Source organism: Rhea pennata, chromosome 3 (genome assembly GCF_028389875.1).
Source record: "Rhea pennata isolate bPtePen1 chromosome 3, bPtePen1.pri, whole genome shotgun sequence".
Lineage (NCBI taxonomy): Eukaryota > Metazoa > Chordata > Aves > Rheiformes > Rheidae > Rhea > Rhea pennata.
In genome coordinates, this window is record NC_084665.1 from 118,870,067 (window position 1) to 119,014,245 (window position 144,179).

At 40.0% G+C, this 144,179-nt stretch overlaps 4 protein-coding genes and 1 long non-coding RNA gene across 7 annotated transcripts; 1 reads left to right on the top strand and 4 right to left on the bottom strand.

The window, feature by feature from the left end:
* Window positions 1–17,199: 17,199 nt before the first annotated feature.
* TTC32 (tetratricopeptide repeat domain 32) lies at window positions 17,200–19,798 on the bottom strand. Its single transcript, XM_062571175.1, has 3 exons — window positions 19,650–19,798; window positions 19,405–19,565; window positions 17,200–18,272 (listed from the first exon to the last, which is right to left on the bottom strand). Exons 1-3 carry the CDS (start codon window positions 19,796–19,798, stop codon window positions 18,145–18,147), a joined length of 438 nt encoding a protein of 145 aa, XP_062427159.1. The 3' UTR covers window positions 17,200–18,144.
* Window positions 19,799–20,520: 722 nt separating this feature from the next.
* On the bottom strand, window positions 20,521–63,024 carry WDR35 (WD repeat domain 35). Of its 3 annotated transcripts, none has more exons than XM_062571177.1 (28): window positions 62,925–63,024; window positions 62,243–62,360; window positions 61,477–61,545; window positions 60,091–60,183; window positions 58,272–58,400; window positions 57,911–58,044; window positions 56,261–56,426; window positions 56,022–56,167; window positions 53,901–54,026; window positions 53,252–53,437; window positions 49,723–49,783; window positions 42,114–42,258; window positions 40,791–40,860; window positions 39,991–40,044; window positions 37,984–38,093; window positions 35,535–35,745; window positions 34,895–34,975; window positions 34,628–34,764; window positions 31,506–31,709; window positions 29,346–29,492; window positions 27,952–28,084; window positions 27,016–27,126; window positions 25,740–25,904; window positions 24,549–24,689; window positions 23,636–23,792; window positions 22,760–23,000; window positions 21,506–21,668; window positions 20,521–20,947 (listed from the first exon to the last, which is right to left on the bottom strand). In XM_062571177.1, exons 1-27 carry the CDS (start codon window positions 62,946–62,948, stop codon window positions 21,518–21,520), a joined length of 3,510 nt encoding a protein of 1,169 aa, XP_062427161.1. In that variant the 5' UTR covers window positions 62,949–63,024; the 3' UTR covers window positions 20,521–20,947; window positions 21,506–21,517. The 3 variants fall into 3 exon arrangements, with proteins under 3 accessions (XP_062427161.1, XP_062427160.1, XP_062427162.1); XM_062571176.1 differs by having other exon boundaries at window positions 61,477–61,548; XM_062571178.1 differs by lacking the exon at window positions 60,091–60,183 and having other exon boundaries at window positions 61,477–61,548.
* A 3,194-nt stretch (window positions 63,025–66,218) lies between these two features.
* On the bottom strand, window positions 66,219–83,112 carry MATN3 (matrilin 3). The gene is made up of 9 exons (XM_062573116.1): window positions 83,079–83,112; window positions 81,296–81,865; window positions 77,647–77,769; window positions 77,106–77,228; window positions 75,482–75,604; window positions 72,202–72,324; window positions 71,322–71,444; window positions 68,615–68,722; window positions 66,219–66,735 (listed from the first exon to the last, which is right to left on the bottom strand). Exons 1-9 carry the CDS (start codon window positions 83,110–83,112, stop codon window positions 66,680–66,682), a joined length of 1,383 nt encoding a protein of 460 aa, XP_062429100.1. The 3' UTR covers window positions 66,219–66,679.
* A 2,049-nt stretch (window positions 83,113–85,161) lies between these two features.
* On the bottom strand, window positions 85,162–98,157 carry LAPTM4A (lysosomal protein transmembrane 4 alpha). Its single transcript, XM_062573164.1, has 7 exons — window positions 97,990–98,157; window positions 91,721–91,841; window positions 89,466–89,542; window positions 89,249–89,371; window positions 87,839–87,934; window positions 86,454–86,552; window positions 85,162–85,949 (listed from the first exon to the last, which is right to left on the bottom strand). The coding sequence occupies exons 1-7, from the start codon at window positions 98,086–98,088 to the stop codon at window positions 85,875–85,877; spliced, it is 690 nt and encodes a 229-aa protein (XP_062429148.1). The 5' UTR covers window positions 98,089–98,157; the 3' UTR covers window positions 85,162–85,874.
* A 37,198-nt stretch (window positions 98,158–135,355) lies between these two features.
* Window positions 135,356–140,920, top strand: LOC134138964 (uncharacterized). Its single transcript, XR_009958040.1, has 3 exons — window positions 135,356–139,059; window positions 139,478–139,578; window positions 140,209–140,920. It is a non-coding gene; the product is annotated as an uncharacterized LOC134138964 (long non-coding RNA).
* The last annotated feature ends 3,259 nt before the right edge of the window (window positions 140,921–144,179 follow it).

Here is a 144,179-nt window from a genome sequence, read left to right on the forward strand (position 1 = left end):
AGATGGGACAGAAGGGCCATATGCTTGTAGGAGTTAGTGGAAGCAGAGTTCAGAACAAAAGTGGGTGGTTCTTCACACAATTAGTGAATCTGTCAAACTCCTTGCCAAAAGATGCTGTGGCTGCTAAAAGTTTGCTTGATGTCAAGGGGATTAAGGAAAAGTTCACAGAAGAGAAATCCAATACGGCATAAAAAATAAAAGAATCATAGAATCAGTAAGGTTGGAAGGGACCTCTGGAGATCATCTAGTCCAACCTCCCTGCTCAACAGGGTCACCTACAGCATGTTAGACAGGGTTGCATCCAGGTGGACCTTGAAGATCTCCAGACAAGGAGACTCCACAACCTCTCTGGGCAACCTGGTCCAGTGCTCCGTCACTCTCACAGGGAAGAAATTCCCCCTCACGGTCAGGCAGAACTTCCTGTGCTTCAATTTCTGCCCATTGCCTCTTGTCCTGTCACACGGGGCAACTGAAAAGAGTTTGTCCCCGTCCCCTTGACACCCTCCCTTCAGGTACTTGTACACATTGATCAGATCCCCCCTCAGCCTTCTCTTCCCCAGGCTGAAGAGGCCCAGCTCTCGCAGCCGTTCCTCATAGAGCAGGTGCTGCAGGCCTCTGATCATCTTCGTAGCCCTGCGCTGGACTCTCTCCAGTAGCTCCATGTCTCTCTTGTGCTGGGGAGCCCAGAACTGGATACAGGACTCGAGATGAGGCCTCCCCAGGGCTGAGGAGAGGGGCAGGATCGCCTCCCTCCACCTGTTGGCAACACTCTTCCCAGTGCACCCCAGGAAACCATTTGCCTTCTTGGCCACAAGGGCACATTGCTGCCTCATGGTAAATCTGTCATCCACCAGCACTCCCAGGTCCTTCTCTGCAGAGCTGCTCTCCAGAAGGTCAGACCACAGCTTGTGCTGGTGCCTGGGGTTATTTTTCCCTAGGAGCAGAACTCTGCACTTGCCCTTGTTGAACCTCATGAGGTTCCTCTCTGCCCAGCTCTCCAGCCTGTCCAGGTCTCTCTGAATGGTAGCACAGCCTTCAGGTGTGTCAGCCACTCCTCCCAGCTTGGGATCATCAGCAAACTTGCTGGGGATGGAGTGCCTCCTCAGCAAGTTTGCTGATGATCCCAAGCTGGGAGGAGTGGCTGACACACCTGAGGGCTGCTACAAATAGCTCAGGCATAGTTGAGCTGAAAATTATTTGAGGCTGAAAAGTACCAGGGGGAAATAAATGCTTGTCCAATTTTTATTCATGCCTTATTTTCTTCTCATGTCCGTTGTCCTTTTTAGTTATTCCCTGATATGGTCATCGTTTAAGAAAAAATACTGTCTAGGACAGACCTCCCTTCTAGATCAGTATAGACATTCCTCTCTTCTTATGTGTAACTCTGTATGGTTATATACTATAAAAAGTAGTCTGTCATTTGGCCTATAGACTGCTCCAACAATCAACTCACATGAAGGCAACCTTTTTATTAACAGCACAGGCAATTTGACCAAAGGCCACCAGTTAAAGTTTCCTCTAGGGCTGCTGTTAGACTCTCTTTAAAAATACCTTAAGGAGCTACAGGATTTCTCACCTTTATATACATCAAGGGAGTTACTAGTGGACTAGTGTACCCAGTGCAATTCCAGTTACTCCAGCTCCTAATGGGAAAATAGATGCTGTAATTTGATAGCTTTTTAAGAGACTTTTGTATACTTGTATCTTATGTGATTTCTCTCTCTCTTGCAGACTGAAAATGTTGCATACCAATTATGGCAACTGATGTTTGTTTCTCCATCAGGGAGAAAAAGAATAATGGTAAGCGATGCAGCATACTTGTATCTTATGTGATTTCTCTCTCTCTTGCAGACTGAAAATGTTGCATACCAATTATGGCAACTGATGTTTGTTTCTCCATCAGGGAGAAAAAGAATAATGGTAAGCGATGCAGCAAAACTAGGCTACAGCTTCAATAACACACTGTCTCGAGTATATCTCCGTGCACCCTACCACAGCAATGAGTCTGATTTCAGCATGGTGAGTTGTTGCTCTCAGCTGAACAAATTGTGCCATTTCCATTGCTTTCTATAACATTTTCATTTACTTTTTTTTTCCTGCATCCCAACAGGTTGGTGGTGTAAATATGAACATGGTCACTTCCACCTCCATGTACAGGCAGAGGTGGCTGCTTTTGCTGATTGACACAACAGTCTCCTGTCCTATCGGTAAGGATTTCTTCCTCATTTACTCTGTGCAACCTGTGTTTTAAGGGTTTAAGAGGTTTACAAGGTGACTTCTGAGTAGCACAGGCTAAGAGGGTGTTAGCTCCTGACAAACATCTTCCCAGCTGTGACATTATGTTACTTGTGTCCCTAGTATAGCATCATGCCTTGTTTCTGGTTTCTCAACTCCTCCCCCCCTCCACTCCCAAATCAGACACAGAGAACTGGAGACAAATAATTACTGCACATGGGCTAGGAAGTATGTCTCATCTTGGCCAACTCCATGGCCTTGGCTCTCCACTGTCACATAAATGCATGCAGCGGATGCAGCTCTGTGTCCTTTTGACCCACCACTCCTCTTTCTGTGGAGAGGTAGATGTAGCCTGGCTCTTTAAAAAAACAGTAATAGCTGCACCCTCTATCTCTCACAGAACATTTGACAAGTAGGATGTTTTAAATTGTCAAAATCATGAAGCAAACATACCAGAGGCTCTGTGTCCTGCTCCTCCTGTTGAAGCCTGTAAGGCAAAACTCCTGGAACTGGAAGGAGAACAGGGCAAGTAACTGGGAGCATGACTGTCAGTTCTTCTTAATAAATTATTTATTCAAAGTCTACTTTGAGTGCCAGGGTTTCTACAGAATAGCCACCAGTCTGCTAACATCCTGTAAGGTGTTTCATTAGCTGTAAATGGCACCCTGATGAAAAAGGGAAAGACAGCTGTTGCAGAATGAAGACTCACTGGCAACTGCAATTGCCTGGCCTTCTGGGACTGTCTATCTAACTCAACAGATGGTACCAGCTTCACTGATACTACATTAACATGGACTGTGCCAAGCATTATCCCCACATTAGTGCTTCAAGAATCCACCTTTTTGTCTAAAAACATTTCAATGGGAGTCAATGGCCAAGTCATAGTAAACCCTGAGGAGAAGAACTACTTACTGGAGCACAACAAGACACACATCAGAATAACTATCCCTATTGGAGCAGAAGGAGGCAAATTAAAGGTTAGTATGAACCTGTCACAGTCTAACACAGTTGATGGGATGCATCATGGGAGAGGTTTCCAAATCATGACTCAGACAGTGATTGTTGCTTAAACTTCTAAGATACAAGAAATATCTGAAGACCTAGATGTTCCTTCTCTATGTTCTGGAGGCACTTACTTAAAATTAAGTATTTCTGATTAGAAAACACAATAGAAGCAAGAGGTTGTGTTTTCTGGATAATCTATAAACTAAAGCAATGATAATACCAATATACTAATAAATTAAGAGTGCCAGGGTTTCTGGGCACTGAACTTCAATCATCTACCTGTTACATTATGAAAATGGCCCCCGGCATGCTTCTGGACTGGGTCAGTGAGCAATTTCCCAGATAATTTCCATGCAGTTGGCATGATTTAGCATGGGACAGAATTCACTCCTAATATGTAGTTTGGCTGCAGCTGTCCTTCTTTGGACACTTGGAAAGCTTTAATAGTATGGATGTCACTTAAGAGCTAGAAAACAGGCCCTGGCATTCTATAGTTTACTAGTACAGAGGCAGCGTACAAAAAAATGTTCATTAGAAAGGAGCTGGCAATATTTTCACTTGACTCTTTCTAAAGACAAAGTTGGTGTGACTTTGATTTGTCCCCTTCAGAAGTTCACTTTTTGGTGTATCAATGGACACATACATTATTATATGTATTAGACAGACACAAGACAGAGTTAGTCTGAGGAATTGTCTGAAGTACCAACAAACTTTCAGAGTGAATCAGGATAAAATGAGATGCAAGGCTCACAGTCAAGGGATTGCCAAAATATATATATATATATATATTATTTGCTTACTAAAGTTAATAAGCAATGCTCCCCTGATGTCTCCTTACTGAGACCCTCAGGACTATCTGAGCCAAACATAGGCCAGTCAAGTGGTCTAAACAATCTTCTCACCCAGCAAAATCCATTCCAAACTGTCCCAGAATGCTGCTTTCTCTTTCTAGCATAAGATTTTTAATCATATTCAGCCATTGAATTATTAAGGCTTATTCACAAATTTTACCTCCATAGAGCTCTGTATCTGGTGGTGTGTATGGAGTCATTTATAGTATTGACTTGTTCTTGGAGCATACATGGACAGATGCAGACTGGCAAACCACTAAGTATACGGTCATCAAATCCATCATTACACCCTTTATGCCACAAATACCAACTGTTATCAACAGTAAGTCATTCTTCTCATTGATTTTTACCAGTGTCTTGTTTTTGCTGAGCTACATCTTATTCAATTTGACTTCTGTCACATACTCAGATTCACCAGAATGTTCTCAATTTGCACTTCCAATTTGCTAGCCAAAGACAAGATCCAAGATTTGATAAACCAAAACAATCCTGTTAGCCTTAATGGATGCTCCATCTATCACTCCTCTTTATGGGATAAAATGAAAATTATGAGTTGCTGATAAGAATATGTCTATTTCTGTCACTTTAACTGACAAATTTTTCTGTTGAGTGCTGAGACTCTAAAATAAAGCTGTTACATTGTGCAGTTATCACACTAGGGAGATGAACTGTCTGAGGACAGTGTCCACTGATGCCACCTTCTCCTCAGACTTGTATTCATTATCCCGGGAGCATAATGAAATCACCTCATCAACCAGTGGTGCAGTAATGGTGTTTTACAATATTTTCCAATGCATTAAGACACTAGACATCTCTGGAGTTATCTGGATAACTGACAGAGGATGAAAACTGTGAGCCTCTTAGGTTATAGTATGATAGTTTTTGCATATTTTATGTGGCTGAACTAGATTCTAGATTTCATTATAAGAAAGTCACTGCACATCAGAGCGCACCTCTAGAAAGTTACTGAACCCACTTCCTGTAGAGTTTTATGTACTTACTGTTAATCTCCTACAGCTTGAAGCAATTCTCATGTACTCACAGTATCTCAGATCTGACTAGAACACAAACATTCATTAATCAGAGCCATTAAAGAGATGGCTGTTGGCTAAGTTTCCTGGAACTTGAATGCGAGGCCACCCCAACTGTCTTTGTTATTTGATCCACATCAGCAGTGATTTGATGTTCTCTCCCTACAGATACTCTGCCAGAGGAAAGGATATTTAATGTTGCATTTGGACACTTTCTTCCCGATGTCTCTCTGGTGACAATCTCAATAGGAAATGTGCCATTTACTCTAAGACAAGCACACCACCAGGGGTATAAGATTTATGAAACTCCTTTTTCTAATACAACAAAAGGATTTATCTTGGAAGTACCTTTTGATGATCCATATGTTCTAAAGGAGGTAAGATACCGCAGGTTACTTTAGAGGGTGAGTGGAAGTGGTAGAGCAGTCCCTTTTTAGAATAAGTCTCTGGCTTTTATTAACCAACAACTGTTCTACAATTATAGAGCTGTCAATGAGTCTGAGCTCATCCTAATTAAGATTAGAGGTTTGTATGTCCCCACCTTGCTCTCCCTAGGTCTCTGGGAGAAGTGCAACACCAAGTGTGACTAGATGATATGAAATATGACTTCCTTTGGTGTCTGTCAGCATGGCTAATTTTCAAGTGCAACGCCCAGCAGGAAGAGGTTTGTCAAATCTCTATTAAATGCTGTCCCTTGAAACAGGAGTGCATTGGAAGAATAATCATCAGTTATTGCAATCCTGCAAACAGCAGTTACCAATATCAGTTATTCCTGAATCTATGTTTATGCAGAGCTGTTTGAACACTGGCATAGGCCACACCCACTGCAAGCAGGTACAGGCAGACTCAGGCTATTCTAAATGTATTTTTTTTCAAATTTCGGAGTATTTGTACTCTAAATATTTGTAAATACCATAAATAGAGGGAAGGAATCTAATCTCTAATTTTAGTGGGAGGATACTTGCCTGCATGTCCTCTACAACTACCTGGACCAAATCACACAGACCTGTGATGCTATTTTCTGTTGTAAGGAACAACACACAGGATTAGGACTTGTGCAACTAATTTTCAAGCTGCAGTCAAACCACAGTTAAAATGCATCAAGGGTCAAAGTAATCCAAAAAAAAATCAAAATTAAATTCAAATTAGTTTAATTCAAATTAAATATTTCTTTCAGGTTGAACAGCAGGTTTTGTTTTGGGGCACTTTTACTTAAGTAAATGAGGATGTTGAGAGAGATTTCTCAGAGCATCTCCTCATACCTTCTGCCTTACTGGCTACTCATTCTCCCGGGTTCAGATCCACACTCTGAGTAAAGAAGAACACAGATTTGGACCCCAATCTCCCTCAACAAGTTCTTTCACCACCAGGGTATAGAAGAAATACCAGTTTGTTCACTTCTGCCTCCATTTTCTGAACAGGCACTACATTCTCCACACTTACGTTTGGTCAAAATAGCTGTTGAACTCAGTCCAGGTTTCTGAATAGCTTTAGGCCAACAGAAACGATGTTTTTGGACACTGCACTATTTGCTGGGGAGAGGAGGGTGTCGTAATAATTACTTAGTGCTGCTCAGGATATAAATTCCTGTCTCTGCTAGAAGCCATTGCTACTACAGCCTTACGCTTCTCTTTCTCTTTCAGTACGTGAATAAAAATGAAACAAAATACACCCTCCTTCTTAACTACACATTAAGTGTGGGTCCAGATATGATACTCTATTATCATTCAGCAAAAATGGAATGTGTAATTGCTGATATCGGTAAGCTTTCTTCTGATATTAACTGGCTTTCATTAACAGTATGCATCAATTTTTCATCAAATTCAGTGAGAATGGAGTTAGGCTAAGGATGAGAGCTTTTGGGAAAACCCCACCCTTCAATAGTTCATTGTTGGCAACATAGCCAGCTTGCTGCTTTTCTGATGGCAGCTCTCTTGCATACTAGCAAGACAATCTGCCCTGAAGACACTGAGAGCAATAAAAGCTAATGAGTAAAAGAATCTGGCTAGCAAACTCAGCAAACAAGATGCCTCATAACTTGAACATACATCTACTGGCAAAACTTTCAGACGTTGCTGTGAGTTTCAGCTTGTCCTCAAATGCAATTATGCCTCTGTGTCCAGGGCAAGATTAGCTGGCTTAAATAAATGTCTTTAACTCCAAAGATAGCGTTTTTCTAAGGAAGACAGTCATCTACTAGAAGTTGTACTTAGCAGGTTAGTCAAACAATCAGGAGCTAAGTTGGTATTTGCTCAAACTTCTTAGATTTTTGGATGCCATGAGGGTTACAGAGTCTCCTCACTGTCCTATTTTATCTTCAAAACAGCTCTGGGTTCAACCCAAAGAAGGCTGACCAAAAATATATTTACATGCATAGCTGAGCTTGTCTTGCTGAAACAGGGAGTATTCCTGGAAGCAAGCTGGCAGACCATTCCTAAACCATGAGGATTCTGATGACTGCAGTTGTGAACTGTTATATCTGCAACACAGTGAAAAGACTACAGATCATGCCAGTATGCACATAACAACTCTGCTGTAGTGCCGAAGCAAAATTTACATGGCAGAAATCTGTAACTTAGTCAAAGAACATTACTCAAACCCTCATTCCTTGCTTACTTTCCATCTCACCTTCTTTCCGCAGAACTACCAGAAGCAGTTGGTTACTGTGATAGAGAAAACCTGTATCTAGCTATTCCTATTTTAGGCCTGCACCAGTACTGGAACCTATATATTGGTAACAAACTTCTGAACCGGCAGACTGCACTCACAAATGGGTATTTTGCAGCTACCAATTCTACCCATCTGATCTTGCAAATACCTTTGTTTGCTATAGGAGTAATCTATGAGGTATATAAACTGTATCATACTGCTCATACTGCCTTCTTTAAAGTATATAGGACTATTTGCTCATAGACTATCCTAGAGTCAAAATTTGTGGTGCTATATTACTTGTACTATAAAACCTCAAAAAGGAATGACTCTACATGAGTGCAAGTAGGACAAGAGGTATCAGACATGCACCCTTCTGGAAATGCCATGTATTATGTAATCTGCAATGCTAAGTTGTCTCTAAAAGGTACATACCAAGTCCTCAAAAACAAACTCCTCAGTATTTTTAGTATGATGAGACAAAATGTCCCATCTGTACTGAGTCAGAAAAAAATATTTCAATATAGCCTTTATGAAAGAAGCTCTTTTAAGGGAACTTTTTTTTTTTTTTTTTTTTTCAGAAAAGTTAAAACATGGCAGGGAAAATTGATGCTGTAATAAATATCTGAACTCTTCTACAATAACAAGCCCAAACTTTTTTCTCTGTGACAATGACCAATTAATTCACACCTGAAAACTTCTGCCTCCATGTTACATCAGGCTTTAGTCTTCAGACTGACTTGTGACCTGTTAAAGTAACATAAGCTGAAGAGATGAATTTTGTACATACAGACCAATAACAAGCTTTGACAAGAGACCTCTTCCCTCACTTCCTTCACAGGACGTATCCTTTCAGAAAATCAAAGCAAGATTTGATGTTGCCCTAAGGAAAGCGAGAACTCTGGAGACCTTACAGATATTCTCCATTAGCTGCAATTTTAATTCTTCAGCATTTGTAGGTAAGTTGGACAGTGCCTGATCAGTAAAAAGATCTGTGACACTTTCCTTGAGCTTATAACCAACTCTCTGATTTTCTCAGTATGCCACCCAGATGGAACTATAATGGTATCTGCCCAAATGAAGACAGTTCCTGCTACTGATATGAGTAAAACTAAACTAAGGGATAGCTCTTGCAAGCCTAAAGAATATAACAAAGGACATGCCTTCTTCAAGTTCCATGTCACTACCTGTGGCACTTCAGTACGGGTAAGGCTGTGGCAAGAGCAAATACATCTACAGGAAGCCTCTGTTTCTCCCACATTTTCTTTTTTGCTCCCCTGCCCCATCCCCTGAGAATATTCAGTTTTTAATAAGTTTCCCATACATACAGTTTGAAGGTGATCACATTATTTATGAAAATGAAATCTCTTATGAGAAAGAGACTCTCCCAGGACAGAGCATGCCGACAATCACAAGAGATACAGACTACAGGTAGGAGACTGCCTGTCTCTGTGCACTGAAAACACCTGGTTTGCTACAGCTGATGGAAAATGAACACAAAAACTACCTCTTTTCCTATTACAGATTAACAGTCTTGTGCTACTACCGAGCAAAAGAGACACTGATGCTAGGTGCCTTTGCTAGTCATTCTTCGATGCAGGTGTCACCTTCCTTTGGCTCTGGTACAGTGGTGCCAAGATCAAATATTGCAGGTGGGCAATCTTCTTCCTTCATTTTGAAACCTGTATGACTTTTTCAGTTCTAAGCTCCCTCTTTTAAGACTTGGCCTGCTTCCTACTAAAGGACCTCACAAACATTTTCTTATCTGTAGTATACAGAAGGATAAGACAAGCCCTGAATGTAGCTTCAAGGGTGTCAAAAGGTATGTTTCCTTCTAAGAAAATCACAAAATTTCCAAATATGTTTTAATTTAAATAAAATTAAATAACAGTAAAATCCCCTGATGTTTTCTCAAGATGGATCTTTCACGGAATTCTATGAACCAAATATGGCAATACTCAGACAATCCTTCGAGCCTGTGTTTCTTGAGGTTGAGCTGAAAGATGAAAGCCCTGAAGCAGAATTATACTTGGATAATTGCTGGGTAACTGGGTCTCTAGACTTCAACAGCACCCCAAGATGGAATATCACTGTGGATGGGCAAGTAGTTATTGAATGACCAACTTCTACACTGCAGAAATCCTGACTTCTTCTAGATCTGCTAATCTGTTTTCTCAAATAGGTGTGAGATTAACAGCAATGAGTTTGTTGTGGAGTTCTGTCCAGTAACTGTTAGCAGCAGAGTGAAACATCCTTCGCATTTTAAAAGGCTAGCAGTAAGGACCCTGACACATCCATTGGAACAGGTAAGATTAAGAGAAAGGGCCTTACTCTGTGAACTTTTCTTTAGAGTAGTATCAATTAAGACCATTTTCTGAGCCAGATTGCTTAAAAAATAACCAATTTAAGTACCTCACAGACTTAAGACCTATACAGCAGACAGCCTAAGCAGCCTGATTGACACACAGCTTTAATTTAGTTCTCTTCACACAGTCACAGTTTCAGTCATTTAAGATTGGACTGACCGGAGTAAACAAAAGAGTTTGGTATGTAAATATGATTTTTATACGGTGTTTCTGACTTTTTATAGGGTCAGATTTATAACACTTCAACTCAAAATGTCTAGCACAAAAAGTCAACTAACGTACCATAGCATCCACATGAAATTCAGCTTAGCTGTCTCCCATCTATTCCAGACAGTCAACCATCTCCTCAGATGCCTGCCCAGTGGGGCAAGAAAGCAAAGGCATCTGGGTTTGGCCTTATGCTGTTGAGATTATATCCTCCTCTAACAGGTCTAAGATGAGGAAATAAAACTGAAAGTGCTTTGTGCGTTCTGTAACCCAACTGACTGTACACTAGCACAGGTATTGATACGAGCCATGGCAATACCCCTGCCTGGGCAGCCAAAGTAACCACATCATTTTTTGACTTGGCCCTTCATAAGGAGTTCAACTCATGAACTTGCTAGAAATGAACATGATGCAATTCTGGCACGTGCTGCTTCCGAAGTGGGCAGCTGCCTCTAGCACCAGATTGAGTTTCGGTCTAGCTTCGATACGTAGCCTCACTGCAGCTCATGAGGTTTTAACTTCTCCTGTCTCAGCTTCTCAGTTACCAAACTGCCTGAGGGCTTATTTGACACCAAATTTGAAATGCAAGGCAAGTTCAGCTAGAAGGTGCCACATGCAAGTGTTCAGACAAGCTTAAATCTAATCAGCTGTAACTTCTGCAAAAGGCAAACAAAAGACAAAGCAATGCTCTGCAAGAAGAAATTTCATATAGACCAAGGGGTATTTTGTCTCATTCTCAGGTGTATGTGCACTGCTCACTGGCAGTCTGCTCTCCTACCAATATATTACATGGCAGCCTCTGCAGAGGACAATGCAGCTCAAGCAAGGAGAGGAGAGGTAGGTGTTTAACAGAGAAAGAATCAATGTGAAACACACCTGGCCTGATGTTTTTAAGCTATTTAGGAACCCTGGTTTTGGGCAACTGAAACAGCCTGAGCATGGGCTTTGTAACATTACTCTTAGCTGGTACTTTAAAACATTAACACTTAAGTATAGAATTTCTGTATTCCTGAAAAACTACCCAAATGCACTGTATGTCATTCTCAGCCTTCCCAGGTCACCGTTCAGTGAGTCTCCAGGGCTACGTATTTGCTGGACCAGTCTGGATTGTCAATCCAGATCTAAGATGAAGGATGTAAACTAAAGTTGGTAAGAACCCCCAGTCTAATAATAACCTAGAGAGCTCACCATGCTTTGTGGCACAAGCAATATTGTCATTCAAGGCCTTAGAACAATTAGTTCTGCGACACTGTCCTCTATCTGGGATCTGCTGCCTTTTCAAAAGCTTTTGGAGACTGAGGTATATAAAAGGGAGCAAGCAGGGTTTGGGGCTTCCTGGTCTAAGCTTGAGTCCACAAGAGAGGAAACAAGGAGAGCTACCTGCCAGCCTGAGCATAGATGGCATGGCTCTGGAGAAAATGTCAGCAGGGGAGTGGGACATGTTACAGCTGGCCATAGCATGTAGTTTTGGAATTGGCTGTTATTTCAACAGGTTTTCCACTGGACTGGCGCAAACTGCCCCCAACAGTTATCACTACTCAATTGAAAGAAAGAATATGTGCAGAATATTAAAAACTAAAATTAAGGCATACATCATTGCCATATTACAAATTCTTCTGAAGGGTCTAAATCCCCCAAACTGTTAGCGTATCATTTGTGTTTGGAAGACCAGAGCTATACAGCTATGTATCCTGCCTCACTCCTCATTTCACTGTGTATGTCTCTAACTGCCCCTGAAAGCTCTGCTGTGCTGGTTACTTTCTAGATAGTGCAACTGGACATACAAGTTATTTCCTTCAGTGTCTACCAGAGCTATATTGCTTGAAGTGATCAGACAATGGGACTCAAGACAGCACTACAGCACAGAAAAGGGCTAGGGTCTGCTAACAAGATTAGTAAATGTTCTAATCTATTGCCTCTGTGAAGTGGCTACAATGGAAAACAGGAAATCACCCGAGGCTGCAAAATAACATTTCCTTTCTCTTCCAGCTGATGGAATATGGACTTGTTGACCACTAGAATTATCCCAACCCTGATCATGGCTGTTTATTTCAATACTTCATAAAGTGATTGCCGATCCTCTCAACTGAATATAAAGTGCAAATCTGAAAAGTCAAATAAAAGTACATATGAAGTCATGTAACTGCAAAATACCTTCTTGCTAGCCTATCATCTGTCATCTATACTAACACAGGCTCTGAAGAGTCAATCAGTCTCCTGCTTGGGGCCTCTTCCACATACAACACAATGGCATACATTTTTTTTCCTCATTAATATAGATTTTTGGTTACAAAATTGCATCTAGCACTGACTTAAGTTTCTTGGAAATCTATTTGTCCCTTATTTTCTTCTAAGCAGCCCATGTGTAAAAAGGCCAAATACAAACTGGAAGAGGCTTAAATGCTCTAAAATTAGTAAAAAGAAAAATTTGCCTGGCATTTTCTTTTCTGTGCCCACTGAATTTTTTAAAAGAGATTAAAAATTAAAAAGGTTATTTTTTTACAGATCAAGGACAAACCAGACACACCCCCAGCTGCAGACCACTTTCAGCATGTGTCTGTACTGCAACTGAAGGTGTGACTGCAGCATAGCACAGCATATTGAATAACCCTTCAATATCAGTGAAGACTTGAAGTGAATATTAGTGAATAACTTGCACAGATGTCAGTTTAAGCTAATAACGCACATAGGCCCAGAATCTCAGACAGGTACAGCTTCTAGAGCTTGTATCTTCACAGGCTGATTAGATTGCATATGCTGATTAGTGCATATATCTGGCCTCCCAAAAGCTGCAGTCATTCCTGCGAATGCCTGAATAAATGTAGTCTTAAAGCTATATCTACTGAAAGACTAAGTCACACAAAAAGGAATTAGATGGTACTGAGATCCTACGAACCCCTCCTCAGCAGCAGCCTGGGAGACACCTTTCTCTCTGCTGTATGAGCAGTGCACTCTACTGGCTGGAGCTAACACTGCAGCGTCAAGCCAGCCTGCTGCTTCCTCAACGTTTTCCAAGATGACACATTCCCCATTTTTAGTGTTAACAGTAACAAACTCATCACTTTCTATTATTTTAAAAAGCAATTTGAAAATAGTGAATCAATAACTAAGAAAGAAACAATCTGTAAAGTGGTATGAAGGCTAAATAATAACTATGCTCACCCCTCTTTTTCCAGTGCTCCTAGGGCACTGTCTGTAGTCCACAAAGATGAACATCTGGCATGGTGTTGCATTACTAAGGTTCATGCACCCCGTGGGTCTTGCAGAGGAAAGTCATAGCCCTGCAGCACATGGAACACCTTGTATCTTCTAATTTTGTCTTGGAAAGCCAGAAACAAGTTCAGCTGTGTTCTATACCCCTCCACTCAACACCAGGTAGGTGGCGAGATTTCTCTCTCCCTGATTTCCATAGCATTTCTATTTCCAGCATTCCAATAGACCAGCCAGAGAAATTTCACATCCTTAGTTGCCTGCTCCTAGTTTGGTTGCTCTTCTTGCCAAAACAATTCTTTCACACTCAGTTTCACTAGCATGTCAGACTTACTTGGGCACTCATTGTTTAGCTTTGGGGGCACCTCTTTCCCATTCTGTGATTCTGCCGTGCTATCGGCATGGCACACTGCTCAGCACCTTAGACTGCTCTCTCTTCTGATGCACTGCAGATGGAGCATCAGCATCTAATTCATCTCCTAGATTCCAGCTCAGACCTGTGGGCTTAAAATCTTTCTTAGATTTGGCCCTCAGAAACGACTTGGTTATGCCACTATGGTTGCAAGAGACTTTATTATTCAGCCAATGTAGAGAAAAGGCATTACGGAGATGTGAGAGACGTTAAGTATAAACTAACAGGCACACAAGAGTTTGCATACAAACTTGAAAATCACTGAACTTTGGATCACCCTTCTTCACAGGAATACAGGAATCTGACTTGAAAGCTACTGTTGCAGTTTTTGTCTATGGCAGGAATAAAATAGCTTTTCCTTCCTGCAAGGTACACTTGACAGGCCACATGTTTATTGTGCAACACAAAAACGTGAATGATGAAAAATCTGGTGGCCAGAAGCTGTAAACTGCATCAATCCCTGCTCATGGACAGGGATGTTACAAGGAAAACCTTGGAAATGATCCAAATGAGCACAACATGCTACTAGCTGGGCCTCCACTTGACCTGACCCCACAGCAAACTTCTCTGGCCAACTAGTCCTTTCAAGCACCAGGCTGAGGCTGACTGTTCTGCAGACCCAGCATCTGCCTCTGTTAAAAGGTGATCCTAGAACAAAGCAGCTCCAGGTAACAGCTGCAGTGAGAGGATTGCCTTTAAGATCAGGCTTGCTACAGATAATGAAAGCAGAGATATTAATTACCAGAATCCACTGGATCTGACCATGTCCTGTGGCAGTACCGAAAGAAAAACACAGTAGAAGGAAATTGCAGAATAATCTTCTCATACAAAAAACATCATCCTCCAACCAGCAGTCTTAAGTTTTGCTCAGTTTTTGCCTCCTCCTGAACTGATACACTCCCTTCCTGATAGTCCAAGGACACTAGCATCAGCCTAGCTAAGCTGGAAACAAAGGTGTTAATTCCCCACATTTTAGAATACTGTATCTTTCACTACTTATTTACTGTCAGTTATCTATTAAATGCGACAGTGCATAGCGCAGTCCTCAGTCAGCTCTATCAAGGATTTTTTAGTTCTTTAACACTGATTTACTGTTGTCCATTCACAGAGAAAAACCCAGGGAATATGAAAGTTGTCTTGAGAGGCCCCTTTCCCTCTTCAGTGTGCCACAGCTTTCACTTTAGAATAACTCTTCTTGTTCTTCACACTGTGTTTCAAATAGTGATGAGAGAAATGTAAAACATTTCTCATACTGTTCTGTTGCCCCACTTTTGGGCTGCTAGCCTGTCCTTTTGTTGTGTTTTCCTACCTTTCTTTAAAAGCCCTGCAACACTGCAAAATGGACAAGCGCTGCAACTCCTCCTCCTGTGTTTCCGCAGAAGGAAAAATGGGATACTAGGAAAAAACATAGGATGATGATGTTACTCTTTGCCAGGTTCTCTGAACAAGTAAGATCTTATAAGAGACTGCTGTTCCAGATACTGAAGGGAAAAAACATTCTGTAATGTGCTGAGGAAATCAAATACTTTTTTTAAGTTTAGATAGCAAATCATTGGATGAGAATACTGTTACTCATTGCCAGGATAATCCCAGCTATGAGGAACACACTGAATGAAGAGGCTGCCAGCAAAGCCTGCCTGAAGTGGAGTGGCAATGTGCTTTGGAAAGTAGGTTTATAGGTAGGAAACCTTTGGAAAGGGGCTGTGAATTATTCATGTCTGCAACATTTCTGGCCTAGATGAACCTGCTGGATTCTTGGTACAGAAATTTCCTGGTACGGCACTGTTACTGTAACAAGTGAATGCTTATCAAGAGCAATGGAAAAGTAAGTCAGAATTGAGGCAGATGCTCTACAGTGTTTTATAATTTTCAGCAAGAGACAATCTCTAAAGACTAGTGAAAGTGAAAAGCTACAGTACCTCTATATTGCAAAAGCATCCCAACTACATTATTCGTCCTTCTCTTACAAGCCGATTGTCTGAGATTCACAAGGAAATACTACATAAATATAATTTTACAACTCTCCATACCTTCAAATCATAAAGGATTACAAGCAGTTAACCTTGCAGGACAAGAGTTATTAAACACATCCCCCCTTACGTTTTCTGACATTGGTAATTGTTTTATGATACCCTTCCAACAGTCCTGACTAAGACCACCACACTGCACTATTTAATAATTTCAGACTGACAACCCTGACTAGGCCTGGTTGCAATTGAAAGCCTAACCAAGTAACTCATGTGTGCATCTGAGAGGAAGATGTGTGTAAGGATTTTATTGGCTAAAAGTACCTAGAAAAAAATTCCAATTATGCCAGAATGTACCACAACAATTCACTCTTTTACAGAAGAGACAAGGAAACACTATGCAAAACCTGCTGTAAAATTGCTCCCAGTAAAATATTCCTGTGACAACAAAGGATGTTAGAATTGAGCAACATTCATAAAGTAACACAAGCTGGGAAGTATGAAGAATATTATCAGAATTCTTGTTTGGTTTTCCAAAATACTTATTTGGTATTTATCTTCTTTTGATTTTTATCTGTATGCTACCATTTAAATTGTGTTCTGTGCAGAACCACACGTGTGATCTTTCCTTTGAATTTTTCCACCTGCTTTCCTATCAGAGTTTAATTTCACAGTTCAGACTCAACTCTTTAGAATGTACTCTACATTTTCATGCATGCTGTGTCAGGGACGTGCTTAGTTCTAGTTCATCTAGTTCCAGTCTCAATTTTTGAGACAGAGGTGGCATAAAAAATGCAGGTCTTAAGTTGTATTAAGCTGCATCTTGGAGACAGAATGTTAAGATATGAAAATGGAAGTAGAGCAAAAGCTCAGCATATCCAGAAAATGCCAAAACTGAACCTCAAAACACCTGGTCATTAATGAGCAATCAGAGACTGCTTTCCAGACTCTAAATGGTTACGTTCTTGCCTGCAGCACAGGTATGTAATTTCAAAACTACTGCGTATCAAGTATCACAGAGCATTAAATGAAAATGCAGGATTTTCTCAGCCCTATGCCCCAAATTTGTTCATTGCAACTGTTGCAGCGTTTCATCCAAAAGCTGAAAGCAATCTCAGTGGGGCTGTTGGGAAACCTCACAAAAAATGCAAGGTAGTTCATAGGCTAAATTCTCTGCTCAAGACTTACTTACCCAAAGGGTTCCACTATTTTCAGTGAACCCTGCACTTGTGTATGCTCCAGGATCATTCACGAAGAAACTCACCGTAAGAAGGAGAATTTTTATTAGCATAATTTATAAAAAAAATATGTACATCCTAAGGCTCACACAGGCAATCAAAAAGCATTTCTTTTAGTAGAACTTTTTATTCCCATGAACAATACCCTGGTGTTTCTTATCCACTGTTTTTAGATTTCGGCAACTGTTTCTCCTATTATGTAAGGAATAAGACTACTTGGGTATTCACAGCCAGCTGAATCAGATAGATTCCATATTTTATTTTTGTGCAATTTATCTTTTCAGTAAAAGGAGAAAGCCAAGACTCCTACTGTGAATAGCTCAGCTGCATTCTCTACCATAAGCTCTTCATAGATAATCATGAGATTCATTTTATTCATCTCTGCAACACTCAATACCCTTACAATGGGATTACCAAAAGAAAAGATACATTCAGTTCTTACCTGTTTATGCTATGCAAAACTAGTTTTAGAAGTAAATGAACTTCCAAATAACTGAATTCTTACATCGTATTGCTCATGGAAAGTACAAATAGCTTTGCATAAAAAGTCCTGCTTTTTATTAGTATTTAATACAGAAAGACTGTGCTTTTATAAAACTCCACACTCAAGTACTTACATGTTCTATATATTTGGTTTTAGACATTTTTCCCATGAAAAACTATTTAAATTAACCTGTGAAAAAGTACAGAAATCGTGGTAAGAGGACTACAGGCTTCATTAACTGCTACCAAGCTTTTAACTGTACAGAATGACCAGTGACCTACAGAAATCTACCATTATGCTTTTGCTCAACACTGGTGATACTCCAAACAGGGTTTTTTTGTAATTATAACACATTTTTTTAATTATTTACCCAAGAATGAGGTTTCTTCAGTAGCGCATAACAGATGCGAATGATCTCGTGTTTCATCTATCAATGCCAGAAATCACGCAAGTATTCAACAAAACATTTTTACACCAATAGCTGCATCGTCAATAAGCTCTCTTTCGTTTTTCTTCTTTATCAAGAATAGCTTGGTTTAGACTCAACACAGCATCTTCAAACTGAGGGTTTAACTCTAAAACTTTCCTGAAATCTTTCATGGCCTCATCAAAGCATCCTGTCCCAAAAAAAGACAAGACAAAGAATTATTTTTCAGTAACTGCTCAATTTCACAAAACACAACTGAAGAATGACTTCTAATTCTTTCACTAACAAAAAGTATTCACTGAACTTACTGGACCAGCTATAGTATCTGGTTTCTGCAGAGATCCAAATGGCAGTTGAATGTCTATAGGGCAAGAGCCTGAGTGCTCATTTTTGCACTTAAAATGGGATGTAAGACAGAATTCAGCAACTTATTCCAGTAGAAAGAGCCAACTAATGGCAACTAAGAGCAGGGTTCCCTTAAACATAGAAAGCAGGTATGCTGCTTTCCAGTTGCTGGTCTTGGTCAGGCTCTTTTCTAGGTAGTCTCTCTCTCTAGCCCCTCCACTTCTTAATCTTGACCATTCAACAGCCTAGCTTCAGCCAAAGGGGCAGGAATCTCATCTCCTTATAGTATATTCAAAACTTGAGCATCACACTCCCCAAAGATGATTGGCAGCTCACTGCAACTGAGATGACTATGCTCACTACTACTGCACCTACTTAAGGGATGTCTTATCTTAGGTTTAATGGCAATGTTTGAATTTGCTAGTTTTAGTCTTATGGAAAATTTTCCAGAAAATAAATTTAAACTGCATCTTTCCCCTCATCAAAAAATATCATTTCAAGTTACATAAAAGCATAACTGCGAACAGGGATATCTAACTACATAAGCAGGGCAGACCTCTAGCTTGAATAACCCATAATGATTTGAGAAAAAAATCTTTCCGATTCCATCACTCCTTTGCCTGCCTGTGCCAGGCAGATCCCTCCCTCTATAAAATGGCAAAATTACTTCCAAGCCTTAGACAGCTTTGGGGATAGAAGAGCCCTCGCGGCTACTAATCAGCCCTGTAAAAGCCTCCTTCCTTTTCCTTGCCCCTCCCGGCCGACAGTCCAGGAAGGACCCAATACCAGAGCACGTGGGCAGACAGGAGCAGCCTGCTCTCATGTGCCAGTACGGGTGACAAGGGTCAGGGAGAGCCGCTCGGCTCCCATGGCGCAGGCCCGGGTCGCCCTGCCCTGCCCCGGGTCAGCCAGGCCCCGGACAAGCCGCCCCGGACGGCTCGGCGCGGGGCCGGGCGCCCCTTCGGCGCGGCGCGTACCCAGCCGGTAGAGCACCAGGCCCCTGTTGTAGTAGGGCACCTCGAAGTCGGGCTGGCTCTCGATAGCGGCCGTGTAGTCCTCCACGGCGGCGGCGAAGTCCACCCGAAAGTACTTGATCTGTCCTCGGTTGTTGAGGGCCGTGGCGAGGTCGCGACAGGCGCTGCGCAGGGGACAGAGGCAGAGCACCCTCAGGGCGGCCGTTACGCGCGCGCCCGCGGCCGCTCCCCCCCTCCCCGCAACGTACCGCGCGGGGGCGCGGCCAGCGGCAGAGCCGGCGCGCCGGGCGATGAAGCGGCTGTAGAGCTCCTCGGCCGCCGCCAACTGCCGCGCCTCGAACTGCGCGTGCGCGGCCGCCAGCAGCTCCGCCGCGCCGCCCGCCGCCTCGCGCGCCATGGAAGGCCGCTCACCCGCGCGCCCCGGCGGCGCGGCGTGACGTCACGCTTGGGGGCGGGCTCCGCGCGCCCGGCCCGGCGGCCGTTAAACCGCCGCTCGGGCGAGGGAGGGGGGCGTGCGGCCGGCAGAGGGCAGCGCGCCGCGGCAGCGCTCCCGTACGTATTCTAGTGCCCCCTCGTGGCCGCGGCGGCTGTCGTGTGTACAAACCGGCGCGGCGCGGGAAGGCCGCTGGTAAACGAAAACCCGCGTCCTGGTAACCGCTGCAGCGCCTTGAAACGCGATCAAAGAGTTTTTGATGCCGTCTGACACTAGACAGAAGTAACAAACCAAGAAAAGAAGAAACGGGGAATGGAGGAAAAAAAAACACTCTACCATTACCTAAAGACCCACAAAGATACACAGGGGGCCAGAAAAAGCAGAGAGACATAGAGGGCATAGCTTGAGTCTGGGCCAGACTGTACGGATTAAGGTGGCCTGAATTCATGTTTTCAATATGAATTCAGACAACTTCGATCAAAATATATAAATACTATGCCCCTTGTTAAAATGCACATTTCAGATGAGCTATGGCTATACTTGATCTGCAGGATGTCAGGTCAACAGTTCCAACTACTTTCACATGATATGTTAGGTATGTCCTTTAAAATTTTAACCAAGAAAAAAAAGCTCAAATACCTGAATAAAAATTTATTTAATAATATATATTTTATATATAAGCTTTTTCCATAAAAGAATATTGAAAGACATGTATTATTTGCTCCGAAAGAAATGCTAGGAGAAACAAGACTCCTCACAATCTTTTCCTCAAAAAACAAACAACATACAAAATGAAGTTTAATGCTTGTGAACATTACCAGTCAAGTGCTGAGTCTTTGTGGAGAAAACTCATACCATGGATAAGTGACCTGCAACACTTCCATACTGTACCATCGAAGCAGTGGTTAAAATCTAGTAAAATAGTAAAGCTTATTTCTAAATGAGACTCTGTGTCCTTTCAATCTTCATGTATAATGAGGATGACAGTTACAGCTCTTGAGATCTGCTTAGCAGATGTAAGCTGCTCACTTCAAGCTACTTATAAAAAGTAGCCTATTACCAGCTTCCAGTCTGAGGGTTCACACTGGTTTCCTTAGTTGATTAAACAAATCGCTACAGGAAAAAAAAAAAAAAAAAAAAAAAACTTAAGAATCAAAATGCTTACTAAAGGCATAGATTTCTAAATGTTTGTAACTCCTTTGTTGGTACTATGGTTTTAAATACATTTGGCAAAAAGAAAATAGCATAAATGTGAAGTACGACTAAAGTAGCACCATCATTCTAGTAAAACAAGCAGTAGAAAAATGTATACAACAATAATAGTACAACTACTGTGCATTATTTCAAATCAAAAATTACTTTCTTCAGGAAACTGAGTTTGCTCCATTTTTCATTTTTATAATTCCATGGGAAATTACTGTTTTTCTCAAAATTCAGAGTAAAACACACTAAGATAAACCTGCATTCAATTTGCATGGTTTTGAAACTAGGTTCAATTTTTTGAAAAAGGCTGTTACTTAAACTTCAATTCTTTTTGAAATGTTTCTCTAGTAATAGTAACATTGTGTGTGACACTATGGTACCTGAACTGTATTTTAAAACACTGTAACAGTAACATTTTAGAGTGTTGAGGGTTTTTTAATAAAACAACAGAGAAGAGGATAAACAAACCTTTACTCCCTGTTATGCTACAGGACTGTGGCACAGAGGACAAAAGTTATAATTGCTTATTTCTTTGGCTTTCACACAATGCTTACACACACTGCACATCCAGAATCGATACTCCATGATAGGGTCTCCTGTTGCAACACATACGGGAAGTTTTCCATCTCCACTATTAAAAGTAAATAAAAGTAAATGAAACTGAAAGAATGTAAATTTAAAACAGCAACAAAGACTTGTTTTTCTGATATTTGCAAAAGAATATAAATACCTTTAATCTTAATTGCATACCTACAATTAGTTGCAAAGCTTTTTATGCTCATCTGTAAAATACCACTTCTCTGTTTAGATGTGTGCCATTTCTTATTGGAAGTAGTTAAATCAAATGACTGTGCACACCATTAACATAGCTAAGTGTGTAAATCTTCTTTTCACAACAGAATGCACACCCAAAAAATCCTGTCAGCAAATTGGACCAGCAGATCGAAAAACTAAGTGAAAAGAAGCAGTTCAGGACATATAGAGGTAAGACTCAGTGCCCAACTGCTACTATTACATTTATTCCTATGATGAGTCACTTAAGCCACTTCTGTACAACTGCAGGGTGAAACCAAAGAAGGCAAGTTAAATAAAATCCTTTTCATTAAAAGTTAGAGGAAACACAGAACAATCAACTTGAAGGTTAGTCTGCCTTCCATACTCAAGAATTTCATGCTTTTAGCAAGAAAAGACATTCATTTTTAGGAACAACTACTCCAAAGAATTACCCCTTAAACATGCCCTTCATACCTTAATTCTTCTACTTTATCTTCTCATACCATACAGATTCAGGGTACCTCACAGAACATTGGAGTCTCTTATTATACTGGTTAAGAGCCATTCACATTAGCATCACACAATGATTACGTAAACATGGCAAATATGACCTGTTATTCTAATGACATATAACACCTTATCAAAAGTCCTAAAACACCTGTGTTCCATCCGCCTGCATCTCAAATTAAGAAGCAATTATATCTTTATGCTTTTCTCCTTTAAGGTCAAGTGCTATTTCCCCAATTACAGTAATCTCAGACAGGTACCTTCACAAGAACAGACTAGTACGTGTATCACTCTTGCCCAATATTCAGTACAAGCAGCAAAACACTTAAACTTAGAAACACGCAAACCTCACTTTCTTCTATTTCTATTGCTAAAAGCTTATATATAGATACCAACAGACAAATTCTCATATTATTACAGTATCATATAACTATAACCCACCTCTCAAGAACATCATCCAGATCGGATTTTTTGTTATACTTAGGACAATGCTTTGTGAATATCTCTAGAGCAAGATCTTCATACTGTTGCCTCTGTTCTGGGCTGAGAGTTTCCAAGGATTCCAGTTTAACAAAGGCTTTTGAACAAATATCAAATGCTCTATGTGCACATGCACAGAGAGCCAAAAGGGAATAAATTTCAACAGCAGGTATAATGTCCTCATAATCCCGTAAATGAAGGGCTAAGAACAAACAAAAAAAAAATCCAAACAAATCATGACATCTCTTCTGAGAAATGCAAGCTTCCGTATGAAATCATTACTACTAGTAGATAGTATTATTCTTATGAATAATTTCATTAGACAAAACAAATCAAGTCATGTCAATGAAAATACTATGCAATGAAACTAAGTATACATAGTTCCACATCTTTTTAAAAATAAAAAAGTGGATTTGAATGTGAACTGGAAGTGCCTTGCTGAGTCACACTTCTTGTGTGTTAAAAGTACTTGAAACGGGCCTTCATTACTGGGGGAAAAAAAAGGGCAACATTTGCCTTCCTGACTTCCAGTGATATTTTATAAAGCTTCCCTTCTACAGCGAAGTCTGATGTGACGTAACAAAGACATAAACAAACCAGTTAACAGAATATCTAAGACGACTCTCTAGATTGATTAGATATTATTTGATAAGTTAGACTTCCACAGTCTCCAAGAAAATACTTTCAAGGTATCTTGACTGCTGCCATATGGTTTTGTTTAAAATTCACTGGATCCAGCAAAAATAGAAAACCATGACAACTGTAAATGAAATTATGTGCTTTGCAGGTTTCTAAAATCATAATAGTTATTTTACAGGTTTAAAAATTAAGTCTTACCTGTCTTGAGTGCTGCATCTACAGAACCTTTGTAGAGCTGTCTTTGTGCAAGTATAAAAAAATGGTAAGCCTCAGCTCCTCGCCAAGCATTGTCTGCAAAGCGATTAGCTGAAGAAAGGACATCTTCTTCTAGCAGACCAGCCAAAGCTGAAGCTGTCTGAAAACAAAGCAGTACCACAAGTAATTTTGATACAAAACAGATACAGCAGAGAATGGAGATAGACTTTTCTGAACTTACCGATTATACCAACTGGCTGTGTTAACTAGGGAAAATATAAATACATGAACCTAAATGAGTATCATTAGGCATTATATGCAGCACATATACAGAACATATGGTGCACATTTTCAAAGATAATCATCATATATGTGTATACAAATATATTCTGTGCACATCTGCAAACCGGTTCATACTTGGAATTAATAGTACATTTCAATACCAGATCCGAAATTAAACTGTTTAATTTGAGCATACAAATATAAAAATTTGAGAGCACTAAAAAAAAAAAAAAAAAAATTTTTTTTGATCCCCCCATAATATCTGGAGCTGTCTCCCTGAGCCAACATAGCTTAATTTAATCACATAATCTATTTTGGGGGTAAATACTTAAACAACAGGAAGGTTAGAGTCTCACAAGTAAAAGTCTGAGTTTCTTCATATCATTTCTACTCTAATAAACAGTAAGAACAGCGCAAAATTAGGTAGAAGAATACCTAGGTATTAATATGTACAATATTTTAAAATAATACTTTAAATGGCATGCTGCCATGAAACATTTGTTTTAAGGAAAGAAATAAAAGCCTTGTTCTTAGAAAGGCAATATTTAAAAAACTAAATAGCCTCACTTGAAGGTTTATTTATTCTAAGTAACACATGCCAGTGTTTTACAAAATGCAGAAAACAAAACACTACCTCTGAATTTTTTCCTTTAACCTTTCCCCTTTGTGCATTTTGCATTTGTTCATGGCTCTGTTCTATAAGTAAAGCTGATAATACATACAGCTTTTTAACTCGCAATGGCTTTGCTCTTTTCTTTGCCTCTTCATCTGCAATCTTAAAAAAAAAGAAAAAAGAAAAAAAAAGAATTTATTGTAGAATAAAAAAAATATAGAAGTCACTTCATTTTCTTGGACAATTATATGCTAGTACAAACCTAGGAAACTATGCTAAAAAACAATTTGGCATTTGAATGTCAGAACTGAGACTGTGAACAGAACTACAGACAAAAATGTCTAAGGTGAAGAATACATTATTCTGTATTTATTTAGGTAACCAGTAAGTATACAAAGCTAGACTCTTGGGAAAGATAAATCAGTGTAACCATATGTAAATCAATGGACTTACATAAAAGTAAAATTTTAAATTAGCTGATTTTTAAACAGTCAAGCTTGAGAAAGGCATAGGTTTGAATAAAGCCTAGTGGTTTTCCCACATGAGAAGAATGATTTTTCCTACATGAGAAGAATGGCTTTTGAGAGTAACATACACATAATTTTTACATCAAATGTTTACAGTAACATTGTATCAGTCGTCTTAAGGACTTTGTAAGCTGTGTATAGAAATCTCTGCAGCCAATACCAAATCTAAGCAAAAATCCTTATCTTAAAAGTACAGAGCATTAGTTTTTAATTAAAGGTAGGAACACCTAAAATCTAACCCTACATGAGCTTCTTCTTAATGACATAATATATAGTGCACATTGGTTTCATCTCCTTTATCTTTAAAAGTCAACAACATAGACTTTGCAAACAAGCTAGTCTTTTGTATTCTTTCACCAGTCAATGTAGGGCAACAGGATCTTTTCTGAGGTGCAATTCATCTCATTCTGAAGATAAAGTCTCAAAATAGGTTAGGTAATTTGTGTCCTTAAAGTATTTCTCTCTCTCCAGTGGCTACAGAGGGCATCCAAAATAACTAATTCAGACAGAGGTATCTAAACTTTGGACTTGTATTCATCTTTCCAGTGTCCCATGTAATAGCATCTGCTTATTGCCTGGATATTGTTAACACCAAAATAGCCTCAAGAAAGTAAAAATAACTTGGAAATAACTGTGGGTTTGGCCTAACGCTTATTATTTGAAATAAAAATTAAACCTACAATACCTTGAACATGAGCTTAGCAGCATCAAAGAAATAATTGGCTTTACGATAAAGTTCTATTGCATCAAGGATTTTATTCTTTTCCAGCAAATGAGTTGCATATCTAGCTAACAAGGATCCAATCTCTTTCATATTGTGATTTTTAGCCAGCTCCACAGCTTTATTCCACTAGAAATAAAAGTAGACACAAAGATTAACCACACAATTTTTCAAACACATTTTCAGAACAAGCTTTCCAGGAATGAACATTTATGTGCAATACTTCTTCACTATTTAGAACCCAGCTAGTATAAAATTAAAGTAAAAGCAAGAGAATACAAATACTAACATCATTGCCAATCATAAAATATAGCAGGCTTGTGCAACAAACGGACCTTGGTCCAAAACTGCACATAAAGCAGTTTCTTAGGAGGATCACTTCATTGCTTTGACTTGGACACATGGATTTCAACATATCTGATCTTACTGAAACCCAGGTCCTCAAAAGCATGTCTAAAAGACAACTTCAGCCCATAAGTTCAAGGTATAAACAATAAAAATTAATTTATCCTTCTACACACTACATTTTTATCTGTGAAGTTTCTTGATCCTCAACAGCTTGGCTACTGCGTTTGCCCCAAATCACAACAGGTGTGGCAGGACTGAGAAACTTGGTCAAATCCCATACCTACTAGCACTTGAGAATCACAGATTAGGAAACTGTCCACCGAAAGCCAGCTTGAGGCAGCTGTCAGTCCCCTACATCAACCACCTCTGTTCCCCTCTCAGTTTCTCTCTTACTTGTTGACACAAACATTTTTGCAGGTGAATAGTAAGTCAGACTGGGGAACAGTTCCAGCTGTAAACATACAGATTATTTTTCCAGCTAGATCATTTTCTTTTGCAGCTACATCATGATTCAGCCACAGATACATTTGCATACAAGTAAAGGGGAGGAATGTTGAAAATATACAGCCAAAAGCTCTTCAATCATTGTCCCGTTCCTTAAGGAGGCAGCACTGGCTTCTGCTCCCTACAGAGACCACAAGTGCGCACACACACACACACACACACACACACACAGAGGTACTGCTGCTGTAGATACACATAATTGTCCCTTCAATGGTCTAACCCTAATTTCAAATAATTGTTTTAAGCATTGAAATATGAGTTTTCCAGAAATCATGAAGAACCATCAGATAATTAACAAGGACTTGTATGTAATGATGCACCACTATAAATATCTTACTGTTAAATTAGTATTGGAAAAGGTAAAGCAGATAACTTATTGTCATCTTACTTGGTTGAGATGCACACAAGTATCTACTGCGTCCTTCGGTCGATTACATTTCAGAAAGGCAGACACAGCTTGTTCGCACATCCCCACTCTTACAAACATATGAGCTATATCCTGCAAAAAGAAGCAGCAGTATGTTAAATGTGCTTCTGGATTTTTGGTACTTCATGTTAGCAACTACAATACTGTTATCCTCTTGTTTAATTTAATCTCAAAAGTTGCAGGTAGAGGCATAAATTTTTAGAACTACATTATTTCACATTCCAATTTATAGAATTTACACTGCTTCTGAATATAACCAAAAAAAAAAAAGAAAGTTAGAAAATTTTCTTTCAAATCAAATCATCCTGGAAGGACTGTCCTTACTGTTTAATGCATATTTTATGAAACTTAGCTACCAGGAAGAGATAAAAAAGAAAGTGCTATAGCTTGTTTGCTCAAACAACAGAAAATGACAGTAAATTACCAATTCTGCTTTTTCTAAGCATTGTGGAGTAATACCTAGTTTTAAATTAGTTATTACTCAGTAGATCACTTCAAGTAATACCACTGATTTTGCCTCTTTTCAGTACTGGAAATATCTCCAAAATATTTCATTTTCCATTAACACTCCCATTACAACTAACATCCAAAAAGAACTTAGTATAGAGTAGGCCACAAAATGGAAGCAAAAATAAATAAACAGATAAACTAGCTGTACAGTGTGACAAATAATCAGCTCTATCTGGGGAACCTGGCTAATGAAGGAAAGAAAGAATGATGGCATGAGAAAATAGGAATAACATTGGACCCTAATATACTTGAGTATCACCGTTCTGCTTAAATAAGTAGGTCACACACTGCACTCTTTCTCTTTTTTTCTTATCCTTCCCAAGATGATATACTGTAAATAAGTGGTTCAGCATGAGACAATGAAAAATGAAGGTGCTTTTTGCTTACAGGAAGCAATTTATTATTCTCTGGAAGTGAGATAGCTAGATTCTCCAGTCCCTGGTAATCCTCTAACATGTAGTAACATTCGGCTAAACGTTCCTGGTTTCGTCCTTGTACATAATATTGTACAGCATTTATCCTAAGAAGAAAAATAAATAAATGTAAATATAGTAACATTTGATATATAAACACAAATTATAAACTTTTAAATTACTTTTGCAACTGTAAATCAGAAATGACATTATTTTAAAGAGGTAATTTTGCTTGAGAGAGCTTTTGTAGCTAGAATTTCACTATTTTCAAAAAATCTACTAAAAGCTGTAATGTTCAGAGGTTATGATATTGAAGCAGTTGCAAGACTGATTCTCCTGACTAGCATAAAGTTCGGAAGTCAGGGAATCTTAAATTGTATTTCCACTTCCACACAGATCATGGCTGACCATGGACAACAGCTTGTAATTAAACTTTCAGAAAAAGGCTTTGAGTGCTTCCCTACTTTAAAGATATATGACCTGATCTTCATTCCAATCGAAGTCAACGAGAAACACAAGCAAAGTCTCCAAACACATCTCTGAAGTTGGGTAAAGCATCTAAAAATTGAGCTTCAGAATCTATCAGAAGTTTTAAACTACTTCTCAAGCCCAAGCTTGAGACCCAAGCTCTTTGTGATAATACAGGGTAGGCAACTGCAATATGTAGTGATGCTTTGGAACTCCATGAGGCAGTGTTTTGCATGCTGAAAGTTTACATGGATTTAAAAAGGCAACAAAGTATATGAAAGAAAAATTCACTGAAAGCTATTAACTATTAAGATACCCCTTTTGGCTCATTAAGTCCTTGACTGCAAAAAGTGTTCTGGAGAAGTACCACTACATGTGTACACTATTCTTAAACTCTTCCCTGAGCACCCAGTTTTGGCTGCAGCTGGAGACAGATCTCAGGTCAGACAGACCTGTAGACTTTTTCATATACTTATGTTTTTAAAAAAATACTAGAAATTTTGATTAATTTTGAAAATCATTGATGTTTAATGCTTTTAATTTTAACTGTATTTTTGTAATACTTTTTATTTCCAGTCTAATATATAACTATTTTTATATGTATTTTTTTCTCCCCCTCACCTTTAAACAACCAGGATTCCAGCAAAACTGACACTTCTATTTCCTTTATTCTTTAGATAGCTGATCAACAGCTCTGCTCAAAGGTATAGGCAGTGATAAAAAATGCCACAAGAAGTTTATTAACTGTAAAAGAGCTGTGCTAAACCTAGTCATTCCAATCATCCTCTTGTTGCATCCTGGTCTTCCTGATGTCTGTCTCGCTTCATAACACAAGTCTTCTCATCGCTTTTATCACTTCCTTTGTATTTGCCTTCTTACCATTCTATCTGCAGAACATACCATTTCTGACGGTCTGCAAAATAATCTCCAATAGCGTTGTGTGCTTGTTCAAGAAGGGCATCATCAGAATCACCTGAGCCTGTTTTCAACAGCTGCAATACACGAAACCAATCTCCCAGTTTCATCCGTAGTCCAAGGGCAAGATCTCTAATATAATCACAAGATATCAAGGTTTTATTTAAAAGAAAGAAAGAAAGAAAGAAAAAGAAAAGAAAAAATAGTTAGCAAAAAATCTTGAGAAAAAAATCCAAAAATATTTTCATGTTGATAATAGCTACCACAACGATCTCTGATATTTTGTACAATTTAAACAGCATTCTGTGAGACTAAATAGAATCACAGAATCACTAAGGTTGGAAGGGGCCTCTGGAGATCATCTAGTCCAACCTCCCCACTCAGCAGGGTCACCTAGAGCATGGTAGACAGGGTTGCATCCAGGCAGGCCTTGAAGATCTCCAGAGAAGGAGACTCCACAACCTCTCTGGGCAACCTGTGCCAGTGCTCAGAGATACCCAGAGAGCTCAAAGGTTCCATATGCTATATGTATGCATTTCCCCATTAACCACACTCTTATGTAAGCACATTAAATGAGCAGCTGGCAAGGCACATGGGCTGCTGCTGCTTTATGTTTCCTCTTTTTCTGTATACTGCTCTATCTGTCACTACTGACAAGTACAATAGATGGCAGTAGCTGCAAAAGGTTCAAAGCAGAAAGCAGGTATGGGGAAAGACTAAGCAGAAATGAATAATACTGAATAAGGATGATACATAATAAAATGCATTATAGGGATTTCTCTTGCAGATTCAAGATGACTCTGGATGTAGGAGGAAGAATCAATCTTCCTCTTTTATTATTCATACATACATATGAATCATTGAGTCTGTTTGGCACATTTTTTCCCTCTTGTAACATGAGAATTCTGTATGTCAAAATGCAATAATTTTTCAGGTGAACAGAAATGTGAGATGTGTACACCTTATTTAAAAACACTTAAATTTATGCACAAGTAAAGGAATGCAATAGCAAGTCAATACATAGAACAAAATAAGAACATATATATATAATATATTTAAAATTAAATTTCAAATCTTAATTTACTTAAGCCTAATTTCTAGATGGTCCTTATGCAGATTTTCTAGTGATAAGGAGACATGCAAAGTCTACCGAGAATTCTCATTCTTGTAGCTGAGGAGTAAGATACTCTATTGTTAAAGAAACCTGCCCAGAAAAAAAAAAAAAAAATTGGACTTTGTCTTCTACAGTCCTGTAATGCTCACTTTTCTCTTCAGCCTTGTGGAAGGGAATATGTCATATCCAAACATCTGTGTTGCAGTGCAACTGAAGTGTTTGTGAGGCAGTCCACCTCTCCAAAATAGCCTATTTCCATGGGCTAATTGTTTGGAAGACATTATTCTATTATAAGTTTAACATGCATTTCCCTCTGCATCTCTGGCCTCCATCCATGCTTTACTGGGGAAGAGGGATGTTCTTCATTCTTACAGCTTAAAAGAAACCTTTTTTTCTCCAGTATTCCCTGATTTCTTTCTTTTATTACTCCATTAATGTAGGCTTATAAATTTCACATGTGCAGAAGCTATTCGAGCTTCTCCATGTTTGACCACCACCTACAGGCTATGCTGTTCAGCTGCTACCTCTTCCTGAAAAAGAATGATCAGAAGTAGAGACAGCTAACTACTTGCCATTAATTTATATTTTCAATAATATTGTCATTTCACTTTGTTTGTTTTTATTCCTGAGCAAAAATTTCCATCGAGTTGTCCACAATTTCATCCAGGATCCTTTCCATCTTTCCAGAAATTACAGTTAACTAAGAACTCTGTTATTTGAAGATGTAATTGAAAAGAATATGTATATGGCAAATGGCTAACTAAGACCAACGGTACTTAAAAATTAAACATTAGTTTAAAATTGTTTGTCTGTATTCTTGCTGAAAATATCTAACAAATAATTTACATATAGGACTGGTTACCCACTGATGTAACAAAATTATCTTTATCTGATCCTATTCTGTGTTCATCTGATCCAGAAACTGGTTAAGAGTCTTCAGTGCTAAAACACTCACTCTTTTACTAGGTCAAGCATTTATATTTTCAGGCATTCTTTCCCTATTTGCTGCTGAGATGACTACATGCAATTACCTTCTATCCATATCCAAATACATTCTTTCAGCTTCTTCAAATCTGCCAAAATAGGCTGCCACTTCTGCTTGCTTCATTGACTCACTCTGCAGGTTGCCTAGACGCTTGACAAATTTAATACCTTGATAATCTTTGCAGCGTACAAAAGCTTGCTCAGCAGTCTGCAGATCGAGCTTCTGAAGAGCAGCTTCAGCCAGGAGACGCCTGTGTGAAAAATACAAGTGTAATAGAGAGAAAAGCACTTGTAAAAAGAAATTAAATGAAGATCTGCTTAAACTAGCCATTAGGTAAAGACATTCAAGTTAGTGCTATTGCAATAGCAAATTACATTGTTTATTAATTAATCTTAATTCAGTTGCATGTCACAAAGATGTTCTCTGATCTATCCAGTACCTGTTCAAGGGAAGGTGTTCGTTTGACTGCTAATTTTTTTTGCTCAGCTGTTTAAATCCACACTGGATTGGTAGGAATGGCATTACGAATCTTAGTTGGCCTATGTGAAATGTGGAGGTTGTCTCAACACAGTTCCATCTAGATATTTCTCCCTATGCATCAATCATAACTTTAAAACTTAATGGCAGTTTCAGACTGAAGGCCTCCAACTAAATTGGCCATGAATAATAAATTACACTTTTCATCCATCTGGATGTTCCCTGCTCAGTTGGCAGAGCAGTTTGTGAAACCTCATACTGCTGCCCAGGTGGTTGAGTTCTGCAAATAAACAGCAAATTGCTACCTCCAGGCCAACCTATGTCTGTCAGGTCCTTAAATGAGCTCTAGTTTTCTGCAAAAGTAAAGCTAGGTAACTTCAGAGCGGTCACTTGACATTCTGACTCAAAGTCAATCCACTGACAAAAGCAGTAATATGCTATCACTGTATTCAGTGATGCAAGTCATGCCTAGGCAATATCCACTCACTATTTCTGCATCAATTTGACAAGATTAATATCACTTCAACTCAAGTGCCTATCACTGACATCAATGAAACTAAGAGAAAAACTATATGGCAAATGTAATGAATCTACTACAAACGACATCCTATTTATAGAGCTCTAGCAATAAGGTCACTGTCCTGTTCTGTCCTAGAATGTATCTGCTGTATATTCAGCACTTAGGTTGCATCTGTTCTGTGTAAACATGTGGCATACCATGTGTTTCTTGTATAATCCAAATTAAGTCAATGGCAATTTTGGAGAACAGTGAACAGTATATGACCTAGACCCTGTGATTTTACTACATAAAACTTTTACAGACATACAGACTGTCACTGTCTTTTGATGTCTTTTGATTTCTAAATCTTCAAAGCTGCGAATATATCCGGAAGTTTGAATAGGTTCCTTGAAATAAATAAGGTTAAAAGGAATAAACAGTTTTCAAAATAGTCATTTTATGTTTAAATACAAGTGGATGGTACTAGCAAAAAATGCAAACTTCAAAATGCCAAAGAGCTTCAGCTAATTTAAGACCTTAGTAAAAAGAGACTCAAAACTTTAAAACTTTACCCTATACACTTAAACTAACATGATTACTAATACTACTACAGAAACTTTTAGCATGTAATTATCATATCCTATTTCAGAATGTAAATTCTGAAAGACAAGGACAAAAGCACAAACGGATGGCAAGGAATGTTTTCATAGAGCTAACTTTTAAAGCTAGTCTTCTTGGCTGGTCTTTCAGCAATTCTAAACTCCCCCTTGAACTGTTAGAATTAACACAAAATTCTTAAATCCCCTTAGTGCAAGCCAAATCTCCAATGCTGAAATAAAACAGTTTTCTTTAAAATAGAGCCAAAAAAAACTACAAAAATGCACAGAGTAACAATCTCCAGAGAGTTAAAGAGAATTGGCAGCATTCCAAAAATATCTTGTCAATGAGGATTTCAGTTTTGGATATTGACTTTTCATTAAATTATTTAGTATCATCATTGCTCCTCCAGCTCCTAAGACATGGGCCACTGAAAAGATTTCCAGAATGCCTGTTTTCAGAGTTGTTCTTCTACCTCTGATACTGTTTGCTATGCAGGACTTTCAGATTTAGTTTAACAGCTGAGACAGTGTTTAGTTTAAACATGCCTAAGTCTCCTATTTTCAGATTGGTTCCTTCTGCATGGTCATATCAAAACATGACTGATGTCCCCTCCCCTTATCACTTCTCTCCTTTATGGCCCATCCTACAAGGTTAATTGACTCCCATTGCTTTTATCTTATTAAGATTCTAATGTATCCCCCTTACTAAGCTTTAGGCTTTTTGTCATGAAGGTTCAATTTAACTCTTTACCAAAAAAAAAAAAAAAAAAAAAAAAAAAAAGAAATATCTATATCTATATAATTTACTTTCTTTTTGCCAAGTCTTTCATTTCTTTACACTTGATCTATAAAAGCAGGAGCACTGCAATTTCCTGTTTATGCAACACGGAGCAGAATAGTGCATTGAGCCTGTACCCTATACCCATTACTGTAACATACTTAGTGTTCCTTTTATTGTAGGTACCAAAACATTTGTAAAATCATGGAGCTTAATTTTTAACAATAGCCCACTTTTGGGGGGCGTTTGGAGCTTGGAAGCACTGGATCACTCCCTGAAAATACAGGTCTTAAGATAGCCACTGAACATCTTAAGATGTCTTGAACATCTGCTCGGCATCTCCCAAAACATGAACCCCAGGAATGGAAACCTCATTTTCTTGACATCTTGGAAACCAAAATGCCACCAGCTAGAAACCATTCAAGTATGCTAACCACAGAACTGCCAGGGAGACAGGCTAGCAAGGGACTAGGAGGTCTATGAGGTTCTTCTTAGGTTTTATATCAACCCCTTTTGGAGGGAATTCAGTTTTAATACGCTGATATATTCTCATGTAGAACAGCAGCTCTTCATATTGCAGCTCTCAGCAGATCTGCTGCATGCTGGTCCAGACTGAGATTTTTGCAAGGAGTGAAAGGTGTGCTGCTGTTCTTTATTATTTTTGTGTGTGTGTGTGTGTGTGTGTATTATATATGTATATATATGTATGTACATATTTATTTATTAACTTGAATAACTAACTCTGTCTAAGAAGGAAAAGACTATGAGATAATACAAAGTTAAACCAAGGAAGTTGTTGGATAAAGAGATTTTACCAAAGTCTGGGATGTGGATTATCTTCTATGAACTGGGAAGATTCTTCAATCCCAACTTCCTCAATCAGTGCTCGACTGTCTCGTAATGACCGAATTTCAAAATTGATGATATAATCTTTGTTAGGATGTTCAGGATTCTAATATAACAGGTAAAAAGACAACATTTTATTCTTTGCCACTTTTATTTTCACCCTTAAAGATATCTGTTCTTCAAACCATTAAGAAAAACACTAAGTTTTCCTATAAAATAAATTTAATTATACTTACCTTTAATATTTCATCCAGAAGAACAGATTTGATTTCTAAATCTTCAAAACTGCAAATATATCCGGAAGTTTGAATAGGTTCCTTGAAATAAATAAGGTTAAAAGGAATAAACAGTTTTCAAACTGATTAAATGCTAACCAAATCTGCTCAATATACATAAACAGACTTTTTTGTTCTCCAGACTAAGATTTAATCATATTTCCAACAGGAAACAAATACTAAAATCATTAACACTATTGATAATGCCATAAATACTGACATAATAAAAATCTCATGTATGTTATAATTACATTATGAGAAAAAAATATCAAGGAACATCTGTCAATATTTGGATTTAACTGAACTGTATTTTATTAAAATTGTATTCAATATTTTTCTAAGCATACAAAAAAAATTTCATACAAATAAGAAAAGTAAGTTTTTTTTATTTTTCTAGTATAGTTCGTTTTATAGTTCATTTGTTCCTAAAAAACACTCCTGCATTAGAGTTGACTAGGTTTTGAGATTTCCAGAACTAAGTTTATTTAAATAAACACTTGAGTGATTAAACTGTAAGCACAAGAACAATACTGTTCAATATACAGCCATGATTTTATAAGTTAATTTTTAAAATGGATAAAATACCTATGCTCATTTTTACCTCAGGATCCAAGTTTCTGAAAACATACATTCTTGTTTTCTCCATCATTGCAAACAAATCTGGATTATCTTTGGCCCATTTCATATCCCAGACATCTTTGCGTTCCAACTTCAGCTGCTCACCTATTACTTGTTGTCCTGTACTGTCTACTACCCGTGTATCCAGGTCAAAGAAAGTCAAAACACCTGAAAGGTCTATGATAGCAACACGACTACAGAAAAAAGGAAAAAAAAAAAAAAAAAAAAAAATGGATTTAAAACTGTAATTTTGAAGTAATTCTCTGAACAGGCATACTCGAGCCAAGTTTTTCTCTAATCTAACACCAGTATTACTTGGGGGATGCAGTGAGACACATGCGATTATTATTCATTTGTACAGCCATGTGAGATTAGAGGTATGGAAAAAATATATTCTCAAATACATATTTTTCCATCTGCTTCCATAGCATCTGGCCCTCTAATGTTCTCAGATGGGCCCATTTTCCATCCAGCATTTTGAAGATACTTAGTACTTTAAACAACAAGCTAAGTAAATTGCAGTTTCTGCCCCCTGACTAAACTGTTCTGACAGAGCCTAAAATTAAGAATCAAACACAGTATTTTTTTCATTATTTAACAGGAGGCAATTAAGCAGATTGTTAAACTAAAAAGACAATGGAGAGATTTGGAGTATGAATGTATGAAGTAGAATTTCTACTCTTTCCACAAAGGATATTCTTTGATTTTTTTCCAGATAATATAAAGTATTCAAAGATTAATTGGATTATACTTTAAATCATTTTAAAATGACTTAAAATATAAAAATCAGTATTAAAATCATAGAAAAATATGATTTCTATAGACTTATTCAAACTAGGTTAAATCTGAAAAATTCTAGTTAAATTGTACTAACTGAATCATAGAATCAGTAAGGTTGGAAGGGACCTCTGGAGATCTAGTTCAACCTCCCTGCTCAAGCAGGGTCACCTACAGCATGGTAGACAGGGTTGCATCCAGGCGGGCCTTGAAGATCTCCAGAGAAGGAGACTCCACAACCTTCTGTCACATGAGGCAACTGAAAAGAGTTTGTCCCCGTCCCCTTGACACCCTCCCTTCAGGTACTTGTACACATCGATAAGATCCCCCCTCAGGCTTCTCTTCCCCAGGCTGAAGAGGCCCAGCTCTCGCAGCTGTTCCTCAGAGGGCAGGTGCTCCAGCCCTCTGATCATCTTTGTAGCCCTATGCTGGACTCCCTCCAGTAGCTCCATGTCTCTCTTGTGCTGGGGAGCCCAGAACTGGACACAGGACTCGAGATGAGGCCTCCCCAGGGCTGAGGAGAGGGGCAGGATCACCTCTCTGGCAACACTCTTCCCAATGCACCCCAGGAGACCATTGGCCTTCCTGGCCACAAGTGCACACTGCTGGCTCGTGGTCAACTTGTCATCCACCAGCACTCCCAGGTCCTTCTCCGCAGTGCTGCTCTCCAGACGGTCAGCCCCCAGCTTGTACTGGTGCCCAGGGTTATTTTTCCTGAGGTGCAGGACCCTGCACTAAATCATTCTAGTAGCCTGTATTTACTGACAGTAATTTACCACAAAACCATTTCAAAAACATTTATAAATACTGAAAGTTATTTTGACACCCTTAACTACTATTAAAATGTCAAAAGCAATTTAGAAAGTTTGCATCAATACAGTTGTGGATCCGAGCTTTTTCTCACTAGCACAAAATCATTAGGGCTTAAAACTGGACTAATGAAGTTTTGACTGGATCATGATATCTATTAAGTGAATTAATGTAATTTCAATATATACCTGAAGAGGTGAGCTGTCTACATATACATTAGGGAATGTGCTTGAAATTATAAAGTTATTTTGAAGTTATTAAAATTACTGTCTTATAAATGTTATTTTGTCAGTTGATTTTTTACCCTTTCTGCCAAGACTCTTACAAACCCTTGCAAACAATTGGTTGTTAATGTTTCACTACTAAGCAGAAAACAGATTAAAGCATTAGTACATCTGAAGCTCAGGAAAACCAGTCTTGCTAGGAGCTTTGCAACCAGCTACAGCTTCAAATAGCAGAAAATTAACAAGGGATAAACAAAATACCCAGGCATTCCAAGCACACAGAAATAGAAAGAAACCAAGAGACAAAGTTTCAGGTTATACAACTATTTTAGCAGTTCACAATCATAGGAAATTTGTGTTTGTTTTAGAAGATAAATCGAAAGTATTTTCATGCACCTGTTTCCTCAAACCTCTGACACACACCCTTACACTAACACAGTCTCTCACAGCAATCTGATGACTGCCTAGATGTAATAATAAAGTAGTTAAACAGTCATTAATAACAAAATACCTATTAATTTTATTAAAGTAATATTAGTACATGATTATTAATATTCTCACTGATTATAATGGTTTATTTCAGAATCAGGTAGTTGTACTAGAAGCAGAGCTGTAACTTACCTGGAGTTGCAGTTCAAAGACAGCTGATATGCCCGGCAGTTCAGGGTGTACTTCTGAACTATGCCAACACTAGGAAGGCTGTATCTCTGAATAGTGCCAGATTCTCTTCCCTAGAGAAAAGCAGTGTTTGCTTACTGACAAGACAACTTTCCTATCAATAAATTGCTTAACTAACTTTTCTTTAGGTGTGGTACTAGGCTACTAGGCTAAATGATTTTTGCATAAATGCCAAACCAGAAGTGGAGAGAGGGAAGAGCATCACACTAGAAGTTCTGAATTCTGCTGCTTAAACCAGAGAGTTTCTTAAGATGCTATGATTTACAGATCTGCTTTAATCAGAGATGTTAAAACGTACAGCCATAGCCCATATACAGCCACAGAACAGTTTCAGCAGCACACAGACTTCCCATGAGTTTTCAGACATAGCCTCCAAAAAGGAGAACAGTGCAGAAATCCCTGTCCAGTGCTGGTAAATGCACTCAAACTGTTCCATGATAGTACCAGCTAATGCTATCTTCATGCTAACAAGTCTCACCAATTATGTCAAGTCTATGCTAGCCTGTAAAGTAAATGCCTGTAACTCAAAGGCTTGAGTAACAGTAACTAAATCTAAAGTACCAATATGCTTTATCTTTATAGAAATCTCTATTTTAGTAACTTTTTTTGAATAATACATCCATGCCCTGTGTCAGGGCACAGTATCAGGCCCACAGTCTAAACCGAGGTTGACATCCTTGGTCTGAAATAGTCATTACCACTACTTTCTCGTAGTGTTTATCACTGGTAGAATAAAGAACAGTATATTTCACCGGCTCTTTGCCCTTTAATTCTTATGTTGATACTCAGTCAATATTTAACTTTAAAATAATGCAAACTTTATTCTTTGTGGTTTTGCTTTCACCCTCCAGAATTCTCTCTTTCGACTATCCTCATATTTCATCTTTTGACATATGTCAAGCCTACAAACTGAAAAACATATTTGGACAGAAACATTAGAAAATCTGAGCATTTTAGTACCCATATTTCTCCAGATCTGGTCTCAAAGGCATTTCCTCTCATTCCCTGCATTTTACTAATGTCATCGCTTTACTACTCTGTCACTGCTTAATTACCCTCCTCATTACTTTTTCTTGCCCTATTCTTCAAGCATGAAGAAACCTGCAAAGTCATTTACTAACTCTTACAGTTTCTTCATTCATATTCTGTCTAGTAACCCACTTTTTTAACAAAAGAAACAACAAAAGGATATAAAAAAATCAGAATAGGAAAATGGAAATTGTCCATGGGGGGGCGTCCCCCACTGGGGAGATGAGTAAGATGAAGAAATAATTATTTTTCCATCCCTGCTCTGTTAAGTTAGTTTGCTTTAAAGTCCACCTGTATGTCTGTTCATATAATGAGAACGCTTTCTTCAGACTGAAAAAAAATGCATCAGCTATATTGCATGATTCAGAAGTATCATACAGAAATAAAATATTAAGTATCATACACAATACTTATACAAAAATTTACATATACATCAATATGTTAACAGACAAACTTTATAAACCTTTAGGCATTTATATAAAGTCTAGAACAGACTTCCCAAAACTCACAGTACAGAACTAAGCCCTGACCTGGACTTTATCCCAAGATGGATGAATCAAGACCTACCTCTAAATACTAACTCAGGGAACTACTCTGTACTAGTTGTAAGCACTTACTGCATTAGTAGTCCTAAAGAACAAACTTAGGTTAACAGAAGAACCTAGGGGGGTTGCCTTTGAAGACCTCTACAAAGAGATCTCTTCTGCAAAGACTGTAGAAAGAATTTAGGTACTTCAGTAAGGTGGACTAGCTTCACCTAAAATCCAGGTATAAGTCAAGTATCTAAATTAAACAAACCAGCTCCCAACCTAAATTCAAAAAAGCTTTTGAAGTTATGACTGTTAATATATATATTGCAGAAAAGTCTCCTGCCTACAAGTGCCAGACATAGTTAGAAGTTATTTTGATCCTATAACTTACCACAAGTAGTATTTTATCCGATGCTGTTATTGCACAAATTGGATCTCTTGTTCCCTGGAAGCATACAAGCAAAACCAGCACCCATGTTAATACAACATAAGGGACATACTGCTAAAGAAATATAATGTTTTCTTTAAATATACATGAATGATGCCAAATATCCACAGGGAAAGGGGCTATCAAACCTTACAAAAGCACAGTAACTGGATGGTTTATCATATTAGTATCTTCACTTTCTGTGAAACATGGCATCATTAACAGTTTCCTTTCTTCCTGTGCTCCTTCTCCAGAAAAATAACAAAACCAAAACGTAACAAGTGTTTAACAGAAAACACAAAAAAGCAAACATCCTTGATTGGACAGGCCTGTAATTAATTGCAGGCATATTACTAAGTACCAAAGCATACAATACGGGGGAAAAAAGTGGAAAAGGTCAAAAGGACTAGAAAAGATTACAAGGGTTCAGTTTCAACAACCTTATACCTTGTTGAAGGAAGGGAGCTACCTGTCACTAACACACAGCAGGGATCCATAAACTCTCTAGAGTACAGCATGTATTTTTATTACATTCCATACAGTTTGGTGAATACTTCCAGCACAATGTAATAATATAACAACAACAGTACTAGCAAAAAGGAACTAAAAATAACTCTTTTATATAAGAGGTAGAAATAAAAAAGTAATTTACATAAAATGACTACTGCTACTAAAAAAATCTATTCAGCTGAATAAAGTAATGTTAATTACTCTTTCAAGCTACCAGTGGAACTGGTAATAAATGGGTTAAAACCACTGCTCACTTCAATGGCTTTGACATAATCAAGACGGTCCTCTGCAGATCCCAAAGGGGTATCATCAATATGATAAAGCCTGCAGAAAAGAAAAGCAAAAAGTCTTCTGGAGAGAATACAGATATCTTAAGTCCGAGGAGAAAAAAAAAAAAAAAGTGTTTTAACTTGAAGAAAGTACTAAAACCAAACCTTTTTTCTTAAGTTCCAAAAGTATCCCCTTTATATCAATTTAAAGCAGGGTTATGAAAGATACGGTACCTGCTTTCACTTTTACAGCCCTTGATGGTCTATTCCCATATGACCTATAGTATTTCATTCTGCAACAAGAAGTTACTGCAAACCTTCAATCATTCCAATGGCCTCATTTCAAACATATGCTTCCTTACTTCCTCACACTCTTTTCTGTACTTAGGAAAAAACTTCACCTTTACATCCACAAAACTTACACATTACTGTATTCAAAACTATTATAACTCCTATTCTGCTTTAAAAAAGTGGCAATGGAAAAGATTCACATTGCCCAAATGATAGCTTATACTGAATTACAACCATTTACTGTTTCAGTATTTCTGCCATAGTTACAATCTGGTCCAAGACTAAGACTTTCAGGTACTATAATAAAGTAAGTAGTTACACCATGTACAAATAATTACTCATTAATGTGGAAATATGGTGACAAGAGCTGGTAGATTTTAAGAAATAGGCAAGAGTATATCTCTACAGAAGAAAATAGATATAAAAAAGGAAAATCAGAAAATTTGCAAGCCTGTGGAGACAACAAGATAGTTAATGTCACTAGCGAGCATGTCAGAAGGAAATATTTTGGAGGGAAGTTGATATTGACCTTGATTTGTTTAGTTTGAGGGGACTATAGGCCATACAGGGTTAGGGTCAAAGATGTCAGCAGACACAAATGTATTTGGAGAAGAACTGGCTGGATAGAATATGCCCTAAAAATCACTGACACATAAGTAGCAGTTAAAGTCACCAGAGTGAATATTATGGCCTAAAAACTGAGGAGAAAAGGGGGAAAAAAATCATCAGACATACAGCTCCACAGACCTACAGTAAGAGAAGCATGAAGATAGCAAATGGAGACACAACACAGGAAGTAATCTGAAGAGGTATGTTTTAAGAGATTTGGATACCGACCACACATTTGTCATGAAAAACTATTCTCTAGCATTTAATATGGCTGCAAGTCAACAAATGCAAGCAGAAAAAAAATATAACGAGAAGAGAGGAGTTCATATTTTAGGCGAAGAGGAATTCAGGCCTATCAACAGCCATATTGAGCCAATGGAAGAAAAATGACAAAGTCTGAAGACAAACCTTTCCCTGCCTTCTTTTCTGGTCCGTGCTAGCTGATTAATTTCCATTGCTGTGAGCTTCTTTGCAACACGATACTGCCAGATGTAAAATGCTTCTTTTGAAGCTGCTATCACATGTGTTTTGGTCATTGTGACAAACAACGGTCCTGTTATAAAACCCAAATGGTTGTAAAATTAGAGCAGCAAGTACTGGTCTACATGCTAAGTCTTTTAAGATTTTCCCACGTGGATGAAACCATGTCTCCATAGCTCAAAAGTAACAAAGCAAAACACAAAATCAAAAAACTAACCAACATTTTTGTTACTTGCTAAGTAATTTCACTGTGGTCTTGTTCAGATGGACAAAGGAGAAATTCTGTAAAGGTTTTGGTTTTAGAATTAACAGTTACCTCCCTACTATATCAGCAAGTTTCTATATGTTAATGCAGAGGACACCAAATACATATAGATACATTTTCAGGTTAATGATCCATTTAGGAATATCTCAAATAAAGCTCTAACAAGTTCTATAAAATAAAGTCTTGTTCCATATTAAGGATGAAGTATTATAATTACTTATATATATATTTAAGTAAGAAAGAGAATTAAAAAAAGATTAAAAATCTGAAGGACATTATTCTTTGATTAGCACCACTGAAGAACAATAACAATCCTGAGTTAGACAAAACTTAGAAAAACTACTTGTATCTTCATTAATAGCAGGGCCAAATATGGGTTTTTGATCTACATTGCAACAAATTAAGTATTTAGCAATCTTACTTTATACCATCCAGTATAGATCAGTGTATAGGAAGGCAAGACATTTTCTTTAAGTTTATTCCTAAAACCACTTAGAATGTGTGGTTAAATCCAACATCTCATTCTTAAGGTCAATGTTTTGTGGAAGAATACCATGTATTGCATTATTCTTCACCGGACCATGGCATATTTTTTTTAAATATTTTGTCTCATCTTTCTGAAAACTGATGGATGCACACAACAAAACATTTAGAAAAACAGTCAGAAACCTAGTAAGTCAGTCACTCAATGTCCTCAAATTCTGTAAGTGAATCAGTATGCCACCAAATGAAACACAAATTTGAAAGAATTATGTTGCCTAGCCTGTTAGGAAACTATTCAGTCATACAGATAACACACTACTTTCACTAAATCTGATTCTTTAATCATTAATCTTGTGTGTGTGTGTGTGTGTGTGTGTGTGTGTGTGTGTGTTTTAGCACAACACAGAACTCTGGAGGGAGCTATAAGCCTGACGAACAACAGTACTATGACAGGTAGATGGCGAAAGACTGGTTGACCAGATTTCATTTCTTTGAAACTAAGAGGATTACATAAGTCAACTGATTGCTGTAGAATAGTTTTTAAGTATAAATGTAAATACTGGATGAGCTGTCTTAATGATGATGCTACTGATAATGAACAGTAGTGTACATAAAATAGTTATGTTATATACAATATATTTCATACACTTAACACATTTCAGTGACTAGTCATGTACCTACTTACAAATCTGTTCTATTTTACTGTTACCTTGCAGCTATACATGACTTTAAAATCAGAATATTTTTATTCAAATGAAGAAAAACTTGAGAATTTTCTGATCTGTGAGAAGATAATACTTCCTCCTGCTTCAGATCACACATTTTAATACTACATCTTATTCCTTGACTCAGCTTAGTGTTTAAGCACTTCACTCCAAGACAGTGAAACATCAAGCCTGCATCTGAAAGCCCTGGACACACCTAAGACTCACTAAGATAATTCCTTAATTTGACCTACAGTTTCCATAAGGCTTAAACTTATTAATTTGTGCACATCCTGAGGTACTTTGATCTGTGGAAGAAAAGGACCTCCACATAAGCTCTACTGCAATCCAGAAACAAGAGGGAGATGCATGTATGCTTCATCCAAAGGAGTGTGCTCAATTAGGCATTTTATGAACATGCCTTAAGACTTAAACTGACTTAAAATTATGCTGTTATCAAAAAGCAGCTCCTTTTCATCCTAACAACCCCAGCTGCATTTTCCTGTCACTTCTTTTATATCAGTTCTAGGAGCATTTTGGCCACAGAGTAAGCTGGTCAGTTCACTGATCTGACTGAAAATTAAAGAAAAAAAAACTAACTTAATTTGGGGGTTATTTAAGTTGAATTGAAGAGACAATCACAAATTCTGGAGCTTACATAAAGGAGAAACCAGCATGGAGAGTATGATCTTCTCTTCTCTGCACCAGTAGTCCAAATTATGACTCTATTTAAGCCACATGTGAAATCACTGGGACAAACAACATTTTACACAGCAAAGTCATCTGTATCAGGTCCACTCAAAAATAGATGTAAAGAGGAGAAGGAGTATCTATATGTGGCAAGCCATCTTTTTGCAAAATTGCCTCTTAGCTCAGGCAATTGTATAAAAGTAGGAGAAGGGATTTTTCTAGGAAAATCCATGCAAGAGGAACAAACATCAAGTCCCTGCCTTCTCACCTCAGAGCCACCTCATTGGTGGCCACATGCTGCTCCTATGATGCTTTCCTTCTTGGATGCATAATAGCTTCAGTAAAAAGAAAGGGTGCCCCACTCAATCCCCCAGGCCTGGGCTCTTGCTGGAGCAGGGAAGGATGGCATGGGATATGGCCCTTCCTGGGAAAGACAAACTGCACATTTCAGCCCCTTCAATCTGAAGATCTAGAACCCCCTTCTAGGCAGCCGGTTTAACTACTTTGTAGTGTAGCATAGAGAAGCATTATCATCATCTACAGCAGCCTTGATTTTAACAGAAAGTTCCCTTCCCTTAGACATCAGTGCCCTCCAACAAACTTCTGCTCGGACTACATTGAGCAGACAGAAAAACATGCACCTTAAGCATGAAGGAGAGACTCAGATACTCCCCTGCTGTCTTCTACTGCCTATCAGCGTTCTATGCTAAATATCTGGACTTCTTAGATTGCCTAGCTCTTCCCTCTAATTTTACAGATAATTAACTACAGTATTTATGTTTTGATACTTAATTTTAATTATCTCACCATTAAAACAATGGCAATATGCAAAACAACTGCCATCTGAAGTCTTCTGTGGCCCTTTTCTCTTCACCCCTCATTTCTATTCATTGTTCCTTCACAAAACCTTATTCCTGAAGAAACTTTATTTTGTAGACATTCAGGCATCTGACACAACCTTCTGTTACCTCTCTATTTCACTCTAGAACCAACGTCTTCTAGATGTTGGTTCAAAACATCTAGAAGACCTACTGTTTTTTAAGATTAGACAAGAAAGTAAAAGAACCTTAATCCATGACTATATTACTGAGCTGCATGAAAAAGCTGAAATGCATTTTAGTATATAAGATACATAAACACAAGAGACAAGTAATTGCTCCTAAATTTGATGAAAATGAAGCAACCTGATAGAGACACACAAGTCTGAAAAAATAACCTGTTTTCATACCAGCCTCTGTTAAAGTTGCAAAGAAATCATGAGAAACTGGAACAAACTTAGTCAGATCAGTATCATCAACATAACTTTAGAGCCTAATTTTGGGCCTTGAGCCAAATGTCCCTATAGGTATTAGCTCATGAATACAAGAAAATATCACACAGCAGCTTGGACTACTGAACTTAACCTTAAAATGATGGACTGTTAATAGCAGTGATTCAAGTGCTGTTTCGTATGCAGTCCCACGATCCTTGTTAAGAGGATCAGGAGAGAGGCAAGACAGCTACACAGTGACGCCTTCAACACTCTGTCTTTATTTAATCCACTTGTACTAGAATCTATATGTTGATCAGGCTGTTCTATTCGTTTCATTCGTCACTAATAAACATGTTAAAGATGATAATCAACACAACTATGCACATATAAGCACACATAAAAAGATGATATAGTCCACAAGTGACATTTTCTTAGGAGATATCATCTGTTGTGTTTCCACTGAAAAGATATTATGTAACAAGATATATAACCTTATAGAGTTTATGCTTAGCTAAATTCATGAAAGGATTTTGACTGAAATTCTGCATGCCTCTAAAGCAAGTACAAAAGAAAGCATTGGTCAACTCTTCCACCTTGGTAGGGCAGGATGTAATAAAGCTAGCTGGAGAGTAGGCAAGAGCACACTAATACAGAATGGTCTATTGAGAAACTTCCTGCTATATGAGAAGGCATTTTTCATAAGCATTTGTGAAAAATCAAGGAAAGTAACAGCCCTAGATGTCACTCAGAAGTTTCTAAAAACAAGAATAAGAGGTCAAAACAAAAATTACCTAAACAAATTAATTCTTAGATAGAACTCAATGCTGTAATTTATCATGTGATTAAAAAAAAATAAAAAGTTTTGATAGAAGGGGAAAAAAAAAGAATTTCACAGAAAGTACGAAGTTAGCAATGCCCCCCAAATTATCCTAAGAGATATGTTAATTCTACTCACACTGTTTAAAACATTCTAAATTAAAAAGGATCACTAATCTGATAAAATAAACAGTTTCAATTAAAGCTGATTTTTTCATTTATAAATAGGACAGAAGAATTTTGTTGTTGTTGTTAGAAATGATTTGCCAACTGAGATTTTTAAAAGATCTTCAATAAAGATCTTTTGCCTTTCAGGTGTCACATGGCCTTCTCTCTGCATTCAGCAAGGCCAGTCAAGTCCTGCAATTCAGCACCCCAAGAACATGACCTCCCACTGCCAAGAAGCTCTAACTAGGATAAACAGCATGGAATGCCATATATTAAGACCTTGATAAATGTACACACGTATCTACCCCTAGCACAAATTTATCCTATGTTATACAGGTAAGTATTTCAAGTTTTTCTATAAAGCTGTATCGTCAAAGGACACTGGGGGGGGGAGGCAACTATGATAAAATTGGCATAATGCATTCCAAAAGTATTTCATTTACAAATATTTGCTTTTCACTTTCACCTTCCATTCCTTCTGTAAGTTTGGCAGGCTAACTTTAAAGGAATCTTACAGGATGAGCATGATACAAAAATGTTGATTCTTTAGCATGTTTACTATGCACCAATAAAAGACTTGCTTGTTAAAGTTTAAACTAGTGAGACTGTATAAATCTTGCAGGACTCAAGAATGCAAATAGTCCAAATGGAGAGCAAATAGGCCCCTTTTGGGAATGACTCACTAACCTTATTTTAGATGTCTGCTGCAGGAATAAGATGAAGAGTTCCTCAGAATTGTGTATTTCCTCCTTTCCTGCAACCTCAACTTTCATATAAGTCCAGAAGATTAAATTCAAAGTAGCACATACAGTGCAGGCAACCTAGTCAGAAAAATCCCACCATCTTACTTTAATACTTCATTATCTAATTTTTTTCCACTTTACATTTCGGCATCGAATTTCCTAGGCATTTTATTCCTGAAGATTTGAATGTTCCACTATTGTAAAAGGTGGCAATAGGGCCAATCAAATTGACATAATAAGAACTATGAGCCTAAACACAAACCCAATATTTCATTTACATTTCTTAGTAGGAGTCAGTCAAACTCATTCATTAGAAAGGAATAAACTTCATTTTAATTGTGTTCTACAATATAGGAGATTAATTTAGGAATACATATTTGACTCTTAGTTGATTTCCTTCTACCATCACTGAAAAACTGAACATGGTTTAAAAAAAGACACTTATGAACTCTGTTAATATATAATCAGACATAAAACTTTTTAGTACCACTGACTGAGGAAAACAATCATCTTTACGGTCACAACTATTTCTAATCTTTAGTTGGTTCAATTGCCTTAAAAAAATATATAAAAATTAAAATAATTTTCTTCTCTGAATCACTGTTACTTCATTGACTCATAATTCTTCATCTATCTTTTCTTGTCACTTCTACCTTCACAAAACTAAATACTTTCCCATTTATTTCATCAGGCAGCAAGGCTGGCTATTTGTTGGTTAATATTAGAATCAAGTATTAACATTAGGGCTTGGAACTAACTTCCCAAATGAGATTAATTAGGGCAGAAGAGTTTCTTGGCAGAGAGGATAAAACAATGGCTGTAAAAGACAATTTACACGCAAAGAGTTCATGAGGCATCTAGCCATAACAGCTACATTTCTTTTGGTCGTAGTGGTTTTGGTTTATTTATTTAAAAATTTCTGTAGAATCAGAGTATGTAGATTCTAAAAGTGCATGTGTATAAAGTAGACATCTTTCCATTCATAAAGTAAGAGGGAAGGAATTCTTCCAAGTTTAAAATATTCAATCTATTTTTATCTTTCAGAATAATCTGTTCTAATATGGTTACACTTTTGTATATCAACCACACGCAGATTTCTTTTCTTCCCTAAATGTTTATTTTAGCAGACTCAAAGTGCTGTACCACTGAGGAAAAACAAAACAAAGCAAAAACAAAAAAACAACTCTAACTTCCTAACATGGTGGAATCACATTAGATATTTACTGCAAAATACACCGTCTTTCCATCACTTTAGCTTAGAGATTGTAAAAAGAAATTTGTTCATTAAATTTAATAACTACATTGTCCCCTCTATTTCAAAAGCAATTTTTAATAAAGTTATATCAAAAATATTTGATTTATTCTTTGAGTCAAATCCAGAAAAATCAGCCTGAAAGAACCAAGCTTCAAAAAGAAAATTACTGCAAATAGGATTCTGAATTTCTTAGGTCTATTTAGATAACAAATCAAAAATAAAGCAAAAATAGAACAAACAAAAGTAGGTTCATTAATCAAAAAAGCCAATTCATTTGTCAGTCCACTTCTCTCATCTGTTCCAAGGTCTTCCTCTCATTATCACTATGCAGTCATAGAGGGAAATAATCTTTATTCTCTAGTCTTTAGCAGAACTCCCAGCAAAATAGGGGGTTGCAATACCTGGGAATATCTGTATCACAGCTACACCAGACAAGCAGCAGGGAAACCCTGTAATTCAGACCTACTTAGAATTTGGGTATATTTTTTATTCTATTATAACTCACTGGTATTTTTTATTCAGATTTTTAATGTTTAATCTGAAAATATTTGGGTAAAACAATTATGAGAACAATATATTATGAACATGGAAATACAGCATAGGCTGACATTGAAGTAAAAGTTATTTGGGAAGCAGTAACATCTTGTTTTTAAAGGAAGGTCCAGCTCAAACTATTTTAATTGCTTTAAGAAACAGTACACTCTTCAATTGAGGAGTTGAATACCTATTGTTATGATGGAAAAATCCAAATCACTGAAAACATCCATTAGAAAAGAGGAAAATTACAATGAAAAAAAAAATCATTAACAGTTTGCAGAACCTGAGGAATCAGTTTAAACTTGGCCAGTTTTTACAAGGAGCATGATTGTTTTTATCCCTGTTTAATAAAAACAAGTGGCTTAATAGTCCATTTCCAACAAATTACAGTTCACAATATGAGAACCACTGAATACATGTTTGTTATATTTAAGGAGAATCCAAGTAAAAGTGAGAAGCTGATATAAAATCATAATTACAACCATGCATAGAATGGAAGGTCACAAATTTGGATGGAAGGTGTCTTATAACAAGACAGTGATTATTGATTATTACACTGAACATAATTAATTCATTATAAAGACTACGGAAAACAATAGAATAAGACTACTGCAAGTGTCTTACCAATATCAATATATTTTGGGTCCAAGGGAGTTCCAATGGAATTACAGAGAACCAGCACATACTGTACGGAAACAAAAGCAGGTATTACTACTAGTATATATTTCTTTAAATTAATAAAACTGAAGGTAAATATAAAGCAGTGTAAGCATGAGAATAATGCCACATTTGACAACTAGCTCTAAAAATAAATGAAGCAAAGCACAAAACAGGAAAACAACCAGCTGTTTTAACCAGAGGAGCAAATCAACCAGACAAGATACAATATATAACCTGTACCACCAGCAAGGTTTGAGGACAACATGCTGGTGAAAAAGCCACTCTGCACCCCTTGCTCTGTGGAGCAAGTACCACACTGCGATTTAAAATAAAAAAAAAAAAAAATAGCAGTTTCCTGATGATTCAGCTTTGAGGTAGCTGTTAATGCAAAGGGAAATCTGATAAATGACAGATGGCCACACCTCGCTAACTCCCAGAAGTTGGGATGCTTGTTCTGTTCTTAGGAGAACACCGCATCTCCTTCAGTCTCCAAAGGGCTACAATGTGAGGAAAATTGCACATGAGGCTCTCTCTCTGTCCTGCAGTATCACAGATGCAGCAAAACTGACCAGTTTTGTTAGTTTTGCCCTTCTTGTAATCCTACTTAGCCAGCAACAAACAACCTACATCCATCTGTTATACTCAGGAAGATGCAAATAAATGGAAAACGGACACAATATCCATGGCTTTTGTTGTTGCTGCTGATGTACTTATTTTCCCAGACCTATATCAAGGATCAAATAGCTTTATTTATTGGACTGTAGAGTCTTTGGATTCAAAAAACAGATCTGCTATTCCTGGAATCACCTAGGAGCTGGCATACTGACTCATCACGTATTGAAATATAATTAGTTCTGTACAGCTCTCTCACTTGTCAACCAATTCATATAATTGTGGTAATAGACTACAGCAACTATATTGCCTACCCCTTTGAACAGAGATTGGTAGCTTTACTAAGAAGTGACTAGTGGAGTTCATACGTTTTCAGTTTTCATCCATTACACGAATTTTATCCTTTCAAAGAAAAAGATCAGAACATTAGAAAAAGGGGGGGCGGAGGGGAATTCATTAGATTATTTGTTTTTCTGGTTCTTTCATCAAGAAAGATGAATAAAAATAACATTTTGTAACAGAGGTTATTTCTTTGTTCATCACTTAAACATCCAGCAGGATTTTCAAATTTCCCCTTTCAAAAACTGTGTTTGGACTCCACTTCTATAGGAATAGGAATCTGGCTTTTTGTTTGTTTTTGTTTGTTTAAATTATTTATTGCTTGTTTCTATTATGTTTACATTAGTTTTTTTTCTGGTAAAAATGGTGAGTAAAAATGGTGAGTGCACCACTCTACTTGATTTCTCTTTTATGCCCTTTTTATTTATTTCTGAGACTCTAAACCAGTAGATCATAGAGTTCAAAGGCATGATGGAGGGACAATATCCAAAAGAGACTGCATGAGCTCTGCAGGCTGGTGTCAAGACCGTGGAGTCTGCATTGTCCGATCTGATGCAAGCAGACAGTTCAGGTTTTACTGTGGTACCAACAGCAAATTCTTTGTAACTCACTGAACAACCACTTTCTCTTGCAATACCTTTAAATGGTTTCTACTGAAATTAGTCCTTCTTCTATCATCAGCTATTGCTGTACATTTTGCCTACTTGACATCACAATTCTAATGACATAAATCTATTGTAAAACAGATCAGATTTTCATAAAGCAATTCAAATGAAATACTACCCAAAGGATAATTTTGTTTGCATCAGTTCCTAAAAGCTGACCCCCTATAGTGCTAATAATTACACAGGAGCCTTTCAGAAAGAATTTAAAGAAGATAATAAGTATCTGTAATTTTCTGATGCTAAAATTAATCTTATTTAAGAAAGATATAGAGTCCCTCCGCTTTAAAATATAATCCATAAAATCTCATTTTATTACACTCTTATTTCATTGAATGGTTTTGGCTATGTATACCATGTTTTCAAACCATACGATACAGCACACTATTTATTGCAAAACAGCACTAAAACATTTTTTCTTTTTACCGTTGAACCAATTGACTCCATCTCATGCTCCTCCTTTGTAAGCAATATACAACAGATAAAGAAAATAAGTCAGAAATGAATCCATGAAGAAAACTTGTGTGACTACATACAAACTGAAGAATACTTTTATAATACAATTTTTACACTACACTGAAAATAAAATCAAGAAATAGACTAGTTTATAGCAACAAATTATACAGTGCCTAAAAAAAAAATAAATCACATTTTTGTAAATTTGTTTTTTTAAAAAACTTTTCCCTGATCAACCTCTGCCTTAATCAGATGGAAGATTATCACATAGCATGTCACTTTTGGATGGAAAAATGGCAGCTTACGCTACACAACTAGGAGGACGCTAGCAAGATATAATAAGATTTGGATCCTGAAATCCCTTCAGTAATAGTTCTTTCTCATAAACTCATTTTAATAAAACCATTATATTTAAATGTGGATGGGAGAGATTAATAACTGACTGTTGTAGGATTAGGTAAAAGCTAAATGTATCCTGGGATGCATTAGAAGAGTGTTGCCAGCAGGTCGAGGGAGGTGATCCTGCCCCTCTACTCTGCCCTGGGGAGGCCTCATCTCGAGTCCTGTGTCCAGTTCTGGGCTCCCCAGTCCAAGAGAGACATGGAGCTACTGGAGAGTCCAGCGCAGGGCTACAAAGATGATCAGAGGGCTGGAGCACCTGCCCCATGAGGAACAGCTGCGAGAGCTGGGCCTCTTCAGCCTGGGGGAGAGAAGACTGAGAGGAGATCTTATCAATGTGTACAAGTACCTGAAGGGAGGGTGTGAAGGGGACGGGGACAAACTCTTTTCAGTTGCCCCGTGTGACAAGACAAGAGGCAATAGGCAGAAATTGAAGCACAGGAAGTTCTGCCTGACCGTGAGGGGGAATTTCTTCCCTGTGAGAGTGACGGAGCACTGGCACAGGTTGCCCAGAGAGGTTGTGGAGTCTCCTTCTCTGGAGATCTTCAAGGCCCGCCTGGATGCAACCCTGTCTACCATGCTCTAGGTGACCCTGTTTGAGCAGGGGGGTTGGACGAGATGATCTCCAGAGGTCCCTTCCAACCTTACCAATTCTATGATTCTATGGTTATATGATTAAATACTCTTTAAAATCCTGATGTTCTCCTACTTATACCATTCCTTTGAGAACTGTCATAAGCATTTCTAAGGGAACAGCGATGGTTGCTGTTTTGATGCAGTGTTAGTTAGGGCTGCAAAGAGTTTACATATAAAGAGAGTTAATTGGTTCTGCAGATTTTTGTTATTATTTTATTGTCGTTGTTTTGTTTTTAAAAATTGCGTCCGTTTAAGTGAACACTGTCAAATTTATGACAAATGAGTGGCACATTCTGAGGCAGATTTAAGATGTTACTTCTTACTACAGTAAAGCACTGCCATCTGGAACAGAATGTTTAAAGTTTAAATTTAAAAGAAACAGACTTTACCTGAGGTTGATTTTCATCTGCTTTAGTTGCTAAAACACAGAAGTCCCCATAAGTTGTTACAGAAATCAGGCTCTTGACATATTTCACATACTTCTCATTGTTTTTTGTGTCCCAAAATACTACGCAATATTCTGGACGATCAGGTCGAGTATATGCATAAACCACTGTATTCGAACAATAACCCCACTGCCAAGAAAGACAATTTTGATAAAACCTATAAGAAATTGTGCAAATCCAGTAATAAATTGTTCACAGCTATGAAAGAATTTATTTCATATACATAATCAGTATGCAAAATTCCTTGCCTGTCAAGTGATGAAGTGCTTTATTAACAGTAGGTCAACACAGCCCAGTAGTAAGATATTAGCAGAATATTCAGCTGGCAAGACAATTTTCCTTTCACACAAACTGACTTATCCCAACCTGTCTTGAGGCCCCACCCTCAAAATAAGGCAAGATTTCACTTCCTCTTGTTCATTCTTTGTTCATAAGGTACACATAAATACCCAACTTAATGATGGTTTCTGCAATGAAAATGCTTGCTGTAAGCAAATTGATTTGAAAACCTAATCCCTTCATTTTCCAGGGGAAAATAAAAAAAAATTTTTTAATTTTAAAGTTTTCAATTCAGTCCCGCATTGCTACCTACCTTGTAATCTGGCCGAATGTTTGCAAAATATATGTAAGAATCAACAGCTAGTGCAATTTTCAGTCCACTTCCCTCCCAAGACAAGGCTGACATCTGTTTGCCAGGAACTTTCAGCGTGCGCAAATGCTTGTTTAAAACAAGAAAATAAAAAGATTTTGAACGTATCCTAGGAAAACTAGCATGAAAATACATAAACAATAGTTTTTACAGCTGATGAAATATAAACATATAGATCTTCTTTACAGGTATGGCATAATGGCTCCCAAAGTACAATACACGTGCGCAAACAAGTGGAAAAAGAGGTATTTAATAGGCACAAAGTGTTCTTTTGTCTTTATTTTTTTCTCCATCAGAAAGACAAACCATTTATTTTACAAACCATGACTAAGTCACAGTTCAAACTTACAGAAAATAAACAGTGGACAGAGAATGAAAGGGTAAACATTTTTTCCTTCACCTGGTAATCTGAATCACCTTTATTACTTCCATCATTACTAAAATAAATACAATGTCCAATTAATAACAGTACTGACATCTGGCATTCCTCAAAATTTGTGTTTATGCTGGCAGTGTAAGTCTATCAATTACTCAGTTGATATACAACATATTTAAATTCAGCTGATAGCTTAGTTATATGTTATTTGTTCAGCCTATGTCAAGGGCATATCTTCAATCAGTTGCATAGTTATACAATCTGTAACAAGGCAATAGTCATTTTCCTCTTTTCTATTTCTCATTTCCCTTCACAAAGGTTTAAGAAAGGCATTTAAATGTGCATTTATGATTTAAGAGCTATTAAAGACAAATATACTTTCCACTTCTTTTATATTCTTATTTTGCTGTAGAAAGTGAAGCTTACAATGAATGTTTTCAAAAAAAATACTCATTCCACAGACCAGTTGTCTGTACAAAGCTTTTTGCTGACAAAACGTATGTATGCAGGTAGTAAGCGACACATCAATGTACGCTTTATTATGAGATTTTTCAATAATCTTAGGCTTTTTCTTTGTTTAAAATACAACTTCAAAATACATCTTTTTTTCTGAACAGAACATGCTTAGATCTGGCCTTCTTCTTGAGGTCATAAGTTTGTGTCTAAACAACCTTCTGTCAATTAACTTATGTGATTTAGTACCTATTTCATGCCTTTGATCGGGTGTAAATAGTAATTCCAAATAATAGTAATTCCAAATTATTCACAGAAGACATCATCTTCTAAAAGTTGAGTCAGTACTTGACTATCAAAACTAATACAAAACAATTGAAAGCTAAAGAAAACTGTTTACTTACGAACACTGTATCTAGAGTCTGGAAAACTTGTTTCAATTAACCTGAATGACATTAACAACCAGAGCCACAATATTATTGCCAAAACCTTTGGTTCAATGTTAAACTTAACACTAACTTATTGATTTCCAGACATAATACTGGGAAGGAAAGTGAAATTACCTAAGGCAAGAGTAGCAATATAAAAAACAATAAAAGTTTTCTGTCAACTAAGGAGGCTGAAGAACATCTAATATCTTATAAACAAAACAAAAGGTACAAAAAGTATTTACAAAGCAGTATTCCCAATCAGCAGCTGAAGATTAGAAACAGTCTAACTTTTCTAAGGTTTCTGGACCACTCCACTTACTGACAACAGATGCCATTTTCTCAGCTTTACTGATTCCATAAAAATAGAGGGGAGCATACATTGCCCTAGTATATAAGCTGCTCATCTTGATGCATCTTGGTCTCTTACACAGTCAGTGCAGGAAGAAAAGTTACTTCCAGATTTGATGTACATGTTAAGTCAGCATCTTAACTGCCACCTAAGTTAGCTGCTCAAAATTGGGCAGTATGTGTATCCTCCTCCTCTAGTATTATGCAGGATGCCCTAGGACTTTCCAATGGCCATCAACTTGCTGTTCTAGAAGGCTCCAGGCCCAGAGATCATTTGTATGCTTTCCAGATCCACATGGACATCCTGGATACCTTAGTGCATCTCAAACACTAGAATGCTATATATAGAGATTCAAATTTCAAGAGTAACGTGGTCATTATTCTTAGCATATTCAGACAATATGCTAAGATAAAGTACAATTTAGCTAGTATAATTAATATATTTAATATTTTTACCTCACCAAACGGAGTGTAGAATTGCACAATATTTACATCTTTATCTTGAGAAGTTGTTTTTAGGGAGCCTGCCACCGCCAATACGCTTCCACAGTGGTTCCACTGAATACATACTACATTCATACCAGTGTCGATCAAAACAGGATCTAGTTTTCAAAGAAATAAACATTAAGAATGTAAACATAGGAAATTCAGGTAAAGAATAGGTCAGTCATAAGTAACCCGTATTTTGTACCTACTCTGGTCATTCTCATCTCTCATTATCTGGCATCTTCCATTGTCATAACAGACAGCAAGACAAGGACAACCTGGTTCAATGTAGCCTTCTGTACCATGATACCAATGTATTCCAGCAATATTGAATGCTCCAGTTAGGTTCACCAAACAACTCAGTTTCATTTTCACCTAAACAAGAATGGTTAATTATTTAAAACTTGTATACAATATGCTATTTAGAGGAACTTTTTTATTTTTTTAACCTATACTGATACGTTGCCCCCACCCCACTCTTCCCAAAAAAGTTACATGCAAAATTATTTTTCTGTCCAAAGGAAAAATTTTCACACTCTCAAATTTTAAGAGCCTGAAAGAGTTCCTTATCCAAAGATAGAATAAAAAAGGACAACATTAAAATTCTTCGAAGTGTAAAATCATTTAAAGTAACAGAGAAAAAAAACAGTCAAGGAAACCCACACTTGGGCTTTACAAAAGAATAAAAAGGAAAACTAATTTCAAACCATTTTTGGACACAAGTTTTTTTTCAGGATAAATTATTTAAATAAAAGTAATTGAGACTATAAGTATTCAAATCAGAACATCATTTAAGATAAGCTTACTTCCCTAATAATTAGCTCTTTACATCTAGTAGCATTGCTAACAGTATTTTCTGAAAGAAGGAGTGTACCTAGAATCACAGAATCAGTAAGGTTGGAAGGGACCTCTGGAGATCATCTAGTCCAACCTCCCTGCTCAGCAGGGTCACCTACAGCATGGGAGACAGGGTTGCATCCAGGTAGGCCTTGAATATCTCCAGAGAAGGAGACTCCACAACCTCTCTGGGCAACCTGTGCCAGTGCATTTTCAGGAGGAATACAGGTAACTTATGGTAGTGAGAGAGCACATGTTATTGGGAAGGTAACGAGAGGGTAGTAAAAACAGTTTATTTTTAAAAAAAATCTGAGTGATTTGCAGCAAATGCTAGAAATACCATGATGCACAGCAGAAAGGAAGGAAACAGAGTGGGGTTAAAGAAAAGAGGATTCAAAAGATAGAGTTTTCATTCTTAAGGAGGGAGAGGAAGGAAATGCACAGTAACAGGGATATAAAATCAAGAATGCACTTCTAAATCTGCTGTTCTTTTGAAAGTCAATGCTTTACCAATATTCCAAATAACTAGGAGCATAAAATAAGGAAAGAAACAGAAATTGTAGAAATGTAGTGATATTATAGTTTTCTTCTTTCATTTCAGGAAATACTACCAGGTTTGAAGCAAGTAATATTCCCTATTTAATAAACAATAACAGGAGCAATGGGAAAAATAGACTATTGTTTTATTCTGCATGTACAGTAGTACTTTTAACATAAGCTTTCATTAAGGCAGGATCACCATACAAAATATGTACCTTTCCAATAACAATTGCAAACCAAAAATGCATTAAAGTAATAGCCATTCTGCTAACAAGACAAGCATTTGCAATGTACTTAAATTTTACTGAAAATTTGTATTAAAAAATGCAGCTGTTTAAGTCTCAAATAAAAACTTTGCATACAAGGCCTTGTCCAGTTCTCAGTACTGAAGTCCACCAACTAAACAAATGAAAAAGGAATAAATAAAAACAAAATTACGCATGTGAAAGTTAGTACTTTTACAATACAGACCATAAACTCACAATAAAATTCCCCTGATTGTCATAAATATGAATTTCTCCATTTGCCATTCCAAAGAGTAAAACTTTGCTGTCAGAAGACCAGGTCACATGGCACAGGTGTGTACCTTTCAGATCTTTCCCCCAAATACGATTACCTGTAACAGGACATTTATTGTATTTAATAAACACACTATAGATTTAAAAACAACACGCAAGTTACCAATATAAAGACTATATCAGCTAAACAAAGTCAAAGTAACAATTTATAAAGCAACTGTTAACTGTATGTATATTGTAGCTCTATTTTTCTATGTAAATAATACTGAAAACAAAAGCTATATAAAACTATAAAACACAATAGGTAGTACAGCTTAATTTTTACCATCCACTGATCCAACAATCACAGCTCCATCTTCATATACAATGCAAATTTTTTGTCCATCAGCATTCCAGCTCATACTTCGAACAACAGATTTATTTCTGTTGTTAATCATCTCTTCATACCAGGCACCTATTAGTGCGGAACAAAAAAATGAGATATACTTTTGATTTGATTTATATGAATTTAAGATACAATCACTGAATTTAAAGAGTAAAAATATTCTCAATTTCAAAAATAGGCAGATACGATAATGAAATTTATAGATAACAAAATCTAACTTTTTTTTTGAAAACAAAACATAGCACAGACCCCAAAAAGCTTATAAGAACTACCAGGAAATCAATTAGGTATTCAATGAAATGAAGTATTCTGTGAAGTGTCTGTTTATAAACAAAAATGAGAAAATGTGTTAAATATTATTTCACAATGGAATGCACAAGGAAGGGAAAAGTTGTACTGCTCTTTCTGTAAAACTCAAGCAAAACTGTACTATAGTGTCCTCCAGACTGCACACATTATCATTGTGAAATATGGTGTTCAGATATGAGCTATTTATTTCTAAAAAGAAACTGGAAAAGTGGAAATGAAGCCACAGACTGAGAGATGGGCCCCTCAGGAAGAGATCTACCGCTTAGATAACTTAAAAACTCACAAAATACAATAGAAATATAATGGAAGGAACAATGATCTCTGACAGGAATATGCATTAAGTAATTTATTGGTTCCTTTCCAAAACTAAAGGTGATGCTTCATGAAAGGGCAGCCACTACATTTCAGATAGAAAGTCTAATCAAGTGATAGCTTATGCTTGAAATGAGGAGCACAGCTGGCTTTTTGCTTGTATATATATAAAATTGTGTATATATATTTGTATATATTTATATATATATACACAAATGTATATATATGTATATACAAATATATATACACAATTTTATATATATACATATATATTATATTATATATATATATATATTATATATTTATATATATATATATAAAAATCCTCAAGAGAAAAAGAAAACCACAAACTTGCCTTGTCTTCCCCATATGCACTGAGACATGGTTAACTATACTGAGAGGACTGCTGGCTTTCAAATTGATTTAAATGTGCCAAAGAAGTACATGTGTTCATGAAAGTCAAAAAGAATAAATAAAAAATAAAAGAGGCCAATCACTGCAACACATTAGAAATATTTAATTAAGGCAGTAAACTAATACACCTAGCACAAGATGTATATTTATATTTGATTGTTGGTGTAAGCACGATTCTTAAATTCCAGTAATTCTGTCAAAAGGTCTCTGTGTGATGCTCGCAGCAGAACTATTTAACTATTATAATAATTCACAAAATTAAACCTACAAAATGAAGCAGTGCTTCGGAGTTAGGATTAGCTCTGTTGGTTAGAGCGTGGTGCTAATAATGCCAAGGTTGCAGGTTCGATCCCCATACAAGCCACTTGTTCGAGGGTTGGACTAGATGATCTCCAGAGGTCCCTTTCAACCTTACCAATTCTATGATTCTTTTTATTGTTCTATACATTATTTTCCTCCCAGGAAATAACTTATCAAAGATAAGAAAATGAAAAATCTGCAGCTGTTTACAAAGCACATATCTAAAAACTGGCATCTTTTCTGAAGATAATTCTGGAAGACAAATATCTTATTAAAATAGTTGTCTAAATTTTTCCTAAGATATTTGGAACACATTTTTGATTTATTTTTAGTTTTACAATCTGAGAAAGAGTGGTTAAAACTGCTAAAAAGAATTCTCACAATACACAACATTATCTAGTCTCAGATCTGTCCTATATAATACCTTTATACAACATCCACACGATGATGAGCCCATTTTGATCACTGGTTGTTAATTTTTGATATTGTTCATTCCATGTCACCACTTGCACAGAACCTAGAAAATTATACAAATTTTGTTTTTATTCTACTTAACAAACAAGTTAACTCAAACAACTATATGCAATTTAAATCTTGCTGAGTTTTCTGGGTTTTGCACAAATTTGCCGCAACAACTTTGACTCAGTTTTAACCACTGTTTTCTGTATCACTCTTGTTTCCTCTTTCATACTTCTGCTACACTGTTCCTTTTGCTTATGTATTCACTCACTTTAATAACATCTTCTCCAAATTCTACCCAGAATATTGCTTCAAAACTATAGTTTTGCTGTTTCTGACTGCTTCAAGTATGTTGGCCTAGGAAGCTGACAAAACTTGCCTCTCACAGGAAGACAATTTATCTTTTTACAGCTTGATCATTAGTACTGCAGTTTTAAAACAGAACGTCCTTTCTTATTACAAAAAGAGCACTCAACATGCTATGTGTTTGACTCACAAGTCTCATATGTGACCCTACTCATAAAAAACATAAATACTGGACTTGAAACATCTTCATTTTTTTTAAGAATCATCTGTTCAGTACTAGATAAAAATTGGCCCCTACTCAAGCACCAGTCTTTCATGTCTTCACCTCCAGTCATCCATTTCACCCAGCACAAACTGCTTAGCATACAATCTAGCTCTTATCTTCTGCTATAAAGCACTGTTTATATGCCAACTACCAAGGCAGTATGTGAGCAAACCTGAGTAGGTAAGCAAATATAACATGAATATGTAAATATCTAAATCTTCTGATTAACCAAACTGAAGTCAGAGAGAACAAGTATTGTAGCAGTAGCGGTTCAAGATTTTTTTTAAAAAAAAAGTACATCTGCTTCAATACAATCAATACTTAATTTTTAGGATAAAACGACGATAACGACAAAATGATTTGGAAATAGCCAAACCAGAAGTAACATAAAACACAAACTAGGCTATAAGGTCAGAGTTAACAAACTTACCTAGAAAAACTCAGAACAGACTGCAAATCTTAAGCAGTAACAGGTAGAGAGGAGCCAGGTCGTGCAGCATCCATCCTGCACTATATACTCTATAGCAGCAGCAAGGATTGGGAGAAGGCTGATCCAGTTTAATTCTCAGCTCAAGGATTCACTCACAAGCCATGAAAAATTGACTGTAGATCTTTTAATCAGATAACTTTGCAACAGTAGACAGTCAACTATAACACACCTGATTTTGCTACTGATATTCTTTATTTCAGATTTATAACAAAATTACTCTACTGAGGCCACAAAATCCTTCTGCATTTTTATGTTAATCAAATGTACATTAAATGCCCAAAGAGACTTACCACTATGACCTTCAAGAGTTTGATTCACAGAAAGATTGCTAGGAGCTGCAAGTCCCTTTAGTTTTGCTTCTTCTAGAAATAACAAAAATAGTTATAAAATAAATTTATTAAGACATACATATTAGTGTGTCTGTACCAACAGTGCAGCTAAAAACCACTATTTACATTAATAAAATATTCACTTAAAAGTATGTAAGAGTAATTGCAGCATGAATTTTCTGCCCCTCAGCTAGACATGTTTGCTAATCACATCAGTCATCTAAATTCAGGTATTCTTTATGGTCCAGTAGTTTTCAAGGGAAAAAAAAAATCACACTTTGCTTACTTTCATAACACGTTTAAAAGAACTGGAAAATACATTAGAATTCACTTTCCTAAGAATACATTTATTTTATTTCTTAAAATATACAATTTCTAAATTAAATACAGACTAGTAGAGAATATTCAAACACAATCACGATAACATGAAATTAGTTCCAAAATAAGTGATCAACAGAACAAAAGCGAAGTATAATGCCATTTAGGAAGGAGCAAAAAAGACTTCAGTAGATACAAAAGCTAGTCAAATGACAGGGATGTCGTGTAGGACAAGGTGAAGGAAAACAACGTTCAGAAGAAAGTGACAGCACATTTGCTGTTCATGCAGATGCATAAGCATTTTTTTAAAGATGTAAAACATACACAATGTTGTAAAGTCAGTTCTGAAAAGAGCTGCACTTTCAGAGTTTTGCAATGTGGTGGATTTTGTTCTAAAAGTCTCATTTACCTGTTTGTGTTTCTAACTTTAAAACTTTCAGTAACCCATCTTCTCCACCACAGGCTATGAAACCTTGATCCTTATTCCAGGAAATGCATCTTAATCGAACATTACCAGGAATTGCGATCTGAAAGAGAAATATTTTACATCTCTATGTAGCCATAAGAATCATGTTTTATTTCAAATACCCTAATCAAAAACACCTCAAAGATTGCTAAGACAGTACACATGACAACAAATTTATTTCTAACGCTGACAGATCCGTACAGTCAAAAAGTGACTGATTATAAAATTATAAAGATAAATTAAATGATGCAACATAAAGCTCGAGAAAAGGGAAATACAGTTTATGCAGTAAATAATAACGGGGCATTTCTAAATGCATGCTGAGAAGCCACCACGAACAACAACAAAAAAAAACTAGGTGAGAGGCAAAGAAACTGCAGGCAAAGCTTTGCCACGAGCTGGTCTGCAGAAGAGCCACGTCCAGAGTCTCCGCACGCTCTCTAAGCGCCCAGGGTGCAGTTTGTCGGGGCCAGAGAGCTCCAGCGCGCAGCGAGCCAGGCCGCCTGCGGCACCGGCGCCCGGGCCCTGCCAGCGCCCGCGGGCCGCGCCGAGCCCTGCGGCTCCCCGCATCGCCCGGCGGCAGCTCCGCCGGCCCCCGCGACGCCCCTCGACGTCCCAGCAGCACCTTCTTGCTCAGGTAGATGAACATGGCGCAGGGGAAGAGCCGCGAACGCGAATGGCGGCAACACCACAAGCCCCGCGCTGCCGCCGCTGCAGCCGCGTTACCCGGGTAACCGCCGCCGGAAGCTCCGCCCCTCACTTCCGGGGAGCTGGAGAGGAAGACGGAATTGGCGCCAGGCAGCGTCAGCTCGGCCCCCCGGGGGCGGGGCCAGCGCTGACCCCGCCCCTCCCCGCCCCACCGCGGCCGTTAGGGGCGCGCAGGAGCCGTTAGGAGCCGTTAGAGCGGCGCGGCGCGGTGCGGTGCGGTGAGGCGAGGCGAGGCGAGGCGAGGCGCGGCGAGGCGAGGCGAGGCGAGGCGCGGCGAGGCGAGGCGCGGCCTGGCCCCGAGGGAGCCCGGCCGTGAGCCTTCGGCCTTTGCGCCCCTTGCAAGCCGGGCAGCAGAGCCGGGTGCTGCGCTTTCTCGACTAACCCTCACCACTGCCACGGTCTTCACTTAACCGAGGTAACTGCTTGATGCCGGCGACGTAGCAGGTGTTTCACGCCACTCTTGCTCATTCACAAGACAGTGTGGTGCGCTCAACCGTGCATAGATCTGGTCAGTCAAGGTTACCCACATACTGAGATTGTGAATATGCAGGTTCAGTGGTTTAGGGAGGATAAGCAAACCCTTAGGAGACCTTAGTTTTTGCTGCTTAAGCCAATGAATGCTCTTACAAAGTTTCTAGACGTTCATTAGTGCAGAGAGCCGGGGGGGGGGGATTAAATCTGGAATCATGTCACACAAGTGGGTACAGAGGGCTTCAAGGGCAGCCTGACTCTGCAACACTGAGCCCAGAAGGCAAATTAGCTTGGGCCTAGCTGCTTAATAAATATTTTCAATACAAAGCCATCTTATAGCTGATCAACTCAAAAGGTGAACATAGGAGACACCACAAGACACTTGTGTCCTGTTCCACATCCCACTCTGACAACTTGCCTGATACAGTAGGTAGAGACCATCATGTCCCTCAGAATATGACCTTCATACTTCAGAGTGTGGTTACCCACAGTACAAACACTGAAATAAAAGTAATTTGTTTCATGTCACCGAGGAGGTTCATGACAAAATCAAATAATGAAACCTGCATCTCACCAAGTTTTTTGCCATACCTCTCTTCTCCAATAGGCTACCTGCAAATGTAAAGAAACAGAACTAGCCTTTGGTTATCATCACATCATTTTACTGAAGGTACATAGGCATGTAAAAACAGCACTGAGCAGCCAATTTAGTACTTAATGACAGTTTAGTAGCACATATCTAAGAAAGAATTATAAAGCAAAGCTCATTGAACTCCTGTAAGCATCTTAGGACTGAATATGATGGGTAATAGTAGTTTAGAAAACTTTTAAACATAATAAATACAACTAAAAATATCCAAAAAATCAAGTTCTTTTTCATAACAGTTCTCTGCATTAGCTGCCCTAGTAATTAAACTAGAGTATAATTATACATTCCATAGCAATGAGTACAGTCTATATTTAGAATAAAAGGTTTTAAAAGTTCAGTCATTTAAGCTCTGATGCTGATATGTCCTATTTTAAAGAAATCACTTATATCACCTTAGAAATTTGTCTGGTGCTCATAAACACAAAGTGAGACAAGATCATTGCCCAGAGGAATTGAATATAAATACTCTCATCTGTAACAAAATGGAGTTATGAAGAGCAATGCATTAAACAAAGCCTATCCAGCTGAAAGCTTGCAAGACAGATCTGGCCCACAGGATGATTTTCCACTATCATATAAAATTATACCTTTCATTGGACAACTGGCCTTATAAATGGGAGTAATGTAAGCCATTCCTAACTGCCAAGAAGTTGAAGTCTTATGTGAGATTAACAACTTGTTTATTCCTACAAATTACAACATTACTGTGTATAATTTAAATGGATAGTGGAGGCCAAGGCTTATACTGCTCATCCTCTAAATCCTTATATAATATGTGTATTTAAGCAGTGGACATGAATGTAAGCAAAGTAAAGCTCTAGCAAAAGACTCCTCCCTGAGTGACAGAAAAAATAGGAATACACTGCATATTGAGGAAGCAACTGTAGCACAGCTAGATAGTCACATGCTGCCTCGAATTGAATTAGAAGAGGTAACACCAGTGGGAATGCATCACAACTAGCAACCAGATAGCAATCTCGCATTCTTGGAGCGAATAGCCTCATTTTTAGCCCTTGCTGAAGCTGTACCTCATTTTCTTTTTCCTGTGCTATTTAGTATTACATTCAACTTAACATTACTGTGTAGACATATCTAAAGTCTCATTCAAATATATTTTGAAATTGAATTAATTTGAAATAATTTGAAATTCTAATTTTACCTTGCGTATTTTAGAATAAAAGCATATAAAGAAATAGGATGAGACATACTGTGTTTTTCTAAATGAAAGATCTTAAGCTTTGCACTCTCTTAGTTTTCTTATTCTTGCGCCTAACTAAGAGAATCTCCATGATTGTCCAGCAGCATTTGTCCATACAGATCTGAATATTATATACTCCTCGACTGATTTTCTTTGCAAAAGTTTGTATCTATCATGTGCAGAGTACAATGACAGTGTAGATGTCATTATATGTCCTTAGCATACTGGCTGTGTATTTAGCATTTTGTGTAATTGTACTGCCAAATTGTAAATTATAGTATTATGTGTCGTACAAAGTAATTTGGATTTTTCAGTTCAAAAAAAAACCCTGTTTTTACTTACTCTCTCCTGAAATTTATTTAAAAATAGTTTCTTAAGCATTTAGGTGATTACATATGCAAGCGTATAACATGAGTGGATTTTCTTAAACGGTGATATTTTTAAGTTGTCAGCTTGTGTGTTTTATCCTACAAGCCTTACTGACAGAAGTAGTCCCAGTAACATCCTTGGAATGACAATAGAAGGGACTACTAACATAAGTAAATCTTGCAGGATAAAAACCTTAAGTTAAAATAGGCCTTTCATCCCTTCCAGATGTAGAACATTATTGATATTTTAAATTGCTATTAAACATACCTATATTAACAAGGATTTATAAGTTTTAAAAGACAAAGTATATACTACTTAATACTTGATCAAACTGTTCTTTTTCCAACTGTCCACTGTCACTGACAGTCCACTGACTGTCCTTTGACAGCGTCCCATCTAGTTTTGTGGTTCCTTCCACTTATGCCTTATTCATCTTTAACTGTTTTTGCTTCCTTGTTTTTATTAAACACTTTAATTCATAACACACATACTTTATGTTACACACACAAAAAAGCTTCCAACACTTGTGTGCTGATCTTTAGTTTATTAAAATAAATTACAAGACGCCAAATGCCTCTCCCATTGGACAGATGCTACAGACAATTTTTTTACTTTTCACAGCTTTATATAACATGATATACTGTATGCATTCAAAAATAGTTTTTTCTTGTATTTACTTTTAAATAAAATAAAAACACAGTTACTGCAGAATAACAGTACCTACTGTACTATTTGTAGTACTGAGTGAAGTACAGTAGGTATAGATAGCTTTACTGTTACAGAGTGACCATACATGAAGACCCTCAGGGTCCCTGTATTATTGAAACCATTGTCTTCCTGAAGTCTTCTTGAAGTCTTCTTGACATTTGGTCAACAATACCAAACCACTGCTGTTTTGTAAGCTGTGCAATGAAATAAAGCTTGCTGAACACAATAAAAATGAATGCTTCAGAAAGGTCATTTTATAATTAAGTAGAATGATAACTTAGACAATCTGCTGTCTCTCTTGATATGCTTGTAACTTCTGAGACACTTCATCTAGTGATCTGTTGTTAAGGGTATTATAATAGATGCCTATTAAGTTTGGTTTATTTGTCATCTTTCTCATGATTGCATTTTAAACAAGTATCTCTTCTAGATGAGCTCAATAAATGCTTGAACAATGAAAGAGCAACTAGATGTTTCAAAACATTTATGAGACCTATCAAGCTCTGACTATTTCCCATATTATCTCAACAACACTTGTTTCTTATAAGTTGGATTGTGTGACATTCAGAGCTGAGGAGCAGCAGGTATTTATATCTGCTTCATTTTTCATCTTGCCTTGAAAGGACACTAGGGATACAAACTGCTGGGCAAGGAATAACTTTGAAAGAAAGCCTCAGTTCTGCATAATACAGTACATTTCTAACTTGAAACCACCACTTTTGCTGGCTCAATATTAGTGCTTCGGGGCAGAGAGATTGCCTGTTCTCTGAAGGACATGCTACTATTGAGATGACATTACAGCTTTAATTATCTTGGCCTTCAGTTTTAATTACTTAGATTCCCTGGAATGACATATTAAAATCTCACAAAATCAGAGTATTCTTTTCACCTTTCCCAGGCAGAAAGACTGAATTCCAGAACCTTGTAAATAGAAGGATTGCCAGTTAGACTCTATAAAAATGATTTTGAATTTATTCAAGAATGTAGAATGTCTTATATCCTAGGCAGATGTTTTCATTTAACTTTGAGAAACTTTGGTGAACGGAAAGATTCGTTTATCTACATATGTAATGTATACCATAGAAAATTTACTCTCCTGCTTTGCTGCCCTCTTTAATTAACACTAAATCCTGAACTCTTCCTTTATTCGGATGCCTCAGGGATCATGATGACAACCACAAACATAGTACTCCCCTAAATTAATTTCTATTTGAATGAGAGCGCCTTTTAGAGAAAACAGTATATAGCCTCCAAATAAAAGTTTCCAGTGATGAAAAATCTACCACAACCCTTGGTAAATTGTCACAGTGCTCAACTACTTTATTGTTAAGAATTGTGCCTTCTCTTGAATTATATCTTGCCCAACTTCCAGTTATTAATTCTTTTCTTGCCATCTGAGGATATTTATTCCATCATTCAGGTCTGCTACTATACCACAGAATTCACTATAATTTTTTTTCCTCCCACATGTTTGTTAAACATCTAATACAGGTACCAGCTACATTTCTCTTGGCTGCTTACAGGAACCACACTGTAGTGAATGAAGCTAGCAAGTTCCAGTGCAGCATAACTAACACCCACCAGCCTACACTTCAAACGTCCCAAAACCCTGATCCTCACCCAGCACACCCCCTTTCAGCAACTTACCTCACAGCTGTCCCATTCTATCAGTCACCTAATATATCCCAACAGCTCGATATTAATAGGCTAACAGATTTTTACCAAAAAGAAAAACTAGCATGAGAATTGTTTGGAACATAGCCTCTCTGTGGAGTTGGAAATACTGCTTCTGGTCCGATTACTGTAATAGCGCCTCCAAAGATGCCTTGGAAATTTCAAGGCATATGACACCTACTAATAGGAAGGCTCATGACTGAGCATTTGCTGTTACAGTAAAAGTCATGTGAAGAATTTAAAATAGAGCAACACTTCGTGTTCAGCATAGCATACCTAATCTAGGTGATCTGGGCCTGTGCATTTTATCTGTATATCAATATTAAAACACTTCAAGGAAATATGAAAACATTTGTGAGATCTATCAAATACTATTGTATTTGCAACACACAAAATTTTGCTCCGTAACATTTCCAAAATCAGCAAGAAAATATTTTCTATTGTGAGGTATGTTGCTTCACTGACTTATATCAAAACAGCTACCTCTAAAATGCGAGAAAATACCTGAATACAGAGGATCATCTGAAAAAAAGGATATTTTTCATGGACAGAGCTTCAAGGTGTGAGGTGACTGAGTCCTGTAATGCAGCTATAGCTTCACACTTACAGGACTCCTCAGTTGTTACAAGACTGCTTGTTGTAGCCCCTAAGAGAGAAAACAGCATTTAGAATATTTATTGTATTTATGATATTTAAATCCTAGAATAATCTGTGATTCTTCACGGGGACTTGAACCCATCACATAAGATTACAGTAACCACTGGAATACAGGATAGTCAGGAAGGAAAAAAGCACCCTCTATTTCTTCCAGAAATCTCCATACCAGATACTGCAAGACCATGAGTCAAACTCCGTGCCCGTAAGTAGCGCTGCAGCCTAGAGCCCACTGAGCAATCCTGCACAGCGGCGGGCTGCATGGCAGTGAGTCTCCCTGCGAGTTAGGACGCCTCTCAAGGTTACTCTCTGGGAGTTAAGGGTCAGTTTCTCTGACAAGGAACCATTGAAGTGGTAAGTGACTAATAGCATGCTGAAACTTTGCCAGCTTTGCTAAGTTGTATCTCTAATTGATTGTGCACATAATCCTTTAGACGTAAACCATTGACCAAGTCTGGAATTAAGATTGGATCCATCTGCACTCCAGCCCTTCTGAGGAGGAGTTTGGAAAGCAAGAGGGTCCAGTCTGAACCTCACAACACAAAGGGAGGGTCTCCTTGGCAATTTTGTCTGACTCTGTCCTCTATGCAGCAGATAACCGAGTGAACTTTGCATCGAATCTTGTTAAACCACTGTCTTATTTACTTTTGAACTTGGTTAAATCAATGTCTTATATCAATAAAACATATCACTGCTTCTGTCTTACAAGTGAAGCACATCACTCATCTGCAACAAGGTCTCTGTCTTGTGAGAGGTACTTTTACCATCACACCATCCACAGGAAAGGCACTGGTATCACTCTAACAAAAATGTATTAAATAATTTGTACTCAAGACCATGACTGACTTTGGAACTTATCTTGAGAAGAATTAAGCTTGCTTCTGTCAGACCTCTAATGTAATGGCATTTGGGGTATCATGGCAATGTCAAATATGGCACTTTCGAGCATACATGAATGTCCTAAGTTAAGCCTTCAGGGAGTTTTCAAGACAAGCAAGGAGACATCTAATGATTTTAGGCACATAAAAAGTTTGGTAGTGTCAAAAATTAGTCGGTTTGGATCAGTTTCTGAAATACAGGTGTAATTTAAATACTTAAGTTTCAGCTTAGGAAGGAATCAAGACTGGTATTTACCACTTTATAAATAACACAAAAATGAAAGCATATTAAATTTAAGTAGTAAGAAACAGAGTTTCATCTAAATCACCAACAGATTTCACCTTACAAGTACTCTTGGTGCATAGCACTAGCAGTATGCATGTGTATGGAATATCATTTCTGATTTATTAAGAGGTGAGAACACAAGGCTGCTTGCAAAGAAACCAACAGTTGCTTGAATTAAAGAAAAAGATTGAAATATATCCATTTAAAAAGTTTGTTCCTTCAGTGTTTCACTGAAAAAAATAGTCTATGAACAGATTCATTTCTAGTGCTGCAGAAACTCGTTTGTTTTAGAACCAGTCTTGAAACTGGTGTCTCCTTGATTTCACTGAACTTGTGAAATCAAGCTCAGCTCTCTTCTTTGGAACATTCCACTAGCTGTATGGGCAATGTACAAAGAAGAACTATTCAAGATTCAGCTGGAGGAAAGCCAGTTCAAAATATCACATCAGCGTGGTTGGTTTCCAACTGACTGCCAGTGAAGTTTCCTATTTGCATTTAAATTCTCCAGTGGCAGATACAGATCATCCTTGGATTACTTCTGTTTTAACCAAATTACTTTTCTATATGGCAATCCTCCATGGGTACCCTGAAGTCTTCTGGAGTCTTTCAGTGAAAACTATAATCTTCCAGTATTTAGTATCCGAAAATCTTGAAGTCACACAAAATATGCTATAGTTCTGTTTTCACACTGTATTTATGTTTAAGGAAGTCTAACCTACTAAAAATTACTTTTTTTTTTCCAGAATGATGTTTGGCTATATTTGCCGATTTTATACTTTGCTCTTAGCAACGTGATCTAATGCCAAAGTTATCCCTACTTTGAGCAGGAGGTCAGATCAGGTACACGAGGTTCCTTCCAACCTAATTTATCCTATGATTCTATGTTACAAAGGATGCAGAGGAACTGTGAATACTTTATACCATTCTTGTTCACATTAAGCGAAAGCAGCTGGCAGTTTCATGCCTGCCCACTCACCTTGGAGGAGTGGAAGAGATCATACTGCGATAACTCATCTAACACCACTGCTCTTTCTCCCTGCCCCACTATCATCTGTATGCTGCTATGCAGCTGAGTCCCATGCCCCAGAGACACACACCCTAGAAGCCAAATCCCCCTAATTATTACCACTTCATAAAGAAATGCAGATTATAACAGATTTCTGTAAATACAGTGAAGTCCTTAGAAGTGTGATGGTAAGTAAGACTAATGTCTAATTTTAAATATAATAACTTATAACTAAACAAGAAGGATCAAACTAGTTCAAAACATTACTGAAAACAGGCAGAGAAGAATGAAAAAGGTATTACACCATGAAGGAATTAGTGAGTGGATGGAAAGTTTTTGAAAGAGATTAAAAGGATTGAACACATTAAAGAGGGTACTTTAGTAAATATATTCAGGAAAAAATAAAACATTAAATTATTACTTGAGCATGTTTTCTTATCTGGATTTAAGGTAAAGCCTTCATAGCAGTCACAGGTATACGATCCATCATTACTCACGCAGACCTGCTCACACTCATGCATCCCTGGTGCACATACATTAGTTCCTGTGAAACAAGTTTTGGAGAAACAGTTACCTGATAATATGGTAGCATTTTTGAATACTTCACAAGAGCAATACTTTTACATTTGGGAACCTGTACTATATGTACTTTTTTCAGGAGCTACTGAGATATATAATTGATCTGCTTGCACCTTAGAGCAGTGAGATGAACCAGCTGTCTTACTGAGACTCTTTCCACCTTAATTTTTACAGTCTGTGCTCACTCTGACTGCAGCTGCGTAACCCTCTGAAGGGCCAGGTTGCCTCCAAAGATGAGCTAGGAAAAGTCTGTAGAACAGAGTAACTTTGCAGTAAGGATACTGGAAAGAAATGCTTTTAGAATGTAATTGTACATTGTTACCATAGCATAAAGTCACTGACAAGCTAAAGTAAAAGAGAGCAAAGTGAAGTGCAGCCTGGAGGAGAGGACATCATCTCCAAGCTGTCTCCTGCATGGTAGTCTGCAGTTTGTGCTGTAATACAAAGTGCGTGGCTAACTGCTGCTATTCTCTCTTCAATTATTTTTTATATATACATATATATAACTACTGTTGCAGATAAAGTAGTGTATGTCTCTTTGCGTCTCAAAATGAGAAAGAATAACAAGAAACCGTCTTATATCACTTAGAATGGCACGTGTTAAGTTTCTCAAGCAGATCCAATATATTAACTTGTTAATCGATTAACAACAATATATATTGAAATATATTTACTTAGCTGAGGAGGATACAGAGGGATAGGAAACATCAGAATATTCTTACTTGAGCAAGTCTTCTTGTCTGGATTCAGGGTGTAGCCTTGATAGCAATCACAGGTATAGAATAGATCATCTCTCACACAGACCTGCTCACAGTCATGCCTCCCTGGTGCACACATGTCGACAACTAAGAAAGGCATTTGAGAAGAGAAGAATATTAATTATTCCCCAAACTTCAGAGCATTTATTTGGTTTTAGTAATTCACATTTACAAATATTTCTTCATTTGGATTCAAACCAGGACCACTTTATTACACGTCAGCCATACGATGGCTGTTAGCCATAGTAGGGTGTACAGAGTGTGTTTTTATCTGGTTATGAACACCACAAAATCGATGTGACTTTTGGAACACTGGCAATACTTCTCTGCAGTTGTAACAGTTTGCAAAAAGAACTGAACTAGCAGTGACCCAGTTACGAAGTAATCATCCAAAAGAATTTCAGAGAATAAATATCTGGATTTTAAGAGAATATTTGGCATTATTTCAACTCTAATTGCATTGAATAAGCTACTATTTTATGGAGTAAAAAGACCATAAACCGAAGAGTATACGCAGCTGCTAAAAAAAGAGAGAGAGAGAGACGTGGCACCAACTGCCAGTTACAAAGTGGGTACTTTATGTGTGAAGCTGATGTTCTCTGCCAAATTTAACACGTCAACTCCAAAAGGGCAAGCTGAGAAGAAATTCCTATATTTGGATATTTTTGCAGTAAGGAGATTTAGTAAGGCACAAGCAATTGTAAAGAAAAAAGCCTTTCCTGATCTAGGCTATTTTTATTGTATCACAGAGATCTGGATAGGAAACAGCAAAAAGAGAAATCGTTAGCAGCATACTGCAAAATGAGATTCAAATGAAAAAAGCAAGCGTATTCAGAAAAAATACCTGAAATGTGAATATGCAGGGGGGAGTCAGTGCTATGAAATGAGATTCGGGATTGGACTCAAAAAGGGGATGCCAAACTGAAATCATGTTTGCCTATAGATGTTTATTGCCTCTATAGAATACCAGGTGAGAGTTCATAGAACCATAGAATCAGTAAGGTTGGAAGGGACCTCTGGAGATCATCTAGTCCAACCTCCCCACTCAGCAGGGTCACCTAGAGCATGGTAGACAGGGTTGCATCCAGGTGGACCTTGAAGATCTCCAGAGAAGGGGACTCCACAACCTCTCTGGGCAACCTGTGCCAGTGCTCCGTCACTCTCACAGGGAAGAAATTCCCCCTCACGTTCAGGCAGAACTTCCTGTGCTTCAATTTCTGCCCATTGCCTCTTGTCATGTCACATGGGACAACTGAAAAGAGTTTGTCCCCATCCCCTTGACACCCTCCCTTCAAGTACTTGTACACATTGATAAGATCCCCCCTCAGTCTGCTCTTCCCCAGGCTAAACAGGCCCAGCTCTTGCAGCTGTTCCTCAGAGGGCAGGTGCTCCAGCCCTCTGATCATCTTTGTAGCCCTACACTGGACTCCCTCCAGTAGCTCCATGTCTCTCTTGTGCTGGGGAGCCCAGAACTGGACACAGTACTCGAGATGAGGCCTCCCCAGGGCTGAGGAAAGGGCCAGGATCACCTCCCTCCACCTGCTGGCAATACTCTTCCTAATGCACCCCAGGAGACCATTGGCCTTCTTGGCCACAAGGGCACATTGCTGGCTCATGGTCAATCTGTCATCCACCAGCACTCCCAGGTCCTTCTCTGCAGAGCTGCTCTCCAGAAGGTCAGACCACAGCTTGTGCTGGTGCCTAGGGATATTTTTCCCTAGGTGCAGGACTCTGCAATTGCCCTTGCTGAATCTCATGAGGTTCCTCTTCACCCAACTCTCCAGCCTGTCCAGGTCTCTCGGAATGGCAGCACAGCCCTCAGGTGTGTCAGCCACTCCTCCCAGCTTGGGATCATCAGCAAACCTGCTGAGGAGGCACTCTGCCCCCTCATCCAGGTCATTGATGAAGAAGTTGAACAGGATGGGACCCAGGACTGAGCCCTGGGGGACACCACTAGGCACCGGCCTCCAACTGGACTCTGCACCACTGATGACAACCCTCTGAGCTCTGCCTTTCAGCCAGTTCTCCATCCACCTCACTGTCCACTCATCTAACCCACACTTCCACAGCTTCTCTAGGAGGATGCTATGGGAGACAGTGTCAAAAGCCTTGCTGAAGTCAAGGTACACATCGTCCACTGCTCTCCCCTCACCTACCCAGCCAGTCATGCCATCATAGAAGGCTTTCAGACTGGTTAAGCAGGATTTCCCCTTGGTGATTCCATGCTGGCTACTCCCGATCATCTTCTTTTCCTCCATATGCCTGGAGATGACATCCAGAATGAGCTGTTCCATCAGCTTTCCAGGGATGGAGGTGAGGCTGACCAGCCTAGAAACAGTATTTACCAAACCAGCTCCTAAAACAGCCAAAACTAAGTGTTGAGGAGAGGTCTTTGCCTCTCATAGGTGTAAGACTTACAACTTGGTTGGAAAGATTTGCCTAGAAATCTCCAGGAATTGGAAGTCTAGGTTCAGCACTTTGTCACACAAAATATAGTGAGGAACAGGAATATGATGAAAGTGGAAAAAAAGATGTTGTATAAATAAATCATCAGTGAGACATACAAAGAGATTAAGAGTAAAGTTCAAATCCTAATTCACCGATAATGCTATATAATAGAAATTAATATGGCTGTACTATGTGTCAATATATTCATCCTTAAGTATTAGCTATGTCTATGTTCATATTCTCCACAAGAGATCAGCACTAGGAAAGAATATTTCTCTCCAGCCTCTGGAGCCCTAACGCTGGAGTATTTTTGGTCCAAACACATTCACAAGAAAATGTGATCACACTCATCATCATACAGACTGTAACCAGTCTTCAGAGCACCGTCCTTGCTCTTCTACATCTCATTCCCTTGCGCTGGTTTGCAGCAGAGCTTCCTGACACAGATAATGCACACCACATATTCTCACCAACTATATTATCCTTCCTTCTCAGGTGGATATGGCAGTTCTTGCTCCATGTCTGTGAAAATACTGCGAAGTCCTGAAGAAAATGTCAAATGGTATTTTAACTATAGCAGCTATAAGCTTCACACAACTGTTATTTCCACTAACAGTTGAGATTTGTCTATCTCAAACAGTTATGGGAAATGAAGAAAAAAATAAAATTGCACTGTATTTTCAGAAGTTGTACAGAAACTCTTGGGTGATTTCTCACAAAAATAACATAAATTGACCCAACTCAAATGAGTTACTTGTTTCTAGCTGAACGCAGTATTTCCCTGATCAGATCTTACCTGAGCAGGTCTTCCTATCTGCATTCAGAGTGTATCCTTCATAACAGTCACAGCTGTAGGATCCATCATTACTCAAACAGATCTGTGCACAGTCATGCCTTCCAGGTGCACACATGTCCATAGCTGTGATGAACCAGGTTTTAGAGAAGAAAGCTATTAATCCTTCCTAAACACTCTAGCATCTTAAATACTTCAGCATTTATATATATAATTTAATTAGGATTTGAATCAGGATCCAACCAGTGCCCTGTTACTATCACTAGATTGTGCTGCAGGCAACTGAATTCAATTACTAATTATTTAATGTCAGAGGTAGATATTCGGGCTCTAAGACAGTACTGTTCTGTCTCACATAGTCTGATTTTCAGCAGCAATTCTGACTGCCCCAAATAGCCTCAGATAAAGAGAAGCTACAATACCATACCGAGGACTATCAGTAAACTGTAATGTGTCAAGGCAGAAGAAGCTGTCTTTTAGAATATCAGTGATTAACTATGGCAAATAAATTTAAATTCGTATTTTCACCCATGAGCTGAAGGCTGGCATAAAATGCCAGTTATGATACGTGCAAACACTATTAAATGCTGCAGAATTATAAAGCCTCGCGAGAACAACAAACAATGCAGAGGAACTCTGAACTTATATTCTCTCTTCTGAAATAAAAAGAGTAAAAACTTAACTGAATACTGACCTGCTCTCCAGTTACCTTTTATACCAGTTACAAAATAGTTACTCTATTCAGCTTTTCAAGCCTTCTGGATTTAAAGGAACAACACCAGAAAAGTATTTGGGGAAAAAAAGTTTTTATAATTGGTATCACTTTTCAAGGTGAAAATCCAAGGGGCAGTAAAGCAAGAAGCTGCTTTGAAGTGGAAGGCCGGGGCTGCTTTATCACAGAGGCCTACACCGCTTAGGAGCAGAAGCAGCAAGCTGTATAAATGCAGCTGAGTTTTGACGGGGAGACGGACAGGATGTGAGAAAATCACCGGATTTTAGGTCCTCTGCGGACTAGCGGCCCTCACGCTCCCGTGAGAGCTGCCCGGCAGAAGGACTGCGGAGGAGAAGCGACCATGGGGAAGGTGGCGAAGCGCCGGGCCCCCGGCCGAAGCGGTCCGCAGGGAGCGCTGTCCTGAGGCGCTGCACGCCGTTGGGCCTTGAGGCCACCTGCGTCTCACTGGGGGCCAATCAGAACTCAATTCTCTTGACACTGGCTGGCCAATCCAGAAGTTGGCAGGCTCCGATTGGTCAAGCAGTGCTCCTGACCGGAGCGGGGCGGAGAGCCGGGGTCCTCGGAGGAGGTGGAGGCAGTGCCGGGGCATCTCTAACTTGGGTTCATCCTTTCCCAGGGGCAAGTGGCAATTCTAAAATACTATGAAGACCGTAAAATGGCAGGTAGGTGCCAAACTGCATTTTTTAATCAATGCAATTAAACAAAACTTTGCTTTTTTAAATGAGGTGTCTCAAGTTGTTGTTGCAAACAAAAAAGAAAGGCTACAAATGAATCCTTATTTTAAGAGCTGATACCTGCAGACAGTTTGTCAAACAGATGCCGTGAAGGTAACTCAAAAAGAGTGTGTCCATGTCTCCATGAAATTTGTATGGTAAAGTAGCCTTTAGTTCTTACCCGAGCAAGTCTTCTTATCTGCATTCAGGGTATAGCCTTCATGGCATTCACAGCTATAGGATCCGTTGTTACTCACACAGACCTGGTCACACTCATGCCTTCCAGGTGCACACATGTCTACAGCTGTGAAGGGCATGTAAGAGAAACAAGTTTCTTGTTAATAGAAAGTATTTTTGGATGGAGTGGATATTCATGTTTACAAATATTTTGCCATTTGGAATCAACCCAGAAATAGCAATAGTAATTTAAGGAACTAGAAAAATGGTAAGAGAAATTAGCTATGCAGTGTCATTTGAAAACTTTGTTTTGGCATCCAGCCCTAATGAATGATGCTCCTTTGGTCATAACAGAAAGGACATTGATGAAATTAAACTACAAATCACCATTAACTGTCACAAACTTAGAAGATTTGTTAATGAGATACAGATGTTTGCTGTTTCAAACGAAGTATGCAAATAGTTCTCAAATCTTATTACCTTTTTTAAAAAAGAGATTTTTTTTCTACCTGAGTACATGTACTGAAGAGATACTAGAACCTTACCTGAGCAAGTTCTCTTGTCTGGATTAAGCGCGTAGCCTTCATAACAGTCACAAACATAGGATCCACCACTACTCACACAGACCTGCTCACAGTCATGGGTCCCAAGTGCGCACATGTTCACAGCTGCAAAGGGCATTTACAGAAAAAGCATTTCAGTCATCCCAAAGCAAAGAAACATCCATTAATATTTTATGATTACACAGCTTTTTCACATCTTGCACTGCTTGTTGGATTAGTAGCAGTAAATTGCAGTGCTGTGTCCCTGTCACAGGTGTTACTGGCAGCTTCAACATCATTTGTGTAGCCAGAACAAAGAGGCCATCAACCACCATGAAATAACTGCCCCAAGGAAAGTCAGCGTCCGAGATGGCAGAAAGCAAAGATTAATCTGCAAAAGGAGTTCAACGGGGAAAGAGAGGGATTTTAAGTGTTTATGTTTCACTGGAAATGGGACCTCAGCACTTGGAGGATCCCTCTGGATTATTGTATCCAATCCCCTTCCGTTACTGGCAAAGGTTAAATAATCCCATTCACAAACATATCAGTCACTATCTGCCAGCTAGCGAAATTCTGCTTTCTGGCATATAACTCAATTTATGAATTTCTGTTGCTTTGGAAAAAAACACTCTATAATGTAAACTGAAATGTGACAAAAACCCTCCCCCCCCAAAAAAAAGTAAAATACAATAAAAAAGGATAACACATTATCTTCCCAGGGATAAAAAGAGTGTCTGTGTACCAGTGGTTCAGAAGAGGTACCAGCCTGCAAACTCGCTTGTTAGAGCTGCAGCTAGCCAGCTCTGTCAGGTTTAAATAGTTAGCTCCAGAAGAGCCTACGGAGGAAAGTTCCTGCAGCAGGGTAGCTTTACAGGCATATGAACCTCCTAAACGAAAGAGAGAGCAGAAATATTGCCCAAATCTAGAGAAATGAGAAACTTAAATTGAAAAATTAGGTTAAATTTTAAGGGACAAATTCATTCACCAGGGACAGTAAGGTTATCTCATTGAACTGCAAAAACTGAGAAAATGGCGATAACAAAAGCAATGTGATTGATAGCATCTGGATACATCTGTTGTTGCAACAGGGCCAACAAAATGACCATTATAATGCTAAGCTGTCTCTGCAATGCCGTACCTGCACTATCTTTTCCTTCTGAGATTGTCTAACTACACAACTAACATTGTGTGTACTCGTGTAAACCTCTGACCAATGTTTCCCCAAACTGTATTTAGCTTTGGAGCCTGCTCTTTCTGTAGATCACCTCCAGGCACACCTGCTTTTCTCCACTGACCATAAAGGAAACTTAGATATTAGCCAGAATTTAGATCATTTTTAAATGACAAAATTTAGATGGGATGAAAAGGGAAGAGGGAAGACATGGAAAAATGAAGAGAGAGGCCCATTGAGTCATTACCTGAGATTTTACTTAAATGAATGGTAACAGTGTGGATATGGACTACCGGTAAAATCAGCCTCCAAAGCTTTATTGGTGAGATAAGAAATGAGACACAAGAGCACTTGAATTTTCTCATCTATTTCTGAATGCAAGGCAATATTTCCAATTTTCTGAAATGTGGAAGATTTAGATGTACCCAGTAAGGCTGTCAGAAAATGTGTCTTCTCTCTGTATTGGCAGTAAAAAACACACTCAAATCAAGCTAGTGTCTTTTCACTGTTACACTCTAGGGAATAACAGAATTCCTCTCAATGACTTATGAACAAAATCTATGGATTATATTTTCAGGTAGAGCTGAGAAGCTGAAACTCAAACGGTCACATTTTTGTGGTAGGAAAGTCAAGCTTCCACTGACTTCGACAGCAGTTCAAGGCTAAGATTTTCCACCTCAAGGATGTTCTCCCTTTGAATGATGTTCTTAATATACCAACAACTTGATCTTAGCCAACTATTTTGCCTCTGAACATTAGTTTACCTGTTTTCAGTCCAGCTCACAAACAAATTATTTGGCTTGGCCTACTCAAAGAAAATCCTAGCTGTCACTGGTGAATCTAGATTTCTCTCTGACCAAGCAGCAGTCTGGACTTGGAGAGGATCCAGTTTACCCACTGTCTTACAATATCCTCCAAAGTCCGTTTGTTTTGTAAGAACCTTTTGAAAATTATTCTTTTTTACCTCATTTTTGTTTATGAATCATAGGGATGGATTCTGGCTTGTAGCATGCAGGAAGCTCAGACCTGCACTGGGATTATACGTATTTCAGCTCTCTTTGATTTATCCTCTGGCTCAGAGGGAGCACAATTCTTATGTTTAGGCACAAAAACTTTAATCTTAAGAACAAGAGATTTTTCTTTGGTGCCATGAAAGGATTTGCTTTAGCTAGAATATAAGTGGAAAATGTAGTACTATTTTCATAGTACACATACCTGTCCAGCTAGGTGGGAACTTGTACCCACTTCAAGATACCAAAGAAAGAATGTGGTCACATCAGTAATACACCTATGTCAAGCCAATCCTCAAGGCATTTCCTATGTTAATTATTGGGCAAAGTGTCCTGTATACAGATGGTCCTACATGCTTATTTCATACCCAGAAAAAGAAGTCTATTCATTCTAAACATATTACTCACTTTAAACATATTCAAAAGGTATGGTGGTAATTTTCAGTAAGGCGCTGAAAACTAAGTAACACATTCTTGCCAACCAAGCTCCAAGGCAATGGTTATTACTTTAATTCTCTCATAATGCTCTTTACATCTTATTTCACCCATTAATTCCTGGAGACTTATTTTACAAGTCATTTTGTCAGAAATTTACTATAAAAATCTACTTTATACAAGTTTTTTAAATGTCAAGAAATCATCATTTGTTTTTCTGTTGGTGTGGCTGTGGCATAGCTCTCTACAGGCAGCTCTAAATTTTCCAGGTACACTCTGCTTTTTTTTTGTAAATGACAGTAATATCCTACATTGGCTTAGCATCATTAGTAGATGATGCTCATCCAAACCATTGTCATGCAGCATGTTTTCAAGTCCAGCCCCCAAAGAACTAAGCTAATTCAACACAGCCCTTAAGAGCTGCAGATATAGTTCCTCACCAAAATCAAGTCACAGAGAAACATGGGAAAAGGTGATGCTGGCACACTGAAATGGCACTGCACTGCCTGCAGAGTGAAAGTCCATCCCAAGATGCCGTGTTATTGTGTCCTGATACTTTATCCTGCATCAGATTTCTCAAGCCAATGTAGTAATTCACACACTACAGTGATTTTCCTGACTCTAGGTCTGCAAGCAACGCTCCAGCACCACACTCCTACCCTTCTTCTTTCCTAGCTAGACAGGAAAATAAATGAGCAGTGTGCTCTCCTCAAAAGTCAATATGTGTACATAGGTGAACCCCAGTGGACTGCAGTGCCTTCTCCTGCACCATGTAGTATCTGAGTGCACAAGGAGATCCACTGAAATCAGTTCTGTTACTCCTATGGTAAGATTACTGTTCAAAAGGAAAGGTCATTACTTGGCCTCCACTGAATAAAAGGTTTGATTTGGTTGCCTTTGCCATCTTTGGTGGCAAAGGAAATATTTAAATGTGAGGCATAACACTTCTCAAAAAGAAAAACTTCTTTCTTATGGAGTGGACCCACAGCAGGAGCCCAAAGAGCATTACACTGCCCTCTTGGAATTACCATCTTACCACAGAAAGTCTCTCTGAATTTGGATGTCAGCTTTTCAATCACACCATAGGTCTCCACATAAAAGACATGTTCATCCAGTGGCTCACTGGCCATCATCCTCAGGGACTGCATGTCTGCCCGGTCCACCCCAACGGCATAGATCTCAATGCCAGCTGCCTGGGCGCTTGCTGCCACATCTTGAACCTGGTCTTGTGGCCGTCCATCTGTCACGATAATGACCACCTTGGGGATATTGAAGTTTGCTGGCCGGGTACCCATTTCCTCAGTGAAGACTTCATCCATGGCAGTTTGGATGGCAAGGCCAGTCATCGTGCCAGCAGACAAAGGTTCGATGTGAGATATAGCCTCCTTCATAGAGGTTTTATCAAAGTAGGTCCGGAGGGGAAACTCTACCTTGACAGTGCTGGCATAATTCATGACTGCCACACGGGTTGCTCTTTCACCAATATCCAGAGTATCAATCATTTTTGATAAGAAGATTTTCACTTTCTCAAACTCTTCAGGTCGGACACTACGAGAACTGTCTACGATGAACACAAGGTCTAGAGGCCGGTTCTTGCAAGTAGCATCTGTAAAGAAGGAAGGAAAGCACTTTGATCATCTCCTACGCAGAACCAGGACTCTCACCAGAGCTGAGAGCTGTAAGATGTGAGACTACTCCTACCATGAGGAACAGTCTTGATTTACTATCAGTACTTACTATGAGTACTCTTGATTTACTAAGAAGAGGCTTAAAATTACAGTGAACTACACATTAAAAGATCTAAAATATTAATTCAGACAATAGTTGTAAGCATTAAAAAATAGATCCACATTTGAGCCCACAAAATGTCTAAGTATCCATGAAACAAAGGGTTGTAGTTCACATATAACAGCCTACATAATAGTGTAGCAAGGATATATAAATGTGCTTATTTTTTATTCATTTCAGAGAGATAAAGCCTGAATTTCATTTTTTCTAAGCCACATAAATCAAGCGAGAACATGCTATTAATAGTAACAACATAGCAGACTGATGATTAGGAATCACTTCTTGTTTGAAATTCACAATCCAAAGAACACAACAAGAAGATGCAAAAGCCAAAATGACCAAAATGCAGATGATACTGTGATCAATGCCTCTTTAGAAGTTGTTACTGTTTTAAAGTAAGGTTTTTCTATGGCAGAGAAAAAATGGAACACAATGTTTATGAAGTAATTTTATATGTAAAAATGAACATTTACATACATATTCCCAATTTCTAAAACTCCTCACTGACAGAAATCTAGACTGATGAAAAGGAAACCAAAAAAAGCTGTAGCTCAGAGGGCAGAACAAGCATCACTTCTTCCAGGAAGATTAAGGAGAAACAAAACAGCAATATTAACCAAGCTAACCTATATGCTCCATCCTGATATCCTGATCTGCCTTTGCTGCAACCATGAATTTAGTTTATGCGATCACTCTATACTTTGTACTACTGATTTAAAAAACAACGGACAAACCAAAACCACTATTTCTGCAAAAGAGACATTCTTGCTCAACAGTGCATTACATAGCAAAAAGTGTTTAGTTTGGACATACTGCCTAAACTTGCGATCCTTGCAGACCTCTCCCAACTCCTATAGAATTGACTTCTACTATTCCAATTTGTTAAAAAAAAAAAAAAGAGAGAGAGAGATTTGATTTTCTTCACAAGTCTCTTAGAGGTTCACCTTGTGTAGAGGTAAAAGCAACATTTGTTTTCAGTCTATTAAAGAACTTATTTTGCAAGTAAAAAAGGGAGAAAAGAAGCGAAGTACCTGCTACTGCATGGTTCCTGCAATCAGGAACCATGCAGCAACATTTTTGTTTATTTGTTTGCATTGAGACAGGCAAATCAGCTACATCAATTTAGGATCCCATCCCAGGTATATTATATATAATTCTGCATGCATGCTATAACATAGGTTTTGCATAAGGATTTAGAAGGATGGTTTTGTGCCCCTTGGAAAGATGACAACGTAAGAAGAAATGTTTGTGCATGCAAGCATAGCTTAAGACACGAAAGAAAAAGACAGACAGTGTCTCTCCTAGAAAGCAAGACGGCGTTCAAGATGCATAGGCAGAATCCTAGATTAGGAGTTACAGCTGGGAAAATCAGACCAAGCTGCAGAACATCCTCGTCCTCCGGGGAATCTGAAAGAGAAACGCTTGGAAAGCTAGACACGAGGGGAGAGCAGCTACGCAGAAGGGAAGGGATCGGTACGACCGGCTTTGCAAGAAGCAGCAGCGGGCGCGGCTGCGCACGGGCCCGCAGCCCCCCGCGCCCGCCCGCCGCGCCGAGCGCAGAGACGCGAGGGGAGGCAGAGGCAGCGGCAGGCGGCGGCGCCCGGGCCCCGCTGCGGTACCTGCGGCGGCGGGCGGCCGCGCCGGGGAGCCCCGCGCCGCGGGCGGCGGCAGCAGCAGCAGCGGCAGCAGCAGCGCCAGGCAGCAGCCGAGGGTGCCGAGCGCCCGCCGCATGGTGCCGCCCGCCGCGCGCTGCCCGTGCCGCGCCGCCGCCGCCGCCGCCGCCTTTAAAGCTGGCGGCGCGCGGGGAGGAGGCGGCGCCAGGGCCCGCGGGCCCCTGCGCGGGGCGGCGCGGGCGGCCGCGCTCGGGCCACTGCCGCGGGCGCAGCCGCGGGGACTCGCTGGCTCCCAGTCAAGCGCCCGGCTCAGGCCCCGGGGCAGAACTGACAGGAGCTCACGGCACGATGGAGCTCACTCAGTCTTTCCGCTGCGTCCAAGTCCAGCCGAAGTTATTTTACTGGTCTGGTTCCTGGCACTGTAAATCCTACCAGTTCCCAGAGGAAGCTCCAGTAAGATTGAACTGGAAACATGGCTGGGAACACAAATCCGCTATGAAGCTCAGCACAGTTCAGTGCAACCTTTCTGCATACGCCTCGGCTGGACCAGCCGGGTGCACACTGCACTGCTGCAGCATCTCTTCTCCCTTCCCCTTTGGTGGGAGCAGGAAGCACGAATTGAGAGCAGAAGCAAAACACCCACCTAGAGACAGATGCCCACCAGGCTCTATTTCGTCGTTCACTGCAAGTACAGTCCTGACTGCACGTTAAAAGAGGCAATAATTGTTACATTTGCAAAGCCTAGAACTGAAGCACGAACATGTTCACATGGAGGAACTCCACAGGAGGGCCCACAGGGTGAACGGTTTTCAGCTCCCAAAAGGGGCTGCAGCTGTTTGAGCAACAGTGCAGACACAAAAGCCCCAAGCAGTGCTTGTGACTGCAGTATTTGGCACACCCATCTGCTCACCCCCTCATATTTTGGGAGCTCTTAACAGCCACCCACCTGTTGTTTGAGATGCCCTGCTCAAATCCCACCTATTTCAATTAAACTTGCTAATGAATTACCAGATTTCTGGCTTAATTTTAACACCTGATTAGAAGTTGCCTACTCTTCACAAAAATTACCAGAACATTAAAGTATCTATTACAGAGGAGGAAGAATGTAAAGACAACTCCACCCCTCCAAAAAAGGGGGGCATTACTGAAATTATGACATATATGAACTGTAGACACATTTTCCAGCATAATCTTGTAGTCCTTCTGGGTTTCTCCCAACTTCTGAGATTGTCAGACATCAAAACTGCCCACGGGGCTGGAAGCTCTGTTTTTCCAGGGCATGCATAACTGGCAACCAGAATTCAACCAAACGCTTGAACTGCAGCAAAGGCCGCAGTAAAGCTTATACATTAAAATTATCCATGCTCCACACCCATGCGAGGGCTTTTGTTGGAAGTCACAGATCAGCCATTAAAAGCCATGTAAAAAAGCTACAGTTCATTAAACTGGATGCTCATGGAACATCACTGAAAAAGAAAGGCAAATCAGCCAAGACTACTGGTAAACATTTTGTAAAAGATTTATTTAAGTATCATTTATCACAAAGAGGAAAATACATATAAGATTAAAGGCATGCAACCATCTTCCACATTTCTACATTTTTCTTGCATTTGCAGCACATTGTAATACAACTCTGGGCCAAACTCGCTTCTTCCTGTAAAATACTATGTTTCAAGACATATGATAACAAAAAAAGTCCACAATAAGGTAAGATAACATATGAGAAAAGTGCAGAGTTAAAAAAAAAAAAAAACAATCATGTATATACCACATTCAAACCCCCTCCCCCTCCAAGGAGTGGATAAAGGCAAACTCATTTTGCTGCACGATCAGATTGTCTTTATGAACTACTTTACAAAAAAATTAATATAAATTAAGGGCACGATCCTGCAGACACTTATGTTCGTAGCTAACTTTTGCCATGGACCGGCTTGACTGATATTATTAAAAGCCAAAAGTTAGTCACATGCATAAGTTCTTGCATCGTAAGGCCCTAAGGCAGTAAAATGTTTTAAGAGCGTTAAGGAGAACAAAAACTAAAGCAAACAGAAAATCATTCCCAGATGTTTTGCTTAATAAGTTTATATCAAACATTTAAACAGAACAGTTTGCTCCTAAAGCCCTGAATATTTCTATTACTTAAGCAGTTTTGCAAGATTAAAAGACAAAACTCCCAAGAAGCTGGTACAGATGTTAATTAACATAAAGGTTTCTTCAGGCAGGTATGTAAGGAGGTGGAGGTTCTTTCTCAGGCATCTTCACTGCCATTTCATAGGTTGGCAGAACATACTAAAGAGAAGACATTAACAAGATTAATGCAGGTTTAGGAAAAAAAAAAAAAGTTATATCGCATCAAGAACTTAATTCTCCTGTAGGCAAGTTTTTAGAAGACCTCACTGATATTTCCACTAAGCCAGTGAGAAGGAAGCAAAAGAGGGTGCAGAAGTAATTTATTATTCTGTTGAATTTAAGTTCAAGTCATTAGTTCCATCTCACTGCCTCTTGGTTTTGCAAGCAGCAAGGACGGTTTTGACAAGTACAGTTAGAAAACTTCCCTCTGCTATGGGGAAGAAAAAAAAATGATTTTTCTCTAAGACTCCTCTTTTACATGCACAGCTCAGAAGCAATCCATCTTAACATTAGCCATTTCAACTTTTGAAATCTTTCTATTTAGAAAGCTGGACAAGACTTGCAAACTATGGACGCTGTTCTTATGCTTCAAAAATTAAACAATTGTGGCTCCTTTCACCTATATTAAAAAAGAAAAAAGAAAAAAGAAAAAAAAGATTTTACCTGTGGAGGAGCTTCAAAAGCAGGGTACACTGCTATCTCTGGCAAATTTCTGTTGCTGATATATTTATAGCAGTTCCATACACAATTAATTAGATATGCCTGAAAGAGACATTTGTGTTTTAAATATGTCCTATCCATTAGCTTATGCAGAAATAAAATGCTAGGTTACAGTCATAGAAAAAAAAGAAACAATAAAAACAAGCTAAATCAATACATCTGAGGGATGGATCCTAATTAACAGATTTCCGCACACGCATACATTATCTCCATTTAGTCTTGCTATTGAAGTGATTCAGACAGGATGAACTATGTGCTTTTTAGTAAGAGAATTTGCTGATCAATTCAGCTAATCTATTTGCCTCAAATTATTCCCTGACTTATGTTTCTGTGAATCCTTGTCCAAGCTGCCACTACAAGGAATACAGACCAACAGCAAGTTCCTGCTCGTCTTTGAATTATCATTAGTATTCATCCAATTGCTAGCGCAAAGGAGGGAAAGAACAGAGTTAGAGACAAAAAGGAGAAGAGGATACAGTAAACCAGCCTGAACTTCAATTCAGCATAAACTGCTGTGGAATCACACACTGTCATGCTCTAATGACGTTTATGTTTCTATTAACCTGCATAACATTTTTTCCTGTATTTTCCCCCAGTAAATTAGTACATGCCTATACACAAGGTACTGAATTTCAAAAATCAATGCAAGAAATATTTTCTACATTAGCTTTGTACTTTATCCCACCAATTAGACATTCTGCTTGGAGAAAGTATAGAAAACAAGAATTCCTCTGCAATTTTGTTTTTTTAAATTCAAGTTGAATGCAATTAAAAGTAGTCATAGCTATATTACGAACTCATTTTTCTAACTAATACTTTTGCCTACATAAGAGTTTTGTAAGTCAGATGAGTATCTCTGTATTTATTTCCTTCAAAACAGAAGCAACTAGTCGTATGACCCACCTGCAGGAAGGAAGATGCACTAACCTATGCATTTTTTTCCTTCCAAAATACATCCCCTGGTTTGGTAGGTATAGTATGAGATTTAAAATTTCATTTAGAAAGCTTGTATGCACTAATTCAATGTTACTTCATAACAAGCTTAATTTCATTAAATACTAAGTTTGTCTCAATACATGGAAAAGACTACTTCCAGACTTTGTGCCTGTCTACTGCCTACTCAAAAGCTAGAACTACATAAACACGCCCCACTGAACACAATATAGAAGTAGTTTTATGTACTGGTGTTTTCAAAGACTGAGATCATAATGTAACAGAACATCGTAACGATTCTATCAAAGTAGTTCTTAACTCAGCAAATTTCCACATACTGATAGCACTTCACATAACAACTCATAAAATAAGCACATGCTTGAATTGTAACTCACCTTCAAAATGATAAATAAAGCAAACGACACCAGAACAATAAACAAGAGACAGCTAGAGTCCAGGGCAAGGAGATCATCTTTGTAAGGAAAATCTGGCTGTTTAAGAAAAAGGGAGGGAAGAGAAAGGGAGGAGACAAGCATGATCATCACACTTCCACAAATGCAACAGGAAGACACCCAACCTTAGCACCACATGAAGCAAACTGTCATACAAACTGCTCAAACAAAACCTATGAAAAGGTCAGTTTCTCACTTGCTCCATCTTTATCCCCCCACAAGGTATAATATTTATCCTGCCCCTGCCCTCGCAAGGGCAGATTACTACAGAAAAGCAGTACCAGTAAAGAAGCCTTGCGACCTTCCACATGCCGAGCCATTTCCTCTGTCTCATACTAACAGAGACCTCCACGAGCCTTCTTTGTAAACGGCTGCAGACCCTCGGTCCCACAAAGGAAGAGTATGACATTTGTATGAATGGTCCTCTATCTGACAGCTCTTCAATGAGTCAGTACTGACTACCTCCAGTCAGACCAACCAGTTACACCTGTGCATTCAGTGGGAAAGTTATCCCCAAGCTTCAAAGGAAGAGATACCAAAACACTTAAGTGTTTCTGCGAAGTCTGAACTCTTCTTTTCCCCCTAAGTGCAATAACAGGTACTCTCTCCGACACCAGCCCAAAATTTATCTCCATTTTCAAAGGAATTTTTAAAGCATCCACTTGGACACATCTAAACACCACCCAGAAAGAGCTTGAGATCCAATCCAATTGAGGGCCATGGAGTCCTTTTGCAGTTAAGTCACAGGCAGCATTAATGAGAACTCCATTACAGTCTTTTGAAAAAGACAGTGTTGCAAAATGAGAAGAGTCACATTCAGCGCAAAAAGGAACCCTCAGAGCATCATATTCTATCCCATGATGTTGTAGACCCCACCTCATAAATCTTTATATATAAATAGATAGATAGTAGAGTATAGGTAAAGTAGTATATTTTGTTTATGTATCTATATATAGAGGTATTAAAAAAACACACACACAAAAAAAAAAAAAAAAAGCCCCACGCACTTTAACCTACAGTAGCAAACCTGCCAAAGAACTGAACCGCTCAGTTCAGGTCATCTTTGTTTCTCGCCTATACGTAGCATGGATAGTTTAAACCACTATCTCCCTCAGTAAACATTTCTTTTCTCTCCTTGGCTTTACATTTAGGGAACAATTGACACCTTCAGCCCTTCCACCTCTGGTAAGTTCTCAATTCTCATAATCACCCTAGCAGACTTCCTTTACAGTTCCTGCTGCAGTCCAAACTCCTCTTCCTTAAGCACCGGAAGGTAAATACAGGTCAGTCAGTTATAAAACCGAAGTTTTACTTCAAGTGTTAAATGCTAATATGAGCTGAAGAAAGACTTACCAACTGATCCAGGTAATCCTTGATTCTGGGCAAATATGTAAGAGAACTGATGGCAACCAGACAACTGAGCACAAAGTCAAAGAGCTGGTAACAGAAGAATGGGATCAGCCAGCCCACACGATGCTAAAGGAAAAAATAAACAAAAAGCAAGCCTGTAGGGTATTTAATACTAAATTCAAGTGGCAACCTTAAAACAATTGACTATAAATATACTTACAGCAATTGCACCATACACCATCATTGCACTGATTGTGAACATGAGGAGAGAGATTGCAAATAGAACACAGGCATTTTCTGAATTAAAAGAAAAATAAGTATCAGTCCTTTCCTATAGTTATCATATTGCAGTTAACAAGTACACAAGCTGTTACTATGAGCTGTTCTAACCCAACTGTTTCATTTGTGCAAACTGGCAGCAGCTGACCTGAGTAACTCAGACCTCTACTAATCAAGATCTAGTCAAGGAAAACCAGCAGGCATTTGGAAAAAAGATGTTTGCCTTAATCAAAAAGGCTGAATTAAGATCAGCCACACCAATCAGAGACCTGACAAAGTTTGATAATAATGCAGCATAATGATGCTTACTCATAATATGTCAGTGCTCAAGCTGTGTGGGTAATTAACTCCACAACTAGATGGAGTTTTACGTAAGGTTACTACAACATCAACCTTTATACTATCAAATGGTTTGCTTATATAATGCAGTCATTGGGAGTGGGAGCTGCACTCTTCCTTAAAGTGACATCAAGGAAAACAGAAGAATCAGAAACCAAACAGTCGAATTCAGGACACTCATGGAAAATGAAAGATAAGTTCTCCTTTTGCATCATAGTTACTAATGACAGAAGCACAGTTGCTTTCCAGAGGTTAGATTACACTCACTTTTCTACAGCAACCACAGCATATACTTTTAAACTGGTTTCTTTTCCAGTTTTTAACAGTTTAAGTGTTGTAGTTCATGTTTTAAGAGAGTCTGAAACCAAACTTGTTGTTCCCAAGCTTGAAAGAGAACAACAACTGAGAATATTAACTTTCTAATCTGCAAATGAATTGAAAAGATCTATTATAGAAGCACTGACGTACACAATTCAGTACAGGATAACAACATCCACATACATAGATGGCATCAAGGAGGCGGCCTTCCTATATCTGAAGAACACTGTGTTGATAAGCAAGTGCTCTTAGTACTTAGCAACAGTTATATCAATAGCAAGTCCACAGAAGAAAAAAAACCCCACACAATAGAATTTTGATTCTGCATGTGGATAATGTCCCTTCCCACACACAAAATCCTTCAGCTTACATCCCAACATGCAGAACAAGAATTTTGCTGAGTCAAAACACAAGCACTAGCCATTTTAGGCTGAAGAGCAGAGAAAACACCTTCAGCGTGCACCAACATTTATTTCAAAACACAGAACATTTTTACAGGTATCAGTTGTCATTTTGCTTAGTATCTTGGCTTTATTAAGTATTTGATCTTTGCTCCCACTTGGATTTCTTTACTCCTACGAGTTGCTGTTACAGTTCAGAAGTGGCAGTACCACTCGAGTCAGGCCCTGAATAATTAACAGACTGAACTAGTACTCTCAAAATCCAAGTTTGTGATGATAGTACAGCACTATCTCCATTTTCTTCCTGAAAGAGTAAAGACCGTAAGTCTTGAGAAACATCCAAGCGACTATGTAGCCCAGTTATCCCTATATTCTCCCTCTCCTCCACAAACTGCACTTTTAATATAATGCAATGCCCTGAGACAAGACACATCAGAAAAGCCATTCAGCTATTCCTGCACTTTTAAAAGCAAAAAAGCAAGCATACAATTATGGTCTTAAAATACTAGATTAGTCTTTGTAATGTCTAAGTTTAATTGTAGTATGATGTGTGAAGTATCATCTACAGTGATAAACCAAAGAATAGTTTTAATTTTGCACATAATGATTTGTTCTGTTGTTGTTTCTCCTCTATGCTGAGGTTTAAGAGCAAGAAGTACTTCAGTTTTAATTAAATGCTTGACCTGGAAGTTTCTTCTGCTTTTCCTCAAAAGATGACCTTTTTCTTTGTTCAGATTCACACACAATAGCTCTTCAGGTCTTTTATTAAAGCTAAGAGCAGCACTAGAAATTTCAAAGACTTGTTAAATACTGATTTTTTTGTCTTTTCTGTTTTGCTGTCATAGCAAGGATGGTAGAGTTTTATGGAGAAAATTAGAGATGTTACATCTGTACTTCAGGACTCAAAACACTAAAAGGTTAAGAAGTCTTTAGCAATCATATCATTCAAGATATCTGGAAGTAATATGAAGTAAAAATAATACACCACGAATGTCTTTTTCTCCTTTCAAGTTAGTGGAACTTAATCCCAGAATATTTCAAAAAGCATTCAGAAAACAAAAAGACAATCTTATTTAAAATCTTTTTACATGCTTTATACTTTATTTTCTAATTGAACAGCAAATACTTATACACCTACCAGCCATTCGCTCAGAAGCGTAGTAATTTCCAATGACTTCATACTGGATATCAACAGTTGGCATTATGTTTGGATGAGTTACTTCTACAGTCAGCAAGATGCCCATCAGCAAGTTCACCACCTGAGAAAGATCAGTTAGTTACCTAGAAGTTATTTACAGTACAACACCTAAATCTTAAGGACACACTAATGTATCTTTTGAGTTAGAAACAAGCTCTTCGCTCTACCTTTAGGAGGCCAAAAAAACCCAAAATAGCTTAAAATTAACTAAATCAGCTTTAATTTTTTTTATATATATATATAAACACATAGGAAAACCCAGAAAACCCCCACACAAACCCAAAACACAGTACTGGACACTTGCTAGTTTTAATGAAACACAACTAAGTAATGTTCTATCCATTTAGTTTTGTCATTTGAATCCCTACAAGCCTCATCCATCCTCTTCATTTGCAGTGTATTGAATGCACAGACTTGAACAGGAAATAGTTAAAATAGACCGGGAAGAAAAAAAAAAAAAAAAAAGGTACAACAACAGACACAATGAAACACATTTGTAAAGTTTCTGCTTCCTACAGCTGGAAGGCAGAGTTAATTTAATGCACTAACAGTATACTGTACTCTACTCTTGCAAACAGTGGTGGGTGTCAATCAGTAACAGCAGATACGCAGAAAGCATAGAGGATGAGGGACAACTTATGCTTGCAGCTCCAATCCTCAGATATAGCTTACTTTCTAGTTGACCCGATGTTATAGTTTTAAGGAGGTGGGGGAGGAGGGTACTGGATCACTTCCCTTCCAAGATCATTGATTAAATCCACAAGTGTTTATTAAACACTAGTCAAATGAAAGAAAGAAGCATACTTACTCAGGAAGACTCAACTTCAAAAATCTAGGCATTAAGCATTGGCTATATGCTTACCAGTCATTTTCCTTACTTATACACTGCTGTTAAAAAAAATGACTGTTTCCCCATGCTGGTACATATCAGAAATGCTTCCAATAAGAAATTGCATTCATAGCATTTATAGCCAATTCAAGATTTACAGGAGTACAGTTTGATATTAATATCTGGAGAGAGAGGACAAGACTATGCAGAATAGCAGAAGGCCTTCACAATGTTATTCGCGTTGAGCACGCATGCAAGTGGCTTTATGGTAGGCAATGGCAGCGGGCAAGCGACCAGCGCAGAGCTCCCCAGTCAGCCTCATCTTCCCACTGCCGAGTGCATTTCCCTGCCTCACTGCAGAAACACTAACTCCTCAGAAGAGGATGATGCTAGTTTGCAGTTGCTAACTTAAGAATATCTACCAAATGTTTCTTCTTTTACCAGTACAATTTTAAGATCTGTTTTTAGGTTTCTGAGAACCGGTGGAGATAATCTTGCTTATGCTTTCAGTAAAGTGTTCTTTCTGCAGAAATCAGAGTTGATACTATTGTAGACATGTTATCACACCATCATGTTTTAGATTAACTTATTAGAAATTCAGCTTACCATTTCACAAGTTACTGAGCACTATTCTAATTACTAGAGCTATGTTTCCCTAACCTGAAATATGGTAAAAGGGAAACAGGAAATGAAAGTGTCAAAAACCATTAAAGTCACAAATGTAACACTTTTACTTGTTTCACCGATTCCAACTCAAAATCAAAAAGCCAATTAACACTCCATGGTTTCCAGTGCTGCATTGTTGCTAATTTATGAATTATACTATAGCACTGAACAATTCATAATGTTCAACATACGAATTTCAATTAAGATTTATCAAAACGCCCAGATCAGGAGCCATTGTAAGCAAAACAAAACAAACAAACAAACTTACAACTCTTTCACAGAAGCATGGTAACAGCAAGATTACACTGGTGCAATTTTTTCCCCTCCTCCTCCTGTCAGCTCCATAGTATAAGCAAATGGGAGAGCAAGAGTATGCTTGCATTACAAAGTATCTATCTTCCAAGCTTAGCAGAATATTCTCATTACGAACAGAACATTTTCACAAGAGGCCTATACAGAAAAGGAATCAGAGAAGTCTGAAGATATTAGAAAACCTGCATCCTAAAAAGTCTTGAATAATCATTACACAGTAGATAGTATAGGTAACATTTCAGAAGTGCCAGCAGTCCCCATCCTAGTCTTCCCAAATAAGTCAAAAAAGCATGTTCAAGTTTTTAATTAAAAGGTGTTTCAATCAGGATTAAAAAGCTCAATTGAGTTTCACTCTAAGTATTACATAGAGTAATTGAACAAGTGTATTTTGCACTTGAAACGGACATACCTGAACTTAAACAGATTTGGAGAAAACATATTCCTCTTTCCCTTCTCCCCCCAAATTTAACAGATGGTATTAAAGTTAAAAGTCAGCAACTATGAACTAGTAACACACGCATTACTTCTCTGGATGATCAGAGCTCCAAACACTGCACAGGACAACAAGCATTAACTTCTGGATTGATGACTTGTTATCTCCACAATATGCATTTAATACCCGATCAAGTGCTTTGCATCTGTAGAGGCCTGAAAATTAAGTCTTTCATGAACAGGTCAGAGGAGGGAAGTTGTCATGTACTATTACACTTCCATCTTCCTCTTACTATTGTAATATTTTTCTTTAAACATTTATTAAAAAAAAAGTGCTTTTTGATGAGCTATTGAGAGAACAGTTACTTCAAGTAGATGAGCATTTTAAAGCTTCTACTATTGGCAAGATTAGCAGAAAAAAAAAAAAACAAACTAGTTAAGACTTCTTTACTTCTGAAAGTTTTACTCAGCTAGTCTCAGGGAACTGAAAGTCTGTGGAGATTATCCTGACCCTTCTGCAATCCGGTAGCAATTGCATCATTTTGACTGCATCACTGAAGTTTGTTGCCAGAATGAAACAACCACTCCCTCCAAAACAATGCTATTACTTTTAGACTGTTTATTGAACTCTGATCTCATTCTGCAAATGCAGTGTTCATGTTTCCGGTTTCTGGAAAGCACTGTACCTAATAAGAAGGTTTACAAGAAGAAAGGAGCTTCAAAGCCACATGTTTGCAATTATGAAGCAACGATTTTTTTTTTTTTTTTTTTAAAAAAAAAAGCTTCCTACACAGTACAGCAGTGGATGTTACAGGGTAAAGCAAACTACGCTAGTTCTGGAACTCAAGCGCAAGTCCTCTAGGAATTTTTTCAAAAAAATTGCAACGATAATTTAACAATATATCAGAAGCAGTGGTGGCATATGGACTGAAGTATGCTTATGAGAGGCAGGACAACTGTTTCCCATGGCAGTTGGATCACAGAACACCAACATCAGGCATTTTAGAAAGTAATATTCTTGCTCTCTAGAGTCACAGGCATACATAATAAGGACAGTGATATATAACACTGTTTTAATGAGGAGATAGGTTAGTTTGATGCAAGATCTAATAATATACAAATAAGAACAGAAAGATGCCTAAAGAAACAGTTACACAGAAATAACACACATGTATTAAATAGCCGAGTCTCTTATCTTACTAAGACATCTGGAATAGATTGCTACAAGACTCCATTTTATGTTTGGTATCAAATTCCTTCAGGACTAAACAGCATGAGAACACAAAGTATCCAGCAAACACAAGCTGACCAAGATTTTCACTAACACAAAACTATTGTTGAACCAAGTATTCTCCCCTGCCAAAAGCCTCTCTCTCCCTCAAAAAGGTTATTTTGCTGTAACTTTTCAAAAATAAGTACTTCTAAAAAATAAAAAAAAAAAAAAAAGAAAAAAAAAGAAAAAATCTATTTAATAGTCTTACAAGCTAGTGTCAGATAGACTAAAATTAAGATACACACAGATGATTCATTAATCAGGAACATGCCTAAGCAACCTAACATTTTCTAAAATATTGAATGACTTTGGTATGTTTGTCAGTAGTAAGATTAGTTTCATTTGCACCGTTCGAGTCATAGTTAACTTTCAAAATGCTGGAATTGTAGCTAAATTCTTATATAAACCATTAGACACAGCAAGATCTCCTAGGGTCTTATGAAATGAAAAGTCTTATTTCAGCTAAAAAAAAGAAGTTAACAGCTTTCAGACAATTATCACATTTTTCCAGCTGGCACCTGGAAAGAACTCGATACAACATTTTCAAGGTACAGTTTAATATAAAGTGCCTGGTGCACTTTATAGCAAAACACAGCTACAAAGCACTTTGTGTGCAACCAGCTACTGAAAATCTACATTTTTTCCCTCCAGTCCTCTAGCCCACAGTCACTGAATCTGCTGCAGTTACACAGGAGATTAAAGGAACACTTTGTCTCAATCACCACTCCATGCTCTGAAGTAGTGATGTCTCAAGTCACAGGTGTACTTTTCACCATCCATAAGCAGTTCAGATTCAAGAAGGCAGAAAAGACACTGCATTCCTAGTCAAAAAGGAAGGGAAGCACAGGAAGTCAGGAAGAAAACAGAAGGGCTGCAGGATCTATGGCCAATGAACATACCTTCCTCCCTCCACTTAAGTTCCTCTGTTTCTATATAGTCTTGCTATCAGGAAATGAAAGTGTGGAAGGCAATAAGGTGCAACCATTTCATAACAAGGATGCATGCCTCCTTAGTGTTGAGGATTTATACTTTTAACTGAAGTACTGGAAGTATATTGTTGAACTCGCATTATGAACACAGGATAGAACTTCCGCAAGTTTCAAGGTGCTGTGGCCAGGGGAGGGGGGGGGGGGAAACTAAACCAAAAAACCCAGCACTCTAATAGACTTTAAGTTTTAATATTAGTTCATACAAAATATGAGAAATCAACACCAAGACATTATCCAACCCTTCATCTGAAAAAGAAATATCCCTCATCAAATTTTCTGTTTCACTCATCTCACTCTACACCTAACTTCATCTTCTATTCCTTCTCCTGCTATTTTGTCCTTTGCCCGTACATTGTCTGTAAATGGAACAACTGAGAGGCTGGGGGGGGGAAAAAATCTTTTAGTACTTACTGAAGAGAGACTGTAAGTTCTCTATACTTAAGTCTCCATACACTTCCACTCCTATAAAGCAGCTTCTACAAGCACTTCACATCAGAAGGTGAAAAATTAATTCTTCATTCTGTTCTCTTCTTTACCCTTCCCCAAAGGGTAAGATTTTGGTCACAGCTTTAGGAGACTAGAAAAGTTGTAATACAGCTCATTAACTATCCTCACACTTCCACTGTCCATTGGAAGTAAGGGGAAGGAAAGAAGTGCTTTGAATACAGTGGAACTTAGTTACTCCAGAGTTTGATATTAGTTTTTTTCGTACTCGTTTTCACATTTCTATTTCACTGCAGTTCAAAGACTTCTTAAAAAAAAAAAAAAAAAAAAAAAAAGTTAGAGCTTCACCATCACAACCCCTGTAGAAAAAGCATCCAAGGGTCAGGAAATAAAAGGCATTTTCCTCTAGTAAGAAGTTTCTGTAGTTCATCACCAACTCTGTGCTCAGAGAACATACAGAATGACAGAAAACTTCCCTTTCTACAAAGCTTTTCAAGAGAAGATGCTAGCATTGCTTTTGAGACCCTAACTTTCCCCTCAAATGTTACATACTAAAGGGAATCATACCTAGTCATTTTATTCTCAGTTTACCCTAAACGCCAGCCTCCTCAAATGCTAGTATAGCTCTTCTCTTCCAAGAGATTCACTCAATACTGTTTGATGCATATAAAGGAAGGAAGATCTGATCCTTTCAATCTAATTAAAGGGGGTGGGGGGAAAGCCAAATGAACAGAGATAGCAACAAGAATCCCTCAGAAAAACATATCACAAAACAAAACTCTAGCTTCGTTTTATTTCTCTAACCACAGCAAAGAAGGTCACCCCCTCACGGGCACAACTGCGGTTTAACGAGCCCAAAGGACCCCCCAGGAAGGAAAAAGGGCCTAAGCCGTGCCAAACTTCGTGAAACTCGTGCAGCTTCCCACGTCCGAGGCAGCGCCGAGCCAACCACACAGGACGGTTACGGCGGAGAGCAGGACGGCAGCTGACCCCCGAAGGAGGAGGGCGACGCAGAAGGGCCGAGGCGGAACCTCCGGCGCCCACCGAGACACCCCCCCCCCCCCGGCGCCCCCCGGGCAAGCGCCATGGCGGCAAACGACACCTCCCCCCGCCAACCCCCCTCCCCGGCGCATGCGCCCTGGCCCCCCCCCCCAACACTGTTCACAGGCCGGGCAACGGCCGAATTCCCACGCATGCGCGCTGCGCACCACCTAAAACACCGCCCCCTCAGCCCCGTTTGCTGCCCCCCACGCGAGTCTCTCACCATGTACCAGGTGCCCAGGATAATGGTGCCGGTCCGCACATGGCAGCAGCCACAGCAACGGGTACTGTAGAACCGGTCCCGACTCCGCTTGAACGTCATGGTCACGACGCCGCCAGCCTCCCTCCTCCCGGCCAGCCGCTCGCCGTCTGCAGCCACTTCCCCCTACAGCTGAGTGCCGTAAAACCCCCGGGACCGCGTCACCGCCGCTCTGACCAATCAGCGGCCGACAGCGGCGGCGCGGGGCGTGGCTGCGGGACGGCGCCCGCGTCGCCGTGGCAACGAGCGATCGGCGGCGCCGCGGGCCAATCACAGCCCCCCAAAGCGCCACACGCGCTCGCTCACCTGCGGCGGCGGCGGCGGGGGGCGCGGCCCACCTGAGGCGAGGCCCGGCGGCCCCGCGGCAGGTGCGCCGCCGTCCGCCATCTTGGGGCGGCGCGTTCTCCCTGGCAGCCGCGTAGGGGCCGATGCCTCCTGTTGTGGCGCGGCCCGCGGGGCCAGCGCCGCCCGCCCTCTGCCCCGCTTGGGGCAGAGCGCCTGGTGCTCCCCCTAGCAGCGCCCGTGGGTTCTGGGCCAAGGCGGGGAGCCCGTGTTCGGGTTCAGAGCGGCAGCCCAGGCAGGAGGAGGGTAGGGTTGGGTTGCGCAGCACCCCTCAGCCCTTCTTTAAACTAAATCGTCTTCTCAGTAGGCCCCCAAATGACCCGGCTTTGGGTGCTACCGAGGTGCCACAGTTTCCACTGAGAAACAGTGTTCTAGGGGGTTAAATTCACTTTATGTCCTTTAGCAGGAAATCCTCGGGTTAAATCGTTACTGCTGCATGTTAGGTGGTGGTGCGGTGAGGTGGTACCTGATAAAAGGATGAACAGAAGAGCTGTGTTTCCATCCACAGAGATGCTTCGCTTTTTGTGTGTCAGAGTCCCTGTTTGCGAATGGCAACTGATAATACTTCCTGGGGCCCCTGAACACTACGGGTGCTGCTGGAGAGATGCGTTAATTAGGAACGCTACCTGCGACCGAGTTCTCCCTTCACAGAGGTGTGCGATGGGAGGTTGCTCCAGCGTCTGCAAGGAGAGTGTCTGCTGTCCGTGTCTCCAGCAGGGCCTTCGAGCTTCCCGTGGCACGAGGACGGCCGGTGCTCTTTGCAAGCCGGCGCTGCTGCACTGATACAGATACACAGATGGTTTATGTAAACCCTGGTGCAGCTGCGAGCGTTTCCTCTTGGCTGCATACAGCCAATCTGAGACGCTCGTAGAACATAAATATTTGCTGTGCATGTAGACGGTAAGATAGACATCGTATGTCAGAATTACTCTGAGGAGTTTTTTCACTCTGAACAACGCGAAGATAATGAGGGTGACTCTTCCATGCTTTTGATATATTCCAGATCCTACAATCGGCACATCTTACTGTTTTAACTACTTAGTCTATTTTTAAACATGAAGTGTTACTGAGTCGTTTGAAATGATTTACTTAAGGCTTTAAAACTGACCTTTTTATTTTAAATCCCATGTGTTTCATAATTGGTGTTTTTTTTCCCTTAGGGCATATTATTTTTGAATAAGCATGTTGTAAGTGCTGCTAAGACTGTTCTAATGGTCCTATTATAAACTATTGTGTGTTTTTTTAGTGCTCCTAATGTTCTCAGCCCTGGGCACAGATGCTTAGTTATCAACAGACTCTCATTTAATGCAGTAAAAAATGACTAATTTTAATCAACATGCATGCACGGACATAAATAAATAGAAAACGAATGTGTATTTTGTTGTAACCAGTAGTTTGTAAGTCAGTTTTCTCACGCGGCATGTTGGGAAGCCTAAGTCAACTATTTCTGCAGCATGCGTGTTTGTATTGATTAGGTTGTTCCTGCAGGGTTAGGAGAGGTTCTCCCTCCTGTTGGTCTGTCCCTGTTTAAAGAGGAATTCATAGGGCTAGAGAGAATGAGACAGATGAGAAAGCAGGCTTCTCTGGCTTGGGTTAGGATATCCACTTGGAATTACCTAGATCCCATTCTCTGAAAGAGCTATTAGGGTTAAGTTTTTTAACTAAAATCCTGCGGCTGGACACTTTACCTTGACTGGTGTCTTGCAGCTCTCATGTCAGGCTCAGATCTTCAGGGTTACTTTCACAAGATGAAAGAAGTCTCAATTCAGTGTTCATATCTTTGTCACTAGGCTGAGAGTAAGAAGTGATGTGACTCCCATGAGCGTCACTGCTTGTTATACCCTGCAGACAACAAAGATACTGAGAAGAATAATGTGAATGTCATTCAGCATCACCGAGCAGCTTTCCACAGCAGGATAGATGGATGTGGAATTATTCAGTGGGCAAAAAACTCTCAATTTTCTGCTCCTTTACCCAAAAAAAAAGAAAAAGTATATATATGTAAAAGTGCAGTTTGAGAGTGATTCAATTGTTTCTGTAACTGTGGGAAGACAGGCTAGGATAATAATTTTAGTTTTATGAAAGATCTCAGTTCTTCCCTGCCACTAGCTGCCTAGATGACCTCAGGCAAGACACTTTCCCTTTTTGAGGCTAAGTATGTTAATAATTCTGAAGAACTCAGTTTACAGGCATGGCAGCCAGAGTAAAATCTCAGAGAGACAGAAGGGATTGGTCCTAAACTTTTCTTCCCAAATAGCAGAGATCTTGACATTGTGGGAGCAAATTGTCCGCTTATGCAGCAATAAGGATAAAAACTTTAAACCTGCTAATCAGAAGCAGCTGCAAAAGAATAATTCAAGTGCCTTTACCTAGGATGACACTTAACTCCTTCTTCCTTCTCAGCAGGTAGGAGGGAAGGAAGGAGGTTTGACATCAAGATGTTCTTTATTAGCCAAGCTAGTTAGCTTTTCCAAAATCTGTCTCTAGATAGGAGGTTTGAACTTCTTTCTCAGAAGTACATGGCAATTTTTTTTACCAAACGCATTTTTCTGAATAATCATATTCCAAAATAATATAAAGATATGTGTGACAGCAGAATAGCTGGGATTGTGCTAAAGGACGTATCGGGTAGCATTCTCCTTCAACTTCTGTCAAAAAAGTAAACCAAACACCTTTAAGATGTCAGAACAATATAGCACTCAGACTGTTTGAAACAGATTTTTATAATTCCACACTCTCTCCCTTTTATTCCATTCCTCAATCAATCCCTAGCTAAAAAGTCTTGGGTTGGACTTATGTTGTAATCATTACATCTTGTCTGCCTGCGCTGATCTATTGTCCGGTTGCTTATGAAAGCCTGGGCTGCTATTCTACTTAAGCATTTTGTTTGTATGTGTGTATGAGGGGAAGTCTGCAAAGAATGAGCTGATAACCATATGTAGCCTTGATGGCCATGCTTCACAGCACTCGATAAAAAATATACTGTCCTATTTGGGGCTGAGAAACTGAGGCACAGTGAGATGAAGTGATTTGACCAACACCGCAAAGGGTAGTGAAAGTGACAGGAACATCAAGCAAGTCTCCTGTCCAGTGGCTACTTTGCCAGGGAATAAAAGCTAAAATGAAGAACATGTAGAATCTCTTTCATCCCAAATAATCACTGACACTTGATTACAGTAACAAGCTACTTTTATCATTTGTTTTTGTATCTTGACTCTATGCTTCTCTGCTATTTGACCTTATCAGGAAAAAGAAGAAAAGTAGCTTTGCTTCTTAGACATATTTTCCAACCAAATAACCATTTTTTAAATTAAAAAAAGAAACCTCTAAGATTTTCAAAACCACAGAGAAACTAATGTCTTCACATAAATACTGCAGTATGAAACATCATACTCCTTCAACAGAATTTAGAAAAGTCAATAGAATTGGTGCAGAAGATGTGAAAATACCTGGGCTGAAAGCATAAGCATGGATTGGCTTTTTTTTTTTCCCTTAAAAAAAAAGATTAAAAGGTATTGGAGTAAAAGCAAAGCATTCACATATCAGTGAAGGAAAAAAATAAACCCTAAAATAAATTAGTCAGGAGAGAAACTTTCCTGTTGGTGACTCACACAGTGAAATCCTAGATACTCTGAAGTCAGCATTAGGAATTTCACCAGCCTTTTTCTTCAAGATGGATTCTACTAGAAGAAAACAAATTAATCTGGAGATTCAGTGGTTTCTTGTAAAGGAGATAAGAATGTAGTAAGAATGTATCCCTTGAATTTTGTGGTTATTAGATTTTATCTTTTGTTTTTTGAATTAATCGCTACCACTTTGGGGTTCTTAATGTAATGCTCCAATCTTCTGTACTTTTTGTTCAAGTTGATTATTGCAAGAATATGAATTATCTTTTACCAGCAAGAGTCAATTGAACTCAGTTCCAACCCCTTTAACTTGTAACAGATGGATCAGAAAGTCAGAGTTAGAAAAGCAGCTAAAATATGACAGCATGACGTAAAACTTTTATTAGCACAAGACTGTTTCTGAGTTATTGTACTATCAAACACTGAAGAAAAAGTCTTATATTCATTTACAGAATCAAAAAGATCTGCTAAAAGAGCTGTAGCTCCTTTAATCAGGCTCCATATAGTTGAGAAACAATAAAAATGTCTAAAAATAATGTACAACATTTTCCTCAATCTAAAATAGTACTTGCAAGTTCAGATATCTCAGTACTTTCACATGACTAAGAGTGAGCGCTGTCTCCCTCTGGAAAATGGAAATCTTTTGTACTCACTGGCAATCTCCCCCTTCCAGCGCAGAGCCCAGACTTGCCTTTCATTAATCTTGGCAGGGTGAGCAGCAGCCTGGGGAGCAGAATGCTACCAGCGCAACGAAGTGGGAAGAGTTACCTACTGGAGATGTGTTATTTCTTTAAACACTGGCTGTTTGAATCTGTTTGCAGTTTTGGATGTAGGAAAAGAGTCCCAGAAAGAACACAGTGGCAGGCAGCTGACACAGTCAGAAGTGCTTCATAAAATCATTTATCATACATCTCTACAGCTTTTTACACATGTACTGAGAACCACTACCAAAGGAAAATATTACATGCATACAGAAATCAAAGATTGACATAAAATCAAGTTCACCACATTTCTAGAAGTCTCTGGATGGGACAATACAACCGTCTGTTATTGTTACAGTGCCTTTTTCCTGAAAAGCTGCCACGAGTTTATTTCTGGGACCAATGGATTACAGTTTCCTTTCAGCTGGGGAGGACCCTTCCTTTGTAGATAAGAACATCTGCAAAGCACAATGTCAAGGATGGCACATGCTGGAAAGTGCAATTTGCCTCCAAAAGACCCGTAGGTCTATCTGTTCTGATTCTATTTTCACAGAAGACAAGACATCCTATCCCCAACCTTTCTAGCCCACCGCTTATAAAACCCTCTCTCCTCACAAGGAGTCAGCTACTCTTAGAGAAGTCTCAGTACTGTTATGGAGCAGGTCTTTATTGTTTGCATGGTAAACAAATTATTTTCTGCCAAGTAATTAACATTACCAAATACTCAGCCCATGCAGATGTCTCACGTATACCATTGGTCTGTAGACCGGGTGCAACCTTGTTATTATATAAACAGATAATTACAGAGCACTGGGCTAAATTCCTCATTGAGGTCTCCCCACTTAAACCTAGCAATGTTTCACCAAGGTCTGAGCATGAAGCAAAGCTTCAGCTGTAAGTAAACCCAACTTCATAGATCAGGAGTTCGTCAGTTAAAGCATCAACCACATCTTCATTCTTGAGATACTGTCTTAAGGAGCTATCACTTACGGATATAGTCCTATCACTAGAGACGTAGCCAATCTCCTAACTTCAAAAGACTTCCCACAAGAAAAGAATATCATTAGAAAAATAGAACGGACTGAGTTTAAGAGAGAGTTGGAACTTAAAACAGTGTGGTTCAACCCTCACAGGTACTGCTGTAGCAATTAATTCCTTGCTCCTAAGCAGACCATAGCTGTTCTCACAGCCACACTTCACCCCACCTCCCACACTGTGGCAACACCAGAGGCTTGATTTCTAGCTGCTGGGCCATCTGCAAGTGCAGGGAAAGCATTTGGCTGTTACTACATGTGCCACTCCAGCAACCGATAAATCCCTCAGGAAAAAAAACAAGAGGAGCCAGTTGGATCTGGCCCATGAACTAGCAATGAGACTACACTGGGCTGCTAAATGACCAGAGAGAGGCTACTCTAGATCTATCCCTCTAAGAGATAAACTATGCAAAAGATTAAAATATTCAGGTATATAGCAATCAATGCTAAAGCTTGTGGGAGAGATGTTAAATCTCACATCTAAGGGCTTATGCCAGCCTCCAACTAGTAAAGATCAGATAGGGCCTACCAGGATGAGAGCATCAAGCACATTCAACACTCTTGCTGCCAGAAACAGCATATTGGACGGATGATATGGGCAGAGCAGTAATTCCAAGAGCAGGAAAGATATCTGAAAAGCACAGAAACCAGTGAATAGCTAAACATGCAGTGAGGAAAGGAAAGGGAATTTCACAAAGGAGTCCAAAGTCTGCTTTTCAAAGGCGCTGGCCAACTGCAGAGGCCGTTTGTTACATGGAGCTATGGTTTCTCAGCCTCCAAGGACTAGGAAGTGAAAGATTAGAATTTAGCAGCTGCTGAGTGCTTTTTTGTTTTGTTTTGTTTTGAACTCAGCCCTCTCACTGAGGAACCAGACCTTCAGCACAATTTTTTCCTTGGGGCATCCCTGGAAGCAGCACTGCGAAAGCCCCAGGAACAACTACAGCCATATTAATCAAATGTCATCTAACATACCCTTTCTGCTACTCACAGCAGTGGTATTGATACAACAGATGAATCACACAACAGGGTATCACCACCAAATTTAGCATAAATACAGTTTTGCAATTATTTAGAAATACAATTTAGGAAAGCCCAAGTATTTAGTGGTAGCGATTATCTTCTTTACTATGCTAGTGTCTACATCCAAATGTAGTATTAGATAAGGTGCTGATATTAAGTACTGAGCCCATCTGTATTACAGTGGTAACGTCCCATCTATAAAACAGTGTAGCCAGAAAAATATACACCTGTGCGGATACCATGAGTGTCAGTAAGAGTTTTACTGATGAATTTGACAGAAAAAGTGGATGATATGATTTACTGCTTCTTGTCATCAGAATCACAGAGAATGTACAAGTGTTAAATGTCCCAATTGTTCTTTTATTCCAACAACAAAAGACCATCAATAGGTTTTCGTTAACAAAAACAGGGTTCAGATGAAGGAAAACTCTTAAAAAACATGTACAGTATCTCCTCAGAAGACTGAAAAGGAAGTGGTTTTTAGCCAAAACATTCTTGCTCTTACTCACACAAATACAAACTAATTAAAATAAAATTGCTCATGAGTGCTGGGATTTGGGCAAAAGTTTTGATTTTTATTATAAAAACAATGAACATTTGAAGTACTGTAACATGTTGAAATAAAAAAAAGATTATATAGACAGCCTGCAAGCAGACAAAGAGAGAAATATAAATGAAATCTAGAGTCTACAAATATTTAAATATTTAATCTCCTTCACTCCTCTCTCTCCCTCTCTCTCTCTCTTTTTTTTTTTTTTTTTTTTTTTTTTTTTTTTTTTTTTTTTTTGATGACAGAGGTTATCGTCAATGCTAAATAAAGACCTTGGGCAACATCCTGGTCACAATGAGGTCAATGGATGTTTTCCACTGGCTTCAGAGTTAGAATTTTACTCACTGCCTACATGCTCATTAAGCCATCTTCTGTATCATTGAACTTGTTACACTTGTTTCTCCAGCAAGGCCATGTAACTTCTTGTTATGCATTTGCTTTGAACCAGTTCCTTTCCAGACAAAAAATCATTTGATCTATTCATTCCATTCAGGAATTGCCTACATTTTTCTTACATCAAGACATGCAGATTCTAGACAGCAGACAGCTAAGATCTATTTGACTCACCTCACCTGTTTGTCTGAAATAATCCTGCCTTGCTAAACTTCAGGGCACACTGTAAAGGTAGCATCCCTAAAAATCACAGCAGAAGAGAACTGTCCTTTTACATACAGTAATGACATTTAAATACATATATACATTGCTGTGGTTAATTGCTTATTTGAAGGACACAGCTCCTTTGAAAGCTATGGAACAGATGAAGACTATCAGGTAAAGATGTTGAGCTTTAGGTAGCTCAAACAAGCCAGTGTCAGGGACTGGATGGCTGAAATACAGAGCTCTCCTCTGGCTCAGCAGTACTAACAGGAGTGCTGCTGTGGAAGTACAACACTGTCAACATCCATGGTTACTCAGTGTCCTACAATGAAATGCATTTCAGAGCATCAGACTAATCCCTATGAATAAGCATATGTTTAACATACATCAGTAATTGTAATCTTCCCACACAATCTCCAAAAGCACAAGGTCAAATGCAGATGGAGATCTGAAAAATCAGTCGTTAACTCCTTCAAGGTAGCACTTCTAAAATGCGTCAAGCTGAGGTACTTTCTCAGGACAGTCTGAAGAAACCAATGCACTTACCATCAATGCTGCAGCTCCTCTAGGCATAAAGGGCTTCGGTTTTTAGTGGTGTCAGTCTGGTGCTGTTATAAACCACAGGATTCAATTGTACTATATTCCCTCCTCCTTGCTATAAGCCCTCTTGACAATGAAAAATACATGCTCTTCAGTAGGTACTAAACTGACTTAAAAAAATTCATTCACAAATGTAATTTATATTAAAATACTTAAGTAACAAAAAGATAAAAATTTCCAAACATCAGATTAGAAAGACGATCTCAGAAAGCTACTTCAATCTACTATAAGTACAGCAAATGCAACATGCTTTGGACATGCAAACTTTAAACTTTAGCCCTCCATGAAAAACTGAGGAAAACAAAAAGGTTTATACCATCTTTCCAAGTAGGTTTACAACCTTCTTTAGAAATTTTCACTTGTGGAGCAAGCTAGCCTGAGCATAGGGTGAAAAGCATAAATACGTCAATGTACGAGGCAGAAGTTTGACTGTAGCAGCCAACAAGAATTTAAAAGATTTGTGAAGTTTCAAAATGATGTGTTATTCTCTCTTAGTCGCTGAACAATGCTTTCTTCTGTACATTACTAGCCTGTCAATAAGCACATCTGCAAAAATACCAGAGGAGACCAGACCAACTGGTGGATCCTCCCTGGAATCAAAGTACAGTCACAGGCAGCTCTGGAGCTCCGACCATTCCTACAACAGCAGGTAACATTACAAATTGACAAACGGTGTGACAGTGAAAAACTGAAAGGATTTAATGCAACTGGTCAAAATCCACTCAACAGTTTTTTAATCACAGGCAGCAATTTGTTATTAACAGCCATTCTGTTTTGACATCACCTTCTGGGCACAGTGTGCCCATTCTCTCCGTTCACTCACATGCTCTCATTCTCTCTAGCTCACTGCTCCTGTTCTCCTCTTCCACCTGCTGGGAAGTCTTCTAGATCCTCTCTTTGCTTCGGGCTCAGGGCAGCATCGCCGAAAGCAGAATCCTTGCAGCTAATCAGCATGCCTGCCCCCACTTGGTTTTCACTCTGTCAGCTACACAGCTCCCTCAAGTCTCTTTCTTCATTTTCTTCCTCTTCCTCCTCTCCTTCTTTCCAGGTACATCTACCATACAGACAACAGGGGCCATTACACAACTCTTCCACTGCACAATCATGTCCTTAGGAACTGTCTGCTTTTAGTCCGAAGCAGGGCACTTTGTGATTCTCAGATATATTTTACATTGGCCACTTTCTTACAAGGCTAATCCAAAGTCACTGGCAGGGCTCTGAATGCTTTTGGTGGGCTCTGACTCACACATACATTTACTAGTGCCCTTCTGTTTCATAACAGTGCTGTGCAGAAATTACTCCCACTAAGTGTAAAAGTAGTTCTGCTCATTAACTCTGACAGGAGAAGGAAAAGATATTTGTCATACGGAAAGTTAAAAATATTATAGAGCCTCCTTAAGAACTAATATACATGACTAAAGGACAAGCATTTACTATATTTGTTTAAAAAATGCATTTGTGAACATTTCCCAGATTATGCATTATTCTGAAACAAATGCATCAAAAGTGCAAAACCCATCACTTACCGATATTGGGTGAATTATTAGCCACATCCAAGGATATTTTGAAAGAAGCACAGACTGTATCACTGCTATGATTTGTAGACATCAACTCCCTCGGGCCTTCCTTTGCTCTTGCTTCCAAACATTGCTGGGCCTTAATTGAAACAATACACTTCACTAAGCATATGAATTAAACGAAGCATATGCAAGTACAAAATATGAGAGAAAATGTCATTATTGGAGGGAATTAGGGTATTTAAAGAAAATGCTGGACAAATTAATTTTAAAAGAATTAGGCTGGTATGTCCTCTATGCCTCCTGTTTGCTTTTTCTTTTCAGAATGGATTAAACTGCTGAAATTGTTTTTCATTACCATCTTTCCCTTATTCTCCCCAGCAGACAGACGATTAGCAAAACACTGAGGTGAAAGTACTGTTGTTGTACAGTGAGACTGAAGGCTAAGATGACCCCAACTAGCTGCTAAATGACCTGCGTCTACAGAAATATTGGATGAACAACTTTATATATCTGGCTTCATAATTTATTATTTCACTCTTGTATATATCTCTCTTCAAGAAGTGCTTGCACAGCAGTAGGCAATGACATGCAAAACAAACTCCTTTTAGCCAATCATAAATGCACCAGTAGGAATTAAATTTATTCATTAAGGTATATACACAACTAAAGTGACTAATTGGATGGGCAAGAGAGAGAATAGCCTGGCCGCCCTTGGGTGATTCATGGGTTGTCCTAATGACCATTTGAAGGTCACTGACTGTGGGCATTGAATTATGTAAAAGCTCTTCCTTTAAGCTGGGAGCATCCTTGGATCATTGCTGTATATGGAGCAACAGGGAGCAAAATTATCTCAAGGATCAGGAGAGACCACAAGTGGTTGCAAGGGAAAGATCAATGATACTACACTGCTGTTAAGTGTCCTGAGCAATTTACATAGGGACAAAGTGAAAAAAAAATATTTCTGAAAGACTGGTCCCCCCACTCCACTTCTCATTCCACAGAGCTGTAAGTACATCACAGCTAAATGGACTGGTCCAAACACCAATTTTATACTCTTATTTTTTTGTACTTCCAATCCCAAATGAGCTGACAGCTTTTTCCACAGCTTCTCTCTGTTGCAATCTGATGACATTTTTGTCTCAATAAGCTTTTCACTGGTATAAAATTGGTCTTGTTTTACCTTCACTAGCTTGCAGGAACCACCTCCGTATATTGTTAAAAATGTCTTTAGGTGACCTTCCAACATAAATAAAACATAGCCCAGTGGTACAGTATACACAGCATACATTTCCTTTCACTATGCCTGAGAAAGCTTCCCCTCCACCCCCATTTAAAGCCATCTGCCTCTGTCTGTACTGCAAAATCAAACTATTCTGTAGATATGTTAGGGAATATCACGTTGAAAAAATAACACTGGTCGCTGTGTTCACACTTCTTTTATGGGAGGATGGGGGAAAGAAAAGAAAAGAGGAAGCCAGAAGATGAAGAGGAGGAAAAAACAGCTCTAGTAACATCGTTTTAATAAAGAAGACAACCCCCTGCTCCTGGAAAACTAAATGCTACTCTGAGGAAATGAGACTCACGTGTATCAGTCCAGCTCTACCCTTCACTTCCTTCACTTCAATTTTCTTCTTCTTCCGCTGCGTTTTGCTTTCGTGTCCAGAAAGACAGAAATGAATGTCTTCTTTGCCTTTTGACAAACCCTAAAAGCATTAGAGATTTTATAACAGAAAGCCTGGGACAGTGAATTCACTGATTAAATGCTTTTTTCAGGAAACTGGTTATCCCTAGGACTGTGTGCTGACACTGTACAAGCTGGGCCTCTCTCTGGATGAGGTGCACGCCTTGGTGCAAGACAGCTGTTTGCAAAAGCTCAACTTGCTTCTCTCACTACTGCCAAAGAGCACTATTTGCCTTGGTTTCTAACGAGTGTTTAAATAGCAAACCTTGTCCTTCCACCTGTCCACTCAAACTATGACTGTATTACCAGCATCAAATCCTCTCACTTAAATACTTTGGAGCCATCTGCAATGGAGTGAAGGGTGCTGCTAGCTGTGGACTCTAAACATCTTAAGACCCAAGCATTCAAGAAAATCTGCTGCAATAGAAAAAGCTAATTTATGCAACATGGCAAACACCATATGCTTACTGGTCAGGATAGCAGCGTCATATGGATGATAAACTCCCAGAATCAGCTGACCCATCCGATTAGGTGGTTAGACTTAAACAAAGTGCCCCAAACAAGTAAGCTCAGGTGGGACTGTGAAATACTTTCCACTGCCACCTCCTTCGGCTCCACGCTCATTGTATGTCCACTGAGTCTGTACCTCCAGCTCTGGCTCTCACAGAAGGCTCAGGGGAAGGGAGCCTGCCAATATGAAAAGGCCCCTGCAGCAGGGGAGTTCCTGCTCCTGGAGGAACCAGGCTCTAGTGCTGGACTGGATGCCCCAGCTGGCTGGCTCTGACCTCCAAAAGGAGGAGGTCTCCCACAGTCACTAAAGCCACTGCTCACCTTCTCCTTCTCATCTCCCATCTGATGCTCCTCATCTCCTGTCCAGTTTCCCCACTCCTCCGTGGGAGCCTTCCAGTCAGAGTCAAGGTCAATTGCTGAAGGATCATCTATTAAAATAAGCATATGAATGTTACTTTCAAATCCATATTATTTCCTAGGCTTTTACTAGTAACATAATGTCTGCAAAGAATATTGATCATCTTGCTCTTTTTTGATGGGATGTTTGAGTGTGCATATGTGCACATGCATTTTAAACATATGTAAATAAGTATACATTGACAGCTAATTCACAATAAATGACTGCAATCTTCAGGACAGGAATAAAATTAAAAGAAAGGCAAAAAAAAACCCCAAAACAAATAGAGATTCACCAAAAGCCCTCTCAGCCTCCTTTTCAGGAAATAAAGCTTCACCAAACTGATAGCAGCATGGCCTCTCAAACACTTTCTTTTAATTTCATGGAGAAGGATTCAGGGACATCCAGAAATGTTGGGAGAGACTGCAGGCTCCATTCTACTTTTTAACAGAGGGACTGTTTCATACACTATTTTCTCTTCCACTCACTGCAACACACCATCCTCATGGCAATTATTACATGGAAGAATAATATTAAAAAGGAATTTATGCATTGTCCTTTTTTCTTCTATAGAAAATAGTACCAAGTGCATTCCTGACTTCACCTTCCTTTCCAATATTTTCTTCTTTAGTGCAATCTAGAAGGATACTACCATGGCACAGATTTCTAGAGCTCCATAACTTGCAACTCAAAGATGAAATAGGTAATACCTACCTTGCTTTGATTTTGATCATTTCATAGGGCCTAAGTAAAAAGCTTTTGAAAACTTTTTAGATCTCTGGATATTCAAGCATCTGGTACCTTTGAAAATCTGGCCTCAAGCCCTCAGCTGCCTCTCCACAAAGCACTGGCAAATGATCCTCAGATGAGAAAGCAAAACAGATGAGTCTAATTTCTTTGCCTAAATTGAATGAGGTGCAAATAGGCAGATAAATCAGCATAAGATACTGAAATGCCTATTTGATTATTTTTTAATGTTTTGAATCTAACAGTCTCAAGTCTTACCCTAACAGAGAGAAAGGCTTTGAAAGCACAACATGTAATAATAACTCTTAGCTGATCACGTCTCTTAAAATAAAAATGAATATAACAAAATTCCAAGCTGGATGGAAAAACTTCTAGCAGAGCCAAAACCAAAAGCATGCTGGGAATGATAAAATAAACCATTTCAAAAAAGTTTCTGTTAAGCTTGCTGCCAAACATGATTATAAACACATTGCTCAAGTTCCTCTGTTTAAAACCCATCCCTTATATATAGACAGTATTTCTTTCCTTCTTCAAAAGGGAAAGGAACAAGCATTTTCTAATATATTGCCCAATAAAATTCCATCCTAAATGTTTTAGGCAAATGAATGCATCTATGTTAGAGAGAGGCACAATATAAATGAACGACTTGAATGTGTGAAGACCAGTTCATCTGAATTGTGGTGTGAGATATCACCACTCAAAATCTTTGGCTGCTTCTCCCCAGTTAGGTTACATATGGTCCTGACTCACAAATTCAGGAGACTTGTGCTGTAGCAGTTTAAGGCAATACCAATACACACTTTCTACCCCATATCTGTGCCCAACTCAGAGCCCCATCGGCAAAGCAGGGGCGAGAATGCAGTAAGTCTCAGCTCTGTGGCCCTTGCTGGGTGCATCTCCTGTTGGTTGTCATGAGTGAGCTCTGGCAGCAAATGAAGAGGTGATATATTTGTGTATGCTGCTACTGCTAAAGAGGAGGTAAATTCTGGCTAGTAGGAGGGAACACAAAATCAGGCAGGGAGCTGGGAAACACCTCTAAGAAAAATTCAGGAATCACAGTCCATCCTGGGCAGCAGCTCTGTCAGTGGGCACTCTCACGAGAAGTTGAGGGCACATACAAAAAACAGACTGGCCCTTAAGAAACACATCCCAGAGGCCATCACTGTCATTTTCACTTTTTTACATGAGTTCTGATCTTTCAAACATAACTTGATATGCTTATTTTTAAGTATAAAGTAGTTTTAATTGCTAACTTCCTGCAATGGGCGTATGTTCATGCTTCACCCTGGTCCTTTGGGCAAACATGAGCCTCAGGAAGGCAGTGGTGACTCTGCCTTATGTCAAGCATTATGTCACAGAGGAGCTTAAATGCAACCCAGAGTAAAATGAAGAGTGCTAAATAATTCTTTATAACTTGCTGGATTTGATTAAATATGCTTACTCTAGAACTCTAGTTTAAAACCTCTCCTGTTCTACAGCTTATTTCCCTTCCAGCCATGGTGATCTCTCCTGGAATGGCTTTATACTTCAAACAACATCTAATATTTTTAAATTAGCATGTGGTCTTCCCTGGGTTATAAATTCTCTCACAGGCTAAAACTGGTCAATGGCTCCTTCAATGGCAGAAAACCATAAATATTGTTAGAAAAGGAATGGGCCATTCAGTGAGTAAGTACTCTTCCTGGAGACAGGAAAGCTCTGATCATCCGGTGGATTTGGCGCTGAAGGAAATGCTCTCTTCCCGCTCATCTATAAGCCAACACCTTGATGATTCCTGTTGGTCATTTCTACAAAAGCAATACTATTAAGTTCCACTTCCAGGTAGGTTCTTGTTGGCAACTCACCTCAACCCTCCAGCAGCTCTACTTGGCCAAAGCTCTACCTCTGTTCCCTTCGGACAGCATCTGCTCTGCATGTGCATCTCGGGGCCAAATTACACACACCCTGTGTAATTAAAATGCTTTAAGATCCTGAAGAGCACTAGCCTGAAAGTGTCCTCAGAAATCAGGGAGGCTACCAGTGAGCATAATCCAGTTTTCGATTTAATTCAAATCCCTCCTGGTGCAGCGCACCCAAAGGCTCCTGGTCCTGGCAATACCAGTGAGCAACGAGTTGTCCTGGGAGGTGGAAGGACACCATGTGAGTGCACGCAGGCACCTGAGGCCCCACAGCAGTGGCATCTGGCCAAAGGGTATGGTCAGCAGGTTCCTATGCTGGCAGAGGGAGAGTGGAGCTGGGGTACTTATGGACTGAATCTAATTATCTGGCAGCAAGAGCAGCAAGAAAGTACTGCACCAAAAATCACTCGGTGTCACCAAGAGTCATTTTGGAAAAGAAGGTTAAAATTTTTCAACTCCAGAGTTGTAGCTTCATATCCTAAGATACCAGGATGCCTCTTTGTCATGCTTTACCTGAATGTGGTCTGCAGAAAGCTAGGGGAGAAGAGTCCTTCCTCCTGCAGAGCAAAACCCTCAGTACAGTGCATACTATCCATGGTATTGAGTCCTCCTGTGGCTGCTGCAGAAAATCAGTCCCTTTGCAAAGGATGGGCAGCTCTGTAGTGAGCATGGTACTAACCCAGACCCTTGCTGAGCTTGAGGAACAACTAGAATCGATTCAGCGCAGACAGCAATGTGATACAGATAAAATTTATTGCTACCAACATCTTTGTGGAGGATTCGCTTATTTGGCACCTTCCTCTGGAATAATTCAGTAAATGCAAAAGCATCAAGTAAATCCCTGACTGAAGACTTCTTTTGATCTAAATAGAAGCTGCTTATTTCCATGAAATGAAACAATTAAAATTCAGTTTAACTCCAGGGCAGAATGAAGGAAAACAGACATAAGACACAGAAGCTTTTTGAATGTCCTAGGGAAAATCTGCCCCAGCAAGCAAGGTGGATTCATTGGGAAAATGCCGAGTCACAGGTAAAAGACAACCCTCATGGTAACGAGAAATGCTGTATAGAATGTAGGTTCCTGAGACAGTTCTGCCAGAGAAGCAGCCAAAGAGACTGCGCCCTGCACTGTCGCTAAAGCAGAAGCCTTCTTAAGTAGAAGCACATGATAAAATTAACATTTGCTTGCCTTGAAACCAGATATAATTACTCAAAAATAGTCCAACCAGCAACACCGTATAATTTATGCATTTTATACCATTGTAAAACTATTAACATAATCAGCCACAATGTATAAGCATTTTGAGACACAGCTAAGCATAAATAATACGTAACCAAAAGCACAGAGGGAAACTTTGGTATAGTTGCACAAAGGCAGGGCTGAAAAACACACAAGCAGTACAGCCAGAAAGGTAGGAAGAAAGGATGCAGAACAGGTGGGAGAGATGCCAGGTAGAACCAGAATAACCCTGTGGAACAAGCAAAAAAGATGCCTGGAGAAATCAGAACAAGTCCTGGTCCTAAAAATAAGATGAATTACACCAGAAGCAGAGGAGATACACCTCCACCCCCTTCTTTTCTTTTTGTGGCAAGGATGAAAAGCATACAAACACTAACAATGAGGGAAAAAAAGAAGTTGCCTCCTTCAGTGCCTCCTTCCCTTACGAAAAGCTGATGAGCCTAGCCACCTTGACCTCTATGACTGGGAGCATCAGTGACTGCAGCTATCAGTGCGAACCAGGTGGCATCAGCTCCCAGACAATTTAGGATAAGCCTGCTAAGGACTATTTGGTATATGTTTGAACATGTAGAAATAATGTCTGATCACAGATGCAGACTCAAAGAATGGTTGAGGTGAGGAGGCACCTTTGAAGACCACCTATTTCAACCCCCTGCTCAAAACAGGGTTAATTAGAGTAGTTTCTCCAGAGCCATGTCCAGTCAGGTTTTGAGTATCTCCAAGGATGGAGATTCCACAACTCTCTCAGCAATATAAGCCAGTTTGACCACCATCACAGTAAAAATGTTTTTTTATTACGTTAAATGCAATTTCTTGTATTTCAATTTTTGCCCACTCTTGTCCTTTCACTGGGCACCACTGAGAAGAATTTGGCTGTCTTTATTTTCCCCACCAGGTATTTATACCTATTGATCAGATCACCCTAAGCCTTCTCTTATTCAGACTGAACACTCTCAGCTCTCTCAGCCTCTCCTTGTATGTGAAATGCTCCAGTCCTTTCATCATCTTCAAGGCCCTTTCCTGGACTCACTCCAGGAGTCTGTACCTTTCCTGTAGTGGGGAGCCCAGAACTGGACACAGCACTCCAGATGTGATAATGATTAGGAATTAACCATTGGCAGTATGTATCATTAATGAAAGTCAACCTAGTAAAGTATTGTTCTGAAACTGGTCTGATTTATCAGTCTTTTAAATACCGTCATATCACAGCAACCTCTAATTCCATAATTGCTACCTCTCTCTCTCTCTTCCCCTTCTCTCTCTCTCTCCATCTCTCTCTCTCTCTCTCTCTTTGTAAATATACATTCAGTTGCAACAACATTTAAGCTTCAAACCATTCCTGAATTAGGCTGTTATTACCAGTGCTTCACAAAAGGATAATCCGAGGTGGAGGGGGAGCTGGCCCACGCTGCCTGCTCAGTGAGCCAGCAGCCAAGGCAGGCGTCCAGCCTCCGAGCTCCTTGTTCTGTACCGCCCTGTCCCTGACACAAAGGATCATGATCATTAAGCATACTGATCTGGATTTGATAAAACGACCCCTGCTCCTACTGAGGTTATAAAAGGCATTTTTTTAGTTCACAGACCTGCAAGGGCTAACAGGACTTGTTTAACTGTGAAAGAGCTAATTCTGCCTGCAGCACAAACCTTAATGCCAACCATTACCTCATCTAAATTCAGGGAAAGTGCATTAGTGACACTCCCCTCTGCATCGATATCAAGGCTGAATGATTCAAGGAAAAACCTACTACCTCTAAGAAGAAATCTGCTAATGCAGGCAGAAAACCTTTCATTTCTGCTTTCAATCAAAATGCTTCTGCTTACACATCTGCAAGAGCAAGTTGTCAAATTTGTTTCTATGCATCCTGCTGTCAGGTACCTCTGGCCCATCCTACTGAGAACAAGGAGCTCTGCCTGGCTTTCCAACAGCAGATCAAATCCAGAGCATGCCATGTGTGACGTGCCAAATACAATGCAAGGAAATACAGCCAGAGACCTACGTACATCACCTCCCAGCTCCCCGCGCAGAGGAGCCTGTGCTCAGGAGTTACAAAGGGCCTGGCACTCATGAGCAGCTCCTTGGAGGTAAACAAGTACAGTGCTAAGCAGAGGGAAGCTTGCCATTTTCTTTCTTTCTTTTTTTTTTTTTTTTTTAATAAACTATGTTATTTATAATATCCTCTGATGGCCAAGCTGATGTGTCTGCAGCAGAATCTCAGCTGCTGCTAGGTAGGGATACAAGAAGACTGTCGCCTTTTTTTCCCTTCTGCATTCAACTACTCCTTTAGCTCAAATAATCAGAGCAGTTAGAACAAAAAGGGGTCTGCTCAGCTCATGAGCCATCCTTCCTGCAAGAGCAGGGTAGGGCCTCTCAACAACAGGGGTATAAATAGATACCACACTTGATCCTCACCAAAAGGTCAAGAGAAAAGGCCATCTAATACCTTCACCAATCATGCCAAATCATTCCAGCCACTCAGGATCTACAACGGCATTTTGAACGATTTAAAAAGTAAAATCAAACACTATCAGACATAAAATGAATGTCAACCACTAGAGTTCACTGGGATTTGTCCTTTGCTTCAACAAGGCCTGGCTTTCTGGAGGTCTCAGAGGGTGCGAAGAGCATGCCGCATCTAGCTCTGCATCTTTATTTTAAGTTTTGACAAAAGCACATGCTGGCTTAACAGTGCTGTGTCCTCCCAGGCACTCTTCCCCATGTGTTCCTGCCAAGTGTGCAACACTGCACCACCCCACAAAGCCCAGGCTGGGAGCGGGCTGGGAAGAGGCCACACAGCTCCACCTTCCCCGCTCAACAACATGAGACAGAGAAACACAATGCATCAGTTAGGAAAATCAAGCCTCACTTTGAATTTGTTTTGAAAATTTAGTAATCTTGGATGATTACTAACACGTGTTTTTTGAAATGCAGAACCCATGTTGCTGGCTCAGGAGAGCCCTGAGTCCCCTCTGCTGGGTGTGGGGAGGGACACAAGCAGAGGGATCTCTCTGCGCTTGTCGTATTCCGATGCTTATCTGCCAGCCTCTGCTACAGGCAGTCATAGGAGACAGGGGATCAAGCTGGAAGAGCCTTTAGACGGATCCACTCTGGCTGGTCTCAGCACCCAGAAGCTCTACTGGCATTTTGCCAGGCAATATGTATGTACTGAAAAAGGCATCATCCCATTTCTGCCACTTTTTAAGAAAAACCTAAATAATACATAATTTCTTACCATTCTCACAGGTCCCATGCAGGGCACCTGCTGCTCTGGCTGAGTTTGCAGCAATTCTGGGCATCTGCCTAAAATCAGGCTCAATCTCAACTTCACCCTCACCTCTGCCAACCTGGCTGAATACGACATGCAGAAAGCAGGCTCTGATTTTTGAAGCTTAGAGAACAGCCTGTAAAGGGTATCAGCAGTATTATGCTCGTTTTTCAGCAGACAATGGACAAATGGTCATACCGTGCCCTTGCCACACATCATCTGCTGTGAGGAAAGGTGCGCTGGCCTTCCAACAGCATCTGGAAGGACTGTCCTCAGAGGATTTGCTCTTCACATTATCTGCAAACAGGAAAAGCAAGTATTTTAACAAAAATAAAACTAAAAACTAAAAGATAATGACGTTATTAAAACCAATCAATCATGCCTTTATCTGCAAGTTATGTCATGATGCCTGGATGTTATGCAAGTTAAGTCACATGTTAATCTATGCTACTCATCACAGGGGATTTATTAAAGAAGGCTGGACAAGGACACTACATCCGTAAGTTTTTGTTGTAACACCCCGCTCAGGAGCACCTACTCCAATAGCAACATTCAGAGTAGTAACTCTGACAAATAGTGCTGGGGATGTCAAATGGCAGCTATAGCTCCTATAGAACAAAAGCCACATCAAATGAAACCCAATTTAACTCCCAGTGACTTCTGTGAGAAAGTGTCTACTTATTTTAACAGAAATTCAGCTGGAGCCATAATTACCAAATGCAGTGCTGAAAGCAAGAGTAGAGATGAGAGAAAACTAGTGGAAGAAAACAAGGATAAAGGTTTTTGGATGATTTTTTCAATGGCTAAAGCAAACCATAGGATTCATCTATCCCCTTCTAAGAGCTGCACATAAAAGAACGGCAGACTTTTTTTTCACATCTGCATGATTTTTCTCTTCTTCTTTTCACCTAAAGAAGTCCTTTATTTATGCAGTTTTGCTCTATTGGCTTGATTCTTTGCTGCATAAATGCAGATGTGAACAAATACTTCTCTTTGTTGAATACATTAGGAACTGCTTCAATTCACTGATGCAGTGTTGGAAAATAGATGATTAATATGGCAGGCATTATATGGAGTGTAACGCCTGGCTTTAGCGTAGCATTTCAGCGCTCTAGCTTGCACCATGCAACCTATGCTTAGCGCACAGATGTGTGTGCCTGTGCTTGTTTTTAGCATTCCTATAACATTCAGATTTTGCATTCATTGGACACACAGAGCTCCAGGTGAATTCAATCTGAGGTTCTGTTAGGCAGAGAACATATAAACAAGCTTTTGGAAATATTCAATAGTATATATAGACCAGCCCCCCACCCCCCCCACACACGCATTCCTCCTGCCAGCACTCAGTAACAAGGCAGTGTTTGCTGGCAACAGGCACTATGTCACTACAGGAGCGCTCAGAGCTGCGCAATGAAAAGTCCTGACAACTGCAGAGAAGCAAAAGAGAAACTAGAAACAAGACTCCAGATTAACGTAAAACCAAGAAACACTTTTTCCTTCTCCAGGCCATGCGCTGGCAGGCTCAAGCTGAAACCCCCTAAGTGTACAGAAGAAGAAGCTGCTGGCTGGGTACTCTCTCACGGAGCCTCTCCAGACTCAGCATCTCAGACCAAGGGAGGCAGCAAATTCCATGAATTTGTTGGTCATTGGAACATACAAAAAAATCACATTGTGGGAGCAAACCTAACAGAAAAAAAATTTGCTGTAGGGGCAATATTTTTTTTTTATTATTTATAGAGAGGTGAGGCAACAGCTTGGAAAGCGTTCAACAAAACATCCTGACGTCACTCCCCAAAATGTTCAGGCATAAGACTGCAAATGTTACCACGCTCTGAAAGGGAAAATGATTAATGAAGTGTGACTCAAAGGGAAAAGAACAACACATGAGCACTGGCAGCATACTTTTAAGCCTTCAAGTACCTAAGAAAGTGGAATAAGAATTCGAAGGCAAAGATGGACCACTCACCTAACTCCCTGGACAACTCTGATAAAGTTCCAAAGGTCACAGGACATGATTTTACTTCTGTAATATCCCATGTACCTGCATTTAAAAAACAAACAAATAGTAATCCAATGTCATATTCACAACTGGTGAATGCAGTTTCTACCTGGATTACTGCTACTGAAGGTGAGTCAACACATGGCCTTATATACTGACCAATCTAATCATGAAGCTGGATTGATCAGTGAGAGCTTGATGAAAAATGGATGCTTCTGAGAATTAACCAAAAAGTAGTATTAACTACTTTCAATTTTAACTCCTAAAATTGCCCAGAAGTTAGGAAAAGAGTCCTGAAAGATGTCACAGGTCAAAGTTTCTGCCTATTTTTCTGCCTACTTGTAGTGCTCTAGAATCTACGGTATCCTTCACGGCAGAAATACATCAGACATGGCTCTGCCATAAAAATTAAACAATGATGAAAAATGAAAAGTCGTCTAATACTCAAGAGTGACAGGGCTAAAATCAGTGTCTCCAAATATTCAGGTGCCTGAAGAATGGCCTGGTAATCTGTCCCTTCACTGCTTTAAAGGAATCTGAATGTTTAGAGCTGCACTTCCCGCTTACGTTGCACTGAGAATGTCCCAGCAGCACAACCAAGGACTGTGCTAAATGAACTTGCTTGGATACCAACAGGAGGTGAAAACTCCTGGGTAAACTCTGCAGGTAAAACAAAGCATTGACATGAACAGACTACTTCCAACTGTCAGATACCCAAACACGAATTTAATAACACCCCTGTCTCATACAGCTTTGAAACATGCATATAAACCCACAGAAGACTAACTCTGACCTTGAGTGTGCAGCTTTGGACTTTGTTAAGGAACCAAACACTAAACATCTGTGAGTAGAAAACAACTTATACCTACCAGGTAATCTGCAACACAGAAGAAATTCCTGCGTTTAACACCCCTATCTCTTTTCATGTTTCCAACATGCTAGAAAATAAGTCACAACTAATAGGGTTCAGCGAAGAGAGTGGACAACAGTGTGTGTGTGTATATATATACACCTGGATGATCGTCAACGAGAATGCCTGAGCTAACCTATGCTGCTGGACATGGTAATTCAAGAAACTTTTGCTCTGCAACACTCTCACTTGAGTGCTTGAACGTGGGCACTCACCTACATTGCAAAAAACATCCTCTTCGAACTGGGAGGGCACAGATTCTTCTGAGGTCTTCAGTGCAGTCCCGCTCTCTGCCTTTGCCACGAGAGTGCCTTTCCCACTGCCAGCAGTGTCCTCCACCCCGCTCACTGCACGTGGCCACACTGTCCCCTTCTCATTCCAGTCAAAGGCCGGCTCGACCACAGAGTTACCCCGTGATGCTCTGCTGGGGTCTTCTGCAGAATAAACATTACCACGGTCTTACTGCTATTTTTAACAAAAACTGAGAGTTTATACAGGAGAAATAGTAGAGAAAAGCTTGATCTAAACCTATCAGATGTAATGGCTAGATTCCAACTGAAAATATTTACAGATACAAGGACAGTAAAGCAGGCAGGGACATGGAAAGCAGCAAACACAAAGCCCAGGGGGGAAGGCAAGCATCCCGCAGTCTGGCAATGACTCCTACAGGAGATGACGCAGCACCACAGCAGGCCTTGGGCGCCCCTTCCTGACTGCAAGGATGACTCAAGGCCTTGAAAGTCCAGCTGAGGAACAACAGAAGCGAAGGAGAGAAAGCGAACAACAGGATCACCACCCTCTGAGGGAAAGGAAAGCAAACCTCTTGGATGTTGGTAGTTCAAGGCTGCTAGAGCAATCAGTGCTTAGGCATACACACATTAGAAATAATGACAATTATCTTCAACGTCTTTTGTTCTGAAGGATTCCTAAAGCACTTTACAACTCCAGCCTTCGGAAAAGCACAGCATTCCCTGGGGCTCTGGTGCGGAGAGGATCACTGCTGGCACCAACCCCACTCTACACTGCTTGCTGCTGCTGCTGCTTATTCCCTGCTGGGATACAGCAACCGACACTTAGCTGGGCTAGAATTCACCCTAGAAGCAGCAAGACCACATTTCTCTGCTTTGTAAATGTTAATGCTAAAAAGGACTGTAACGATCACCTAGTTCAGTCTGCTACCTAACTCACACTCCTCAATTGCACCAGTAACTTCTGATAAGTTCAACTATGCCCTGCTCCCGTGGGACACTTGCACCTCAGGACAGCAAAGCACTTCTGCATGCATGTGCTTAGGGGTAACTGTGAACTTAACACATGCAGCTGGCACCACTGATATCAACAGGCCAGCTTATATCAATAAAGAGTCTTCAGCATCTTAGGCCTGTAGAGATTGTCATATAGACAATTAACTCTTGATAATATAACCCAAATGATAGCTATTTTTAGATCAGAATTTGCTCTGATCTTCAATTTTAGAAAAGCACCTGAGGGCATCTTAGGATACTGTCTTACTGCAGACAAGTATCCACATTTATCTAGCTCTGTGTCCCAATTCCAAACTTCTATCTTAGCTTTTAAATTTTATGCATTTCTCTATTACATTAATAGCTTTATCACAGATAATTGAATTATCAAGAAATTTCCAAATGCATTAATTTCATGGCCTGTTTTTATATAGAATTTATAGTAACATAATTAGTAGAAATGCATGTAGGCATAAGTGCATGACAGACACTTCAAAATCCCCAGAGGAAACGTGTGGTATGAGTACAAAGCACTGTTTTATTTTATTTAATCAGAATAACAGTATACTTCCCTTTAGAGCTGTTTACTACCTAGATTTAAGAGCCTTTTTGGAACTAGGCAAATTACACAGGTTTTCATACATCAGTTGCGTGAGGACGTCTTTTGTTAAGTCTCGCAAAAAAAAGCTATCTACATTACAGCATATCTTTAGCAGATCTCAGGTCTAATGGCCATTTGTCTTCAAAGTCTCTTGGATAATACCGTGTATTTTAATGAAAGCCAAAGCTCACAAACCTTTTCTTTAAGCAAGCAGCCTATAAGAGTGCCAAGAGTTTGCCGCCTAATGGTGAACTGAGTAAATAGAAAGACTTTGGGAAGTCAGAAGGGATGCCAAACCTAGCCAGGCTGTGTCTGTAAAATAAGATGTCTTGTAGATTTACCTTTTTGTTTCAGCCGTTCCTTCCTTAAATGTCTTTTTTCTCGGCTGCTGATCTTGGTCTGCCACACTCCTGTAACAAAAAGTAAAGTTCACCACGATTCCTTATAAGTTAACAAGAAATTTCCTCTGCTGCTCATATTATTTACCAGGCAAGGAACTGTCCTTTCTGACCAGGGCTGCTTAAGCAGCACTGCAGCATCAAGAGGTGCCATGGCTGCGTGCAGGCTCCCACCTCCACAGCGCATGCAGATCTGCCATCTCTGCAGCTCCATGCAGAAATGCAGGCCATGTTACCTAAGAAATCCCCATTACAAAACTGTTTGTCATGTGTCCTGCCTCCTCCCCTCTCCAAGCAGCTGATTTCTGCATACGTTCATTTATACCACTCGGGGCACATTCTGCCTTTATCCATGTACTCCTGTGACCCTGGAGAAGTTACAGGAGGGACCGGCTAAAATGGTTATGTGTGTATATATATAATATCTTTGCTCTCCAAGTATCCCTGAATAATGTGTGGAACAGTTCAGCTACTCATCCATCCAAAAAATTCCACACTGATTTGAAGAACGTCTCTACCATCTCCCTTTTTCTCTCTGGCATCCTTGTGCTCTTTGCTGCTGATACAAGCGTCCACATGAAGTCGTCTCTGATCCAACAACAGCAAGGGCTTCTTTCACTCTCACCATCACACCAATCACATTATAGTTTTTTCAGCCTAGAATCACAGTTTCCAGTATGACCCACAGTGAGGAGAGATGGGTAGGGAAGCATGGGATGCAATGCATTTTCCAATGAAATTATGGTTGCCTAACCCTGGCTAGCCTCTCTTAGATTTCTTTACAGATTTGCTCATAACCAAAGGTCTTGCCTCTGTTCACACGTGTGCTAGAAACTAGCCATACATTATCACAGTGCTTTCACAAGCCTCAGACAAGCCTTACAACTTGCTACATGGGAAGACCACAGCTTCAGAGTATTGGCACTGCAAAAACCACAAGAAAACAGGACAAGAGGAAGAGCATAAAGACAAGACCCTGCTACCAAATGGACCTCTGCCACTTTGGATGTGCTTTCTCATTAGCAGATTTGCCATCCCTGTAAATGGCCTAAAGATCTAACAAACATAGCTGGAAAGCACACTACTTCCTCCCGTGTAGTTACACACAGCAAGGAGTACATCAGAAAAACAGTTCTCAAATTGTCAATTCTTTTCAATAACATAACACTAAAATATCAGAGAATATCCCACTAACAAAACAACCAGAGCTTTTGTTACCTTCCTCCTCTTGCAGTCTGTCTTTTTCCACAGAAAGCAGGTCTTCTGACGCTCCCTTTTCTGAGCACTGTGCCTTCTTTTTCTTCTTAGGCTATAATGTACACAGGACATACATGCCAGATTCATGTCAGAATGATAAAGTAGGTATTTCTTACATTTTATCAAGAGAAAAAGAGTCAGGGTAATTGTTCTGAAATGAAGATGACATGATGGTACTCTGAGAAACCACTAAGTCACTGGGGTCTTTAAATGGGTGCAAGTGTCTTCCTGAACAGATTTTAATTGCAAAACCAAATGGAAAGAACTGAAAAACTGAAGAACATTATGACTTTTGGCCTACAAAATTAGACCTATCTGCAAGGTTAGAAAAACCCATAATGTATTTCAGGCATCTGCTCTATAATAAGATTTGCATTAATCATTACTAAAACTATAATGGAGGAAAATCTAAAATTATTTACTTAATTTACAACTCAAAAAGCTGAAATCAGGTGCTAAGACCCTGTTTATGCTTAGCAAAAAAAAAAAAAAAAAAAACCCAAACATATCCGGCTGCCCATAGAACAGCCTATTTTGGAGGGAGACTAGATATCTGTAATTCATGCTGATCTGAAAGGGTGTTGCAGTGGCTCTTGCCATTTTTATATGGCTCAGTGAGACTGCAGAACTAGCTTTAAGCCTTCAAGTTTGAATGATGTGGCTTTAAAACAGTAGCTCTTGACTTTTGTAAGGCAGGATACTCCCTGCCACAAGTTTTCTGTCCAGCCGAGGCAGCTCCTCCCTCTGACCCTTGCCCAGATCAAAAGAAATGTCCCATATCAGAGCTAAAATTCAAACACAGGAGTTCCCACTCAACTCACTTCTGGCCTTAAACCATGAGACCATCCCGCATGTGGCCACAGTAACAAGCATCATGGTATGACTGTACCAGAGAGTCACTTGGTCTTATGTTCCTTAGTCATCTCTGAAATTCTCCAACAATGGGAACCATGAATTATCTTTAGAAAGGATCATCAAATACAAAACATGCTTATAACAAGTGTCTTTTGAAGGACATGATATAATCTCTAAAATTATTACTGGTACCTTGAGGAGCTTTTTCTCTCTGATGCTGGCTGATGTTACAAGCTGACCATTCACTGGCACCTAGAAGATGGATAGTAAAAAAATGCATTATAGCATATGTGTGTGTATGTGTACATATATACATGTGTTTGGGGGGTGTGGGGGGTGTACGCAAACAATTCTTTTAATACATTCCCATAACATTTACGATCTGGCGGAAAGACATAATCAAATAACTCCCAAAACAATTTAGGCTACAGTTTATGGCCTTGTTCCAACTTGAGTTAATTTATTGCAAATTAATTAGTATTAACTAAATGTAAATCCAGAAACTCCACATAGATTTATTCCAAAGCAGACATATTTGTGGTTTATCTGAAGATTTGCCTAGGATCAAAGTGCTTTTTCAAATAGGATAAGCATGTCTTAAAAAAAAAGCATAAATACTAGATGGCTTATTTTAATTCTTGTTTGGCATGGACTTTACATTCCCTCTGAAGCCTATCTGTCCAACTGAAATTACGAATTTCATCCTCCTTCAATCCAGTACAGTAAATCACGAAAGCATATGGACTTTTCAGATTATAATTTGATTCATGTCTTGGCAATCTCAGAACTCACTAGCTATCACCAAACTCCAGATACACAGGTGGGAAGGGTGGAAACCTGTACCTTAGACATCAAGGGCTGCATCAGCAAGGCCCACTCCAGTTTATGAAGAGGCAACAGCACCCAACAGGGCATCAACCCGCCGTCCCTACAGGCACCTTTCTCCACTAGAGAACATTGCTCAGTGTAGTGGCACGTCTCTTTGCGCCCTCCCTGGCCAATGCAACTTGCGTTCAACACTACCCAGATCTGCAGCCTGATCAGACACTGGGCTGCTGAGCTGAACCCAGAACTCCCACCAGTGAGCCTGATAAATACCATCAGCTTGGTCCCAAATCAATCCACCAACACTGACCCGCAGCAATATACTACGGGTTAAGGGCAGAGGCAGCACACAAATGGAGGCATGTGCTCACCAGGTCCTGTAGGAGGGGATATCTCCGCCTCAGACTAGAGCTGTCTTCTCTGCAACATGACACAAAAGCTGGTAATGAAGGGACTTTAGCTGCCTGCAGTCCCCTTGGTAAGGGGAAGACTGCTACTCCTCTCCACCCTCTGCTCCTCTTCCCCATCCCTCACAAGTGACTTCAGTCCTCAGAGATGCTGTGACACAGTTCAATCACACATACACCAGAAAAACCTGTTCTAATTCCAAATCCAACTTCTTCTTCCTGGGCAAAGGCCCTCACGGCTTCCATTTCAGTGGGAAGAGGACAGAAACACATCAGAATTAAGGGGCTAACGAAGAAGCTGCCTGGTATCCAGGAGACATGTTCCATCAAAGCATTATCTGGTATATGCACACTCCCAATACAGGCCGCAAGAATAACATGGAAATTTGTTTCCATTCCAAGTGAGAGGACTTGGGGCAGCTCTTTAGCTGGGACATGATATTTAAGTGATGGTTGAGGAGTGCTACCCACTCTACCCTATCATAGATATGGCTTACAGGACTCAAGAATTGTGGTTGCAATTAATCAAAAAGAAAAAAAAAAGGAAGAGACAGAAATCTGCAAAACACTCTATGATAAATCAGGAAAGTTAAAATCTGTTTTTTTAAAAAGAGGCTGACTGGGTGGGCATGTCCCTTACCCATACATGCAGAGGCAAAGATTCAGAGCTCCCTGCATAGCCCTGAATGAGATTATGCTGCACTTCCTCTGAGAAACTTCCTCGAAGAAATGAACCAGCTTTATTTCTTCAATGCCAAATTTAAGTATGAGATTATCTTCACTGAAATTTGCAATGATTACTTACTGGCAAATAAAAATTTAAATTCTCTTACACTTCTGCAAATCTTTGTGCTGGGCTCATGGCTGTGAGATTAACTATAGCTTCTTGCAGGTTGGCCTGGACCCCAAAAAGGAAAACCTGTGAGTGATTCCCTACCTCTTGTCCCCATGAACATGGTAGGGCTGCAGTCGTCCAGCTTGTTACTGTTTAGCTCCTTAGTGCTGTAAAGACTCTGAAGCTGTTTTTCATAAGACTTAGAAAGATCTAATTTGAACTCCATGCTAAACATAGTGGAATACGTACATACATACGTACAAACGGGCAAATGCTTTGCCCTTGGAGTTGCTTGTATTCACCCTGGCATCTTGGAAACCCTGCTTAGCGACAAGCTCTTGGTGGTCCAGCAGGACCTAGCAGGCTGCTGTTTAATGCACTGCAATTGCTATGAAGAGCCCAGAGATGTTGGACTTTACAGCAAACCACCCTGTGAACACAGTGACATACAACACAATTTCTGGATCTTCTGGTAAAATATCGCAGTAATAGGAACCAAATCTCTGCCCGATTACATCAGTAGTTCTACCAATTCCAATATAGAAGCTAAACATAAAATATAACAAGTGGTCCACATCTCTTCCAGCTCCTTCAGCTGTCATTGATATGCTTACAGTCATATGCTTCTCAACATTCACTAAAAAAATACAGCTTCAGTGTTAAAAACCAACAATGCTTTGTAATATTTACCAAAGCCATCTCTGAATTTTCCCACAAGCAGTCATCTCTCTTCTGAGATTTTCAGATTCATTTACTAGAGGCATCTCATTAACCTTACTGTGAAACAGACCACCTTCCCTAGTCTGCTCGACTTTTAATGTGAAAACCCATTGTATGACATAGGATTTCAGGAAAATTCAATTTTAGAGGATGAGTACACGAAAGGATGGTTTGGGGAAGTCACAAGACATATAAGCATGATATTCTTTACCAGTCTCAAGAGACCCTGGTGATTTCCCAGTTCTCCTAATGGAGCCTTCACCACTGTAAAGACTCTGCAGATGAATTCCCAAATTCAGTTCCTTTCTGCAAGACTGCCACCATCAGCAACAGCATCTGCAGTGCCAATTTACGAGACAAGAGGAAGGAAGCATGTTTTGCCTTCCCTTAGATGCAAAGAGCCTTTCCACCACTGATTCCAGTCTCTTTCCATTGAGATGTTTCTGCAGGCATCAGGGACTACACACAGACAGACTAACAAGTGTCACAGATTAAGGAAATGTTCTGTCTTCCCCAAATTGCCATACGTGAGCACAACCTGAGGCTACACTGAGCTCTCAGAATCAGGAAAAGCCCCAGAGGGAAAATGTTGAGTGCAATAGAGAAGGGAAGATAGGGAGATAGGGAAGATCCAACCTATACTTGCTCTGACATGGTAGTCTCAGCCAGGGCAGGATCATGCTCCAGAACCTTCTCTCCATAAAAATGAGAGCCAGCAGGAAGCTTAGAAAAAATGATGCTTTCTCTTAATGTTCTGCCAATCTGACTCTTGCATACTTTTGTTGGACAAGCACATTTCATACTTAAGTGATAGTTCATCTAGAAAGCAAAGATCCCTTTCTCCATCACTGACTAAGCTGTTAAAAATATACTGTTGACAGTCATTTCCTAACTCACAGAGGTTTTTCGGCTGACCAACTAGTTCTCAAACTCTAAATACTCACCTGGGACCCTAGAACATTGTTATTTCCCTTCTAATGAGCTGCTGAATGCAAGAAAAATCTGGCCACTGACTGATGATCACCAAATAGCTAATCACTTGGGTGATGTTCTTTCAAACCTGAAACAGTCATTGCTTCTCCACTACCCTTCTGTAATAACAGCATCTCCCTTCCTTTCATCAATAAGTAACTCCTTCCAATTCTCCTTCCTTTCAAGAGAAAAGTTATTATTCTAGCCTGATCTATTGCATTAAATCCTGCTTCTACCCAACCCCTTTTTGCCCAGGAAGCTGGCTGTATGACTGAGGAACCTTTCTTCTGAAGGATACTAGGTTAGTCATGCCTCTTTATCATGCAGTTTGGCCATTTCAAAAAGAAAAAAAAAAGAATTTTCATGATTTTTTTTTCTTTCATTTAACATAATTAAAAGAAATGAAATTTGCCAGGTTTTTTCCCTCCTTAATGAATAATGTAGTTTTGTACAGGGAGAAGACACCTAAACCCACTGAACTAAGTGACTGTAAAAAATCACCAGTGCAATCCCCAAAATATTAAATATATGCAGAGAAACATAATCAGGACTTTCAGTGAAATCCGACTTAGCATATGAATTTGTACTCACGCTCTGTGGAACAATAGAAAGATTATTTTTAGTTCATGGCCATTTGGTTTGTGATCCAGTGGAAAAGGATTTCCACCCCTCCCGCCTTTTTATTTCCTTTTATGTAACCTAGGGTTATATTTTTGATAATTGCTCTGAAACCGTTATTTTTCTGTGCGAGTGTTTATTTTATGCTGCTAGCATAGTCCTAAATAAAGTCACAGAGAAAGAAGGCATAATGAGAGAACTCAAATGTTAACAAATACTGGTTTTAGTCACGAATATATAAACCACGTGTTCAAAGCTATAAAACTGTACCTTATATGCTTATCTTAAGATAGTTTCTTAAGACTAATCCTTTTACAAAATCAATTTTTTTCTAAGTGTCTGTCCAATCAGAAAGCACACTTTCAAATCTCATAGTCACCAACTAGTTACAGGTTTAATTAAAAACTACATGAACACATCTTCAGAATCATTAACAGCCCCTTGTCCCGCCTGGGGAAAGTGCTTAAAATTGCCTTCCTTAAGAAGGCATATAAAGGTTTCCCCAGCAGAGGGATACTAGGACAAAATAAACTCAGCATATGAAACCAAATGGGAGCTATTATGTGCTTCACACACTAGAAATCAAGGAATTTGCTGAAGGACAAAGATTCAGAGACTTTGTTTTAGGCTATCACTTTCAGAAAACTTGATTTAACTGGGCTGGACACTGGAAATGAAAGAAAGCAAAACTAGCCTCTTCTGGCAGGGGGTCTCTGAATACAAAAACATTTCCAGATTTAAGAAATACTTCAATTAAATTGTTTCCTAGTGCTCCTTCACAGTCCAAAACCTAAAATGTTTTTTTTCATGTTATGCTATATAGGGAGACAAGAGTGATAGACTTAGGCCAGAAGGCTACATTGGAATAGCAGATGCAATACCAATATGTATTAAAAAGAAAAGAACAAAATAAAGGAAAATTATTTTCAGGGCATTAGCACTCACTGAAACATGCTATGTTACTGAACAAGGTATCACTGCACTTTTCAGCTTTCTCAGTAAACCTTCCACAAGCTAAAAACCACGTAGAAAGTCTTCATTTCCCCCAGCACCCTCTACAAGACCTAGCTTTGCTGGTGAGACAGACCACTGTAATGAGGATGTTCATGATATCGTTTGCAGCCTGCTACAGGCTGGCGGAAGCCGGGTTCTTCTCTCGCCTGCACAGAGGCTCAGTCACAGCCCAAGCATCCCCCTTGGATTGCTTCATCCGCAAACAGTGAGCAATCAGCACGACAAATGCGTTGGGAAACAAAACGGTACAAGCTGCATTAATTCTGAATCGGGTTTTCATAAACGGAAGCAGGTACTCTGGCCAGTCTGGCTTTGCCACATAGTACTGTGCTAGCGACAGGCTTCAGCCTGCAAGTCATTTCCCCAAGCAATGGGAACCAGATCAGTGGGAAAGGATGAGCCTGCATTTGAGAGGAGAGAGATGCTGGTTTTCAGGCAGAGCAAGAGTCCACCGGAGAGGCAGGAAGACACTGGCTTCGAAGGAGATCAGTCACTCCATCCTAACAGCTAAAGGATAACACAATAGCAATTTCCACTCAGGTGAAGATGGGAAGCTGCAAGGACATATTGCGTTCATTAGCAAAGGAAACAGGTTCTTCATGCATGACAGAAGACTACAAAGGTATTTCCTTGGGCCATGCCCATTCACCATCAATACACACAAGTATCTTTGGAAAGGGGAGGGATTAGAGGGTAGGCTCTTGGTTTGTGATCTGTGTTGTAAATATGAACCCTCTTATTATCAATAGCTGTTATCCCTATGCATTAATATAGTTTTCCCCATCAATATCATTTGGACAAATGAGTTCTCAACAGGAAAAGAATCTGTTCGAAAGAATGACATGGGAAACACACATGAACACACAGAATTGCATGGGAAACAGGCACTGGGAAATTTTTCACTTGTCTTACGGAGGCTGGCAGAGGAAAGTGAGAGGCAGCACTTCTGTTGGATCGATGCCCCAAGAACCTTGGGAAAGGATCTGGGACACCAGTGCAGAACTGCACTCCTCTGTGCTTCCCAGGGATGAGAGGCTGAAAAGCAGCAGGAGCCAGAAGTGCAGTTGTCTCCATTTGTATTCAGAGACAATTCCAAAAGAAAAAAGTAGAAAACAAGGCCTAAAATGGTGATCCTTACATTGCAAATCCTCCAGCCGCCAGCCCTTCCAGGACACAAGAGAGGTCGTATGAGCATGTGAGTTTGGGGAGGTGACATGTATCTGCCACAGCTCAGCTGCATCCATCAACTGATGAGATGTCTGGGAAAGACAGAAGAGCTTCTCCAGCATTAGTAGATTAAAACCTCAGCAGGAAGGAGGGATGAAGAAATTCATTTCCTGAGATAAGCTATTCTAACTAATTAGAGTAATATTTTAACAAAGGGTCAAGATTTTATTTTAATGAGGCAATCACAAAACTCAAATACCTTCCAGGACATTTATGAAATCAATTCTCATCCAAGATAGCCATATGAAAATAATTGTGCAAGTATGTTTCATAGGCCTGAACACTACCATTTAATCTGAAAAGGTAGGAGAAAAGATGTGTTTCCATACCTCTAGAGCTGAAGAAATTATTTCCAGTTCTAGAGCTGTTAAACCACCCCTGCAAGAGGCAAAAAGTTTCTCCGGTTCATAAAGCCACTTCTAAAAAGCAGAAAGATTCCACTGGGAATGTATTAGCTAGTACGTATTTTTTTCAAGTTGCCAAGTCAGATGACATCACATTGCACAAAAAAAAAGTTCCCAAAAGACTCTGTATTAGGGAAAAGACTACGCTGAAAAAGACTAAACCCTCCAGCACCATTTCTGGCTAATTTTGTGTGTGTGTGTGACAACAGAGTACAACCTGTGAGGTGTGATGCATGACAAAATACCTTCAAAAGCAGGACTGAGTTGAGGATTGCATGTTTTGGAGCCAAGTTTGTACATCATACCAATTTTACACAGGCTATGGCAGAAATTCAGGCTGGGCAGAATTCCGGGAAGGCACCGGGAGCAGGTATGGGAGGGAAATGAATGTGCCATAGGAAGGAGAGGGTCCGGCAGCGTGCAGGCATCCTGCACAGCCACAGCAGAGGAAAGGCAGTCTCGCAGCCCACCTGTGGGGCAGGTGCTGGGGATCACCAGTGAACGTGCCTTCCCCAACTGAAAAAATAATTAAGCGCCTAATTTCTTTTTTAATTAAAACCCTGACTTTACCAGCACTCCAGGATATGCAGATGTTTGGCTGGCAGGATATATCAACACACCTGAGCACTAGAGGCGTTTTGCCTCTTGGCTTCGTACCTCAGCGTGCACTAGAGAGGGGCTCCCATCCCATAGTATTTGCGTGCTTGGATTTATGGCGTTGGCCGTGTCTGTGAATGGAATACTTTGTAGTTAAGAATATCTCTGATGCTGTCTTAATGGAGATTTTTGCATGCAAATTTCAGCATATTAAAGGTGTTCTGCTGTTTTGGCTTTCTTCTTTCAGCCAAGTGCCAAAGCAGCATGCTGTTTTACACTTGCATCAGGAGATAAAGTTTTTGCCTCAAGGATATGCTGTTCCAGAGACAGAGATAACATAATGAGCAATGACAAGCAGCAGTGGAGAAGAGGGTGGGGGAAAAGAAAGAAGAAAAAAGAGACAGAGAAGAAAGAAAGGGCTGGATGCTGTCATGGGAGGACAAGCCTGATTTTTTTCATTTCAGCATGTAAGATGTTTTCCCCAGATTATTTTTCTTTAGAATATTTTATGTTATTTCTCTTACCCTTCCTCATTTCATCTTCTACCTCCTTAGGACCATATTTTGCCTCCTTTCCACTCATACCATGATTAGCAGGTCCCATAGAGAGGATAGTACTACTTAGTGTAAATGCAGCTGCTAAAGTCCCCCAAGGAGCAGGAATCAGCTCAGTGCGAGAAAAGATGAGATTTATGATAGAAACTACAGAGATGACTGTAAAAAAATTTCTCTCTTCAGTTTATCTCTTCCTCTTCTCCTTTTTTTCTGTTATTCCGGGCTGTGAAGTGCAACATCTCTGACCAGGAAATATCTATTCAAGTCAGCATCATCACCTTGAACTATTAACCCCAGCCATCACTACTATACAAGGCCTGTATCTGCCAGTAACATAGGTCTCCATCCCGTTCTGCTCCCTACTACTGACTCTAAAAATTTTAATTTTCATTCTACTGCCAAGTCTATCTAGTATCGATAATAAAACAGTGATAGACTTGTTACTGAAAATCCCTCTTTGTTCATTCATACAGAGAGCTCCATCAAAATTACTTTATGATTTATTTGCCTTAATAATTTAAAAATCCCTGAAAACTAAGGTTATGGTACATTTGTATTAATGAAGAACAAAAATATTTATTTTATAGTCCCACTTAAAACCCCGGAGAATTCATTTAGCTTTCATCTTTCTTGGAATGAAGCACCTAGAAGACACCAGTGACAGTAGGATTGTTCAGAAACACCTGATGTATGAATTTTAAATACACGCTTACTTTGCGTTCAGTGTTTCCTCTGTGAGCCTGCTTTACTTTCCCTACTCTAAAGCCTTGGTCAAACTGTTTTCTGCAATTTATACCAAGATTTTCTGCTCCGCGCAGCGTACAGCAAGCCAAAGAGATGCAACCAAATGCAACAGCCTCATAGGGAAATTTTGCTCCGGTGCACGGTATCAACCCCCCAGCATATATGCCCAGCACGCTGAGGTTGCCGTCTCGCTGCTCCTGCCGAGACTTCGGGGCAGCCCCGACCCCGAGTAAATCTGAATTGTCAGTAAAAGGTGTTAAGGCTGCGGTAGGGACACCACGGGGGCAAGCAGGGAGGAAGATGGGGTCTGGGGACGGTGTCTGGGGAGAGGACCGGGGTCTGCAGACAGTGCCTGGGGAGAGGGCAATGGTCTGGGGAGGGGGACAGGGGTCTGGGGAGGGTGTTTGGGGAGGGGAGAGGGATCTGGGGAGGGGGGCAGGGATCTGGGGAGAAGGGGACGGGGAGGGTGCTGGGGGAGGGGAGAGGGGTCTAGGGAGGGGGACGGGGATATGGGGAAGGAGTTTGGGGAGGGGAGAGGGGTCTGGGGAGGGGACAAGGGTCTAGGGAGGGTGTTGGGGGAGGGGAGAGGGGTCTGGGGAAGGTGTCTGGGGAGGGAGCAGTGGTTTGGGGAGAGGGATGGGAGTCTGGGGAGGGAAATGGGGGAGCAGACGGGAGTCTGAGGAGAGGAATGGGGGAGCAGACAGGGCTCTGGGGAGAGGGCAGGGGGGCGAGGAGGGTGTCTGGGGCGGGGACCGGGGTGTCTGGGGCAGGGGCCTCCCCGGGACGGGAGCCCCCGGCGCGGCTCGGCTCGGCCCGGCCCGGCCCCGCCGCCCTTACCTGCGCCGGGCGCCGCTGCTGCTCCCGCGGCCGCCCCGGCGGCGCCGCGGCCCTGCGGCCGCCGGCTCCCGCGCCTTCCTCCTCCTCCTTCTCCTCCTCCTCCTCCTCCGCCTCCCCGCCGGCGGCGCGGCCGCGGCGCGGCCCCGGCGCGGCCCGGGCGCGGCGCAGCCCCCGCAGGGCCAGCAGCGCCGCCGCCGCCGCGCCCAGCAGCAGCGCGGGCCAGGGCAGCGCCAGCAGCCGCTCCGCCAGCGCCGCCAGCTCGCCGCCGCCCGGCGACAGCCGCGCCGCCGGCTCCAGCATGGCCGCCGCCGCCCCGCCTCGAGCGCCGCGCCCGGGGGCCGCGCGGCCCCGGCGGCGGCGGCGGCGGCGGCGGCGGGTCCAGCGCGGCGGGTCTGGCGCGGCGCCGCCGCCGCGGCCTGCGCGGGGGGGAGGCGGGGGCCGGGCCGCGGCGCCGCCGCCGGGGCTGAGCCGGGGGGACCCGCGGGAGGAATTGACGTTTCCCGCGGCAGGACTGGGGCGACGGCGCGGCACCTCGCGGCGCGGCCGCGGCGGCCTCGGCGGTGGCCGGCGCCCGGCGGGCAGGGCCGGGGCGCGGGGCCGCGTCCCTGAGCGGCGCCGGTCGAGGCAGACCGCGACCCGCCGCCTGCGGCAGCGTCCTTCCGTCCGTCGCGGGGCTCCGCTGCCGGGCTGCCCGCTGCTGCCGTCGGCGTCCCGTCGGCGTGGGGGCTCGCGGGGGCAGCGCGCCCTGAGCCCTCGCCGGCCTGGTGGAAGAGGCCGCCGTCGGCCGCGCCGCCCTTTTGGAAAGAGCCCGCTTTTAGAGAAACCGCCTGGATTTGATCCTGGCAAATCGACAGGGACCGCTTGCGAGGGACAAACGGGGAACGACGACGACGGAGAGGAACGATCGGGGCGCTCGGGAGCTGGTGTCCGCGCGCGGCTGCTGCAAACTCCCCAGGCCTCGCCGCCAGGGTCGCGGGCTGAAAGAAGACACCGAGTTTATTTATACAGAACAGCATAAAAAGTTGTGTGTAAACATCCGACACATCGACTGATAAGGGAATGACTTCTGGCTGTCGTGGCTTTACTCCGCGCCCGACCACGGTTGCTCTCGTGGAGGGCTGATGGACGCACTGGAGCTCAAAGCCAAATTTTGGCAAATGCTTAAGACAGCGTGTGCCCGTGGAAGGCACCGAAATGGGGAGGACTCATTGGTAACGCTTCCGGTCTCTTTGCCTGGATTATCAGCTCCGCAGGGGAGAAAGACTTGGTATTTCTAATTCCAGATTGCTCCTGAGTGTCATGGCACTCTGGACATTTTTGAAGAAAATACAGAAATATTGCCCATAAAATGGTGTGCTGGCTGGCTTTGTGGGCGAGGAAGGCTTTGAGAGGGAGCGAGAAATGCTTAATGCACAGGGAAGTGCCCCGGGGTAAGGTGATACCTAGAACAGTGCTGCCAGGACTGGACCCTCCCAGCAAAATGTGGATCCTACAACTTGCCTATCTTGTGTCCGTCCTGTCTTGCCTCATCCACCTCCGACGTCCCTCCAGTACTGACTGATATTTCTGTGGTCTGAAAGCAGATCTCAGTTATTTCAGTGTTTCTGTTCCTCACGCTAATTTCTCGTGCGCCTGTGCCTGCCTTCTAGGTATATGCAACCCTAAGCTGACGGCTAAGTCGTCATGTGCAAATGTCAGAGGCAGGGAGCTTCTGCTAAAGTTAAAACATGCGACTTCATGGTTGGTTTTATGACACTCATTTGGTACTTTTCATTTTTCTCTGCCTTGATCTCTCTGTTCATAAAATGAAGATGGCTCTTTCCAGATCTGATCCATTAAAAAGCATAGTCTGTATCATTACTTTCAGCTTATCTAAATTAGGGTTTGGTTTTTTTTAACAAGGAAACGTAAGATGAAGGACCGTTTCAGGACTCAGCATTGCTTAAATGACTATGAAATTAGCGCTCTGCACCATTTATTTATTTTTTTTTCTACAAAATAAAGGCAATCCTACAATTACTGTGGCCAGCCTGTGATGGCATTTCTCTTTTAATATAAGCATCACCCAGTTAGGCCCTTCTCTAGGATTACTACTGACACGTATCACTTAACAGTATTGGTCTCTGAAAATGGCAGAAGTCATCAGGACGTCGTGTTTTATGGAAAGCCTGAAATTTCATTGCAAGCCTGAGATTATTCTTCCATTTACACATGGCAAATTAACTGCAAGAGTGTGATGGGGAAAGGAAGTCCAGCAGTCGGGGGATGGAAACACCTATGTTGTTGCAAATCAAAATGCAGTTACCATATACCGACAGTGTAGTGCAGTGCTCAATGCCTGGTGGACCGTATTTGAAGATGTCTGGTTGTGAATGTGGAATTGGTCATGTGAAGTGTTGAAATGCTGAGAGTAGGCTTTGGGAGTTTAAGCACTTCCTGAAAACAGCTGGATTTCAACAAAAAGAAATTGTAATGAAAAATAGAAATGAAGCAGAAGTATAGTTTCCTTTTGTGCTGTTTTTATTTTCATTCTGCAAAGCAAAGCACAGTTTTCTAGCTGAAATTAAATCATGTCCTTTAATTTCAAATTGCCAACTTCTTTTTTATTGACCTGTGAAAAAATAAACATTTCTGAAAAAATTGGGGAATGAAACGATTAGCCTGTCTTAGCAACAGGCTTATGGAAATCACCCACTGAAAATAAGGGAATTACCCTACCCTGATGCTGAATATTTGTACCCTTGCTACTGTTTAACCAACAGCACCAGAGAAGATAGAAAAATTAAGATTTAAACCAAGTCAGAGACCTAAGAAGGAAGCTATTAAACTACTTTGTCAAGAAAATATTTTGAGGGGCAGCAAAAGGTTGCTTTGGCAATATATAATACTTTTAACTAAGCCTCTCTGACAGTTTAGCAGCAAGAGCTGAAACTTCTCTGAAAGCCTTGGGCGAGAGGACGAGCTTCCCTGCGCTGCTGAGGGGCCTCGGTGCCCGCTGGGCTGTCGAGAGCAGACCGTTCCCGCGCCGCTGCTGGCGGGGCCAACCGCCCTCGCCATTGCTGCGGTAACAACATGGTCAGGACGTGTGGCAGAGGTGTCCGTTACACGTCTCGTGTTTGCCGCCAGCTTCACAATTTTTTCTCGTTTTTTTTTCTACTGGCAGAATCGCTGATGCACTAGCAGCTTTGCTCGGCCATGCATGAAGCCAATAGACTATGGAGCTCGCTCCGCTCGTGGGTGCGGAGCTTGAGGCGCGTGCTAGTTGCACCGCTGGCAAAAACCTTGCCATCACTGTAACAAGAGAGCAGTGCTCAGCCTGCTCGGGATGCTCAGCTGCTGCCCCCTTTGCACCACTGCTCGCATGGCCGGGTGTTTGCCATTAAACGAGGTGATTAATGCGAGTTGCTCTCCGGCCTAGCAGGCCAGCGTTTCCTTTCCACGTCTGCCGCTGATTTGAGGAATGCAGCTTTATAGATTTTTACTAATTATCTAATAGGTTTGCAATCTCTCCTTTCAGAACATGGAGTTGGTGTTAATTAGTTGCAGGTCTTCAGCATGCCATTCTTAGCTGATTCCACTAGTAAGTATGTTTAACACTTGCCTTGGTTTCCTGTACATGAGTCACTTGGCTGGCAAGTGATCCATCTTTGTTACTGTCAAAGTCTTTGAGCTGGAAGAGGACTTTAATCATGTTACTTGGTTCTTCTGAGCGGGGAGAAGAAATGAAATCAAATACTAATGCAATCAAAGAAAATACATTACCTGGCTTTTTTTCACCAGTAAAAAATCGCATACACTTCAATTTTCCATTTATTTTCACAAAGAACACACTGGAAACATCTATTGAGCCATATAAGTGAAACTGAAACAGAGAAACAAAAACATCTTTTAAAGACGGAAAGAAGGCACTTTCCCAGCTTATGCGTTAATTAAGACCAGTCAAAGAAAACTACTTCAAAGGCAGAAGGAAGCCAGCGGTAAGCAAGACTGCAATGGCTTTTATTAGGATAAAGCAATGACATGCATAGTAGACAAAATCATAGCAGGCATTAATGCAACAATGGCAGTTCAAAGGCTACACTGGAAAAATTGGAGGCAAAACTGAAATTACTGAATAATAAAATTGTTTCGCTGGCAGATTTGTTAGCAACAAAATGGGACAAAGGAACTTGTTTAGCCAAAGAGAACTTCTCGAGAACTATAAACACTGATGGTTTAAAGATAAAAGCAAAGACCTTGAGAGCAAGACAGAAGTAGGCATAAAAATATGCATACCTGGTTTTCCTGAAGGTGAGGAGATTTGCATCCCTGTGAAATAGTTGAGAAAGAAGCTGTTAAATGCCCCAGGTCACTCTCGCACCCTGAGCACCCGCTCTCTGCTCTCCCTCCTAAAGAAAGCTGTTGGCACAGTGCTCCATGAATATGCAGCGGCACCAGTGGCTTTTCTGTGCATCCCATCAGCAGAGGCAATCTGGGAATCTGGATTTATTCCTTTTCCTATTCCAAAAAAGCCAAGCACAACCTATGCCATACTAGTAGACTTATAATATTTTACACAATAAAAGCTGGATTTATCTAGCAGCAAAAGACAGGAGTGTTCTGCTCTTTTTTTTTCCTTTCCTTTTTTTATGAGTGCTGTTCAGTCCCAATCACTGCTCCACTTGTCTGAAAAAACAAGTGGTAATTTTCTATTTCTTTTGACTGGCAGGTCACGCTTTTGAACCTTCCAACTCCCTTAATCTGAGATCAGCAGCAGCTATAAATTTTTTCAAGATAATGATGACTATAAGGAAGTCTCCCATCATCAAGGTAAGTGTCAATCCTTGCTTTATTCCACACTGGCACACAATACAAAGTGAACATGGAGTGAATTAATGATAACACGCAGTTTATTGCTATCAAAAACACCATCCTGGAAGGTGCAACTGACACTCTGGAGGAAAGCAGTCATTGCTCTCGGGAATGCTCTAGCGTCCAAAGCATATGAATAAGAATCTGCTGCTAAGTGTTACTTGTGCTTTAGTGCTCTGGCGATTTTATATTCTCATGAAATGTGGATATCAGAGGCCACAGTATTTTCCCTAGATACGCGCTGTAACCTCTGTCTCTGAAGAGCACCTTCCTCAGTGCTGTTGATCTGAAGTCATGGAGGGCTGAAAAATGCACCGCATCCACCACGTCCTTGATAGTTGTTCTCGTGCTGATGTGAAAAAAACCCCAAACCTGCATCTTGTTGCTAATTTGATAATCATCTGGTTTCAGACTCCCACCACTGATTTCTGTGACTTTCTCTGATGGATTAAACATTCTTGTAATAGCTGCTAAACTCTTCCTGAGAAAGTGCCTCAGTGTCATGCACACGTTAGCTCTTAAACTCACTTCTGATAAATGCAAGATACTAATCTTGTTATAGTTCTCACCAAAATGCATCTCCTCCAGGTTTCGTGCTATTTTTGGAGGCTCTTGTTTTCCACATCCCCTTGACATCCTTCTCTGCATCGTCATCTGGAGAGATTGACTCAGCCTCTTGAACCTATTCACTAGTCTCTACCATATACATTCTGGGATCATTTTAGCCCTTTTCCATACCAACATTTCAGAGGCTCCAGTGGAGCTGCCTGCTCATTTTTTCCTACTTCCTTGTCAGTTTGCTAATTTAAATTCAAACATACTTATGGGCATATTACTAGAGTAAATGACATAAACAAACTAGCAGGACTTGCTGCTTGCCAGCAGGTGAACTGCCCTGTACTCAGTTCTTCTCTCCGCAAAGAAAAAATAATGTTTCTACAGTCTATCTCATCAGCTTGGTTAATCTCAATGCAATATTGGGAAAAATAAATTTGATCTTTTCTTGATGAATAAACAATTTAGAGCACTTAAAAAAATCTTTTTAGGATACTGGAGAGATTGTGTGGTTGTTAATAGGCTGGTAACATTGGTCAATATGAAAACATTAGCAGAAAAAAAGCCTCATCTGTTAGTCTCGCCTGCAGATGGTCTATCTCATTGCATTAGAACAGCAGATGTGATCACTGGATTGAAGTTTGCTCTGAACTGTTAGCAGTAATACTTTCTGTAATGAAAGATTCAGTGAAAAATTATTATAAATGCATTTGATTGCCTATATTCTTGGCATAGCTCCTGAGAATAAAAGTAGCTCAATGAGGCTATATTTGCATGTTGCTCTGTAAGTACATGTCTGTTTGTTCTGCCTACGCTCTAAACCAAATGCTGCTGGTTGCTCAGACTGGTTTTCGTTCAGTGTTTTCCCACTGGAGGCAGAGAAATTGTAAGCTGGGCTGTAAAAGACCACAGTGAAGTGCCCTGAGCTGGGTTGCACCCGGCGCAAGGGCAGCGCTCAGGGCTCTCCCAGGAGAACTCAGCATCAATATTATACAAGCACAATTCAGACTAGGAAACATCATTTTTCCACTCAAAAGCTCACAAACCTAGCTGACAGGATAAATTATAACTGCTGTGCTCTCTCTGCATGGACACATGGGGTAGCTCAGGCTCTTGACAAAATTAGATCAAAGACCACTGAGGTAATTTGCTCTCTTGGCAAATCTGCTTGGGGATCAGGGAACGTGGGAGAGCACAGATGGGTCAGAAGTGGTGGTGTCACCTGCGATTATCACCTTCATTTCTGCTCTGGCTTGACCCACCTGTTCATCCTTGAAGCATCACATTCATGTCTCCTTCACAGCATGCCTAGCCTGCAGCCGTGGTGGAGCCGCCATCCACACCTGAAGTCAAAACCATGTACTCGTACTCACCAGGGAGAAAGAAAAAAAAAAGTATACACTAAAATATAAACAATACAATTCCTTCTTCATGGTAAATTTACCTCCCTGGTTGTGTTGGAGGGGGTGTATCTGTGACTCTTGAGTGCTGAGTTACAATTTTATATGGTTCAATGTTCCTTGTGCGTGGTGTGTTTATCAGCAGAGCAGTGGCCAGGGGGTGGGAGGAATCAGCTCAGCGTGGGGAGTCAAGTGCTATAACCCGTGAGGCTGCTCCCCTCCAGGTGTAATTTGGCTGTTGATGTCTTGTTGCCTTGTCTTCCCATCCTTTTATCTAAGGTCTCCTTATATACGAAGGAGACCCTCCTTTTTTGGTGTTGCCATTGAGATAAGCCCTGAAAATTCAGACATTAAAGACTGCTGTGATATCCTGGACTCTCAGAAATGAGGGCACTATTCCTACACGTCCTAGAGCAGAACGATGCACGCCCAGATAGCCTGTGGTCTTTGTGCAAGACAAAAAGCATGACACTGGCTCCTTCAGGAAAGATGTCACAGCAAAGTGCCAAGCCCTTCCTTCATAGTAGGTAATTGCCTGGGATGGCGATGTCAGCGATAAAAGTTTGGGTTTTTTGCAGTCCCTGTTCAGACACTAGTTGGACTGAGGGCTTAGAGTCCTCATGAAGAAGCTTCTGGATCCAACTCTGTGGAAGAAAACTCTATTAATGACTATGTACAATCCTAAGTGCTGTTTTTTCTCCAGCTGCTGTCTCAACAGGGTCCCAGGCTTATGTGCTCTGAGAGAATTCAGTCCCAAGTGATGCCCTGCAGAGACGACCAAAGTCAAAGCAACTTGCAGGATTTGTCAGCTGGGGCAGGGTCTGACCCTCCTGCTCTCCTGGGCTCCCCTGCTGCCACCTGCCTGCATTGGGTCTGGGATTGCTCATTCTCTGCTTGGTCTGATGGACAAAATACAGCCCGTCTGAATGAAGCCAAAATATTTCTGGTCTCCTTCCATGACCCAAGGAGCTGTGATTTGACCATAAGGCATGTGACAATGCAAAAAACAACAACAATGGTTTCTTTCACTCTAATTCTCATGGCAACCATATTGTAACATGCAAAAATTAATTTCTGGGACTGTCTATCTTAAAACACAACAGAATTTAGCTTTCAAAGCCATCCTACTGCAGCTCCCATAGGTTACAACATTTTGTTGCAGCAGTGCTATTAGAGACTCTAGTCTCTAGTTCCCCCAAATTTGTTTCCAGATAACACCTCATTTTAAAAGGGAGGACTGTATTTGACAGGTATTTTACAGGGGGCGTATTTGGTAATTCTCTGGGTCTCTGTAGGAGTGTGTGTTCAAGCCTTTAGCTGTTCCCTAGGTCTCAGGTTCCTTCCATTTAACATTTTTAGAGGTGGGATGTTCAGCTTTGCTCACTATATAAAGGCTCTCCAGGGATAACGTGGCTCTTTTCTCAGCTGTCAATAACTGTATTGCCTATAGGCTACAATGGTAATTAGATAAAATGCAAAACATGCAATGCACTACATACAAAATAAGAAAATAAAATCTATTTAGCCAACATCGATTGGGCTGTGAGTCCCTTTACCCTTCACCGTGGGCGAGGCAGTTGTTATATAAATAGCCCTATTTTTAAGCTTAACTTGGGAACGTGGTTAGTGAAGTATCTCACGAGGAGGAAGTCCAAGCTAGAGATGATAGGCAGCCACGACAAGGCAATGAAAGCTTTTCATTTGGGACATATGGCTACTGCAGAGAACTGCGGTGACTTCAGAGCAGACAGAAGAGATGCATAAAGTCATGGGCTGAGGGCAAGCAGACGAAGGGAAATCGGCAGCGACAATATGATCCCAAGGCCTTTCTCCAGGAGGAATCCATTTACCATCACAACATCTTCTCCCTGAAGTCCTCACGGTCAAAAAGTCGCAGCTTATTCTACTGTCCATTTCCAGCTCTTCTGTTTCATTTGTAGTCCTGCCATTGATCCAAGGCCTGCTCTAAAACCTACTGAAGTCAATGAAATTGGGAAGGAGAATCAGCTTCACATAACCTCTTAACAGCTCGCCTCTAATTAGACTCAGGTTGCAGCTCGAGAAGCAGGGCAAGGCAGCTGCCATAGAAAACCAGGGCTGGAGTACACAGTTCATACACTGTTCTTGTCAGATTGTAACAAAACCAAAAACATTAGAAGAAAATGCTGACCATCATTATATCAAGGGACTCTGATGACACATAATCACATTTCCATCTGAAAATGATTCATTCGTTGTTACAAGCAGATTTTAAAATGATTAAATGAAGCGGAGTAGGGACAGCAAACTTAGTCACTTTTTCAGTGTGTGAAAGGGAGTGATTTCCTTAATATTTTCCAATTTACTTTGCAATGAGAAAACTTAACCTTTTGGGTTACATTGTACTCAGGAGGCCGTGCTCACCTCCTGGCTCTGCCAGGCTTGCCAGGTAGCTCTGACCCAGCCGAGTTAATATCTCCTTTTTCATCCACTTGTCTCCTTGGCTCAGCGTTCCCCTTGGGCTATGATACAGAACAAGTTTTCTGACGGCATCGTACTTTGCTCTCCTCATCAGCCTCAGTTTTAACTTTTTACTTTCCTGTACCTGTGAGAAGCATCAGAGCA

Coding starts and splice junctions, on each gene's coding strand:
- TTC32 (XM_062571175.1), bottom strand. CDS start 19,798: ATGGCGCGCGAGGCGGCGGGCGGCGCGGCGGAGCTGCTGGCGGCCGCG. Junction 19,566..19,649: donor GCTGGCCGCGCCCCCGCGCG/GTACGTTGCGGG, acceptor TCCCCTGCGCAG/CGCCTGTCGCGACCTCGCCA. Junction 18,273..19,404: donor CCTGGTGCTCTACCGGCTGG/GTACGCGCCGCG, acceptor TTTTTGGGACAG/GATGCTTTGATGAGGCCATG.
- WDR35 (XM_062571176.1), bottom strand. CDS start 62,948: ATGTTCATCTACCTGAGCAAGAAG. Junction 61,549..62,242: donor AAAGTTAGAAACACAAACAG/GTAAATGAGACT, acceptor TGTTATTTCTAG/AAGAAGCAAAACTAAAGGGA. Junction 54,027..56,021: donor TCTACACTCCGTTTGGTGAG/GTAAAAATATTA, acceptor GTTTTAAACAAG/CATTTGCGCACGCTGAAAGT.
- MATN3 (XM_062573116.1), bottom strand. CDS start 83,112: ATGGTTCCTGATTGCAGGAACCATGCAGTAGCAG. Junction 72,325..75,481: donor AGATAGGAAGACCTGCTCAG/GTAAGATCTGAT, acceptor TGCCTTTCTTAG/TTGTCGACATGTGTGCACCA. Junction 68,723..71,321: donor AGATAAGAAAACATGCTCAA/GTAATAATTTAA, acceptor TTTCTCTCTTAG/GGGCTACAACAAGCAGTCTT.
- LAPTM4A (XM_062573164.1), bottom strand. CDS start 98,088: ATGACGTTCAAGCGGAGTCGGGACCGGTTCTACAGTACCCGTTGCTGT. Junction 91,842..97,989: donor TCCTGGGCACCTGGTACATG/GTGAGAGACTCG, acceptor GATCTTTCTCAG/GTGGTGAACTTGCTGATGGG. Junction 87,935..89,248: donor AGGATTACCTGGATCAGTTG/GTAAGTCTTTCT, acceptor TTTCTTAAACAG/CCAGATTTTCCTTACAAAGA.